Source organism: Schistocerca americana, chromosome 1, assembly GCF_021461395.2.
Source record: "Schistocerca americana isolate TAMUIC-IGC-003095 chromosome 1, iqSchAmer2.1, whole genome shotgun sequence".
NCBI lineage: Eukaryota > Metazoa > Arthropoda > Insecta > Orthoptera > Acrididae > Schistocerca > Schistocerca americana.
Window position 1 is genome coordinate 1,110,579,518 of NC_060119.1, and position 144,179 is coordinate 1,110,723,696.

Below are 144,179 nucleotides of genomic sequence, written 5' to 3' on the forward strand. Positions count from 1 at the left end.
GTATAATGTACAAAAAGTACCAGTTTTTCTTCTTGTATGTTAGGTGGAAGGTCATTAGAAAAGAAGAGGACCCAAAACTGAACCCTGTGGGACTCACTTAGTGTTGGTTTTTTTTTTTTTTCTTTCAGTCACTAAAATTTTATACGTTCCGACATTGACAGAGTTTTTTACCACAACCTTTTGCATTCATTTTTCAAGTATGATTGAAAACAGTTGCGCCTTAAGGCATCAGTTCTAGGTTTTCTGGGAGAGCAACGTGACCTATAGAATAAAACGCCTTGGAAAGATACGAAAAAATAAATGGTGAGAGATTATTATTTAAGGCTCGTACTATTTGATGAGTGAATGTATAAATAAAATTCTCAGTCGTGCATACACTGATGAGCCAAACCATTTTGACCATTGTCCACTGTAGGAGTGAATGCCACGTGGTGGCGTTGCGGCCACGTGACGGGGCAAGGAAAGTATCTGAGCGGAGCAGAGACGAATGGGGAAAGTCACTGACATAACCGACTACGACAAAGGGCAGTTTGTTATGGCCCAGCACCTGGGAACGAGCATCAGGAATATGCCGAATCTGGTCAGTGTTCGTGTGCTACTGTCGTGAGCAACTGTGGAACGTGACTGAAGGACGGTGAGGCCAAGAGCAGAGCCGAAGGTATTCGGCGTCCACGCCTCAGACAACGAAGAGGTCGGAGGTATGTCCGCTATACAAAGCCTCATAGGCAGATATGACGAAAGAGTATAATGCTGAGCACACTGTTCGGCGCTAGTTGTTTCACTTGGGGTGCTATAACAGACGAATTTTCCGTGTTCTCATGTTGACGCAATGAGCTTGCCAATTACAATCGCAGTGAGCACGTCGCTATCGAACTTTGATTGTGAATCAGTGGAAACATGTAGGCTGATCGGATGAGTCTAGTTTCCTGTTATACCAGGATGATGGTCGTCATTCAGGAGAGTAGTTGGTTGAAACATTCCGTCGCGTCGCAGACACAGACCGGCAGGGACAGCACATGATGTATAAACAAGAATCATCCGATTTAAAGAAATCGTAACTATTACGTTATTTGAGACATGTGCGTGAAAAATTGACTGGCGGAAAGAGCAAACCCTCGAGTTTTACACGGTTCCCGCTAGGTGGCAGCAGTGTGCACCCATTTCAGTTCTATTAAAAATGGTGTCGGGGCAACAGAAAGCGTTTTGTGTTTTACGTTTTGCGCAGTGCAGGTCAGTAATAACTGTTCAGATAGACTTTCGTACTAGGTATGATGTGGATCCTCCTACACCTCAGAGCATTAGACTTTGACGTGAATAGTTCCGAGAAACATTTAAAGGCAAATCGCCGGGCCGTCCCCGAGGGTCTGACACGGAAGTCTAATGCATCCGCCATAGTTTCATAAGGAGACCGCAGAAATCTGTTCGCCGTGCAGCTCGAAAGCTGAACATGTCCCCGATGTCCGTCTGGCGTGTGGTGCGTCGACGTTTACATACGAAACCATACAAAATTCAGCTACTGCAAACTCTTCGTGAAGGTGACAAACAACAACGTGTGGAGTTCTGTAATTTCGTTCTTGGCAAGATGGAGGATGACAGTTTTCTTCCACGCCTAGTGTTTAGGGATAAGGTAACATTCCAGGTAAATGGAAAGGTGAACCGACGTAATGTGAGAAAAATGGGGTACGGAACAACCACATGAAGTTGTACGACATGAGAGGGACACACTAAAATGTAATGTGCTTTGCGCAGTTTCACAGGAAAAGGTGTATGGTCCATTTTCTTTGCCGAGAACACTGTTACAGGCAGCTCGTATCTTGATATGATTGAGAACTTTCCTTTCCCACCGTTGGATATTGATTCGAACGACTTCATTCACCAACAGGATGGGGCATCGGCACACTGGCATATGGAAGCGCGTGAATTTTTAAATCAAAGGTTTACTGAACGATAGATCGGTCATCCTGGACCAAATGATTCAGCCTTACACTACTGGCCTCCAAGGTCACTGGACCTGACTATATGTGATTATTTCTTGTGGGGGGGTTTATAAAAGACTCTGTTTATGTACCTCTGTTACCAACAACAATGAATGAACTGAAATATTCTATAACAGCGGCTGTGAACGCTGTAACTCAAGGCATGCTCGCTGCAGTGTGGGAATAATTCGAATACACATTGACATATGCAATGCATTTTAAGGGGGAGCATATTGAAAGGTATGAAAACAAGCTTCTTGAATTTCCCGTTTATCAAAAAACAAAATTCATTGTATATGTTTACTAGTAACAGAAATATAGACGTGCCAAATCGGATGATTCTTTTTGATACACACTGTATTATTTTATGGACATCCATAAACCTGTGGTAGTAACCGAAGGCACCATGACGACTGTGGACAACGGAAAATTGCTGTGTAGCACCTACATCGCTTCCTGCATGGTGTCTTCCTCATAGTGATGGCGACTTCCAGCACGATAATTGTCCGTGCCACAAGCCTAGAATCGTCCTTCAGTGGTCTGAGGAACATGTTTGTGAAATCAAGTTGATGTCTTGGCCACCAAATTCGCCATATCTGTGACGATGAAATACACCTGGGATGCTATCGCGCGCCAGCTCCGCGCCCACAAATCATACCTGACCTATGCGTAGACATATGGTGTGCCACATACCTAGGGAAAACTACCTAGACTTTTTTGGAGGCATGTCACGCTGAATCGCTGCTTTAAAGCGTTCATAAGATGGACCAATACATTACTGAGCGTATGGTCATATTTCGGTTCATCGGAGTGTGCTGTGCTTTGATAGGTGTAGTTCTCTGCAAACCGAAAACTTCTATGTGGACGTCAAAAACTGTTTCCTCCAGCACCAGTCATATAAAACTCAGTTTGATTCGTGACTTTCAAATGGCAGCTGATGCAGAGATCAGGTTGATGCTGTGTTTCTTGACCTGCACAAAGCCTTATACACAGATTCGCACCATCGTTTGGTGAAAAAATTCTTGCACACGTGATACCTTCAAATTTGCAAATGGACTGAGAAACTCACAGAGGCTCGTTCTTAAAACGGTGCCCTCGTCAAAATGAAAGGTAGCGTTCAGTGTAGCTCAGTATCGGATCAAAAGTATCCGGAAGTCTATTAGTGGATATTTCGTCTTGCATTCTGCTAGGAACATTTTTAATGACGTGTCTGATGTCTGTGGAGAAATGGCTGCCTATTGTTCGTCAAGAGCCGAAAACAGAGATCTTTGACACGGGAGAAAAAATGTCAAATGTCTGTGAACTCCTAAGTGACCGAACTGCTGAGTTCATCGGTCCCTAGACTTACACACTACTTAAACTAACTTATGCCAAGAACACACCCATGCCCGAGGGATGACTCGAACCTCTGTCGGGAGGGGCCGCGCAATCCGTGACATGGCGCCTTAAACCGCGCGGTCACTCCGCGCGGCTGACACCGGAGACTGGAGCAAAATTGCGTTCTGCATTGAGCTGACTGAAGTCATGCGACAGCGATACCAAATGGTTCAAATGGCTCTAAGCACTATGGGACTTAACATCTGAGGTCATCAGTCCCCTAGACTTAGAACTACTTAAACCTAACTAACCTAAGGACGTCGCACACATCCATGACCGAGGCAGGATTCGAACCTGCGATCGCAGCAGCAGCGCGGTTGCGGTCTGAAGGGCCTAGAACCGCTCGGCCACACTGGCCGGCCGTGATACCCACATATACAGATGGCGGTAGTATCGCGTACACATGGATTAAAAGGCAGTGCATTGGCGGAGCTGTCATTTGTACTCAGGTGATTCATGTGAAAAGAGCTCCAGCGTGATTATTTCCGCACAACGGGAATTAACAGACTTTGAAGGCGGAATGGTAGTTGGAGCTAGACGCATGGGGCATTCAATTTCGGTAATCGTTGGCGAATTCAGTATTCCGAGATCCGCAGTGTCTAGAGTATGCCGAGAACACCAGATTTCAGGCACTGCATCTGACCACGGACAACGTAGTGGCCGACGGCCTTCACTTAACGATCGAGGGCAGCGGCGTTTGCGTAGAGTGTTAACATTCAAGCAGCACTGCGCGAAATAACGGCAGAAATCAATGTGAGACGTACGACGAACGTTTCCATTAAGACAGTGCGACGAAACTTGGAATTAATGAGCTATGGCAGGAGACGACTGACCCGATGTAATATACTGATTATTCCTTGGTACTGTTGTGTTATCTTGAAGCTGTGAGAAAGGAGGACAGGCGCTCCAAGGCGCGGAAGTAGAGCCGATGCTGAGGACAGACGAAACTATTGTTACATGAAGTAAACCGTAAGGGGAGTGCCTTGCGAATATGCAGACGGCCCCAGACGCGGTCCCAGGGCGTTAGTTACTTTTCAAGGAATTACCATGTAACTTTATATGACGTCTAGACGTTGTGGTAGGTTGCCACCGTAGAACTTTGTAACCAACAGGCACGTAGTAGCGTATGCCAGCTTGATACTAGCTCTGAGAACAACAACGTCAGTAGGCTCAAAAGGGTTAGAAAGAGAGCGAAAACGCCAAAAACTGTTGACCTAACGGTCCCTAATCCGGGGGGCCCGAGGGGCGCGTCTAAATGACGTATTAAACCTTTAGCTTTCAGCTGAACAATGTTGATACCAAATTCTGACTTACTGCAACTGCATTAACATCCCCGCCTTAGGAGCAGTAGAGGGAACCGAACTAAACCGTGATTGGCAGGCGCCTGCAAGAGACCTGCGGAATTGGCTGGGTGGCTTTAAGTGGGAAAAACAGTGCCCAAACGCGACTCTTTAAAACCCTTGATTCCGCATTTTGGCAGAGTTCTCGGTCAGACGATCTGGGCGCCGAATCCGCGTCCGTCGACTCCAGCCTCGGCCCAGCTCCGCGTAAGTCTGCTCTCTCACTTGGAGTGCCTCAGTGAACAGTGTCACATTCACTATGTTTTGTTTTGCAACTAAGTTGTTGCCTTAAGATGCTGCTAGTGTTTGTTATTGTGGTTAGCATCCACTACTGGGACTTCTGCATTGATTTCTGTTGTAACAGTGTTAGGTTCATGCTTTTGCTTTCCCTAGAACTAGCCTCAAGTGTATTAGTTAGTCCTGTCTGGAATAAACAACTATTTCAAAATCCTGTTTGTCCAAGAGTCTCCACAACGAGTTCCCTACCGAATCTCACCACCTGCATTTCTAGTTAATGCCTGCACCAGTGTTGGCTCAGATAGAAGAAAACAGTCAAACGCCTTCACTGTGAATCGTCCTTCTGCCTTCTGCTCTGTACTGCTGGAGACTGCAGACTGACCAATAACCCCTTTTTTTCTCCCTCTCCCACCGATGTCAGGAGGCGACACCTAGTACCTTTGCTGAAAGCACGACGACGCCTGCAGCGCCTCTTCTGGGTGCCTATTCTGTATCTTTCCGCTATTGTGCCGAACGGTCTAGTACTCGAATTAGAGCCCCTGCGTTATTCAGTATGCATTTCGGAAGCGATACCGTTCGGGTCTAGAGAACCGAAACGCTGTTGTCGGTTCGCGTCGCGCAAGCCAATCAAAAGCAAGCGGCCGCAGACCCGCGCATGCGCACTGCAGCGCGCACAGAGCCACGAACACAAAACGGCTAGCAGACGACACAGGCGCACTATTCTTCGAAGTACCGAAAAGATAGTGTATTTGACGGTATTCTGCAGATTGTCGTAAATGCCGCATTATGTCATCTTATTCTCATTCACACTGACATAGTTTTGGATTTTACGTTTCGGAAAATGTGTTAGGAATAATGTGTAGTACCACATTGTACTAACACATCTATAAAAACACCCGAAAAATTGATTCTGAGAGTTTCAACGAATAAGAAGATAAATAGAATGTCGTTATAACTCGCTCCAAGAGATCCAAATGATTAAGTAGCCCACTTCCCTATATGATACGTCAGCGATTTGGGTATTAAAAAATAAATTGAAAAACGCATTTTCGAGAGCTCCTGCAGTTCGTCGAAGTTTATAACATGCATCTCATGAATGAAAATATTTCGTATATGGTGTTACAGTCTAAAAATATTACGGCGGAGATCTTTCATCTCTGTCTACTGTTGTTGAGAATTAGATCGCAGATAAATACTTGTGACAAGCAAGATTATGAAGATGACCGCTGCTAGTTACATTCCCAATACTTTAAGTTGTGCTCTTAGATTCCTGTCTAACCGCATACTCGGAAATCGCTACATATTCGGAAAAACTGGTGAATTATTTCTGACAAAAAAAAATATAAAGGTCTCTGTCGGTTGTTTCACTCACAGTAATTTCATATTTCCTTTTTTAAACGCTCATAAATCACGAAATCATTACGGAGTAAGTGCGCTCTTACATGTAAGTAATAAATATTGCAGAAAAATCTTCACTTACACGAATAAAATTGTCTTAGAACGTGTTGCATGTATGAAGAGGGGAAAAAAAATTGTACCACTCCGTGCTCGAACCCGTGTCCTTCCATTTCGCATTCTCGCGCGCTAACTACTTTTTTTTTTTTTTTTTTTGTTAATCTCATTTTGTTCTGTATTGTTCGTTGACTTTGTTCATGGCGGACGTTCTACGACACTTGTTCTGGTTGTTCGTTGATCCGTTGACTCAGTTTTTTTTTATTACAAAGGATAGCTAAGCTCAATTCTTGTACTATTGCGGAGAGGAACGTAGGCTGACTTCGTTGCCAAACGGTGCTGCGTAAGTCAAAAATGCTCGATAGTTGTTTCCAATATCAGGCTTCACATAATTGCTTCACATTGTCACTTGAAAGTTGTAAACAGGTTTCGATCATTACTAACTAAACCATATGTGGGGAAAAAGTACACAAAGTCACTAGTAACGTCAGTTCACACTCATGTAATATACGTAAGCAGAGCAAATGCTTTGATATTTAATGATCTTTAAACTCTTACTTGCATAAAAAATAACATGTTTTGAGAAAATATTGACCGAAAACGATTTTTTATGCAATCGATCATAGTAACAACCATACCTAACCCTATTTCTAACAAAGGAAAATAGTATATTATGAACTCACTTTCGAAATGGATGCGTCCTCTGGTGATTCTTTAGTAACACAGTCACTAAATCCAAAGTTAAAACCGCTAAATGTGTTTAAAATAACAAATTATAGGTGTACATAAACCACAGCTCACCGATCGACAGTGCCACACTGAGATCCAAAACCTCTCGGTACAATTGTCGCAAAATCGGTGGGAGGACCGTTCGGTAACAGGTCTCAGAAGCTTACTGAATAGGATATTTCGATAAAAAACCGAAAATGAGGTCACTACCGAGACTAACCTACTACACCGATCGGTAGGAACGATACAGAATAGTGCCCCTGGGCTCGTGACCACCGCAGTTGGACCATAGACGACTGGAAAACCGTGGCCTGGTCACGTAAGTCAATTGGTAAACGCTGATGGTAGGGTTCTAGTGCGGCGCAGATTCATCGCAAAGGTAGTCCATCGGGTTCGGGTCGGAATTCTGGACAGGATAGTTTATTTCAGGAATGTTATTGTCTACAAACAATTGCCTCACATATGCTTTTTTATGAATGGGTGCGTGATCATTCTCATACAATCATCGTCAGTAATCAGTGACGCATGAACTATTCAAGCGACTGTTCAAGTATATAACTTTTACTTGTCTTTCAACTGTGACTTTTTCTGTTGCTGTTCAGAACAAAACGAAGCAGTTTTACTACTGTATATCATGAAGGCGTTGCGTTAATACTGCTGTTATGTGACATTGTTAGGGACACCTCTCCGAAAATGTCCCCAGCAGAGTTCAAGCCGTCATGAAGGCGAAGGATGAATACACCACAAATTAATATTCAGTAATGTGTGTCAGGATAATGACCCACTGAGGGTTGCAATAGGCGACACGGCGGGGGCGGCGTCCCTCTAAAGTTAGACGTATATCCGACGACGGCGGGCATGACGGAGTCACGTAATGTGTCAGTACAAGAGTCGGCGTAAACTCCCATGGCTGTTACACATGCGACGGAACGTACACAGGCATATCGGCTTGCCTCTATTAATATTAGTAGCGTAAGGTCGCAGATTAAGATGTCTTTTCTCAAAGAAGTGCTACAACCGGCGGACATCAACAGCGACCGGCTACAAGAAGAATACGTCGATGAATTTCGTGTCATATACAGGTACGAATCCTACATAACATAAGCCTCCGAGACTGGCAGCAACATAGCAATAGCCTACTTCTCAAAGAAGGCATCACGGCAGAGGATGTAGTGTACCTACCGTCCGCGCGGGGATTAGCAATGACAGTACATCAAGTACGACTCAACATCAATGCACTGACCGGTACAGACAGGAGGCGAGAGCGCTCCCGCTTCTGCGCAGAGGAAATTGCCCCATTCTTCCAAGGTCGACACGACCGTTTAATCTTAGGCGGCGATTTTAATTGTGTACTTGCACCAAAAGACTAATTTCCTGGATATGTCTCGTGCCCAGAGTTTCAAATTTTGGTGCAGGATATGCATCTGGGAGCATTATAACACTAACTTGTCATGAAACATGCTAATGTTACCCTCTGAGAGGATTTCGAAGTTTGACCACGCCTACGTCTAATGGACAAAGGTATTCGACTATAATTTTGACTTTGCTGAAATTAACAGAAAAACTAAACGGACTTTAACCTTGGGTGTTAAGGAAAGAGGTAAAATCATGAATGAATAAAAAAAATGAAAGGTCGCCAGCCCAATTAGGCACATTAATTTGGAAATATCTATTTGACAAAATTTCCCTTTGAATAGTAAACAGGATACAAACTGACACATTGCACTCTGAGCTGTGTGTAGCAGCAGTTACCAGTAACGCACACAACAGTAAATCATAGGAAGTAAATTTGCAGCAAGCTCATGTTAACGACAGCTACACTCAAGAGCATTACTTAATTAAATACTGAAATGTTACTGCATGAAGTGCAGAACTAAATTTGGGCATGAGGGGCTTTTATCTTAACTGACTTAAAAAAAAACGAATAAAGATGAATAATACCATAAATACACTGTTCATGGTCCTCTACGTATATCAGTTTTCCTTAGAAACAGTAATAGTTCAGTTTTTTCCTAACAGGTGGAGAATATGATGGGGACCCATAAACTACTATAGTTTCACTAGCCAACACTCTTTGATTATTACAGTAGTAACGACTAATTCCAAAAAGCTAATAATTCACTTCATTTGGAGTGGTTCACAATTTACTTTGCAAAACATAAAAATACAACACAATACCATTCATGATAGAAATCAAAACCACGCTATTTCTGAAAATGAGCATAACTTATTTGCTTTTTTATCACCTGTGAAGCAGGTATTTTAGACAATAATATTTACACAATCTTGCTCTTTAATCCTACAAAATCATATTTTGCAGGAAATTAAGGATACTTCAGCAAACGCCTATCGAACTTCACTATTGTGGTTTTATCTTTAACTTTTACTACTCCTTTTACATTACACAAAAAATTACTTTTAAACCCCTGAATGCAGGAATTGTTCATTTAAATCAGGATAATCACTCTCAGTAGGTGAGAACCCTGCGTAAGTTCGTGATCAGGATAAAAAATATAGTTCTGGACACGATTTATGTTTTTGTGAGTACTATTGAAACAACAAACAAATTAACTGGTCCATGTCCATATACATTACTGAATGTTTGAAGTTTATGAAGCAGTGGCGAAGATTGGTGGCAAGCGACATGGCGGCTAACTGTACTCGTTTAATACAAACATAAGTAAGCATGATCTTACCGACTCCCCGTTTGCCTTCCTAACGTAATTCATTCGAAGGAAGCCTTTTTGACATTTAAATACCGCACCAATGTATCTTTTTATGTGCAAAATAGCTAGGTATTGAACAGATGAAATTTTTGACACTTCATTTACATACCTTGGCAGCAGGTTTTCGTGAAATATTTCATTTTTTCCTCAGCTTATTAATTAAGTTTTCGTTCATTACCCTCATTACTTTCAAGCAGTTAAATATTTTCATGCCAAACTAGACCTCATGCTGGTCAGTTTGATACCCCGTTTACCTGTTTCTCTTTGTTTGCCTATGGAAATTTGGACAAAACCTCATGGTGTAGGTTATAGGGAATCTTGTTTTCGCTCTGTTGACGCGTTTACAAAAACGTATCGAGTGTTAATCATATGATAAAATAGTCCTTTCTGAGTGCTGTCATTTCCAAAATTCGTCGTTTCGATATCTTGAACCTTTTATGAGATACGACGATTTTTAAGACCACTTGATTCCCGAAGCGCAGGAAAGGTTCGGACGCGCCGCAAGCGACCCGTCCGCGGATATAACAACCAATATCTCATGAGTGACAGAGATATTATTTCGGTCTCAATTTATGTCCAATTCAGATATATTGGTCACATTTCATACGAAATAATGTATGGCCTTAAATGAATTGTACGGAAAATCTACACAATGTGATTTTACCTCTGCGAATTCTTAACAATTTCGTGCAGCCACGTACTGAATTTCGTGCAGGACAGTAACTGTGACGAATAACGAAAATAAATTCAGACGTTTATCGTTTAAAGATAACAAGCTATAAGATGCGGAAGAATCAAATTTTTTCACCGAATAGTTTTCTTAAAATCGGATGTTAAGTAATTCATAGCTGCCGTCGCGTCCGCTAAACTGCTTTGCCGAGAAGACACGTGGCTGTCGCTCTTTGTCACCCGTGCTGCATCGACAAGATTCAAACACGTTTGAATTCAAACGTCGCCAGTTGCAGCGGGAGACAGGCAGCGACACAGATGTCGCTCACGTAGGACACTTCCGTAACTACACCTACGGTTGTGTTTTGTCGCCTGAAGCTGTCGCGCTGTCGCTCTCTTCTATCGCTCACGTAGGACACGGCCTAAGTAACGCATTAATTAACACGATACATAGTGGTTCTGGCTCGGAAACGCACAATATACAGAAAAATAAAATACCGTTTTGCAGTTTGCAGATGACTGGCTGTAGACTGTGTAGTACACATAGAGCTTCTAGTGTAAACACCCAATAGCTTCATGTAAGGTATGTAAACAAATGCACACATCCATGTTACTTCCTAACGTAGTAAAAAACTAAAAACTTGAGACACATCGCAAATAAACAACATAAAATGCTTCAGCTCGGTGACATGTCTCAAGTCCATGCTGTATGGAAACCAGTGTAAAATATTTGAGAATAATCGCTCGTTTTACAAATGTAAATACTTTTACCTAAAGTTCTTTAAAGCTTAACATGTAAAACAATTTTGCAGAAGGAAAATAAACGAATAGACTCTCTGAAGATTGCACAAAAAAGGTCCAAAATATGTCTGGATGAAAACGAAACTTGCATAAGACGGAACTCATCTGCAATTTACTAACGTAACATTATTACGGATCATTCATAATCGAATACCAACAACTTTTACTTAGAGTAGATTAGATTAGTACTTGTTCCATAGATCATGAATACGACACTTCGTAATAATGTGGAACGTGTCAGCTTAATAAAAGGTGTCTATACAAGATATTACATTAGACAAAAATTACATGACACTTAATATTTTTAATATTTTTGTGGTGGTTGGGGAAATTACCCACTTACTATATCCAAAAATTCATCTAATGAGTAGAAGGAGTTGCCATTAAGAAATTCTTTTAATTTACTTTTTAGTGCTATATGGCTATCTGTCAGGCTTTTGATGCTATTAGGTAAGTGACCAAATACTTTTGTGGCAGCATAATTTACCCCCTTCTGAGCCAAAGTTAGATTTAACCTTGAGTAGTGAAGATCATCCTTTCTCCTAGTGTTGTAGCCATGTACACTGCTATTACTTTTGAATACGTTCGGATAGTTAATAAAAAATTTCATAAGTGAATATATATATTGTGAGGCTACAGTAAAGATCTCTAGCTCTTTAAATAAGTGTCTGCAGGATGATCTTGGACGAGCTCCAGCAATTATTCTGATTACACGCTTTTGTGCAATGAACACTCTTTTACTCAATGATGAGTTAACCCCAGAATATGGTGCCATACAAAAGCAGAGAATGAAAATAGGCGTGGTAAGCTAATTTACTGACATGTATATCGCCAAAATTTGCAATGACCCTAACATCATAAGTAGCTGAACTCAAACGTTTCAGCAGATCCTCAGTGTGTTTTTTCCAGTTCAACCCCTCATCAATGCATACACCTAGAAATTTTGAATATTCTACCTTAGCTACCGATTTCTGATCGAAGTCTATATTTATTAATGGTGTCATTTCATTTACTGTGTGGAACTGTATGTACTGTGTTTTGTCAACGTTTAATGAGAGCCCATTTGCAGAGAACCACTTAACGATTTTCTGAAAAACATCGTTTACAATTTCACGAGTTAATTCTTGTCTGTGGGGTATGATAGCTATACTTGTATCAACGGCAAAAAGCACCAGCTTTGCATCTTCATGAATATGTAATGGCAAGTCATTAATATATATTAAGAACAGCAGAGAACCCAAGACTGAACCTTGCGGCATCCCATTCTTGATTGTTCCCCAGTTTGAAAAATCACCAGTTTATGTGACCTGCTTATTTCAAATTTCTGCACTCTTCCAGTTAGGTATGATTTAAACCATTTGAGCGCTCTTTCATTCATACCATAGTACTTGAGAATATAACTGAGCCTCCTGTCACAATCCCAATGGGGTAAAAACTTTTCTTGCGTTTTAATTGATGCACACATGTTTCAGCAGTGACTTGTCAACACATTACAGTATGTTAACGTCTCATATCAGTGACGTAGCTATTGCCTGCCATACTGTACTTCTTGACCTTGGTGCTTACTGGGCTTGCGATGCCTCGAAAAACTCTTGCACCCGAGGCGATTAGGTAACTAAGTTGCCTTATGACTGAAAATACACCAAATCGACGCCTCCATCCATCATTGGGCAATATCATTTACTGCACTAAAACAACTGCTCGTTGTGCACTCCAACCGTAGACTGCACTGCACTACTGTCTGCAAAGATTGTTCACGTTGCACGCCACGTTAAGAAGAAAATGCGAAACTAAAAGACGTAGTATGTTCCCTACTTTTGTGGTTGTATATCCCGTTCAGAAATTTATTATGTAATACCTTTAAGAAGACAGACGTTATTTACAAGCGTATTTGGAAGTATTAGCAACGTAAACAATTTGATTTACAACATTGCTTCCACAAAGCAGAATTTTTTGTGCACAGTATCAACAATTAATCACTGGTTTCACATAGTATAGAAAATATAATGAAGAAGGCAAGAGCTGAAAGTAAAATGTAACTTTAGTACGTTAACGAAGACTTTTTATTTGTACGGTGCGTTTACAAGCAGCTTCTATAACTACATCTACATTTATACTCCGCAAGCCACCCAACGGTGTGTGGCGGAGGGAACTTTACGTGCCACTGTCATTACCTCCCTTTTCTGTTACAACCGCGTATGGTTCGCGGGAAGAACGACTGCCGGAAAGCCTCCGTGCGCGCTCGAATATCTCTAATTTTACATTCTTGGTCTCCTCGGGAGGTATAAGTAGGGGGAAGCAACATATTCGATACCTCATCCAGAAACGCACCCTGTCTAAACCTGGACAGCAAGCTACACCGCGATGCAGAGCGCCTCTATTGCAGAGTCTGCCACTTTAGTTTGCTAAACATCTCCGTAACGCTATCACGCTTACCAAATAACCCGGTGACGAAACGCGCCGCTCTTCTTGGGTCTTCTCTATCTCCTCTGTCAACCCGACCTGGTACGGATCCCACACTGATGAGCAATACTCAAGTATAGGTCGAACGAGTGTTTTGTAAGCCACCTCCTTTGTTGATGGACTAAATTTTCTAAGGACTCTCCCAATGAATCTCAACCTGGCACCCGCCTTACCAACAATTAATTTTATATGATCATTTCACTTCAAATCGTTCCGTAGGCATACTCAAAGATATTTTACAGAAGTAATTGCTACAAGTGTTTGTTCTGCTATCATATAATCATACAATAAAGAATCCTTCTCTCTATGTATTCGGAATACATTTCATTTGTCTATGTTAAGGGCCAGTTGCCACTCCCTACACCAAGTGCCTATCCGCTGCAGATCTTCCTGCATTTCGCTGCAATTTTCTAATGCTGCAACTTCTCTGTATACTACAGCATCATCCGCGGGGAGCCGCATGGAACTTCCAACACTATCTACTAGATCATTTATACATATTGTGAAAGCAATGGTTCCATAACACTCCCCCGTGGCACACAGAGGTTACTTTAACGTCTGTAGACGTCTCTCCATTGAGAACAACATGTTGTGTTCTGTTTGCTAAAAACTCTTCAATCCAGCCACACAGCTGGTCTGATATTCCGTAGCCTCTTACTTAGGCTCTTAGCTTACGAACAGAAGGGTTCTGTTTCTATTGTTTCCATTACATCTGTCCAAAAGTCTACTGCGTTACATTCAATTCTCGCGTAATAGTGGAATAAATGTACCGATGCCGATAATATCGATAAGTAATGTTTGAATGCAAAAGACGAAACGCAAGTCCAGAAATTATGCTGTTTTCTCATGAACGAACTCGAATTTAATTAAATTTTGCGGAGTAGCGAACACATACATAGCGTTACTGACATATGTTGCCGTATCGATATGTTTATAACAGACTGTCCATGGAATGTAAATTTTACTGCTGCCTTCATATTTCCTGTGTATTGCATAAATTTTAATTCTCAATTCTCATTCAACTCCCACTCACACTGCCGCGCCATTCGATACTTTCGATACCAATACTCTAATGTTTTTGCAGTGATGTAAACTAATCGATAATTTTGTATCGATATAGGTCCAACATGTACCGAAACTGAAGTGTCGGTAGTTATATCAGTAACTTCGGGATGTCGCTTCTTTCAAGGCAGGCAGGTCCGGGATGAAGCTGCACGTGGGTGTGGCGCCGCCTCAGGAAGCGGCGGCCGTGCCGGCCTCTTCCGGGCTCTCAGCTTCCGGCTGTCCACCGTCGGGCAGCGGTCGACACTGTCACACACTGAGCTCTTCGACTTGCATCCGTCGACTGCTACGACATAGCGCTGCGTCGCGGGAACAAAGCATTTAGCTGCCACACTGAAAACTGTAAATGATCCCGCAAAGGTGCTAAGTTACTTTGGCTGCAGTGTTTTGGTGCAAGCATTTTATGGTCTTATCTGCATGACACTGGGGAGTATTCATTTGATTTTATTTGCTGACATTTGCAAATGAACCGCTACCTAGTGACTAAGACAAGTCGCACTTAAAATTGTACATGCATGTAATAGGAGGCTTATTTACACTACTGGCCATTAAAACTGCTACACCAAGAAGAAATGCAGATAATAAACGGGTATTCATTGGACAAATATATTATACTAGAACTGACATGTGATTACATTTTCTCGCAATTTGGCTGCATAGATCGTGAGAAATCAGTACCCAGAACAACCACCTCTGACAGTAATAACGGCCTTCATACGCCCGGGCATTGCGTCAAACAGAGCTTGGACGGCGTGTACAGGTACAGCTGCCCATACAGCTTCAACACGATACCACAGTTCATCAAGACTAGGGACTGCCGTATTGTGACGAGCCAGTTGCTCGGCCACCAATGACCAGACGTTTTCAGTTGGTGAGAGATCTGGAGAATGTGCTGGCCAGGGCAGCAGTCGAACATTTTCTGTATCCAGAAAGGCCCGTACAGGACCTGCAACATGCGGTAGTGCATTATCCTGCTGAAATGTAGCGCTTCGCAGGGATCGAATGAAGGATAGATCCAAGTGTCGTAACACATCTGAAATGTAACGTCCACTGTTCAAAGTGCCGTCAGTGCGAACAAGAGGTGACCGACGCGTGTAACCAGTAGCACCCCATACCATCACGCCGGGTGATACACCAGTATGGTGATGACCAATACACGCTTCCAATGTACTGAAAGGGTACAGTACCGCCCGACATTGAAAATAGGTACAACATACTTCATTATTTTTGTCAGAAGAACACATTTTTTTTTTGTAAAATAACTCAATTTCAATTAATACAGCGAAGCCGGATATCAGTGTGGGAAAGAATGACAATTTATTTATTTAATTGATCACATGTGCACTCCCACAAAGTAAATCCCTACATCCAGTTTGGTGAGATCTTTGAAATGAATGAATGTATGGTCGCCTGCTAACCGCAGATAGTGAATGTGAATATATGATCATCTTTGAGTCGATCCTTTGGCCACCTTTGGTGGGACCAAAGAGATGAAATTTGCCTGAGCTTTGAGCGCCTGAAATGTGGCTGACCAATACGGTAAGAAGGTGCTCCCCCCACTTCGACAGAGGTGGGAGAGAACCTAAAAGAACGGCCATGTTTCAGCACTCTGCCGCTGGATCTTGTGCCGTTAAGACCTGTTTTAGTTGTGCTTCGTAATGATGAAAGAGTGGAGACATGGTATGCATGTGGAATATTTAAGAGTAGTTTGAAATAATAATTTCTCTATTTCAGGAACTTTTGTGGGGAGAATTAAATGTCAGGCAGGTAATATTAAAGGGATTGTAGTAATCTTCAGAAGTGACCAACCGTCACAATGAAACCACGTGTAGCAATAAGTTGAAATACTTCTGTGTGCTTAAGTTAAGCTGAATTACTAGCGTGTGTACAATAAGTTGAAATATTTAAGAAATAGCGTGTGTACCATAAGTTGAAATATTTAATAAATGGCGTGTGCAGGACTTGAAATTAGAGACGAGTACTTCCACGTGGTGAGTACTGTGAGAGTCTCAATCGGTGTATGAGACAAAGGATAAAGAGAAGTACTCGTCCATGGTATCAGTTGAGGACTCGCGTGTGTGATGTTCTTAATGTTAAATTGTGTGATATGATTCCGTGTGACGCTAGATTTAAACTCTGAGAGAGAATCAAGGTGAGTCGGCCGCCTATCCAGCAACGCCACTTGGCTTGCATTGCACAGGAAGACGTGCATATATCTCCAGAGTTCACAGTAGGAAAGTAGAATTACAAAGTTGGGCAGTGTCGTGTGAAACTGGGATAAATATTAATTGAAGTGGGAAAGCTGAAAGTGGTAATGTTGTGACTATTCTCTGTGTAGTATTTCATGTTGTAGTGTGGTGTATGTCATGTAATTTGGGTATGTGTGGTTTGCATGGGAGAGTAGCGAGGTAGTTTCAAAAGATTAGTGGGTTATGCTTGTTCCTTCGGTACCGCTCGGTCTGGAGGAAAGTTTCATGATGATGATTGTGAGAGTCGAAGTGTGAGGTATAATAAAAGATCCATCATCCTATCCAGAAAGTGCACTGTAGCGTTAAAAATAATTACGAGACCATAATATAGAGACTCACCGTTGTAAAGCCATGCCCACTGGGCGGAATTTCTCATGTGTTATTGTAGTAGGTTATAGAATTTGTGTGTTTAGGTTAGAGAATTTATTGGAATAAATAAGATAATGAAAAGAAAAAGATTGATGGACTTTTACTTCGAATTGTATGTTGTCATAATGTCCCGAATTTCTAATGTGTGGGGTGGCCACGTGTTGACAAAAAGAAAATGTGGTATTGCCAGTGCGTAGTGAACAGTCAGAGTTCTGTAAATCACTGATAGGCAGATATGCGTTTCCGTTGCGTATTAATTATATAGGAGGATAATTTGTAACTAAATTGTGAGTACGAGAGTTCATGTTACTCGATAAATTAAGAACGAATCCACTCGCTTGGCAGACCACTCATCTTGCAGGCCTGACTACTTGATGCCACAGTATGAGCAAGGCATGTGAGTGCCTCTCAGTACGTTCACCGCGATGTTGCCAAACACAGATGCGACCATCATGATGCTGTAAACAGAACCTGGATTTATCCGAAAAAATGACGTTTTGCCATTCGTGCACCCAGGTTCGTCGTTGAGCATACCGTCGCAGGCTCTCCTGTCTGTGATGCAGCGCCAAGGGTAACTGCAGCCATGATCTCCGAGCTGATAGTCCACGCTGCTGCAAACGTCGTCGAACTGTTCGTGCAGATGGTTGTTGTCTTTCAAACGTCCCCATCTGTTGACTCATGGATCGAGACGTGGCTGCACGATCCGTTACAGCCATGCTGATAAGATGGCTGTCATCTCGACTGCTAGTGATACGAGGCCGTTGGGATCGAGCACGTCGTTCCGTATTACCCTCCTGAACCCACCGATTCCATATTCTGCTAACAGTCATTGGATGTCGATCAAGGCGAGCAGCAATGTCGCGATACGATAAACTGCAATTGCGATAGGCTACAATCCGACCTTTATCAAAAGTGATGGTACGCAATTCTCCTCCTTACACGAGGCATCTCAACAACGTTTCATGAGGCAACGCCGGTCGACTGCTGTTTGTGTGTGAGAAACCGGTTGGAAACTTTCCTCATGTCAGCAAGTTGTAGGTGTCGCCACCGGCGCCAACCTTGTGTGAATGCTCTGAAAAGCTAATCATTTGCACGTCACAGCATCGTCTTCCTGTCGGTTAAATTTCGCGTCTGTAGCACATCTTCGCGGTGTAGCACTTCTAATGGCCAGTAGTGTAAAATGGGATATGATTTCACGGAGTAGGTGCCTGGATTTTGAAAGTGTTTAAGAATAATACACAGAGTGAAAATTAACAAAATCGATAAACTACACAGATGGATTCCTGACTGGAAATGGTGGAAAAATGGCCTATAAACATTCGTCTGGAAATGCATCGTTGCAACGGTAGATGGCGCTGGCGAATTAAAGTTCCTCTGGTCACGTGCCGTGTGTTCCTTGTGTGTAGCAGGCTGTGTGATTGACGCAGCGTACTGCAAGCAACAGAATGGTCCGGTATTCATGTCGGGAACAAGCCAAAATGGTGTATTGTATGGCCGGGCAGATGGAATCAGTCGAGGGGCATCACGGCTATGCCAAAACAAGTACCCACACTGATACCAACCAAGACGTGTCTTATCAGACAGACGAATGTGCAGGGAGGCGTCGGACTCCGCGTAGACCAGGTCCGGAGGACCGGGTTCTACAGGATACTGAGACAACTCTAGTACAATCGTCAGACAAGTGGCCCACCAACCGGGTGTAAGCCAAAGTACATTATGTTAATCCTACAGTGCAGTCGCTGCTATTCATATTACCTGCAGGGTTATCAGTAAGGGATTACCCTCTACAGAAAGGATTTTACCTTTGGTTTTTGTACTAGATCACCACAATTAAGGGATTTCTGTCATCAGCTGTCCATGATGCGACAAGTGAGCGTGTGCCTTCCATCCCATGGAGGCCTCTTTGAACATCTGTTGTGACTTGGATGCTATGCAGCTCTGCACTGTATTCCAGAACGATTTGTTATCACTGCACGTACACCATCCATTTCCCGACACATGTTCGTAGGACCTTTTTTCCTCCATTTGCAGTCAGGAATCCGTCCCTGCTGTTTGTCGGTTTTATTAATATGAAGATAGTAACTGCTCCAGAAAGAACAGATACCATTGATGACCGTGCAGCTCCTCTAGAATAAATAATAATTAACTGAAGCCCTCAGATGCCGGGAGGTGTTGTTGATATACCTCGTTGGGGGCAGCTGAGAAATTGTGCCCCGACCGGGACTCGAACCTGGATCTCCTGCTCACAGGGCAGTCGCTCTATCCATCTGAGCCACCGAGGGCACAGATGAATAGTGCGACTGTAGGGACTTATCCCTTGCATGCCTCCCGTGAGACTCACATTCCCAAATGTCCACAATCTCCATACTTAATGTACCTAATAGATATTTGCCCATCCACTCATTACTCGTGCACACTAAAGTGACGATTCCCGTAAGAGTTCGGGCAACCTGTGCGCATTCGCACAGACGAAGGTCAGTGGCCGGGTACCCTTTAACTATATATGAAGATGGTAACTGCTCTCGAAAGAACATATACCACTGATGACCGGGCAGTTTCTCTGGAATAAGTAATAATTAACTGAAACCCTCAGCTGCCGACAGGTGTTGTTGATGTACCTCGATGGGGACAGCTGAAAATGTGTACCCCGACCGGGACTCGAACCCCGGATCTCCTGCTTACATGGTAGTCACTCTATTTATCTTATCCCATGCATGCTTGCCCGAACTCTTCCGGGAATCGTCACCTTAGTGTGCGCGAGTAATGAGGGGATGGGCAAATATCTATTAGGTACACTACGTATGTAGACTGTGGACGGTTGGGAATGAGGATCTCACGGGAAGCATGCAAGGGATAAGTCCCTGCAGTCGCACTATTCATCTGTGTCCTTGGTGGCCCAGATGGATACAGCGACTGCCATGTAGGCAGGACATCCCGGGTTTGAGTCCCGGTCGGGGCACATTTCCAGCTGTCCCCAACGAGGTATATCAACAACACCTGCAGGCAGCTGAGGGTTTCAATTAATTATCATTTGGTTTTATTAATTTTCACAGTATATTAATCTTCCTCTTACTCTCAGCATTCAGTCGAAATTCCTTCGTCCAACAACATTGTCAAAAATGGGGTTCTATCGTGTTCTCAAAATAATGTAATCAGGTATTAATGAAAGTCCTTCAAAATGAAACACCAATTGAAATTACCATCGTATATATTCCCTAACTCTCGAAAAAGCACAGAACAGTTTTGGCATTTCTACACACATCGACAATATATTTCACATGGGTGCAGTGGAGACAGGTTACAGTCTTGCTTCCCCACGTCCGATCATCAACACACACATCATAGGGTACCATTCATATCGATATTTGTTCACAGATGACATATATGTAGAAGAGTTTTTAACAGGTATGACACTGGTTCTGATCTATCTTCCTACCACAGTTGCGCAAGGACGCTATGTGAGTGTTTTAGGAATTTGGTGTTGAACCTATGGCCTCCAAGGTAGGAAGATACATCTCACGCATGCAGAGTTCAGAAGAGTTCAGCAGTACACATTGATGTAATCAGACAATGATCTCAAAACGCTATCGCTAACTGAAAATAGTGTACGGGTTCAGGTGTAACTATATGTTAGCAAAAAATGAAAATCTTAGATTTTCGTTATTAAGGTTTATTTTTAGTCTAAGTATGACTTCATGACATATTATAATACGGATAGGATGGTAAAATATTTATATTTGGTGTTCAGAACTGTGAAGCGGAATTCTTGACTATTCTAAGGTTCTATAACAGTAAGGTGGTGGATGACCATGTCTGGGGGTCGATAAAATACAAACAAATTGGGGCCAAAGATATGAAATACGCTAAAGTGCACAATGAAAATACCCAAAACTGAATGGGGGTCGGTAAAGAGCAATAAAAAAGAAGTATACAGCTATAGCAATTTCATAACTTCAGTGTATAAAGTACTCTACAGTGGCTGGTCAGTCCTTTTCATTAGATCGGATATCTGTCGTATCTGCTTCAGTTAAGCCTGAAAATCGTGAATATGTTTATCCACAAGTCATGGTTGAATGTACAAAAAAAAAATAGTAGAGACGGAGACGGCCGCAGTTCTGAGTGTCAATTGAATATCACATGCTGGTGTGGCGCGAGCGCTCGTGTTTACCTTTTGTCAGTGGCGGCTGCCGGCGCGTGCTGTGAACCTGAGAATCTATTCTAAATCTCCCTCGACTGTTAAACCGCGGTCTGATACATTTCCTACATCTTCGGTGAAGCCGAGACTCGTAGTTGTTCCCTAGGTAATTTGCATGGTACGAGCTATTTGGCTGGAATAGCGCGTACGTTGTTGCCCTCAAATCGATAGCAAGCGCTAACTGTCAGTGCTAGGTGCGATTCTCTGCACTAGGAGATATTTGCAGTCCTTAGGAGTTAAGGCGAGCCTGTGAACAAGTGGCCACATAATGACTCTCGCAATCGTCTCAGCGCAGCGCGAGTCGCCTTGCTCAAACGCTAGACGATTTGCTGCAACAGAAAGAGCGAATATTTCTCTTTACAGTTTGCATGTGTCAAAGCTGGTGGCCACGCTTGTTCTTTCTGACCAGTCAGAGCATCCATACTTGTTATAATTCCACCCACTAATTTTTTTTTGCATCCAAGAAGAAATCTTGGGAAGACTTTGGAAACAGGTTGGAGACATTGGGTCAAGCTGCTGGAAAACCATTCTGGAGTGTAATTAGCAGTCTTCGAAAGGGAGGTAAGAAGGAAATGACAAGTATTTTGGACAGGTCAGGAAAACTGCTGGTGAATCCTGTGGATGCCTTGGGCAGATGGAGGGAATATTTTGAAGAGTTGCTCAATGTAGGTGAAAATACGATCAGTAATGTTTCAGATTTCGAGGTAGAATGGGATAGGAATGATGATGGAAATAGGATCACGTTTGAGGAAGTGGAGAAAATGGTCAATAGATTGCAGTGCAATAAAGCAGCTGGGGTGGATGAAATTAAGTCGGAACTCATCAAGTACAGTGGAATGTCAGGTCTTAAATGGCTACACAGGATAATTGAAATGGCCTGGGAGTCGGGACAGGTTCCATCAGACTGGACAAAAGCAGTAATCACACCAATCTTTAAACATGGAAACAGAAAAGATTGTAACAACTACAGAGGTATCTCTTTAATCAGCGTTGTGGGTAAAATCTTCTCAGGTATTGTTGAAAGGAAAGTGCGAGTATTAGTTGAGGAGCAATTGGATGAAAATCAGTGTGGGTTTAGGCCTCTTAGAGGTTGTCAGGACCAGATCTTTAGCTTACGACAAATAATGGAGAAGTGTTATGAGTGGAACAGGGAATTGTATCTATGCTTTATAGATCTAGAAAAGGCATATGACCGGGTTCCTAGGAGGAAGTTATTGTCTGTTCTACGAGATTATGGAATAGGAGGCAAACTTTTGCAAGCAATTAAAGGTCTTTACATGGATAGTCAGGCAGCAGTTAGAGTTGACGGTAAACTGAGTTCATGGTTCAGAGTAGTTTCAGGGGTAAGACAAGGCTGCAACCTGTCTCCACTGTTGTTCATATTATTTATGGATCATATGTTGAAAACAATAGACTGGCTGGGTGAGATTAAGATATGTGAACACAAAATAAGCAGTCTTGCATATGCGGATGACTTAGTTGTGATGGCAGAGTCGATTGAAAGTTTGCAGAGTAATATTTCAGAGCTAGATCAGAAATGTAAGGACTATGGTATGAAGATTAGCATCTCCAAAACGAAAGTAATGTCAGTGGGAAAGAAATATAAACGGATTGAGTGCCAAATAGGAGGAACAAAGTTAGAACAGGTGGACGGTTTCAAGTACTTAGGATGCATATTCTCACAGGATGGCAACATAGTGAAAGAATTGGAAGCGAGGTGTAGCAAGGCTAATGCAGTGAGTGCTCAGCTACGATCTACTCTCTTCTGCAAGAAGGAAGTCAGTACCAAGACTAAGCTATCTGTGCACCGTTCAATCTTTCGACCAACTTTGTTGTATGGGAGCGAAAGCTGGGTGGATTCAGGTTACCTTATCAATAAGGTTGAGGTTACAGATATGAAAGTAGCTAGGATGATTGCAGGTACTAGTAGATGGGAACAATGGCAGGAGGGTGTCCACAATGAGGAAATCAAAGAAAAACTGGGAATGAACTCTATAGATGTAGCAGTCAGGGCGAAGAGGCTTAGATGGTGGGGTCATGTTACACGCATGGGAGAAGCAAGGTTACCCAAGAGACTCATGGGTTCAGCAGTAGAGGGTAGGAGGAGTCGGGGCAGACCAAGGAGAAGGTACCTGGATTCGGTTAAGAATGATTTTGAAGTAATAGGTTTAACATCAGAAGAGGCACAAATGTTAGCACTGAATAGGGGATCATGGAGGAATTTTATAAGGGGGGCTATGCTCCAGACTGAACGCTGAAAGGCATAATCAGTCTTAAATGATGATGATGATGATGATGATGTTGTATTTCAATGCCCCATATGGGGCGGCCTGGCAGCACCATAGGCGTCGCTCTTCAGCCGAGAGACGGTACAAACAGGAAGACATTTAAAACAACATAATGGAGGAAACATGGCGTAACAGACATATAAAAAGAGGAAACATAACGGAAGGTAGCGTAAAAAGGGGCTGACTGTAAAAATGGTGATAAAAATCTAAAAACTGTACATAAAAAACAACACACTGTGAAGATTAAAAGAAAGGCGAAGTACGGCCTGGGGCATAACAATCACTGACAGCAATACTATGTACAAGTCCAGCACACGATTCAAAACACAGCACAAAACACAACACTGATGTAGCACACCGACGTCGATGAACAAACGGAGAAGATCCGCCAGGGGTATGGAGACGAGGGAGAAGGGATGCAAGGGGGGATGGGCGGTGTTAGATGGGGGGGAGAGATCCACCCACTAAAGTTTCTGAAGCCTATCACATGCATCGTTCCTTAATTAGGGCAGAATTTAACTTCTGCTACGTAATATTGAGATAAACAGCTTTTTCTTTCATGGGAGTTTTGACAGAGGTGGCTACAGTGAGTTGGATTGTTACGGACATTTACCTGCCATCTTCAGCCGTGTTCCTGTAGAAAGGCTTTCTGAAGGGTCTGCTTTTAAGCAGAGACAAGGGCGGCTTCTGCCGTCGGCGGTCTGTCCAGTGACTCCGGCGTCTCATTGTGTCCGCTAGATGTCCCGCTGTGCGGTTTTCAGCCGAACACGGGACAGGCGTTCCATCGTAAAATTCTCCTTCGCTCAGAACTGTGTCCCGTACCTCGGGTCTGGGAAGTCACTTGCGTGCAATTACTAGTGTGTGTGTTAGAGGTTCATATTCACGAAATGCTGGCTTATTTATTCGCTTTGTCTATCAATAATTCGTACATTTTCATGTAACTATGTCGTGTGACATTCTTCTCTTCAGTACTGCTCTGTGTACACTTACTATGTTTGCTTCGTCTGGTGTTGTATATTGATATTCATGACATGCTCTAAACATTATTTAAGTAATGACAGATGTAATGTAGTGGCTTAAACCGTTTTAACCCTCATCTGTGAATATGGTCCATGACTGAAACCGGTTGATAAAATGGCTCTGAGCACTATGGGACTTAACATCTGAGGTCGTCAGTCCCCTAGAACTTAGTACTACTTAAAGCTAACTTACGCTAAGGACAACACACACACCCATGACCCATGCCCGAAGGAGGCCTCGAACCTCCGGCGGCAGGGCGGGGGGAGGGGGGGGAGGGGGGGGGCGAGCAAGTCGTGACGGGGGTCCTCTAACCTCGCGGCCACTCCGTGCGGCAACTAAAGGCCAAACATGCATTTTATACATTACTTGACAGCTGTTGATAGGCACCTTCAAAATATATTTAATAGTACGTTTTCAAAATTACTAGCAAAAATTGTTTTGATCGATGCAAACAAGAGTAATAACAATGAGTTACAAACAAAATTAAACTAATTGAAGGAAACATTGTCAAAATATTAAATGCCAGTAATTTAGGAGGAACTAATAGAAATACAGTACGAAATGGAACGTACAATTGTGGTTCTTGTTGCTATTCAAAGTGGGAGGGCCTCAGCAGAAACATCGAGCATCCCTCGCCTGAAGTCAAGCTGCTACTACTAAATGAAATACATCATGAATGACTGTATTTGTTTCTACTGTCTGCGAACTAGTACTACTTGTTACATGTTTTAAATTCACTGTTTACGTTGCCATCTCTGAATTATTTATACGTGTACGCTTTTAGCGTCATGCTGTTTCCGTTAATCAATGCCATTGGGGGGAGGGGAGCCTCGAAACTTCGAGCCTTGCCTCCTCATATGGATATCGGCGTATCACGTCACTTTGGCATGACCACTGGTGCTCCCTTCATGGGAACAAACTCAGAGAAGTCAAACCTCTCCCAACAACCTTGTCGAATTCCTCCCGGCCGGCTCACCGTGAGGAAGCAATGTTAGCTCGGTTGCGAATAGGGCACTGCCGCTTTAGTCACCGCCACTTGTTGAGTGGCGACTCTGCACCCAGCTGTCCTTTCTGTAGCCAACCATTAACGGTCAGACGTTTCCTGATGCTCTGTCCCTATTTTAGCCACTTACGTCTCACGGTCGGGCTGCCGCCCGCTTTGCCGGACATTTTAGCGGATAACGTGCGAGCTGTGGCTCGCGTTTTAATTTTTTAAAAAGCAGTAATACGACAAAAGATATTTGATTTCTACCTGGTGACTCCGGTTGCCGACGTCTTTTAGATACTCTTCCATAACGTTTTGACGTTTTAGATTTGTTTTTTCTTCCTTTCTGTATTGGACCCCGAAACGGTTTTTTACCCTCACGATCCCAGCGTTCTATGGTTCTATACAGGGCGCTTATGTCCTTAGATGTTTTGCGCTCTAAACTCCCCACCCAAAAAAAAAAAATATCCGCATAAGGCGTTTTCGTTAGATGTTACGATTGTCTCACTGTTTACGTTAGTCATTTTCCTTTACATTGTTTACTTGTCGTATTTAAAGTGCAGTTTAGATACAAGGATCAATTTTGTGCCAAGTCTGCTTTGCTTATAATTATCTCATTTATCTGTTTTGGATGCTGTACTTATGTTATGAGCCCGTGTCTCATGTTGTGTTTGTGTCTTTTTCTGCGTCTGCATTTGGTTGGTTGGTTGGTTGAGGTTTAAGGGACCAAACAGCAAGGTCATCAGTCCCTTGTTTCAAATATGCGCCATTCAACTAATGGGACAACTCAGTAAAGTCAGAACAATAAAACGGAAAAAGGGAAAAAACGTAAAAAGGCAGTCATGTTGTCATTGGTAAAAAACAAAATGAGGGAAGTCGGCAAGAGAACGAACCCAACACTATGCTGAAGCAGCATAGGCAAGACCACCTGTGACTTAAAAGGTACAACTGCTATAATGTACAAAGTATGTATGGGAATAGAAAGACTAACCAAGCCTTAAAAAAAAGGGGAAGAAAAGAGGAATTCGGTCAGGGAGGTGAATCAGGAATCTCCGAACACTGCTTACAGTGGGAGACACCCAAACACTCACCGCCCCGCCCCAACACCAGAGAGAGATTAAAAACCTTAAAACTGAGAATAAAAATCACTTTCCCGGAGGAAACCGAGAACCAGAGAGACCATCCGGGAATCGTCAACTAACATCAAAGGTAAAGTGTGGGGGAGCCTGTACTTAGCACGCAGAGCCAAAAGAAGGGGGCATTCAACCAAAATGTGGGCTACTGACTGGAAGGCTCCACAACCACAAAGTGGAGGTGGCTTATCACGCAAAAGAAAACCATGGGTCAACCGAGTATGGCCAATGCGGAGACGACACAGCGTGGTCGAGTCCTTTCGGGAGAGGCGAAAGGAAGAACGCCACGGGCCTGGTGTCACCTTAATTGCGTCTGCATTTGCATCAGTGTCTGTACCTGTATCTGTGTTTATGTCCTCCGAAGCCTCCTTTTGTCGTCTGTCTGTTCGAGGAGTACTGTATGGATTTTCTTGTCTGTAGACGTCGTGTAGTCTTCTTGATACCTTATCAGCGATGTTGCCTGGATCACATCATTTGTCTGGGAATCGTAACATCCTTGATGTCATGCATTCTGTTACAGGTATTACGTGTGCGAGACGGTAATGTCAGATCGTAAGAGAAGTGTGGCAGTACAGAACAGCACAGGGTGACGAGTAGAGTGAGCTAATCTACACATAGGACTACCCCATCTGGGGCGAGAGGCTCAAACTATTGCTGATGCCCATGTTTTCGGATGGCGTGAAGTAGTCTTTCTGAGGTACTCCCTCCTGGACAACATCTGTGGTGACATTCTATAAATCGAAACCCTATCCTATCTTTCTATTCCCATATCTTCTTAATACGAGGCCTATTCGGAAAGTAAGGTCTGATGGGTCGCAACATGGAAACCACAGCGAAAAAATGGTTCAAATGGCTCTGAGCACTATGGGACTTAACATCTATGGTCATCAGTCCCCTAGAACTTAGAACTACTTAAACCTAACTAACCTAAGGACAGCACACAACACCCAGCCATCACGAGGCAGAGAAAATCCCTGACCCCGCCGGGAATCGAACCCGGGAACCCGGGCGTGGGAAGCGAGAACGCTACCGCACGACCACGAGATGCGGGCCCACAGCGAAAATCAAAAATGTTTTATTTGCAACAGTTAGCTATATTTTCCAGCTACTTCTCTATATAGGCGCCGTTCTGATTTAGATATTTGTCGTAGCGTTGTACCAACTTTCCAATACCCTCGTCATAGAAGGCAGCCATCTTTGTTTCCTGCCAGTTCTCTACGCTGGTCTACAGCTCGTTGTCTGTGCTCGAACGTTGTCTTCATAGATGTGCGGTTCATGTGAGCAGAGATGAAACTGAAGGAGACAATATTAAGGGCTCTGTTGTGGGTGATCAAACACTTCCCGTCAAAATCGCTGCAGGAGAGCATCTTCATTGCCCCTGCAGAGTGCGGCCGAGAATTTTCATGCAGAAGTAAACGTATGACAGTTATGTTATTTGGGCAGCAAGACATCAGGCGAAATCTCACACCAGGCCCTCATACTTGGCGGGAGACACTATTGTTCTAAGCATCGTTACGTGCTCACGGTCCTCTCAGAACTGAAAAGAGAGACGTGACGCAAACGACAGGCATACTAGAGACACTGCCCAAAACACATGTGCAGAGCTCCATCAGACTTTCACTGTGGTTTCCATTTCGCACAACATCGGACCTTGCTTTCCGACTAGCTCTCGTACAAAAATTGTTGTAAAGTTACAAGCAAAGCAGCAACATTCTTAAAACTTAGAGAAAATAATAATTAATTACACTACTGGCCATTAAAATTGCTACACCACGAAGATGTGTGTAGCGGGACTTTGAATTTCGTCGCGCTACACTCGTTCCCTCAGATAAAAAATATCCCGTCGCAGCGGTATGAGCGCTCGACGGCAGAGAAACTACTAAAATTGTAACTCTTTTTTTGTTTTCTATTCGTTTCTTAATTGTCTCTTGATAGCCGAAGCTGAAGATAGACGTGATCTGAGGAAGACGTAAAAAAACTTATTAGCTAGTCTTGATCTGATTTTAATGTGCAGACATATTGTGGAAGTTGTTAAGAAATTCGGAGGATGGAAGTAGCAAAGTAAATTAAATTGCATACAGTATCAAGATGATTTTAATTGGTATAAATTAGTGATTCCTGGACGATTGCAAGATTTCGGAGAAGACTTTTCACGCAGAAATGAAAGAGATTTTTGAAGACCTGGACGCCGCACGAAAGAAGACAAGTTTGCCTGGTAAAGGATGAACTCTTATCTACGTCATTTCCCCCTGTCAGTTACATTTTGTTATTCTCTGTTCTTTTTCAATACTTTTTGTAGTGGAAATTGGTTTAACTTTTGCTCAAAAACGCCACAAGGACCACCCCAACAATAGCCTTTCTGCAATACGAAGTCCGATTTGCTTTTCATTCTTTCCTTTTTTTTCACGTTCATTTACGATATTAAAACCCCTTTTTTATTCACCATTTTTCCCACATTTTCAACCTTTTTCTTTTTCTTTTCTTCTCTATTTCTATTTTTTTATTAACCACTACAACTGGCGACCGTGACAGGACGCAATTTTCGGATGTGTCGTTTTTGAGCAAATTTGAAACTTTAATTTGTATTTTTTCCCAACAGAGAATATCCAAAAATCCTGAACTTTAAAGGGTAACGAAAACACCAACTTTATTGTACCTAAGCAAATGATTATACCACAATATTGTAAAGAATTTTTGTAACTAATTCAATCTGTTTTCTTTTCATGGCGTATATTGATGCAAAACTGTTATTGTGAGACCTTTTGGTGATTATCCGATGGAGATGTATTAAGAAAATCCATATTTTGACGAATACGATTTACGCAGAAGTGATTGACCAGCCGCTGCAGGACAGAACATTTAATGGTGAGTCACACAATTATGTTTCATTCAAGCATTCAATAGCCAACTGCAGAATCCATTTTTCCCTTTCCACACATCCTGTAGTTTTCTTCTAGATTTTTCCAAAATTATCTATCTCTATTGTAGTTTGTGGTAATTATAGTATTGTTGTAGCTGCATATAAAGATCGTGAATTTGACCACCAAACAGTCATTTGTTACGAAAAATTTTGTCCGCCCTGCTGCATCTTTCTCAACCATTGTTTGCAATAGAGCAATCATTTACATTGACGAGAAAATATTTCAACCTAAATTTGAGTCAAATCTTTATTAATCAGACTCATATTATTCCCTTTTGACTTACGATTATACACCCTATTACAATGGAACGTGGTAAGGTAGAGATAGTTTCGGCAGATGAGTTAAATGAACTAGATTCATCGTGCAACCAACAAGAAAGTCCGCGTTTCCCTCCATGGACGAGTTCACAGATCAAAGCAATGATTTTGCCTCAAACTCGCAACATTTGTGATAATACACAGATGGCGACTTTAAACGACGAAATGTGGAATGGACGCGAGACTAGACCGGCAGCGCCATTGTTAACATCAATGTCAGAAACGAATATGAGACAAATTCAGCAATGTGACACAAATCGGACACAGGAAACTGACAAACTGGACCGACTATTAGAGTTATTTGCAGACATGAAACGAGACGTTAGTCAGAAAATTGACATATTAAACCATACTATGACCGAAAATTTTGAACGGATGACAAAACAGATGACAGAATTAAATAACACCACTCAACAGCTCAGCCAGCGATTTGAGACATTGTCCGATCGAGTCACTATACAGGAAGAAACTTTGGTTACATTCACACATGAAACAAAAAACAATATCACCCGATGTGAGAATCAGTTAACTCAAATAGTTAATGTGCAGCAGGAAGTGAACACTCGTGTGGAAGAGTTAGCTCAGGCCCACACTTCAGCTAGCTCCACCCAAGAAAAGCTGACTGAAGAAGTGGGAAATATTCTTGAACAAACCCACCTTAAAGAAAAGATTGAAAAATTAGAAGATCGAGCGGACCTCGCGTCACTAAACAACGACACCAACATGGCCAAAAGAATTGTACATGAATGTAAATTGTGTGACGACTATCTGGGCAAAAAACTTGAAACAATTACTCAGGATATACTTTCAAAAGCAAAGACACAAGACGAGACAAAACACATAGAAGACGAAGTGACAAAATTACGAGACAATGTTGTGCCGTGTTTGGTGATTGGTGCAAACGCATCGTCAGGGAACGACAAAACAGCTAAAACCATGGCTAATGACACAGACAGAACACCTATTGTGGAATCACCTATTTCCAATCAAAATTACAATGTGCCGCCTTCTATTCCACCAAACGAGCAATATTACGATACAACACCTAGAGTAGCAAGTGACACAAACCACATCAATACAGTTATGCCAACCGGCATGGCCGATGACACGTTTGTAAGACATGGGTATTTCCAGACATTTTCCAGTGAGGACAAGCGCAAAGTCCACCCTATTGTGTTTATTAGATCATTCGACGGTGTTTTTCCACGTAGTTGGTCAGAAGTCGATAAAATCAGATACGTCACCAATCTCATGAGAGGACGAGCAGCTAAGTGGGGTGCCGCTATGAAACGGCGGTGCCTTACGTTTGAACAGTTCGAACAAGCCTTCTTGGACGAATTCTGGTCCGAGAATGAGCAACAGAGTCTTAGGAGAGAAGTGTGCAACCCCGAGACCTGTGACCCTAAAAAAGAGACATTAAGACAATATTTTGAGAGGTACCTAGACAAGTCACTGTACTGGTCCAAACCAGCCGACTTGCCTGCGATAATTGACTCTTTAAAGAGCCACTTACCCTTTCCATACCGAGACAGATTAATAGGAGTACCGGAGAATGACATTAAGAGTTTTTTTAACTTCTTAGATCAAATGGACGTAGTTTACAGAGGCGATTCACGCCATTCAAATTTTATTCATATTAGTAACCAAAACCAGCACCCACCCCAAAGGAACCGTAGTGACGGTGGTTGGTGGAACCATCCGTCCGCGCCGCGACACAATACGATGCCTGCGCGCGAAACATATTCAAATGGAAACGTATATGACAGTAGGAACAACCGCAGAAATTCGTGGAATAATAATAACAACAATAATTATCACCCATATCAAAATGGTAACTACAAGCAAAATAAAAAATACAGACAGTACAACAACAACAACAACAGGAGACGAGAGAATAACCGGTACAACCCGGGCTACTTTGACAGGAACATGACATATAACAGACATAATTACCACCAAAACAATAACAATGCCAACAATCACCGACAGAATATGTGGAACACACAAAATTCACGCATGACAAATCAGAACCCTCCACGGAATCCGCTGCCATTCCCCAGTACAGTTATGCACTCCCCGCCACGAAGTAGTAATAACAATTATGGCGCGCCATCATCTGACGCGTGGGCGCCAACCGGCCGGAATGTAAACATAGTGGAGCTGGTCAATGAACCCGGCCAAACACAGCAGACGACGGAAAACAGTCGACGACCGAGCTAAGCGCTCGTGCTTCGGTCGTGAGGTGTTGTAAGAGCGCAACGGCTGAGACGGTTTGTTTCCTCAGGTACGATGACAAAATGACAGCAGAACAGGAATTAACCGACGAGATAAACATTAAATCAGGCAGTTGTGTTAAAGAATTCATACAAGCTACGGCATGGGTTAAGTTTAACGACTATGATGTACAAATTTTATTCGATACTGGTGCTGCTGCAAGTGTGATGTCAACCGCATTCTATAATGAATTGAAACAAATTATAAACATACCCACATTACCTGTATAGAATTGCCACGTGGTTAGTGCCACAGGTACTAAATCTAAGAACATACGCATGCAAGCCCTTGTTAACTTCACATTTTCCAATACACAGTTCAAGTGTAATTTTCTGATTGTAGACAAGCTTATCGTACACTGCATCCTAGGGATGGATTTTTTGAATGAACACAAAGCAATCATAGATTTAAGTAATGGCATATGTCAATTATCCGTAGGAGAACAACTAATTAATGTTGAACTTAACAAGACGATTGAACCACGACAAAAAACATTACGAAGTAAGTCAATTTCAATTGGTATATCCTACCATAGTTAGTGTATGTAATTTAACACCTGAAGATTCAAACTATCAGGAGACTGAGCAGGATTTATGGTATCAGAAATGTGTCGAATCTGACTATTTAACGAAACAACAGCAAGAAGAATTGTACAAATTATTATGTGATTATGCACAAGTTTTCAGTGAGAGGCCTGGTGTAATCAGAGGTTATAGCTACAAAATGGATGTTAAGCCACATAAGACTTATTGTAGGACACATTATAATATTCCATGGGCGAAGAAACCTGCAGTTTTACGTGAAATCGAGCGTATGTTGACCTGGGGTGTCATAGAAAAATCACATTCCCCTTATTGCAGTCCTATCCTGGCGGTAGGCAAGCAAGATGGCAATGTCAGATTGGTGCTAGACGCACGTGAGATCAACATAATTATTATACCAGTTAACACAAGACCTGTCAAGTAGGATGAACAGTTGCTAAAATTTTATAATGTACAATACCTAACTAATATTGACCTCCGCTTATCGTACTGGCAGGTGTCCCTTCACAATGACAGTCGTAAATACACTGCTTTCCTTTGTGAAGGACGCAGTTATCAGTTTTGCGTGTTGCCTTTTGGTTTGCGCGTAAGCGCGGGCGTGTTCATCGAGGCGCTTGACGCCGTTCTCGGCCCGTGTTTGTTGTCGCGCGTCACGGCGTACGTCGATGACATTGTCGTGGCAACAAATACGTGGGAGGAACATATTGATCTGTTACAGGAAATTTTATTTAAATTTTTACAAGCTGGAGTCACCGTAAATCTTTCGAAGTCCAAAGTAGGAAGGCGTGAAATCAAGTTTTTAGGCCATATTGTCTCGCCGGAAGGCATTCGTCCCGATTCTAAGAAGACTGATGCTATTCGTAATTTCCCTCCTCCACAAAACCGCAAACAGTTGAAAGCATTCTTAGGTTTATCTTCTTTCTTTCGGAAGTTTGTTTCAAAACAGCTTCTGAACAGCTCTCACCTGCTAACTTTACTGAAAAAGAACGCAATTTGGAGATGGACAGAGTTTTGCCAAGCTGATTTTCAGGCTATTAAACATGCATTGGTGAGCGCACCCCTCCTCTGCCACCCTGACATCACAAAGATGTGCTACAGACACGAAATGTAACAGACAGGAAGAAGATGCTGTGATATGCAAATAATTAGCTTTTCAGAGTATTCACACATGGTCGGCGCCGGTGGCGACACCTACAACGTGCTGACATGAGGAAAGCTTCCAATCGATTTCTCATACACAAACAGCAGTTGACCGGCGTTGCTTGGTGAAACGTTGTTGTGATGCCTCGTGTAAGGAGGAGAAATGCGTACTATCACGTTTCCGACTTTGATAAAGGTCGGATTATAGCCTATCGCGATTGCGGTTTATCGTATCGCGACATTGCTGCTCGCGTTGGTCGAGATCCAATGACTGTTAGCAGAATATGGAATCGGTAGGTTCAGGAGGGTAATACAGAACGCCGCTCTGGATCCCAACGGCCTCGTATCACGAGGTTATTTAACTAAATTTTAATTATTCGGCAGGACAGGCTGGCATTAAGAAGTGCACGAACACAGTAGTCCAGTTCCAGAAGCAGAGCACGTAGAGTTGTGTTCCGCTACCGGCAGGCACCGAGCACTGTGTGTGTGTGTGTGTGTGTGTGTGTGACGTGGCGTGCGGCTGACAGCCGGTGACGACGGCCGCGAAATTAATTATCAGCCCAGCCTGTGCCCGCACAGCCTCGGGCACGCGTGCTGACGCCGGGCCACTGCGAGCGGACGCGCGCAGCTGCCGCCCCTGTACTAGTTTGCTAATGCATTGCAGCACGACTGCGGGTCCACGAAAACTAAGAGCTGTTTCCCCCACTTTACCCATAGTGAGCTTAAACTCCTAAATTATTTCGGTACCACTCTTTATATACAGGGATATTAATCTTCATAGAATTACAGTGCTTCACATTCAAATAGAGGCAGAATCTAAGAATTTCTTGGTAGAGAGGTCGAAGTATGTTATCTTGGATGGAGAATCATCGACAGATGTAGAAGTAACTTCGGGCGTTACCCACGGAATTGTGTCGGTTCCCTGACTGTTTCAAAAATGTTCAAATGTGTGTGAAATCTTATGGGACTTAACTGCTAAGGTCATCAGTCCCTAAGCTTACACACTACTTAACCTAAATTATCCTAAGGACACACACACACACACACCCACGCCCTAAGGACCCATGCCGGGGCCAGCCGCACAGTCCGTGACTGCAGCGCCTTAGACCTTACTGTTTAAGCCGTGTATTAATGACCTTGCGGATCATATTAACCCTAGAAGTGTACAACAGGATCACTCCGCCTCTGGAGTTTTTTGTTTGTTACTGTGCATGCGCCACTGCAGATGATGAGTTTGCCATGTCGGGCGCTCAACTGTGCGGTCATCAGCGCCCATAGAAAGTACCAATTTTTTCACCGTCCAACGTAGCCACTGTCACGAATGATGAGGATGATGATGAAATGATGAGGGTAACACAAACACCCAATCCCTGCGCAGAAAAAATTCCCAACCCAGCTGGGAATCGAACCCGTGATCCAGAGGTAGCAACGCTAGCCACTAGACCATGAGCTGCAGACATGCGCCACTGCAAATACACAGCCCATTGCTACCAATGTAAATTCAGCATTGAGTGAGACCTAGTAGATTTCTTGGTCTTCTTCTTCTTTCGCTACAGCCTGAATCCCGCATTATATGCAGGGTCGGCAGGGTGAGTACGGATTCGGCATGGTTAATTTTAAGGGGTGGCCGGATGCCCTTTCTGCCACCACCCCATACCCCCCAGGACTGAATTAGTGTACCCCAGCTGTCTGCGTCTAGTGTAAATCATGAAATAGTGCGAATGTGTTTCAAATATCTGTGAGTCGTGTAACTGAGGCGGGACGTAGGGACCAGCCCAGTATTCACCTAGGAGGATGAGGAAAACCGCCTAAAAACCACGTCCAGGCTCGCCGGCACACCGGCCGTCGTCGTTAAAAACCACATCCAGGCTGGCCGGCACATCGGCCGTCGTCGTAATCCGCCAGGCGGATTCGATCCGGGGCTGGCGCGCTTACCCGAGTCCAGGAAGCAGCGCGTTAGCGCTCCCGGCTATCCAGGCGGCTGAGTGAGACCTCGTAGACTAAGGGCGTTTCAAAGTTGTGAGACACTGTCGTTTAATTAATGTGATTTTTGGAGCCTCATTGTGACCCTGGAGTACCCTTCGTGTAACTATTCTGTCGCTGATGGTGAAGGATGTGAAAATGGTGCACTCATTGACATTTTACTGGCGTAAGATGTTATAAGGGAAGTATTGTTAGAAGAAATCAGTCGTGAAAGTGACGTAAGTCATTTTCGTAATCAAAGTAATTCTAGAAGCTGATGTTCCCGCAGCAGTAATGGACACTGGCGAAACTGATCAGTCTGCCGAATTTCAGACAGCCACGAAGAAAACACAATCGTCCACTGTAAGAAAAGTCATTGTTGGAAGACAGCTGTCCCTAATAGAAGAAGCCGGTCAGTTGCCTATAACATTGAAGCCCATCTTCCAGGAGTGTAGAAATAATGAATGAGTCTATTTATCAATAACTACGTACACTTCAAAATATTTGTGTACTTTTTGCATTTTATTGTATAAACGGTATCTTCATCTAATTAAACTGCAAATAAAGTCTTCAGATCCGGATCATTTCCAAGTTCCACTAATGAAAACTTCCATGGCAGCTTAGTCTTGAATTTTGGATGTATCAGTACTAATATTGAGCAAAAATCTACATGACAGAGATAAAATAACATGCGTTTAGTATATGAGACAAAAATTTGACTACAAAATAATCTTTAGTTCAGTTTCTCCAGCATATAATTGAGGGTCATTGTGACTTCTCTGTACAGTTAGCGTGACAGTTTCAGAGGTGTAAACTACTAGGGTTAATAGCAAGCTCAGGTTTTCCAGATGATGCAATTATCTATTATGAAATACAGTCTGAACGTAGCTGCTCAAATTCGGACCTTGATCAGATTTCAAAATGTTGCAAAGATTGGCAGCTTTCTTTAAATGTTCAGAAACTTAAAATTGTGCCCTTCACAAAACGAAAAAATGTAGTATCCTATGAATATAAAATCATTGAGTCACACTTGGGGAACTGTCACATAGGTCCAGACGAGAGTAAAACAGCTGGGAGACTTCGGTTTGTTCGTAGAGTATTGAAGAAGTGCGATTGTCTACGAAGGAGATTGCTTACAATCACTCTTGCAACCCATTCTGGAATATTTCTCAAGTATGTGGAACCAGTACCACATATAACACGTCACCATCAGTGTTCTGCCAAAAGACGGGTTTTCACATGGTAGTTCTCCAGACTGTCCGGTCTTCTGCCATCCTCTTCAGGTCCGCATAATTTCCTCTTCCCTTTATCTACATCTACATGTCTACTCCGCAATTCACATTTAAGTGCTTGGCAGAGGGTTCATCGAACCACAATCATACTATCTCTCTACCATTCCGCCTCCCGAACAGCGCGCGGGAAAAACGAACATCTAAACCTTTCTGTTCGAGCTCTCATTTCTCTTATTTTATTTTGATGATCATTCCTACCTATGTAGGTTGGGCTCAACAAAATATTTTCGCATTCGGAAGAGAAAGTTGGTGACTGAAACGTCGTAAATAGATCTCGCCGCGACGAAAAACGTCTTTGCTTTAATGACTTCCATCCCAGCTCGCGTATCATGTCTGCCACACTCTCTCCCCTATTACGTGATAATACAAAACGAGCTGCCCTTTTTTGCACCCTTTCGATGTCCTCCGTCAATCTCACCTGGTAAGCATCCTACACCACGCAGCAATATTCTAACAGAGGACGAACGAGTGTAGTGTAAGCTGTCTCTTTAGTAGACTTGTTGCATCTTCTAAGTGTACTGCCAATGAAACGCAACCTTTGGCTCGCCTTCCCCACAATATTATCTATGTGATCTTTCCAACTGAAGTTGTTCGTAATTTTAACACCCAGGTACTTAGTTGAATTGACAACCTTGAGAATTGTACTATTTATCGAGTAATCGAATTCCAACGGATTTCTTTTGGAACTCATGTGGATCACCTCACACTTTTCTTTATTTAGCGTCAACTGCCACCTGCCACACCATACAGCAATCTTTTCTAAATCGCTTTGCAACTGATACTGGTCTTCGGATGACCTCACTAGACGGTAAATTACAGCATCATCTGCGAACAACCTAAGAGAACTGCTCAGATTGTCACCCAGGTCATTTATATAGATCAGGAACAGCAGAGGTCCCAGAACGCTTCACTGGGGAACACCTGATATCACTTCAGTTTTACTCGATGATATTACTACGAACTGCGACCTTCCTGACAGGAAATCACGAATCCACAACTGAGACGATACCCCATAGGCCCGCAGCTTGATTAGAAGTCGCTTGTGAGGAACGGTGTCAAAAGCTTTCCGGAAATCTAGAAATACGGAATCAACCTGAGATCCCCTGTCGATAGCGGCCATTACTTCGTGCGAATAAAGAGCTAGCTGCGTTGCACAAGAACGATGTTTTCTGAAACCATGCTGATTACGTATCAATAGATCGTTCCCTTCGAGGTGATTCATAATGTTTGAATACAGTATATGCTCCAAAACCCTACTGCAAACCGACGTCAATGATATACGTCTGTAGTTCGATGGATTGCTCCTACTACCCTTCTTAAACACTGGTGCGACCTGCGCAATTTTCCAGTCTGTAGGTACAGATCTATCGGTGAGCGAGCGGTTGTATATGATTGCTAAGTATCATCTTGTATCTCCTTCTTCCTCTCGGTCTTCTCCCACCAATCAGTCCTTCCAAAGCATCTGCTAGCAAGCACTCCCTTCTCAACCAGTTCTTTTTCCTTCCTCTTATAAACTTCAGCAGACATCTTCTCTCACCAACCCTTTCCAATACTCTTTCATTACTCACTCTTTCCATCGAGCTTATTCTCTGCATTCTCCTTCGGATCCACATCTCAAATGCTCCTAACCCTTTTTCATCCTCTAGTCTCAATGTTTCTGCCCCATGTAGTGCCACACTCCAGACAAAACATTTGCCAAGACTTTTCCTTAGACTTTTACCTAATTTCCCACATAACAGTCTCCTCTTTCTGTTGAATGCCTCCTTTGCTATGGTAATTAGAGTTTTCACCTCCTGGTGACATCTCAAGCAAGCCTTCAGTTATTGTACTTCCGAGATATTAAAATGCACTTACCTGGCTAATGGTAGATTATCCTATTTTAATATTGGACAGTCAGCGTCTTGTACTGATGACCATTGTGAGGTAACGGGCGAGTCGTCGCGCCCTGAAAATATTCTAAGTTTGGAGGAAGCAGTGGTCGCACGGGCCGCTCGGCGGGCGCGGGCTGCTGTGCAGGCCGACCACCTGGTGCCAGACGCTGGCCGAAGCAAGAGGGGCCCAGCTGCGTGGCTGGCAATTCTATGGTGACGCTGTGTTGATGAAGGAGACACGCCAGGAGTACCAAAGATGGTGGACTTTGTGAAACCTTAATGGCGGACATTTCACAGTTCATATAGAAATTAATAGTAGCCAAATGAATCATGATACCCCAAAAAGATACATGTGCATTACTGTTATTTCCACGACGATTCTGATGGTGTAATCAGATTTTCAATATCTTTATTAGTTTAAAGTTTAGTATCTGATGGTGAATTATACAAGTACCACCCAGCAACGAATTTCCAAAATACAAACGCTTCATCCGATTTTGTCGATCGCCATGTCTTCAGAAAGCTATTAGTGTAAACCTAAATTGGTATGAATTACAGGCATGTAACTTGAATAGTACATGAGTTTTGGAGGTCATTAAGTGGCCGATTACTATCGATCGCGACAGGCCATAAGTACTCCACAGTTACATGAAAGAAACGGTAGCAGCACCCTTATAAATATATTTATTCATCTATGTCTTCGTTTATATCCGATATATACTATTCATGAAGAAATTGGTTAAATATATACTGTGTTTTAGAAAGTACAGAGACGTTAGGCTACTGACCACCTTTTGTTGCTATTCGTTTGATATACGTATATTTAATTTGTTTATGTATTTAATAATGTGTGTTATAGCGTGTTTATGGTCCAGCCTCCAACAATACCACCACTTGCAAAGTAGGTTAGAAATCAGAATAATAATGTTGCTTACGCAGCATATGTTGGCTTTATCAGACAACAACAAAGTTATTGACTGTGGATAGTATCGTCAGAATGGAAATAATGAAGTCACTGTAAAAAAAAGTCATTAATTTTGGCACTTATCTTGAATGGATTCCCACGTAAATTTCGTCGAAGTTGTTATGGCTCATCTTGTTGATTCTAGGGTGATTCCACTTTGACTGCTAGAAGGTCCAGATCTGTATTTTAGCAATATTTGAAGACCTAACAAATGCGTTTTTCAGAAAATTCTTAATGATCAAACAATCCCATATCAGAACAATGGTACGGTAGAAATAATTTTTGACTTGGTGTTCACGATCCACATTTTTATTAAACTTCTTGTAAATTCACATATAGTTCTTAATTGTCACATCATCAAGAAAACAGTTTTGTATTAATCTTCATATATTTAATTTCCGCTTTAACCAAAAACAAGACTTTTTACAAAGCGAAATAACAACTTAACTTCTGCAAAGTGAAACAAAGACTGCTCTGTGCGCATTCACGCCAAAACGGTTACAAGTAAGTCAAAGAGTATGACAGTCTCACAGAAATGAACACACACAAGAATCATATCACTATAATGTATCGATACATCGGAGTACCTATACATTAACAAAACGAAATGTGAATATTGTCACAAAAATATGTCTGTTACTTCGCAGAAAAGTAGTACGACATTACTGGTATCGAGAACTGGGGTTGGAGTGCCGTAATGGTCACGTAAATAAAGAACCATTACAAGCCGTAGGAAAATTTATTTAATTTCAAGTTATTTAAATGTAAATCCGGTATTTCGAAGGTGTTTCAATACGTTTGTGAGTGTACATTTGCTTGGAGACATGGAGGGAGCGCTCTAGCCAGTCACAGCGGTTACTAAGGGAGGCGACTACCGAAGTGAATGCTGAGAGTTCGGAACAGAGCGGCGCGAGGGACAGTCGCGCAGGACACGAGAGGTGCTGGACGGCGCAGGACACGGGAAGGACTTTGACAGTCAAGTAGTTTGCGCGTGGTCGCGGAGGATAGAAAAAATGGCTCTGAGCACTATGCGACTTAACTTCTGAGGTCAACAGTCGCCTAGAACTTAGAACTAATTAAACCTAAGGACATCACACCCATCCATGCCCGAGGCAGGATTCGAACCTGCGGCCGTAGTAGCAGTGCGGTTACGGACTGAAGCGCCTAGAACCGCTCGCCCATTCGGCCGGCGGATGCGGGTTTGAACCGTCGTCCTCTCGAATGCGAGTCCAGTGCGCTAACCACGGCGCCCCCTCGCTCGGTAGAAAGTAGTAGATACGGGTGAACTGACTTTCCAAATGTGCTCTATACAGTTGCGCACAGTCCCTTAATGAACGAAATAAGAGCGTGCGGAATATCAGGCCATCTATGTGGTGCTCTATACAGTTGCGCACAGTCCCTTAATGAACGAAATAAGAGCGTGCGGAATATCAGGCCATCTATGTGATCGAACTGAAGTGTCTGTATCAAGCGGAAAACAGAATGTCTTTACAAACGGTGAGAAATCTTCAAATGTAAAAGTAACCTCACGTGAACACCAGAATGTGTTATAACGCCATTACTCTTAGAGATAAAAATTCATGATTCGTAAGCATGGACCAGATTTCCGACTGGATACAAAACTTCGCTACAGATAGAACTCAACACGACGCTCTCATTGAAACAAAATCGACAGATCATTTCCGGAGTACCCCAAGGAAGTGTGATTGGAACGTTACCTTTTACAAAGTATCTAAATGACGTAGTTGGAAGCGTCGCAAGCTCCTTAAGACTTTTCGCGTATGTGCGGTTGTCCATACGAAAGCAGCAATGCCAGAACACAGTATCCATATGCAAAATGACCTACTGAGGAATGGTGCAATTTCTGGTAGCTGGCCCCGAACGTAAATAAATGTAATACATTGAGCGTACATAGGAAATCCCGTACTGGTCAACTGGAGTTTTCATGACAAATTGCTGGAAACAGTATCTGCCTCCATACTGCAAATCACGGATTTTGATGCGCTTCGGATATGTTGTAGAGGCACTTAACCTGAGTACCTGGCTATCCGGTTTTTTAGTGACGGCCTTGGTTATTGAGAAAATCGATTTTGTAGTTCATTGCGCCCTTTATATACATTAGATGCATTTCGGGTAAGTCAGCGTAGCGCAGCGGTAAAGGTTTACGGCTACCGCGCTGGCGGTTCTGTGTTCGATTTCTGCTCGTGTACTTCTTTTTTTTTTTTTTCAAAATCGACCGAATTCTTCAATTTTATTTCAAAGAATATCAACAAACAGTGAAAGGTGTGCAAAATTATAAAGATATATTCAGTTATTAATTTTTTCGAATATTCATTCCGTTTGTGGTTCGCAGTTGGAGTTCCAAATGTTCGTACAACGGTCGCTACTTGTATTACCTGAAATCGGTCTCCGCCCATTATTGTCACCTCTCCCGTGAATACCGTTAGCCGTAACAGGAACCCCAGCTCCTAGTGGCGGCCAATGAGGATGCGAGTTGCATTCCTTTACGTTCGCATCTAGCTTCAGCATCAGTTCCTTGCAAAGCGTGTCTAGTGCCGTGTGTTAGAAAAATTTTGTGGAACGGGAGAACCAAGTGTTTCTGCAGTAGTGCAGCTAGAAGATGATCCACAAGTAGAGGAGTTGAACGAATAATCAAAAGGCGAAATCACAAATGCCATTAAATACGCCGAAAATCTACTCCGCGAGCAGGATTCGAACACGGTACCTCCAGCGCAGTAGCCGTGAACCTTTACCGCTGAGCTACGCTGACTTTCTCGGAATATACGTAATGTTAGGGATATTCAAAGCAAGTAATGAACTTCAAAATCGATTTTCTCAAAAACCAAGGCCCGTCGGTGGAAAACCGGATAGCCTGGTTCTCAGGGTAAGTTCCTCTGCAACATATTTGAAGCGCATCAAAATCCGTGATTTGCAGTATGGAGGGTCTCCTTGTAAGATAAAATACGTGACATATTAACCAATGAACTATAAACAAATTACAACAGCTGTAAATACAAGAACGTAATTGAACAGTAAACTCTCGTGACATATTCCGAAGATGTGGGCGAATAAAATAATCTTGTCTTTAATAAAGCCTAAATCACAAACAGATAAGATATAATAGTGATAATAAGCAGGTGAGTGAAGCAGCTGTGATTATGCAAAGTAAACTTTTTTTATCTCAACGAGCGGAATTTTAGTAACTGAAATGAAGGATACAACTCATAATACCATCCAGGCCATGTTGTAAATTACCCCTCTTACTCATATGCCCCAGTTCCTTTATTTCACTTACCATAATTTCGCTTGTTGTGTTAAAAAAATTATACTTTGTATAATCACAGCTGATTCACTCACCTGTTTAATATCATTATTACATCTTACATGTTTGTAATTTAGGACTTGCTAAAGACACGATTACTTTGTTCATCCACATCTTTGCAATGTGTCACGAAAGTTTATTGTTCAATTGCAATCTTCACTTTATAGCTGTTGTAATTTGTCTATAGTTCATTAGTTAATGTATCAAGTATTTTATAGTTAATTAAATAATCTTACATCGCATTTACACTGAAATAATGCCGCTTGTCTTATTCCTAATTCTAAAGTTAACGTTTTTCGTCTTTGGAAATGGAGATACCCTGTAAATGCACTAGTTTAAAATCTTTGATCCAACGAAGTTTCACTGCACCACATAGTTATCTTTGTACCTGATGATGGCGTAACAGCCGAAAAACGGTTCGTGTAACAAATAATAAATATTGTAGAATATTACATCTGTGTTGTGTGCGCTGCATACATAAAATTCTCTATATTTATAAAAGTAATTATATTACGTGTGGATGGTTATGCCATACTTCGTCGATCATGCATCATTTGTTTGATTAGTTTGTATACTGACACAGACTTTTTTTTCTCCTTCTGCCCAACACATATGATGCCATAATACATAGGCTGATGTAAGCATGTACAGAAACAAGTATCACATAGAAACTGACAAAGGGACCTCCCCATCGCACCCCCCTCAGATTTCGTTATAATTTGGCACAGTGGACAGACCTTGAAAAACTGAACACAGATCAATCGAGAAAACAGGAAGAAGTTGTGTGGAACTATGAAAAAAATATGCAAAATATACAAACTGAGTAGTCCATGTGCAAGATAGGCAACATCAAGGATACTGTGAGCTCAGGAGCACCATGGTCCCGTGGTTAGCGCGAGCAGCTGCAGAACGAGAGATCCTTGGTTCAAGTCTTCCGTCGAGTGAAGAGTTTATTTTCGCAAAGTTATGATCTGTCCGTTCGTTCATTGACGTATCTGTTCACTGTAAAAAGTTTAGTGTCTGTGTTTTGCGACCGCACCGCAAAATCGTGCGATTAGTAGACGAAAGGACGTGCCTCTCCAATGGGAATCGAAAACATTTGATCGCAAGGTCATGCATACTTCAGGTCAACCGATTCCTCCACAGGAAAACACGTCTGATATATTCTATACGACACTGGTAACAGCATGTGCGTCACATGACAGGAATATGCTGTCGACCCACCTAACTTGTACACTTGGCGGATGGGTTTTACCTTGCCCGATTTAGGTTTTCTTGTGGATGTGATAATCACTCCCAAAAAAGTGATGAAAACGTAAGAGTGTCTCACATAAACTGCAACAAATGAATGCAACAGTTTCACAGTCGCACAATTTTCCCTGTGCTCTGTCAAAACATGTTTTTAACGGTTTTTAACGTTTACAAATTTTTCCTTGTGTAGACCTTCAAATCCTGCATATGTCCAAGCAAATCTGAACATGTCCTGGAATTTTGGAGAGCGACGTTGATTATGTGTGAGTACCTGAACTTTGATAATTGTCTGAAAATAAAAAATTAAACTTTTCACTCGAGGGAAGACTTGAACCAAGGACCTCTCAGGCCGCAGCTGCTCACGCTAACCACGGGACCACGGCGCTCCTGAGCTCACACTTGTCCTTGATGTTGCATATGTTGCGCATGGATTACTCAGTTTGAATATTTTGCTTATTTTTTTCATAGTTCCACACAACTTCTTCCTGTTTTCTCGATTGATCTGTGTTCAGTTTTTCAAGGCCTATCCACTGTGCCAACTTATAACTAAATCTGAGGGGGGTGCGATGGGGAGGTTCCCTTGTGAGACCGATACAGACTTTCCTAAATTACATCTGGATTCAGGAACGACTTATGTGCCAGAAAGAGGAGATTTTGTTTAGGAGATCGAAGAAAAAGTCTTTTTTGGACAAGTGTTATTGGTATGTAATAGAGCAATACTGTGACTGATAGACTACTAAGTATATATTGAAAAGCTTTCTCAATTGCAACACTTTTAAATTTCAGCGGAAAATTTGTTCTTAGGTTCTACTTTGCAACACATTTTTTACATTTGGAAAAGTCCTACTTTACTGGAGTAATTTCTGTAATTTCAGGAGAAAACGAATGCACACAAGAAATGATTTGTATAATTTAAAAATGAAATAATGGGATATACAAGACTTCTGCTATAGGACTGACTAGAGGCGAAAATCTTGAGTGTTTCACTATAGAAAACACTCCCTTGCTAACTGCTTTATTGCAGAATCACCGTGAACTTTCGGATGGGTGTTGATATAAACTTATTCCTTCCTTTTCCTTCCAGGAATAACCCCTTTGAAGTCTATCCTTTTACTTTTAGTATTAACCCTTTCTAGCCCGTAGTACATAAGCATCAGATGCTCGTAATCGAGATTCTTTCTACTTCAAACATCAGCGCTGCTTTCAGGGTGGATTTATGGTCTCTGACGTTGAAGCAGGTCTTGAGTGCCTGGCGGTCTTAAGAGCACTCTAAATCCGTAAGGAGCAGAGACCGAGCGGACCCATCAAAGAGAAGCCGGAGACTCAGTGATGGAGAGCTGCCACATTATGCGGCCGGCGTCCATTAGAACGGCGCGTCGACAGTATCACTCAATTTGCGGAGTGCCGGCGCGATTCGATGTGATTGCCGCATTATCGGCGAGTAGTAGGGGGCGTGGCTCCGGGCTGGGAGGGAGGAGGGGGCGGCTGGCCCTGTGGTGGGGGGAGCCCGGCCGGCCTGGCGCTACAGCTGACACCCGCGGCGCCACCGAGTCGACGTTCCCCATGTCCCCATGTCGCTTGTCGCTCCATTATCGGCTAAAACCAGCTCCAGCCGCGTCACTTCACATCACGTTCTACCACCGCGTGTCGGGCGAATCCTGTAACTGATCATTATTTCTGGCTCGTTAGCTTTTGGTGCCATTTCACTCTATGTCACTCTACGGGATCATTGGACACCGTGCGCGGGTCCCGCATGTCGGGATATCGGTGACAAATAGAACTGCAAAAGGCTAATTAAGTCTGTGTCAATGGTGGAATTGTCGACAGCCTGATCTGCATACACGGAACCTGTCATGAGCTTCATGCAGTGTATTATTTACCTATTTCTGTCAGGAACAGTTCGGTGTCCCTTAAACTCTGCGTGTTTACCTATTGCAGGGGCTTCTCTGTTGCGCCATCTGGCCTGTCAGCAATAAAATTCCATAGTTGCCTTTTCTAAGGAGGCCGCAGCCAACAAAATAGTTCTCTCCATTGCCGAGAACGTAGCAGCCATTCTCCACACGCTAAACGTGACTTCCCAGCCTCCCTATCAGTTGACCTCTCTCTTCTCAGCGCCAACACGCGACATAATTCCCCAAACAAACTTTGTAAACTAAAAGAGTGTTCACTAGTGTAATAACTTTCTTTTCTGTGGGATGTTTGCGGAAACAGAAAGCTTTATCAGATTTACTACGTAACTGTTCAGATGAAGATACTTATATAATATTAATTTCTTGAGGGTCTAAAGCCTGGTGCACGTCTTTCAACCGGACACCAATTCCGTACTTCTGCCCCAGTAATACTACCTCGGACGAGCGAACCTACAGTTTTAAGTGGAATACGACACACGCGGCGTTGCGGACGAATCTTCAGGTAACCGACAGGTGAAGGCTAGTTAAAGGAGAATTAAAACTTCGAAGTCCGATTGGGGTTAGATGCCGCGACCTTTCGGATTCCAGGCACGTTCTCTATAACTAGACTGAAAATACAGAAAATACAAAAAAATTAAAAATAGGGTACGTTGATTTCGATATTTTGGTGCGACTGCATACTTCAGGTACAACTTATTCAACAAATCTCTGAAGTCCGTTTTTTTTTTTTTTTTTTTGTAGCAATTCGTAAAAAACCGTGTATTGTATACACTTGTAAGTATGTGTTCTTTGTACAAATTTATAAAAATAAATATTAGCATTATGGAGTCTTCGTTTCAGTTAGTATTTAAGTAAAGTACAATTACTGTATAAGATATAACAGAGGAACATTGTCTTTGATCTAACTGACCTGTCAATTCTCTAGATTGTCTCTTACAACTTACAACTGAATCATCAGTAGCCTGAAATGCATGTAGCAATTTCAAATTTATATATTCTGCTATTGTGCACGTAACTTAGGAACAATTCTGACCTAGGCAATTTTCGCTCAGTACATGTTTTGTGTTTATATTGCTCTGCACGTGCTTTTTCCGTTCTTCCGATGAAAATGTTGTTTTGTCTGTAGCAGTAAAATCAGTTTTCAGCACAGGGCTCAAACTGTGAGTGTGTGTGAGAGAGAGAGAGAGAGAGGTAGGGAGAGAGAGAGAGAGAGCGAGAGAGAGAGAGAGAGAGAGAGAGATCTTTGACCATGTTGAGTAGCAAGTGCTTGTTTGTATGTATCTGGTACTGATCAGAAGGTGTTACGGTATTCAGCCTAGCACCAACTGCCTTGTGGTCGCTAATCCTTGTATTCGTCACAATACTCACTATTTGTCCAGGATTATTTGTTGCTAAAAGGTCAAGCATGCTTTCGAAACCATTTACGCTTCCAGTGGGCTCATGAACTAATTGTTCAAAATAATTTTCTGAGAAAGCATTCAGTACAATTTCGGATGACGTTTTATGCCTGCCGCCAGCTTTAAATGTATAATTTTTCCAGCATATCGAGGGTAGATTAAAGTCAACACCGACTATAATTGTATGAGCGGGGTACTTATTTGAAATGAGACTCAAGTTTTCTTTGAACTGTTCAGCAACTACATCTTCTGGGTCGGGTGTCGGTAACACGATCCAATTAATAGTTTAGTCCGATTGTCGGGTATAACCTCTACCCATACTATTTCACATGAACTATCTACTTCAATTTCGCTACAAGGCAAACTACCTCTGACAGCAATAAATACTCAACCACCAACTGTATTTAATCGGTCCTTTCTGAACACTGTTAGAGCGTTTGGAAAAATTTCGGCGGAACTTATTTCCGGCTTTAGCTAGCTCTATGTACCTACAACTATTTGAGCTTCAGTGCTTTGGAGCTCTGGTTCTTTCGCAACACAGCTACGACAATGTACAACTACAATACCAATCGTTTCTTCAACTACCTCATTGTGTTTTACTTGCCCACTTTTAGACGGACGTCCCTTCTGTGGTTCCCTGATACCCTGCAACCTAAAAAACCGCCCAGTCCCTTCCACACAGCCCCCGCTACCCATGTAGCTGCCTCCTGTGTGTAGTGGACTCCTGACCTACTACGCGGAATCCGGAAGCCCACCACCAGATGGCTCAAGTCAAGGAATCTGCAGCCTACACGGTCACGTCAAGGAATCTGCAGCCTACACGGTCACAGAACCGCCTTAGCCTCGGATTCAGACCTTCCACTCGGCTCTGCACCAAAGTACCACAGTCGGTTCTATCGACGATGCTGCAGATGGTGAGCTCCGCCTTAATCTCGGAAGCAAGACTGGCAGTCTTTACCATTTCCGCTAGCCGCCCGAAACCAGACAGAATCTGCTCCGATCCAAAGCGACACACGTCATTGATACCGACATGAGCCACCACCCGCCATCCCCAAAGCCAGCAGAAATCACTCGCTAAGCTAAATACAGAATAAATGAAATTGCGCATTCTTAATTTGTGCTGTATCATTAGTTATTAGTATTGCCAGTGACTTGCCATGCAATATAAGAATGAAATATTACTGAAGCAGAAAATTTAGACTGAAACCGATCGTTAGCAAATACACTAAACGGGCAGTAAATAGTTTATCAATTTTTATATTCTTATGACACTCAGTGATTGCCTGGAAAGGAAAGGATAATGTCTAAGAACAACGACAACACAGGTGCCCTACAAGTTTTAAATATTGCAGGTTAGCCATAATTTGTAAAGTGAATGCTGCTGGGTAATGCCTATGTAAGTTCATAAGTTATGCTGAGCTGCCGTTATTGCTGCTGCTGCTGTTCGATGAGAACCCCGAGTCGTCTCCAGAGCCACGGATAATTGTGGAACAGGCAATTGTTGGAATTGCAGCTTCCTCCGCCTGCCCACTCCTGCCGTGCGTTCAATACTCGCGGGTTAACGAATGGGCGTGTATACATAGGCGCGAGCATAGCTACACACAGCGTCTGTGGGAGCGCCCAACAAACACCTCCGCACTCTTTCATCACTCAAGCAGCTCTGCCTCCTCTCTGCTCGCAACGCGACACAGACTCTCCATAGGCGAAGATAAACAAGGGCACAGCTACTGCCATTTCCTCTTTGCTATCGATACATTAAATAAAGGTGCCATCAATTTACAATATTACAGGGTGGTCCAAAAGTCCGGAAACACCCTCATAAAATTCAAATGAAGTAGCAAACAAGGAAACAGAGTCCCTACACAAGTGGAACGGGAAGGGGGAAACTTTATAGGCTATGCCACCAACATGGCGGCCATCTTGAAAGCCGTCATCTTGGATTCAACACCAGAATTTCAAACGGGAATGTGGTCATGTGACACATCAAACAGATAGAGAATTTCACCAGAAAAACAATGCCGTTGTTACTTTAAACATATCTTTATTCATTATCGGGTTATAGCCAGTTACTTGCGGCAGCAGTGGGACGCTCGGCAGCGTGAGTATTACGCACTGAGAAGTCATAAAATGGAGTCTGAAACGGTGCAAAGTGACTATCCCATGCCTGATATGTTACATGTGCTTAAATGTTAGGTATCATTTACTCATGCTAACGTTTTAATCATTGTTTCCTTATTTACAGGTTACAAAAACACATGAGGAACGCATTGAAATGATCTTGATATCAGGAGAAAGTAGCACACGGGTCATTGCTGAGGATTTCAACAGTCATCACCCAACCAGACAGCCCATCACTCGAATCGCAGTTGCCAAGCTTTTGGCCAAATTCCGAGAAACAGGTTCTGTCACAGATAAACCTAAGGCTGGAAGACCAAAATCCGCCACCAATGAAGCAACAACAGTGAGCGTGTTGGCATCATTTAGCAAGAGTCCGTAACGGAGTACTCCTCGCCTGTCACAAGAATGTGGGGTTAGCCGCACCTCCATACTGCGAATTTTATCGCAGCACAAATGGCACTCGTACAAAATTCAGCTGCTCCAACACCTGAACGAGGATGACCCAGTCCGTCGGGTACAGTTCGCAGAATGGGTGACACAACAGCTGCAGATAAACCCACGTTTCCCCTATCAGGTGCTGTTCAGTGATGAAGCCAATTACTTTATCAATGGTGAGGTGAACAAGCAGAATCACAGATACTGGTCCGACACAAATCCGCACTGGATTGATGCTTCCAAAACGGTCGACTCACAAAAAGTGATGGTCTGGTGTGGTGTGTGGGGTACCAAAGTCGTTGGACCTTTTTTTATTGATGGTACGTTAACAGCCAACGGTTATATGAGGTTATTGGATGAAGAAATGTTTCCCTCGTTGTTAACGGAGGACGAGACATTTCCGGAATTCTTCCAGCATGATTGAGCCGCACCACATTACGGGCACAATGTGCGAGCATACCTGGATGTGCAGTTCCCTCAAAAGTGGATTGGTCGTAGGGTGCTGTGGAGTGGCCACCACGTTCACCAGATTTGACTCCTTTGGATTTTTATCTTTGGGGTCATATCAAAGCACTGGTTTATTCTGTGAAAATACGGGATTTGCATCATCTAAAGCAGCGCATTGTTGATGCGTGGGGTCAAATTCAGCCAGATGTGTTGGTCAAAGTTCATCAGGACTGGGTTCGGAGGATAGCATTAACAATCCAACATAATGGACAACATATCGAGCCATTCCTATGACTGTTGGTGGTCTCTCGGGACTGTGTAACATCGGCGTAATGTCTCTTCGGTACATAACACACATGCTGCAGAGCGTCCCACCGCTGCCACATGTAACTGGCTATAACCCGAGAATGAATAAAGCTATGTTTAAAATAACAACGGCATTGTTTTTCTGGTGAAATTCTCTATCTGTTTGATATGTCACATGACCACATTCCCATTTGTAATTTTGGAGTTGAATCCAAGATGGCGGCTTTCAAGATGGCCGTCATGTTGGTGGCATAGCCTATAAAGTTTCCTTCTTCCCGTTCCTCGTGTGTAGGGACTCTGTTTCCTTGTTTGCTACTCCATTTGAATTTTATGAGGGTGTTTCCGGACTTTTGGACCACCCTGTAATTACAATCAATTGTATACAGACAGAAATAAATACACTATTACATCGATTACTTACTAAATATAGTTTCTGCAATACAGCTTACAGCTTCACAATCAGAAGTACAGTACAAGTTATAAACGGATATTAAACGTCGAAAAATTTTGAATGGTGCAGAATGTATTTTTCTGCATTTTCGGTGTTACACTCTTCTTCAGTGGGTCTGTTAGTTCTGTTTAACATGTATCTTACGGCAGCTTGATTTTTTTGGTTGTGTGGGTGAGATTGAGGGGGGGGGGGGGGGGGTGGAGAAGTATGAAGTATGTCTGAAGGGTAAGAGTGTGTCTGTGGCTGCAAATTTTCTGTGTTTGTTATAAGGCATGGACGTTAAAACCATGTCGTGGAGAGGTTTTGGAGCTCTCAAAATTCATTAAATGGTTGGCAGCTTATATAGGTATAGGGAATATGCCGTGGGTTCCTTGGGATGCAGTTCATGTTTTAATTTTTCTGTGTATGGAGTCAGGAGTGAGTGATTCTCAGCGATCAATAACGTTGTCTAACCGATACAGAAAACTATGAAAGAGTTAGAAAATGTGTTTTCGCGTGTGAGTTCCATAGAGTTTGAAATTGAAGTGAAAAGCAGCAGGTGGTTATAATGAAAGTGAAGTTACTCAGGGAGATCCAACATCGGCTGTATTTATCATCTGGCAGTGAAATTTGATAGACATGCTAATGCGTTAATGCGGAACCTGTTTATGGTGAAAAAAAAGTTCCAATTTTGGCTACCATTTGGAGATCTGGCGGTACACAGCTTCTCGTTGACGTCTCGATGCTCATTTTGAACAAATTCTGTGAGTGCGTTAATAATAACATCAACATTATACCTTTCTCACTTGTTTGACCCACGTCTTCTTCCTAATCCATTACGTATGCAAACACTTATGTATATCTTCCTTGCATTCACAGCGCCAGATTTGCACCTGATGGCCAAAATTGGAACTAATTTTTCCCAGTGTAAAACGGTGCCACATTGACGCATTAGAACATGTACCAAATTTCGCTGCCATACGATAATTACAGCCCATACTGGAAATCTGTGAGTAGCTGCGCCTTAATTACAACCACCAGTTATGTAACTGTTACCCAGGTGGGAAACTTTTATCTGTGCACAAGAAACTGGCACGACTTATGTCAACAAAGGAAATCACTGGAGAGGCAATTAAAGTTCAAGAAAAACACATAAAAAGTGTGCTAGTGACGGATTAATTCTGTCAGAGACGTCAAAGGACTTGGAAAAGTAGCTGAATTGAAAGGACAGCTTCTTGAAAAGAAATTATACAATCACAACAGCAGACGGAAAACAAGAGTAATGGAATGTAGCGGAATTAAATCAGACGATGCTGCGGGAAACAGAACAGGAAATGAGACACTGAAAGTAGTACATGAGCTGTGCTATTTGGGCAGCAAAATAGGTGATGATAGCCAAATAAAGACTAGCAATAGAAAGGAAAGTGTTTCTGAAAAAGAGAAATTTGTTACCAAATATAAATGTTAGGAAGCCTTTTCTAGAGGCATTTGTATGGAGCTGAACCGTTGACAACGAAGAGAACAAGAGTTACTGAAATGCTGAAGAACAGATGGGTAGACTGAATAACTAATGATTAGAGAGTGAACCTACTTGGGGAAAAATGTATGGGACAACCTGGCTAAAGGAAGGGATCAGCTGCTAGAACACATCTTGACGCATCAAGGACTCATATGTTTGGTAATGGGGGGATAAAATTGTCGACGGAGATCAGGGATCGAATACAGTAAGCAGCTGAAATGGATGTAAGGCGCAGTAGTTATACAGAAATTAAGAGTAAGTGTTGCGAAAGACAGGATAGACAACCGTGGGGTTACAATATAGGGTGTCCCATAAATAAAGCAATTTTTAATTTGAGCATCTCTCAGTTTGTTATGTTGCCAGTCCTTGAAATTTAAGCGACTGTCATCTGTTGACATTGCGATTACCGACTCTCATTGATAGTAGCCATTTGGGCGTATTATTATCAGGTATAATGGAGCGATAAACGATGGTTCAATGCATCCAGAGTTTGAAGGTACATTTGAAGTTCGCTGGATGTTATGCAGAAACCGTTCGAAGACTTCGTGTAATTCCTGGTAGGCGAAATAGGCTTAATGTGTCAATAGTGCAGAGAATGGTAAGGAAATTTGAAGATACAGGATCGCCAATGAACATCACATCAACTGGACGTCCTCGTTCTCGTGGATCTGTAGAGAAAGTCGCTCTTGTCGGTGAGCGTCGCTACGACTCCATTGAAGTCGACTGGCAGGCGTTCTCAACAGTCTGCCATTTCGAGAAGCAATTTGCATCGAATTGTAACAAAAGATCTGTATTTGCATCCTTTTACGACCCAACTATAACAAAAGCTGAAATCGATGGACCATTTGTAACGCTGAACATTCGCTGATATGGTGTTCAGGAAACAGGAATTCTGTAGTGGTTTTCATGAGACAATCTTCAGGAAGGAGGTACCTTCCAGCAATCCTTGCATCGTCCCTGAGAAGTGTATTTGTCCAGAACGAGTATGCTGGCGAGTTATTGCCTGCTGGACTAATTTGGAACATACTTTTTCGAAGACTAGTCTGGAAAAGGGATGGCGGTGACTGGTGATCGTTATCGCCACATGATAACACAGATTTTATGGCCGCAATTGTAAGAATTATTTGTGGAGCACATGTGGTTCCAACAAGATGGGGCAACCTGGCACGCTGCCGTTGAAACAACAAGTTTGCCGCGGGAAAGATTCGCTACTCATCTCATCTCTCGCTATGGCGGTCAGAACTGGCCACCGAGACCGTGTTATCCAACACTATGTGTGGAAATTCTTTGCTGGGTGTTACTGTATAACTAACAGTCAGATATTAAACTTTAAACTAGTAAAGATATTGAAAATCTTATTACTCCATCAGAAGTGTCATGCAAATAATGGTAACGTAGAATGAGATTTTCACTCTGCAGCGGAGTGTGCGCTCATATGAAACTTCCTGGCAGATTAAAACTGTGTGCCTGACCGAGACTCGAACTCGGGACCTTTGCCTTTCGCGGGCAAGTGCTCTACCATCTGAGCTACCGAAGCACGACTCACGCCCCGTCCTCACAGCTTAATTCTGCCAGTATCTCGTCTCCTACCTTCCAAACTTTACAGAAGCTCTCCTGCGAACCTTGCAGAACTAGCACTCCTGAAAGAAAGGATATTGCGGAGACATGGCTTAGCCACAGCCTGGGGGATGTTTCCAGAATGAGATTTTCACTCTGCAGCGGAGTGTGCGCTCATATGAAACTTCCTGGCAGATTAAAACTGTGTGCCCGACCGAGACTCGAACTCGGGACCTTTGCCTTTCGCGGGCAAGTGCTCTACCATCTGAGCGACCGAAGCACGACTCACGCCCCGTCCTCACAGCTTAATTCTGCCAGTATCTCGTCTCCTACCTTCCAAACTTTACAGAAGCTCTTCTGCGAACCTTGCAGAACTAGCACTCCTGAAAGAAAGGATATTGCGGAGACATGGCTTAGCCACAGCCTGGGGGATGTTTCCAGAATGAGATTTTCACTCTGCAGCGGAGTGTGCGCTCATATGAAACTTCCTGGCAGATTAAAACTGTGTGCCCGACCGAGACTCGAACTCGGGACCTTTGCCTTTCGCGGGCAAGTGCTCTACCATCTGCACTTGCCCGCGAAAGGCAAAGGTCCCGAGTTCGAGTCTCGGTCGGGCACACAGTTTTAATCTGTCAGGAAGTTTCAATGGTAACGTACATGTTTCTTTTTGAGGTATCATGATTCATCTGGTCGTTATTAATTTCTATGCGAACTGTGAAATGTCTGCCATTAAGGTTTCACAAAGTCCGACATCTTTGGCACTCCCGGCATGTCTCCTTCATCGACACAGCATCACCATGGAATTCCCAGCCACGCTGTCGGCCTGGACCCCGGCTAACGTTCAGAACCATGCGGCCGCCGAGGAGCCGCGGCCCGCCGAGAGGCCCCAGGGCTGCCACGCCATCTCCCAACTTGGTGTATTTTCAGGGCGCCACAACTCGCTCGTTACCTCACAGGGGTATGATAAATCTTGTGTTTATGTGAACAATCCACGAACCTTTCCTCAACTCAAGGCAGAAATTACATGTGTCATGGTTCTTTTAATCGCAGTGTTTGTGTTTCATCATAATAATGCCAGGAATCAGTAAGTGGCTCGAAACAGCATATCCAGACACTACGGGATGATGATGGCATTGAAACAGAGGATGACACGCGTAAAGCTGAAATATTAAACACCTTTTTCCAAAGCTGTTTCACAGAGGAAGACCGCACTGCAGTTCCTTCTCTAAATCCTCGCACAAACGAAAAAATGGCTGACATCGAAATAAGTGTCCAAGGAATAGAAAAGCAACTGGAATCACTCAATAGAGGAAAGTCCACTGGACCTGACGGGATACCAATTCGATTCTACACAGAGTACGCGAAAGAATTTGCCCCCCTTCTAACAGCCGTGTACTGCAAGTCTCTAGAGGAACGGAGGGTTCCAAATGATTGGAAAAGAGCACAGATAGTCCCAGTCTTCAAGAAGGGTCGTCGAGCAGATGCGCAAAACTATAGACCTATATCTCTTACGTCGATCTCTTGTAGAATTTTAGAACATGTTTTTTGCTCGCGTATCATGTCATTTCTGGAAACCCAGAATCTACTATGTAGGAATCAACATGGATTCCGGAAACAGCGATCGTGTGAGACCCAACTCGCCTTATTTGTTCATGAGACCCAGAAAATATTAGATACAGGCTCCCAGGTAGATGCTATTTTTCTTGACTTCCGGAAGGCGTTCGATACAGTTCCGCACTGTCGCCTGATAAGCAAAGTAAGAGCCTACGGAATATCAGACCAGCTGTGTGGCTGGATTGAGGAGTTTTTGGCAAACAGAACACAGCATGTTGTTATCAATGGAGAGACGTCTACAGACGTTAAAGTAACCTCTGGCGTGCCACAGGGGAGTGTTATGGGACCATTGCTTTTCACAATATATATAAATGACTTAGTAGATAGTGTCGGAAGTTCCATGCGGCTTTTCGCGGATGATGCTGTAGTATACAGAGAAGTTGCTGCATTAGAAAATTGTAGCGAAATACAGGAAGATCTGCAACGGATAGGCACTTGGTGCAGGGAGTGGCAACTGACCCTTAACATAGACAAATGTAATGTATTGCGAATACATAGAAAGAAGGATCCTTTATTGTATGATTATATGATAGCGGAACAAACACTGGTAGCAGTTACTTCTGTAAAATATCTGGGAGTATGCGTACGGAACGATTTGAAGTGGAATGATCATATAAAACTAATTGTTGGTAAGGCAGGTACCAGGTTGAGATTCATTGGGAGAGTGCTTAGAAAATGTAGTCCATCAACAAAGGAGGTGGCTTACAAAACACTCGTTCGACCTATACTTGAGTATTGCTCATCAGTGTGGGATCCGTACCAGGTCGGGTTGACGGAGGAGATAGAAAAGATCCAAAGAAGAGCAGCGCGTTTCGTCACTGGGTTATTTGGTAACCGTGATAGCGTTACGGAGATGTTTAATAAACTCAAGTGGCAGACTCTGCAAGAGAGGCGCTCTGCATCGCGTTGTAGCTTGCTCGCCAGGTTTCGAGAGGGTGCGTTTCTGGATGAGGTATCGAATATATTGCTTCCCCCTACTTATACTTCCCGAGGAGATCACGAATGTAAAATTAGAGAGATTAGAGCGCGCACGGAGGCTTTCAGACAGTCGTTCTTCCCGCGAACCATACGCGACTGGAACAGGAAAGGGAGGTAATGACAGTGGCACGTAAAGTGCCCTCCGCCACACACCGTTGGGTGGCTTGCGGAGTATCAATGTAGATGTAGATGTAGTGGAATGTTCAAATAAATTGTATGTGTTATTATTAAATTAAAAACTGTGTTCTTTATGGGACACCCTATAGATGTTTTATAGTCCATCTAGATTAACTTAAGTTTTTTGAAATGGCCGGTTTCAATTAAACACGAACCATCCTCAGATCTGAGTGTATCGATTGCAAGAGTAACCCGGCCAACTTACCGCCAAAATTTGCATGCTACTGTGGCATTTATGCCTCATGGGGAAACATCCGATTGTTGGATTTCTCGTACAGTGCTGAAAGGGTTGTGCTGCTGTCCGTCAGCTAGCAGTTCGGATCGGTAGCAGTCCTCATCTCATAAGAAGACAGATGGTCACGGAGCGCGAGAACGGAGAGGCGAGTAAGAGCCGTGTCATACTGGAGCGCACAGAAAACGCTTTAATTCACACTGGGAGCCTGGGCGGCGAACGCATGACTTTGTTTATTTGCATCAACTGTTTAAATTTTCAGATACGGCTCCAATTAGTCTGTCGAAATTAGCCACAGTGGTAGCTTCCTAACTAAGATTTCAGGAACTCCAAATTTTAGCTCACATGTTAATTAGAATTTTATTTGTGATGGTCAGTCATTGACCAATTAAACAAACCAATGAGAAACGCTCTCCATGCAGGCTGGCGCGAAACACCGAAGGTCGCTCATTAGGCAGTCTAGGTCTCGTTTCTATAGAGGCACCACATACGTGTAGTGGGCTCAATACGTTTTCGCGTAATAGAGGTTTACTTAATTAAAAAATTAAAGTTTATATGCGAATTCGGAAGTGTGCGACTTCAGACGGTCATTAGAACCATGTGGAAATAATTTTATGAACCTGCAATGGTGCTCAGAAAGGGAAGAATGTACTTCGCGAATTTCTGTTGAAGTATTACTGTTAAACTGACTGAAAGGACTGTTTTTCTCATTGATTTTCGTATTAAGAAACAACATTATTTCGAGATTTTCATTGAAGTAGCGCTGAAACTTTTCCTCTTTTCATTTGATTATTCACAGCTGATTGTGTGCTCGTGTGGAGCCGTGACTGGCGGAGAAGGCCAATTGGGAAGCTGAGACAACTTTACACGACACCAGGTAAGCAGACATCTTACGAGATGGCCAACGTAGCTCTCCACGTGCAATAATTCGCCAGGAACAACTTGCTTTGTTACCATGACCGATGCAGTAATGTATCACGGTAGGAGCACTCCATATCGCACTGTAATTAATTAGGCAGTGGGAGAAAATTGCTACACTACGTCGTAGATAGTTTATCCTGTGAGGCAGCATGTAAATTTTGCTGGTAGTTGGACAGCTTAACCTTGTAACAGATACAAGCAGCTCTGAGGGTGGGTCATGGTGGATCAAAACTGCTCATTGTAAACGTATTGATCCCGAGGAAACTACGTCAATTTTTAGCGTGGAGACCAGTCTTCATACTGAAGACTGCAACAACAACAACAACAACAACGACAACAAAAATGCTGGTGTTAATTAAAAAGAAGAACTGCTTTTTGTCTTGCTTAGAGACACTGCAGCGATATGTACCGAAACTGAATTTCATACTTTTATGTAGTTTTGCTAGAGCTTTTAAAGCGATATTCCATCCCCGCCGAATGGAGTGCTGTGTTGGCCGGCTGTAGACAGTACACTTCGCCCACATAATCTGACAGCGCAGGTGGAGCCATGGAGAGAACTGCCTCAGTACTAGGGACAAGCCTACGTGCGCTCCACAGAAAACATTGACTACGAGTTCTCGCATTCAGTCACTATCAGGCAGTACAGTTACTTCTTCCAGTTTCCATTGTCTTCAGAGCGAACGTCACTGTAATGACTTTCGGTGTCACTATCGACGCCACTGCAACGTGTTATTATTTTATCTGTTCCATCTTCGATAGATATTTTTTGTTGCACGTCCTGTGTCTTCATTTTTTTAGCTTGTTCTAACAACAGAATTATATCTTCTTTAGCTATTGAATTAAAGTTCTCTTCCAACAAATGTTTCACTGGTGTTACGTTGCAGAGAACGTTCCTAGAAGGTGCCCAACTTCTCATAACAGACAAAATATTCGCTATTGGACTTAATTCCGAGTATTGAGGAGGAAGACGCAAATCAACGTGACGACCAGTTTGTAGAATTTCATCTACGGAATACTGGACGGTCCTTGGCACGGTTCTTCTAGCAAGCTCATATAGAATAGGTTTCAACGTGTCATTCGATGCCGGCCGCGGTGGTCTAGCGGTTCTAGGCGCTCAGTCCGGAACCGCGCGACTGCTACGGTCGCAGGTTCGAATCCTACCTCGGGCATGGATGTGTGTGATGTCCTTAGGTTAGTTAGGTTTAAGTAGTTCTAAGTTCTAGGGGACTGATGACCATAGATGTTAAGTCCCATAGTGCTCAGAGCCATTTGAACCATTTTTTTTGTCATTCGATAATGTGTTACATCGGCTTTAGTAGTATTAGACTTCAGAGTTTATTTTAGCGTTGTGATATGGAGCATTGCCGAGAATTAGTACAGAGATAGGTTTTATTTTTGGAATCACTTTTTCTCCCAACCACTTTTTCTAATCTTGTTGATTCATGCGTGTGGTAATCTCCGTCGCTTGTTTTTTGACTTCCCACATGGCACATTAAGAAAAAAGCCATTTCACTGCCTGCTTGAGCTATTGTTATGCGTTGCCCCTTTGATACCGATTTGAGGAGACCATCAGTTGTATTATCATGAAATGATTTCCCCTTTGCACGTGACGATGAACTGAAAGTTTCATCAACGAAAATTATCTATCTTTTCATTCTCTAAAATGTTTTAATTGCTCCAAATACGCAATTTTTTCTTTTTTTATGTCGCTTCTCTATAACAATTTGAGCCTACTTGACTTTATTTTTCCAGCGGAAGCCTAATTTGTTTAATAACCGCCTTAGACTGGCGTTCTCCCTTGAGAGACGATAGCTTCTCTCAACTTCTTTTTAATTCCTTCCACTCCAGTCACTCGTTTTTCACTCAGGTAAAGGTTGTACACAGTCCTCCTAACATAGGCCTCATCAAAACTGTCAATGTGTATGATTGTTTTGAGTTTGTTTTTATCTGGAATTACAAATTTCCTTCCTCTGCCATATTCTGACAGCATGTTTCCCTTTAAATTTTCTGGATAGTGTTACGTGAAACGCCTGTGGCCATTTTGGCTCTCAGTTGAATTTACTATACCGGATTGTTCCTTCCCTGATAGGACTCTCGTGACTATTAGAACGTTACGTACATTCTCCGGACACTGACTACTCAGTTTTCTGCCTTTCAGTTTCGAAGTACTAATAGGTGTCATAATTTCAATATGAACGCACCACGTACTAATTTTACAGACGCGTAAAAACACAAAGGACGATCGAACTTGTACTATACTCAAAACAGACACACGTGAAGACGGGAGGCAGCCAAATGTATTAGCCCTGAACAGTACCTCTCTGCGCCATTGTGAGAACGGAAACGACACAGTTTTCCACTAACCCCACCACGCCGTCCCAACTCCAACCAAATGACCTGGAATGCAAGCCGAAAAGCACTATGTTCCACCCCCCTTTAGGTTCATTTTCGTTTTCTTACCAATGTTGTTTTCACCGCATTGAAGATTTATCACGAACGTCTCGGTCCGGCACACAGTTTTAATGTGCCAGGAAGTTTCATATCAGCGCACATTCCGCTGCAGAGTGAAAATCTCATTCTGGTATCACGAATATGTCACCGTTGATAGATTCTCTTGTAATTAAATATCAGTTAACGACGCATCGGTGGAAAAGAGTCATCAGGAGATCTTAATATGAAAAGTAACTTCGTTACTTGCATTCGACGCTCGCTTTGGCTGCACCGTTAGAAGCAGTGTATTTTTGTGACAGTGGTCGCAGGCTCGCGGCTTGTTCTATGCAAACATTTTTTTTTCTTTTTTATCTTCACGTTTCTGACGGAATGTGAAACCAGCAATGATATTTGTAGCCATGCTTGTCAGAAGTATTTGACGGTTTTTTCCGACTGTGTCGCGATTTCCATTGGTGTGATTAGACACCAGTTTCCAGTTTCAGACTGCGACTTAAATTACTGTGGGTGAACGAGCAGATACGACATTTAAAGAAGAAAAGCCCTGAAAGCGGATCTCCATTTCGTTTTTTATTTATAAATAGAAAATATTACAAAAATATGTTTAAAGCTTGTAATATTTACTTAATAATGTTACGCACCATCTACATTCCAGTAATAGGAAATAAAAGAGTAGCCATTATGAAAAAATATTTTAAAAATATTTACACTTAGTACTTCCAAAAAATAGATGCCAAAATCGGATTTCATGTAAAAATAACCAAAATAAATCGGTATAAAATTAGAAGAAGATACTAAACTGGAGAAAATATTATCGTTTCAAAGTAGGTATAACACATTATCTTCCAGAAAGTTATAGAATTTATATGTGGCTTCTTTGCTGTACCCAAGAGCTCTTTTATAGAATGTTCCTTAGGATTTATTTCTGACAGATTTTGTTTCGTTTATGAACTACCCCACATTTTCCCAGCAATTTCATCTCTGAATGGGTGTTCAGTGTCATATCTATCTGCCGATTGTATAGCCACTCATCTCAAGTCCTTGCAAGTAAGCATGAAGAAGGAAGCTTCCATAGGACGACAACAATAAACCAGTTTTCAAGATCTTTACCCAGAAGTGTAGGTCTGCCTATTTTTGTTTTTGCTGCTTCCTCAGGTCTAAAGTACTTCTTGTTGGACATCCTCATAAGAATTGTTTTTGGAACATTAAACTCTTCATTGGCCTTCTTTCAACTATCCGTTTTTGAAGTACATCAATAGCTTTAGTCATTTTAGTCGGGCTCCACTTTTTTTGATAAACCCTCCCTATTTCCCTCGTGGTATCAGCAGGAGAATACAAGAGAATTAGAGTGTGTACTAATACAGGAAGACTTTAAAAGTAAATTGTAAGGGGTCGAGTTTAAGCAACTTCAGGAGGTCCAGTTTACGTGACTAAAGCCATTGTTTTGTAACAGAATAATTGTTTTACCAAACATGTAAATCAAAATGTAAAAACGTTTGATACAACAAATGCGTCGAAGTACAATAGATGTGCTGTGTGTAAATATCACATCAGATGTTACCATGAAAAACACTAATTTTTCATACAGTGCTATGCGTTCACAGCCTGTGTAACTGCATATCAAGTAATTTATTTGGTGACCATTTGATAGCATTCACGATACAGGGCTTCTTTTGGGCACTACGCTAAGGAATGTTCAGCTGTAAAGTACGCCAAACATTTCTGGTAGAAACTATTCTAGAAGCTACAGATTTCACATCATACACACACAGTTTATCTGATTTCACTGTAGAAAATAGTAATGCGAAAATAACACTTAACATAAATTTCTCAGGTAGGTACAATTATCGCAAATAAAATTTTGAGAGGAAAAGTTTTTCACTAATACGCAGACAAGTTTTCAAAGAAGCGGCAGCGCTTTAGATGATTGATAAAAATCAACTGTTTCCAACCTGGTAGTTAACTCGTAAGAGGATGCCACAACGTTGCGATCGCAGATTTACTTCAAACTTTGTATCCTTCAGTAGGCCATTAAAACGACATAATGCGAAAGTAATAAGGTGCTCTACTCTGGAAATTCCAAGAAAATCGCAAGAGAAGTTTTACGCGTCTGTTATGCAAATGATGTATCTGTGCTAATGTGGTAGCCGGAAGAAATCGTGTTCATGTGCTTAGCGTTAGCCCATGGCAACAGGGTAATGGAGGAGGCAAAAGTTTGTATCCTGCTTACATTCACTTTTTAAACTATAGTTTTTTCCTCACTGGTCTCATTATTTTATTTCTATGACATTTGAGAGTGATATAATGAAATGAATAGTAGGAAAAGGAAGAGGAGGAAATGTAGTAGGTGAACACGGACTGGGGATAAGGAATGAACGAGGAAGCCGTATGGTAGAATTTTGCACAGATCATAAATTAATCATAGCTAACACTTCGTATAAGAATCGTGAAAGAAGGTTGTACACACGGAAGAGGCCTGGAGACACTGGAAGGTTTGAGATAGATTATATAATGCTAAGACAGAGATTTAGGAATCAGGTTTTAAATTTTAAGTCATTTTCGGGAGAAGATATGGAAGTGAACCACAATTTATTGGTGATGAACTGTAGATTAAAACTGCAGAAACTGCATAAAGGTAGGAATTTAAGGAGATGGGATAAACTGAAAGAACAAGAGGTTGTAGGGAGTTAGTGAGAGAGAATTAAGGAATGATTGACAAAAACGGGGATGGAAATACAGTAGAAGAAGAATGGGTATACCACGGTATAAGTGTATATTTTTTATTTTTATAATTATATATTTTACGATTTTGGTTGTGGTGGCTTTAAATATTGTGGGCTAGCATGAGACTTTTAATTAACTTATACCGCGATGACACTCGTACGGACATCGACTGCCTCGAAGTACGCACGATATAATATTTTTTAAACACAGCGCGCGACTCACCGTCTTCTAATAAATAGTTTGCGTGAGCGCTGCTATTTAGAAAAGAAAATATGCGTATTCTTACGCAAACTGTAATTATTAATATGGGTCTCAGGGGCTACTGGTTATTCATGTACCAAATTACACAAAGATTAACTGAGATATTGCGTAATGTAATGATTTTTTTAATCTTTATCTTTCATTTGCAAGGCAAAACTGGAGAGAATTTCGTCTGCCGTTCGGTGGCCAAAATGAAACATACTGAACTCACTCAGTATTCTAAATGTTAATAAACCAAACCTATTTTGACTCTTTTTAACTTTGAAATTAATGAAAGATCAAAACTGAGAAGTCTCTCGCACTGACATTTAATATTATGACATGATATTTTAATTAAATAATACAGTCAGCGCAATGGCCGACTAAATCCTGGTAGGGGAGATGAACTCCCTGGACTATGAAGTTCTGTAAAATTTTTGTTAATTATAATTAATGGTTGTAATTATGAGAGGTGACAACTTAGTCAATAATACACACTTTCTAATGACAATTTCTATTATATTTTTCAAAATACAGATAAAACTTACGTTAATTATCAGACAGCACTACAATGGCGGACTACAGCTAGACGAAACAAAACAGGAGAGCTAGTTCAATCAAAGCATTGGCTCTGATCTTCATGGCCTATGTTACACAGAGATTATACCAAAAAAAAAACTTTGTTTTGTTAATTACATCGATATTTGTGTTTTGATAATAATAGCTTACGTTCTTTACTATTAGTTATACATCGCGCACACGTACACAGTCTTGAAATAATTTATAATTCACACGTCTCAAACAAAAACTTCCTTTCCCTTTCTCCAAATGTCAACTTATGTGACGTACGGCCACACGTAGCTTGGAGAGATGAAATAGTGAAGCCTGCAGAGGATCAAGTAGGTAAAAGACCGAGGGCTACTAAAAACCCTTGGGTAACAGAAGAGACATTGAATTTAACAGATGAAAGGAGAAAATATTAAAATGCAATAAATGAAGCAGGCGGAAAAGAGTACAAACGATTCAAAAATGAGATCGACAGGAAGTGCAAAATGGCTTAGCAGGACAAATGTATGGACGTAGAGGCATATGTCACCAGGGTAAGACAGATACTGCCTACAGGAAAATTAAAGAGACCTTTGGACAAAAAAGAAGCACCTGTATGAATATCAAGAGCTCAGGTAGAAAACCAGTCCTAAGCAAAAAAGGGAAAGTAGAATGTGGAGGGAGTATACAGAGGGTCTGTACAAGAGCGATTTCCTGAGGCCATATTATGGAAATGGAAGAGGACGTAGATGAAGATGAAATGGGAAATATACTGCGTGAAGAATTTGACAGAGCACTGAAAGACCTTAGTCGAAACAAGGCTCCGGGAGTAGACAACATTTCATTAGAACTACTGATAGTCTTGGGAGATCCACCCACGACGAAACTCTACTATCTGGTGAGCGAGATGTAGGGGACAGGAGAAATACAATCAGACTTCAAAAAGAATACAGTAATTCCAGTCCCAAAACAAGCAGGTGTTGACAGGTGTTAAAATTACCGAACTATCAGTTCGATAAATCATGGCTGCAAAATATTAACACGAATTCTTTGCAAACGAATGGAAAAACTGATAGAAGCAGACCTCGGGGAAGACCAATTTCAATTCCGTAGAAATGTTGGGACACGCGAGGCAATACTGACCCTACGACATATCTTAGAGGATATATTAAGGAAAGGCAAACCTACATTCCTAGTATTTGTAGACTTAGAGAAAGCTTTTGACAATCTTGACTGGAGAACTCTCTTTAAAATTCTGAAGGTGGCAGGGGTAAAATACAGGGAGCGAAAGGCTATTTACAATTTGTACAGAAACCAAATGGCAGAAATAAGAGTTGAGGGGCATGAAAGGGAAGCAGTGCTTGAGAATGGAGTGAGACGGGGTTGTGGCCTATCCCCGATCTTATTCAATCTCTATATTGAACAAGCAGTAAAGGAAACAACAGAAAAAATTGGAGTAGGAATTAAAATCCATGGAGAAGAAATAAAAACTTTGGTGTCTGTCGACGACATTGTAATTCTGTCAGACACAGCAAAGGGCCTGGAAGAGCAGTTGAACGGAGGACGTAAGATGAACACCAACAAAAGCAAAAGGAGGATAAAGGATGTAGTCGAATTAAATCAGCTGATGTTGAGGGCATTAGATTAGGAAATGAGACACAAAGTAATAGAAGAATTTTGCTATTTGGTGGGCAAAATAACTGATGATGGTCGAAGTAGAGAAGATATAAAATGGAGACTAACTATGGGAAAGAAAGCGTCTCTGAAGAGAAATTTGTTAAGATCGAGTCTAGATTTAAGTGCTAGGAAATCTTTTCTGAAAGTGTTTACTTGGAGTGTAGCCATGTATGGAAGTGAAATATGGACAATAAATAATTTAGACAAAAAGAGAATAAACGCTTTAGAAATATAGTGTTACAGAAGAACGCAGAAGGTTAGATGGGTAGATCACGTAAGTAATGAGAAGGTACTGAACAGAAATTTGGAGAAGAGAAATTTGTGCCACAACTTGACTAGAAGAAGGAATCGGTTGGTAGGACATTCTGAGGCATCAAGAGATCACCAATTTAGTATTGGAGGGAAGCGTGGAGGGTAAAAATCGCAGATATGAATACATTACGTAGATTCAGAGGGATGTAGGTTGCAGTAGTTACTCGGAGATGATGAAGCTTGCCCAGGATAGAGTAGCATGGAGAGCTGCATAAAACCAGTCTCCGGCCTGAAGACCACCACCACCAAATCAATAACAACAACATAATGAAAAAAAAACCACGTGTATTTGGATGAAAGCTTCAATTTATGCTTCCCATGTCTGTATGACAAATCATATCCTGCAACGTTTGATGTTGAGGGCGCATCCGACAAGTAATTCTACATTACTCTTCTGGTCTGGCACACTGTGACTATATTACTGATTGTGAGTAACGTCATCCACATCATTGTTTATCGAGGTTCGACTTCTGCTTTCCAAGCCTGCCCCTAGTCAATGAAAATTTAATCACTATTTACTATTTGTGATTGAATTTTCAGTAACATATGAAGTTCAGTACAACTTCATGAAATGGATGTGGGTTTTATTCATTATATTACCTCTCAAAAATGTCGTATGAACAAAATAATGAGACCAGTGATGGAAAGAATGTAGACTGAAAAATAAGCGAGATTCGAACCGTCGCTTCCTCCATGACCCTGTTGCCATGGCCAACGCTACGCATGATCACAACCATTTCTTCCGGCCAGCACTTTAGCACAGATACACGTGTAAAACTTTTCTTGTGATTTTCTTGGAACTGCCAGAGTAGTGCACCATACTTTTTGCATATTATATTGTTTTAACCCTTCGGCCGCAAGATTTAGTTTTCTGTTAGTATCACAGATAGCGTTACAGTTGCGTCCACGTCCAGATACTTATTTTTTGTTCACAACGGATGTCACCACTTACTACATTTGCGCTATTCATGCTTTCAGCAGTTTGGTCCCTATTGTTGTTTGAAACGTGAGTGTTGCATTTGCGATGTGTTTGTCGCTACGCGCTTTGTGATGTAAGTATTTTCTATAGTTGTGTTTTTCTTTCGCCTCAAGGCAATCTTTCTTTTATATTAGTATATAATGAATATTCGAATCGAATCAAAGTTTCGATATGCAATTTTCACTACTTTTTACAGTCTTGCATATTGATTTGCTACAATATATTACTTTTACAAAAATATGTGTTTCATTAGGTCTCATAAAAGCGTGGAAATGGAGAAAAAGAAGGCATTTGACAGGCACCGTCTAACTGTACGTCCTGAGGACTATGAGAAAGTACTGCGAGAACTGTCAGAAGAAGAATTACAAAAATTTTCAGATTCATGTGAATCTGAGTCGGAAGAGGAAGTTATTGAAGAAGAAAACCACAGCAGTGACTCCGAACTATCAACAGACGGAAAAGATGACCACCTGGTTGAAGAGGGGAGACAACAGAGGATTACCGGTTTTACGTAGGAAAAGATAAAGAAACTATTTTGATAAGTGAACCTCTTCCTTCTTCTCCTAAAACCAAGGCCAAGAACATCCTAAAAGTTTTGCCAGGTCCAAAAGCAAGTGCTGAAATTATGGAAAAAGAAATTGATTCATTTTACCTATTTATTACTGATGGGATGATTATTTTTCCATAAGTTAAAAATGTAAAACTAATTGCGGTGCAAAAGCCGCAACGCGCCCACTCATGGATGTATGAAAGGCTCGCACACCTGAAGGTTTAATGGCCTACTGAAATTCTATAAAGTCTGAAGTAAATCCGTGATCCCGCCGTTGTGGCCTCCCCTTTTTAGTTCACATGTATGCGGGTGAAACAGCGCTATCCCGCTGGCTTTCCAGTTCTCATTTTTCGTTGGTCGTTTGGTTAGAGCTGCGACAATGTGGTGGGGATAGTGAAAAACTCAGGGCCGTTTTAGTTCTCGCCCGGCAGTTACATTGTAAAGACCACGTAGCTTTTAGGTGCCTTGTGCGGAGTGTACTTACCATGGAAACTTCGCAACTTTCTACCTTCAGACGTCAGATGCCAATTCACTGAAATTTGACTATAGTACTCGGGCTACGATACAGATCAATCTGTCACCACAACTGTTGTGTACATAGTTCCGTGTAGTCAGCCCGTACACAACTTTCCCACTAGAGCGCGCCCCACTAAGCACAACAGCGCAGGCGCAGCGCTCGTCCGTCTCCGCACTACGAGATGCCGCTGCCATAGTGACGGACCAAATTCTGCTTCCGCCGATCCGCTTATTAATATGTAACGCAGCCAATAAGATTGATGCTAACGTAGAACCTTTTCTCCTCGCGGATCACACTCGCGCGGTGATACGTGAACGCGCGAGGTACTACAACGAGTGTACAGACCTCCGATTAATCAGTCTGCATTTGTCTGCACCAGTCTGTACCAGTCTGCATTAGTCTGTACCAGTCTATAGTCAAGTTTCAGTCTGCGCCTAATCAGATTACCATATTCCTGTACATAGCTATGAAGATAAATGTATAGACACTTTTGTCAAGTATCAGAGATATATGTGGGAATAAGATTAACGTACCAATATCAAAGGAACACCAGATTGTCAATTGTAAATAGGATCCAGAACCAAGTTAAGTAATTTTTATGCTTGTTATTATTTTAATAATTTTGTGTGAAAATTAATCAAGTTCTGTTTAAAGTTGGTCACCATCAATCTGCTACTCTAAGCGTGCAAGTGGCATTTCTATCGTCTGACCTAACGGCAGAAGATAAACACGCCACGATACGACCACGAGACATATTGCTGACACTCGCCTACTTTGTTAGAGCGACAAGTCAAATAATCTGATGGTGTGTGTACTGAAGGTCTTACAGTACGCACACCACAACAACCAAAATTTTACGGGGTGGGGGCAGGGTTGGGGAGGGGTATCACAACGCAACCACAGTACGGCAAGTGTGTGCCGTAAAGGTAAAAAGAGAGAGAGAGAGAGAGAGAGAGAGAGAGAGAGAGAGAGGCGAAGCGTGAGGCGGCGGCGCTGCGGTGAGTTTATAAGTGTCCAGTCAGAGCGAGCGCAGCGGTCGCTTGGGTGAGGGTCGGGGTTAACAGCCAGTCCTCTGCCCTCCCCTCGCCCCCTCGCCCGATACTTCTTTCATTGCTGATGGAGGGCCTGCCACGACGGCGTTAATCGGCTAATAGCTTGTCCTGTCCTGGACTGTTAACGGGTGGCGCGTGACCGTCTCGCCCAGAAGTACGTGTTAACTCTACCGACGTAGCAGCCCACACAAACCCAGCAATGTGCTTAGGTGTTTTGAAGTTTTTTCTTCCCACAGCGCGTTCCGGAGGATTACACCTGCATAATCAGGTGCGTTCATGTCAGTTAATAAGGCATGTAACATTTGTATGTGCAACGTATGGAAAAGCTGTGGTTCTGACCTTCAGTGCTCACATGCTGCTATTTCAGTTGTATTTACGTCAGATACAGGGCGTTTATAAATTAGTGCTACGAAAGTAACCTTCACTTATAAAACGTCATCACATCCAGCTCAAGCCTGCACATTCCTACCGGGATACGCGACAACTTCACGATGGTAATGTTGTGGCGCACCATCTTGCTCGAAAATAAATTCGATGCCCTTATCCTGTCTTAATGGAGGCATTAGATAATTTTCAAGCATGTCCAGATACCACATGGCAGATAAGCTGACTCACAAAACAGAAAGGACCGTAAATTCTCTTACAGATTTTTAACAAAGCCAGTTTTGGTCAAATGATGGTACCCATTAATAACGCAGCAAAGATAAAAAGTCAGTCGTCAGCTGCACAAGAAAACCTTTATTTGGTTTGCTTAACCGGTTTCGACAGTTTAACCTGTCATGTTAAGAAGTGAAATACACTCAAGTCATTAGTAAGGCAACGTCAGAAATACGAATTGGACGGCCGTGGCCTACAAAGGACGGGGGAAAAATACACATATAAAACAAGTATGTTAAAAAATAGTGTACAAAGATTGAACAGCAGAAGCAAAACAGGCTTGTTGAAACAGATATAAAATATCTTGGATATTCGGGAATCCAGCCGGATGTTCGCGTCATTCTCGCACGATATTTCAACAACGTGCCTCGCTGTCTTCTTCAGGTGCTACCTGAGACTGCATGAAGAACTATACATATAAAATACTTTTTTTTTAATATGAGATCGGACAGCCAACCGGTTGCACATAAACGTTAGGTACCTTGACCTAGGTTCCGACACCTCCTGCGGATGTCTTCGTCAAAATGAATCCTATAAAACAATACAGAGAAAATCAGGTATGACAAAAAACACATTAACCAAGATGACAATTTTCATGACGCGAAAGGTTTCTTACGTAAAATTACACTGCTAAAAAGCAGAAGTCAGAATTTGGAGCAGCTATGCTTCAGTCAAAAGTAACACAAAACGTTTTAGTCTTTGCCACGTGTACCCAGCTGGGAATAACATCAGACTGATCGGCCCAGTGGCTTATATTGCTGCCACGAAAACAATGCGAGTTGCGCCGCATACTTGTGCGCATTTGAAACATTAAGCGAAAGTAACTGAAAAAACTAAAGTTAATTTTTAAAAAAATTAAAGAGACCTTAACGTCTTTTTGAAATTTCACAGCAATCAAGTAGATCAAATGGAATAGAGCCATCTGTTAGGCTTTAAAGAAATTACTTTTACGTAAAGGACAGACTGACATAGAAAAAAATTTATAAACAGCTGTACAATCCAGAAAATATTTGCTTGAAGGTAACTTTAGAAGCACATGAGATTAGAAGATAATAATCTTTCGAAACCAGAAACAGGAAAATTGTAATAAGAACTAGAGGAATCAAAATTCCGCGAGCAGTGGACTGAAACCATTTAAAAAAAAATTTGTTGTTTAGTTATAACTGTTCATTGACGATGAGGCCATCGATCTTAGATGTCTACGCTTCAAAATCTCTAGCTCTTCGATTACATCAAGCCTATGACCTTTACTTTCTCTATATTAACGGCTTTTCTTAAAATACTGAAACAAAGTCTGGCGTTGTCAATAGCAATATTGAGGTCCAAGTAATTAAGCTGACGGTCGTTACTTTCTTATTCACAAGTGACGCTAATTTTTTCCTGAAGTGTATTAAAAATTTCAAACAAATGCTGAATTACTTCAGAGAACCGCTGTATATGATCAAAATGTCATCTACGTTCCGAGCGAAAGACAAAATACTAAGATCAACAGGTGAAAAATTATTTAAGAATTACTGTTTCAGCGAATTAATGAAAACATCGGACAAGATGCCTGCCAGTGGGTTACACATTGCCAGGCCGTCAGGCTGATGGTATAGTTGGGTTAATGGAAGTGTCCGATTCCACACGTCGGCTTTGACCCGTGACGTAAGGGTGTTGTGGTGTGTGACGTCATTACGGCACGATGTTTATGAGTTGGTTGTGTTTGTAGTTGTCGTCTTGTTGTGTTTCATGGTGCCCTCTGGTGGTCTATGTGTATGTGCTGAGTGTAATGTGATGTATTGGGTTTATTTGAGCCTTGATGTTGGATGTGTGAAGTCGTTGGCGGCAGTGTTTGTAATTTCAAACGTAAGGTTTGAAAGTTTTCTCAATGAGTTATCAGTTTTTTTGTTTTGTTTATGTGTTTGGCGTTTTCGTTAGGTGTTGGGGTTCGCTGTTTGTAGTGTGGTAAGACGTTTAATGTGTGTGCGTGTATGTGGGTGGGATGGGGTGGGCTGGCCGATCTAGTTTGCAGCGCCGGAATTTTCTGGTGGTAAGTAATTGTTTTTTTTTTTCTCTATTCTTCTTGAGTTCTGATGTTTTGTGTATTTAGCACAAGCGAGGAAAGTCTACCACGAAGCTGATGACATGAAGGACATAGAACACGCTTATTTACAAACTTATTTACAAAGTGGGAGAAATCTGTACATAAAAAATGTAACAGTTGACGTGCAGACATGCATTAAAACATATAAAATGCTTAGCAAAAGACAGTAAACCATGGACCAACTGTCAAGCAGACAGACATAGGAAAATATCATTACTGTTTGAAGGGATAAACGAAGGGGGGCAAACTGTTCAAATGTTATTTTTTGGTGGCGCCAGGTGCCACTGGAACAGCGAATGATTTACAGTGATCATTTAACAGAGAATGATTTGCAGTGACCTACTTCTTGTCGACGTCTCCACACAGCAAGTCAACTTGTTAACACGCTCTGGGGGCCCTCGCACGCCTCTGACTTTCGGCGTCCACTTCTTGCTATCGAAGCCGGACTGCTGCTCACTTACTTGTGTTTCTTGCTAACGCGCGTCCACCGGCCGGCCTTGTGTCCAGGATACTGAACAGTTCAACCTATTGCCGCTGTACCAGTGGCCCACGGCACTATCATAAAATGATGGTGAAATCTGAAGTTTACCTTCCATCGTTTATCCCATTACACAGTAATGATGATGTTTTCATACGTCTGTGTGCTTAACACATGGTCCGTGATTTACTGTCTTTAGCCAAGCATTTTTTATGTTTTTATAAGTTCTAATGCATACTTGCGCGTCAACCGTCGCAGAATATATTACAATTTGTACGTACACTAGTGTACATAACCGTATTCTACGCTCTTCGTGTCAATTTGGAGGTTGACTTTTCTCGTCCACACTACGTACGACGTGAGATTCGACAGTTAACCGTTTGCCATTCATCGCATGTATCATGTATTTTTAGAGATGTCACTCTGTTTTATTGACTCTCTAGCAAATTTATGCTGTGGCCCTTAAGCTTAACTATTTTACCATCTCTTTTAAAAAGCCTGCTTTAATTCTGCTGTTCAGTCTTTGTAACTGGTTTCTAACGTAGTTGCTTCATATATGTAATTTTTCTCTATCCTTTCTAAGACACGACCGTCCGATTCTTATTTTTGACATTGGCTACTAACGGTTTTAGCATATTTCAGTTCTGAAGATCACAGTTTAAATTGTCGAAACTGGTTAAGCGAACCAAATAAAGATTTTCTAATGCAGCTGACGACTGGGTTTTTTTCGTTGGGAAAATAATATACAGCTGCTCAACTACAGCTGTGAACAAAGCCATTATTAACAGCTTGTCGTTGAGATGGTGGCTTGCGGTATTTAGTCCTGAGTTATCTCTGATATATGTGGTAGATGATTTGGATTCATAAAACCGCAGACAACACTGTGCACGTTCTGCACCGTTAGCGACTCCATAATGACTGTTGACATAACTCATTGACACATTCCACCTAGCGGGGATGTCCAGAACTAACAGCGTTCTGCGGAAATCAGGCTTGAAGATATACTGCATTCAGTTCTGTATCAAACATTTCTGTAAGTTATTTATCCTTTACATAATAAAAGCTTTCCGACAGTAGACCGAACGCTAAAATACACTTCACAATTTGCTACTGCAAGTATCTTAGGGCATGTAGCTTACCGATTTTTTGCTATCATTATAAAATTTCTTATAAAATTTAAATGTTACTTGAAGGAGAGAATAATCTGTGTATCGCACTCGCTTTCTAGTGTGCACATGTTTAGTTAGAGAAATAACTGGGAAGGCAGTGCGTAAGTTTTCTCAGTCTTCGAATTATGAAGGCTCTTCACTAATTTGGATCAATAACATTATAGCTTCACATCGGTGGGGAGGTTCGGTCTGCACACTTTCGAGCAAGATTATAATCTGGTCTTACCCGCACATATCTCAGAAACTGATTGTTGTTCTGGTTTTTGGTTTGGTGCGAAACAGTTTCTTACGAGCTTGCCGCTGTACTACGAAGTGCACTCCCCCTGCTAAGCGAGCGATGGCAAAAAGAAGTTGTATACGAAGTACATGTGGTGTAAATACGACAGGAAAAGCAGTCTTCGACCAATGAAAGACAGCGCCACAAGTTGTGAGCTCCCTCCCTCCATATCCTTACTGATTCTTAACAGAAACAGTTTCCTTTGCCGCTATCAGAAGCTAATAAAGGGATGGTTAAAGGAGAGAACATTCTTCGTACGAAACCTCACTGTGCGGCTTAAAGCGAAAATGTCTCATTTGTTTACGAATATCAAGTTCTTCAGGTTTAGGTTTGCATTGAAAGCATATCAGTTCATACCATTTATTTCATTTATTGAGTTCGTAAGTTATTTCCTAACAATGGCTATACCCAATAATGCTTATACTAGGAGCTAAACTTAGTTCTGCTTTCATGCTGAAGTTTACCATTGCAGTGTTACTTATCCTAATTGAACTACGATGCTATAATATTTCACGTTTGAGATGGTTTGACATGTCAAACAATTGGGTGATGGAAGGATAAGAAAACCATTTCTGTCCAACCCCATTCCCCCACCCGCGCCCTCCACATAAACGTATACATACTTCTTCACATTACAGAATTGACTATTGAGTTATATAATTCTGAAATTAAAAACGTATTGCACATATAAACACCAAAAAGAACGACAGCTGAATATGGCAGATATCGATCCATACATATTGTAACAATGTATCTATGTAAGCGCGCGCATGTGTGTGTGTGTGTGTGTGTTTTTTTTCAACATCTCCTCCCAAACCAATAGATCGATTTCAACCAAACTTGGTACACATATGCCTTAGTGTCAGGCGACAATCGCTGTGGGATAAGAATCGAATACCTATCAAAGAGGAGGGCGTAGGGGTGAAAAAGAAATAGCGCGTGACTCGTGAATTCCAGTACTTCATTCATCCAGTATTTGAGAAGGGGAGCACTTAGCGACTAGCAGCAAACTTTACACATAATGTCAAACCTGTACCAATTTTTTTTTTTTTTTTCGCTGAAAGCTCCCAAAAATGATGAGAGCAAAAGTGTTCATATCTTACTTCTTTTCCGCTGTTCATGCAGTAAAAATATCCCATTAAGAATGACTTTATAGTTTATTACTTCTTTACTACAAACCGTATTTGCCACAGATCTTACACGAAGTATGCATGTATACCACTGAATGTAAATGCGAAATTATGTCACTGTAAGACAACTGTTAAAGAGATATGACGTCATAAACAGTAAGAGCAAGGCGAGACGCTGCGTGGAATGGGCGCGCATGCACAGCTCTAAATAAATACCTAAGCAATGCCGGGTTTCTTCTCTAGTTATTAATAAAATTAGCTATGTATGAACGTGCTAATGAGTAGAGTGTGCGTGAATTATAAGACATTGAATGTTTTATGTCAGTTAAATAAAGCATGGAGGATTTCTATCTGCTACTTTCAGGTAGCCTTATGAGGGGTACAACTATCGATAGTGGTACGATGCGGTTCTCTGGAACATTCGGGGCTGAGCCTTTTCGAGTATGAGTCAGTGTCTTGTTGTTACATTAACCTGCGCCTAACCGTTACCGTTCTAACGCCGCTATGCGTGGCGAGGCCAGTCTGGCCAGTATTCGCTTGGAATGGGCGTATGTTTCGAGTCGCTCCAAAAATACCTGAACAGTATGTAGATGTTGATAAAATGTTAGTCTGAAAGCTTTCCGTCAAATGCATGATTAATCGGGAGGTGGGGCTAATTAAGCGCGAAATCAGTGTATAAATCAGTATAGTCATTCTTGGACAGCAAAATCCGTTAGCGAACTATGTTATTCGAACAATTATTAAGACTCCAGAATGAATTTTTCACTCTGCAGAGGAGTGTGCGCTGATGTGAAACTCCCTGGCAGATTAAAACTGTGTGCCAGGCCGAGATTCGAGCTCGGGGCCTTTGCTTTTGGCGGGCAAGTGCTCTACCATCTTTCTTTCTTTTTATCTCGTCTTGTTCGCATTCGTTCGTTGCATCTGCTCGGGGCGGACGTCGTAAGACACCTGTTTAAGTTCGTCGTTGATCGATTAACTCAGTTTTTTTTTTTATTAGATAGTGCAGCTAACCCTCTGACCGAACACGTTGAGTTACCGTGCCGGCGCCATGTCTCCGCAATATCATTTCTTCCAGGAGTGCTAGTTCTGCATGTTTCGCAGGACAGCTCCTGTGACGTTTGGAAGGAGGGAGACGAGGTACTGGCAGAAGTGAAGCTGTGAGGACGGCTAGTGAGCCGTGCTTGGGTAGCTCAGACGGCAGAGCACTTGCCCGCTCAACGCAGAGGTCCCGAGTTCGAGTCTCGCCCCAGTACACAGCTTTAATCTGCCACGAAGTTTTAATTATTAAGACCACGGTAAAATATTGTAGCACCTTAGTTTAACTGGGAAAAACAATACTGCAATGGTTAATTTCAGTGTGGAAGTAGAACTAAGTTTAACTGCTAGTACAGGCATGATTGAGTATAGACATTGTTAGGAAATAGCTTAGGAACTGAATAACTGAAGTCAATGGTATGAACTGTTATCCTTTCAGTGCAAACCTGAAACTGAAACTTTAATATTCCTGAAGAAATGAGTCTAGTTTTCGTTTTAAACAACACAGTCTGGTCTCAAAAACATGGTGCAAATGGCTCTGAGCACTATGGGACTTAACATCTGAGGTCATCAGTCCCCTAGACTCAGAACTACTTAAACCTAACTAACCTAAAGACATCACACAGATCATGCCCGAGGCAGGATTCGAACCTGCGACCGTAGCGGTCGCGCGGTTCCGGATTGAAGCGCCTACAACCACTCGGCCACAACGGCCGGCACAGTCTGGTCTCGTACGAAGCATGTTCTCTGCGTTAAACATTCCGTTACTGGTGTCTGATAGCCGCAAAGGAAACTTTTTCTGTTAGAAATCGGCAAAATACAGAGAAAGGGAACTCACAGTTTGTGGCGTTGTTATTTTTTCATTCAAATATTTGTGCATTCCATGTTCTTACCTTACGTTTTTCATTTCATACCCTACCTGTCCTAGTTTTCTGGACCATACAGCCATGCGCCATTTTTGCAACTTGTAGTTTGTTATCTACCTGTATGGTTGTTATGCAGGTCTACACCATACGCTATTAACGGGCTACTATTCACTGGTATTATTATTATTATTATTATTATTATTACACTAAATATTTTATATATTTTATGGCAATTACAGAATTTCTTGTTGTTGTTGCGGTCTTCAGGCCTGGGACTGGTTTGATGCAGCTCTCCATGCTACTCTATCCTATGCAAGCTGCTTCATCTCCGAGTGACTACTGCAACATCCTTCTGAATCTGCTTACGGTATTCATCTCTTGGTCTCCCTCTACGATTTTTACCCTCCACGCTGCCCTCCAGTACTAAATTGGTGATCCCTTGATGCCTCAGAACATGTCTTACCAACCGATCCCTTCTTCTAGTCAAGTTTGCCACAAGCTCCTCTTCTCCCCAATTCTATTCAATACCTCCTCATTAGTTATGTGATCTACTCATTTAATCTTCAGCATTCTTCTGTAGCACCACATTTCGAAAGCTCCTATTCTCTTCTTGTCCAAACTATTTATCGTCCATGTTTCACTTCCATACGTGGCTACACTCCATACAAATACTTTCAGAAACGAGTTCCTGACACTTCAATCTATACTCGATGTGAAGAAATTTCTTTTCATCAGAAATGTTTTCTTTGCCATTGCCAGTCTACATTTTATATCCTCTCTACTTCGACCATCATCAGTTATTTTGCTCCCCAAATAGCAAAACTCCTTTACTACTTTAAGTGTCTCATTTCCTAATCTAATACCCTCAGCATCACCCGACTTAATTCGACTACAATCCATTATCTTCGTTTTGCTTTTGTTGATGCTCATCTTATATCCTCCTTTCAAGACACTGTCCATTCCGTTCAGCTGCTCTTCCAAGTCCTTTGCTGTCTCTGACAGAATTACAATGTCATCGGCGAACCTCAAAGTTTTTATTTCTTCTCCATGGATTTTAATTCCTACTCCGAACTTTTCTTTTGTTTCCTTTACTGCTTGCTCAATATACAGATTGAATAGCATCGGGGAGAGGCTACAACCCTGCCTCACTCCCTTCTCAACCACTGCTTCCCTTTCGTGCCCCTCGACTCTTACAACTGCCATCTGCTTTCTGTACAAATTGTAAATAGCCTTTCGCTCCCTGTATCTGGCCGCTGTCATCTTCAGAATTTGAAAGAGAGTACTCCAGTCAACATTGTCAAAAGCTTTCTCTAAGTCTACAAATGCTAGAAACGTAGGTTTTCCTTTCCTTAATCTTTCTTCTAAGATACGTCGTAAGGTCAGTATTGCCTCACGTGTTCCAGCATTTCTACGGAATCCAAACTGATCTTCCCCGAGGTCGGCTTCTACCAGTTTTTCCATTCGTCTTAATAATAAAAGATACAATATGTTTTATTGTTTATTATTAAATCGTTCACACATGAGACACGGTGAAAGTGGATCTGATGGCAAATTATCTTTTAGGGTGGGGGAAGGGGAGTGAAGGGGAGGGGGGGGGGGAAGAGAAACACAGACATTAACAAAGTATGACACCCATAGAACGAACCCTGGATCAGTCCTTTCATACAGATGCTGTAAATGAAAAATTTTATGTGCCTGATGATGATGTAACGTTCGGGATTGGTAGCAATAATAAAGGATTCCATAACATGATTTTCGATAGCAATATGCGCAAGGCGTGGGTCACCAACAACTTAAAACATTCACCAACTGTGACATGCTCGTGTATACAAACAGTGATCCAGTACTGTAAAAGTTCTTTATTTCAGTCTTTGATCACAATATGAATTCTTTAGACGATGACCGGTTTCAGTCCGTAATGACCATCCTCAGATATTTTTTACACCATGTCCATGGCCTTATCACTTTAGGACATGGTGTAAAAAATATCTGAGGATGGTCATTACGGACTGAAACCGGTCATCGTCTAAAGAATTCATATTGTGATCAAAGACTGAAATAAAAAACTTATTAAAACATTCGTACGCGGTCGAATAAAAGATACCGTGTACATGCACATCCAATTGATCCGCAATGTGTTGATGGTAGATGTAGATACTACACCAGCGAACATGCGGTGTTAGCTCGACTGAGCGAACAACTCCATTCTTGCTGTAGGCCTGCATCCTGCAGCAAGACGTATCCTTACGGCAGGCGACCGCCCCGCTCTGCGAACTTCCTGGGAAAGTGGTGCGGCTCTGCTGGCGCACCCTTTGCGGCTGCCGCCTTTTGAGAAGCGGTCCAGCATCCGCTGTCGGCGCGGAGACACGGAGCTGGAGCTGGAACCGGCGGCCATTACGGCGGGCGGGCTTTTAAAGGCGCCGCCCGGGGGCTCCGCGCCTCCGAAGGCAGAGAAGAAAAGCTCTCCGCGGAGGCGCGGCCGGCCGCCACCCCCGCAGCTGTTCCGCGCTGCCGAGGAAGTCACAGTCCACTGCGACAGCTCACGCGTTCCCGGAAACGCCACAAGTAGTTCGTTATCTGCGTCTGTACTACGCAGCCCACCGGACGCTGCTTGGCGGCCCAGCATCGTGCGTCAGCAGCATGAGACATACCCCAGTCCCTTTCTAACTGGCTTACGGTTGGTTCACGGCAGTTTTCAATCTACGGTCCACTCAAAAGTGTATTGACAAAGAATTATTCTGCAATAAAGTTGGCCGGCCGGAGTGGCCGTGGGGTTCTAGGTGCTACAGTCTGGAACCGCGCGACAGCTACGGTTGCAGGTTCGAATCCTACCTCGGACTTGGATGTGTGTGATGTCCTTAGGTTAGTTAGGTTTAATTAGTTCCAAGGGGCAGATGACCTCAGCAGTTAAGTCCCATAGTGCTCAGAGCCATTTGAACCAGTTTTTAATTTTTTTTTTTTTTTTTGCAATAAAGTTTGCAGCGTCTAAACAAATTGCTCCAGTCGAGGCCATGGGGGTAGACGAGATTTAATCTTAATTTCTCGTCACAGCAAACGGGCCTCTTTCATAAAGGGCGTTCTAAAATTCCCGATACAAACTTCAACGGTTTGTAGAGGGCAGTGAGTACGTCATATTCTGAAGAGAAACCCGTGTCCGGAAACGTCATCCAACGACGCTCCAGAGTTACAGGCGCCGGCGCCTCTAAATATATGTATATATATGGTGATTACGAGATGATGTTACAAACTTTCTAGTGTCATGGAGAAGGATAAATATATCAATCTGAGGTAGGGAACCATGTACCGGAAACGAACGAGTTGAAAGTTTAAACGAAAACCGTTCTGATACCCCTGACTGTGGAATACTACTATTAACACTGTTGTTGCTAACATTGTAGGGAAGGCAACTTTCAGAGGTGGTGGTATGAGCAAAAACAAGAAAGAAAAATGTCTAGTAAACATAATCTCTACAATGCATACCTTAAGAGATATGAGCACTTGTGCAATGGAGGAGACGTGTTTCAGAGTACCGGAGATGAATATGCGCTCATAGCTCCTAATGTATGCGTCTTAGAGACCATGTTTACTGGACTTTATTTGATTTAGTCCATACTATCACCTCGACAATTTGCGTGCCCTACAATATTAGCAACAGCATACTAGTACATGTATTCCATACTCAAACGTATCAGAACGAGAATGAGATTTTCACTCTGCAGCAGTGTGCGCTGATATGAAACTTCCTGGCAGATTAAAACTGTGTGCCGGGCCGAGACTCGAACTCGGAAACTTTACCTTTCGCGGGCAAGTGCTCTACCAACTGAGCTACCCAAGCACGACTCACGCCCCGTCCTCACAATTTTACTTCTGCCAGTACCTCGACTCCTACCTTCCAAACTTAACAGAAGCTCTCCTCTCTCGGTCCGGCACACAGTTTTAATCTGCCAGGAAGTTTCATATCAGCGCACACTCCGCTAGAGAGTGAAAATCTTATTCTGGAAACATCCCCCAGGCTGTGGCTAAGCCATGTCTCCCCAATATGCTTTCTTTCAGGAGTGCTAGTTCTGCAAGGTTCGCAGGAGAGCTTCTGTAAGTTCGGAAGGTAGGAGACGAGGTACTGGCAGAAGTAAAGCTGTGAGGACGGGACGTGAGTCGTGCTTGGGTAACTCAGATGGTAGAGCACTTGCCCGCTAAAGGCAAAGGTCCCGAGTTCGAATCTCGGTCCGGCACACAGTTTTAATCTACCAGGAAGTTTCTATCAGAACGATTTTCGCTTAAAACTTCCGGCTTCTTTGTTTCCGTTACAGGGACTCTTACCTTAAATTGATACATGTATCCTTCACCACCATCCTAGAAAGTTTGTTGCATCTTCACGGAATCACCGTGTATACAGGGTGGTACATATCTCACGAAATAAGCATCAAACGAAAAAACTACAAAGAACGTCTAGCTTGAAGGGGGAAACCAGACGGCACTATGGTTGTCCCGCTAGATGGCGCTGCCGTAGGTCAAACGGATATCAACCGCGTTTTTAAAAAATAGGAACCCCCATTTTTTATTACATATTCGTGTAGTACGTAAAGAAATATGAATGTTTTAGTTGGACCACTTTCTTCTCAAGGAAATTTATTATATTCGAACTGAGGAGATATTCAAGGATTCTGCAGCAAACCGTTGTTAAGGACATTGGTAGGTAAATTTGCGGGTCGCTTCTTTTACTCTTCGTATATACAGGAGTTACCTACGCTTTTTTCCAGTCACTTGGGACTTTGCCATGGACGAGAGATTAGCAATAAATGCGAGCTAAGTAAGGGGAATATGACGGTCACCACGACAACTTCCTTTCATGCAGTTTGACTATTAGTCAAGTATCTGCAGTAGTCATGAGTATCTGCAGCTTCGCCTCACTAGAGGACACTGTTGTAAAATTCAGTTATTGGTTTTCTCCATCGTCCGAGAGATATTGTTTAGGTCGCTACTAACAAAATCGACGAATCGTTGGTTCCTGAGCTAGTGGTTTCACTGCAAATCAGTATGGCTCAAAAATGGCTCTGAGCACTATAGGACTTAACATCTTGGGTCATCCGTCCCCCAGAACTTAGAACTACTTAAACCTAACTAACCTAAGCACATCACACACATCCATGCCCGAGGCAGCAAATCAGTATCTTCTACCATTAATTGTACAGGTAACAGGCACGTGGACTTTTCATTCATATACAGGGCGTCCCAGGAGGGCCAGCCGCTGTGGCCGAGCGGTTCTAGACGCTTCAGTCCGTAACCGCGATGTTGCTACGGTCGTAGGTTCGAATCCTGCCTCGAGCATGGATGTGTGTGATGTCCTTAGGTTAGTTACGCTTAAGTTGTTCTAAGTCTAGGGGACTGATGACCTCACTTGTTAAGTCCCATAGTGCTTAGAGCCATTTGAACCATTTCATCCTAGGAGGAATGGTCAACACTCAAGGACACGATAAGAACGATCACTCGCAGCAAAATATGTCTAATAAACATGGGCTCTAAAAAGCATATCTTAAGAGCAATGAGCATTTCTTCATTTTCGATATGGTGTTACAAATCTCTTCCATTGCAAGCTCTTTGTTTTCCATATTTTGAGAGGTGGTAGTACGGACCAAAAGAAGAAAAACATGTCGAGTAAACATGAGCTGTAAAGCGCATACCTCAAGAGCTATGAGCACTCGTTCAGTAGAAGAGATGTATTTCACATTATCGAAGAGGAATAAGTGCCCAAAGTTCTCAAGGTACACATTTTAGAGCTCATGTTTACTAGCCTTTTCGTTTCGAATGATCGTTCCTATCATTTTCAGAATACTGACCATTCCTCCATAGCACCCTGCATAGTTTATACCTCTTTCCGATCTTCGAAACATCAAAATATTTCCTTGCAGATGCATGTTGGTGGAGTATTATAAAGCGAAAGATTTTACAGCTGCTGAGAATTCTTCCGGGTTGTATAGCCGTGGTCCAGGGAACACTTCTATCCCTGACGTTTCATCCGAGGCTACGTTGGTCATCTTCGGAGGTGCTCCTGGTTGTACTGAGTCTTGCCGACTCAGGGATAGAAGAGTTACATGGACCGCGGCCATACATCATGGAAGAATTCTCGGCAGCTGAAACATCCGGTCGTGAAAGCCTCCATTGTATCAAAGATTTTACTTTTAACAGTTCTGAAAATTAAATGAGTTTTTGATTTCCTCTAACCATTTGATTAAAATTCTTTGTTATGAAAATTCTTGGGGATTAAAATTTATGCCGGACCGGGACTCGAATTCAGATCTGCCACTTAACTCGTGCGGTCGCCTTGACCGCTTCGGCCATCCGAACACGCTTCCCATCTGACAAAAATTTTCAGCCTGTTACTCACTACTATAGCATAGCGTCAGCTACCCATGAAGCCCTCACTCGCCATTTCGGATTCCAGCAAGAGACCGGGCATGGTGAGCATCGCTCCTTGCCGATATTTTATTTGTTGCGCTATAGGCCTTCAGATGCACCTTGGGTGGATATACATGTAACCGATGTTAGGTGTTATTCCCTCGGAATGACGGCTTGCAGTCATCAACGAGCAGTAAGACGTCCAAAAACCTGAGGCTACAACACCAGAAAGAAAATGACACGACAGCGGACGTTAGCAGATTACATATACGTGAACCGACCACAGGGGTGCCATTTTCTGTATGGTATTGCAGACGCAGCCATTTGCTTGTGTAGTTGTTCGGTAATGACAGCAAGTTGTGATCGTGAGGAAATTATTCCAAACCGATAAGATGTACGGTACCGCAAAAAAGCCATACACTCAAGGGCAAGGCGATCTTATTGACAAGTGAGTTGAAAGGTGGTTCATCAGTGTAGGAATATCTGATAACAAATTCAGACCAAATGAAAGACACATGCAAAAATAAAGGGTGCCCCCAAGCAGTTGCATCGGTACACAGAGACTTACAACTACTTCAGCCTAACAAACCTAAGGACATCACATACATCCATGTCCGAGGAAGGATTCTAACCTGCGACCGTAGCAGCAGCGATGCTCCGGACTGAAGCGCCTAGAACCACTCGGTCACAACGGGCGGCAACCATTAAATAGTTCATCAATATGCGAACGAGTACTAAATATTAAGTGCAGATACGTTTTCCAGGTGCAAAAATAGGAAAGCCAGACTCGGCACTATATTTATACGGATATTTCGCCCTGAAATAGTAATACTGTCCGTTTGGTATTTTCCTCGTTTATTAATAATCATTGACAGTGAGTTTTTTGCGAGATCAACTTTAAACGTGCTTAAACTAAAGAACTAATTAATAAACAGCCTTATAATTAGGCAATTAAGATAGCAAACAAACGCTCAGTTTACTTAATTGCTCCTTCTTCGTAAAACAAACTTCTGTCAAAATAAACTAAAAGTTCTTCATTAAAGAAAATAAACAACCACGTATTTTTCTGGGACGGAAAATGAGAGGTACTGAATAACTTCGGTCATTTCAGTTACACTAAGAAAGAAAAATTATGTTGGTGCATAACTCGTAGGGTTTTCCGTATGTTTAAACACAACAGATAAACATAACAGAAACTTTAGCCATCAATAATATGTTCTTCTTCGCTATTTACACAAGCTACCAACGCTGGGATAACTTTTCGATTCTGCAACTGTAAAAATCACGTGATTTTGAGGCAAAGAACTCTTCCAGTCGCCGGCCGGTGTGGTCGAGCGGTTCTAGGCACTGCAGTCTGGAGCCGCGCGACCGCTACGGTCGCAGGTTCGAATCCTGCCTCGGGCATGGATGTGTGTGGTGTCCTTAGGTTAGTTAGGTTTAAGTAGTTCTAAGTTCTAGGGGATTGATGACCTCAGAAGTTAAGTCCCATAGTGCTCAGAGCCATTTGAACCATTTTGAACTCTTCCAGTCATGTCCGGAGCGTGTTTTCATCCGAACACGAAGTTCTTTGACGGTTGCTCGTTATAAAGCGGAGAATGCGAAAATCTGAAGGCGTAGAATCAGGTGAATATGGTGGGTTCCAAAGGACTTCCCAACTCAACTCTTGTGCACTGTCTTTCCCTCCCCCCAATTTAGCACAATGCTAGCGGGCGTTATGGTGGAGTAGTACCACTTCACGCATTCTTTCTGGTCGTTGTTCTTGGATTGCGTCTGCTAGACGTCTCAGTTGTTGACAATAAATGTCAGCAGTGATGGTTACATCTCCGCTACTCGTAGTACACCACACCATCACTGTACCACCAGATCCATAACATTATTTTTCGTGGATCAGCGCAGGTCTTTGTAGGCATAATTGCTGCTTCGTTTGACCTTAACCAGTCCTTTGTTGTCCTTATGTTAGTATGATGACACCATCTCTCGCCACCGGTAACGATGCAGGATAGGAATTGTCGGTGATGCCCACGGGCCAATTGATTCGCATATGAAATGGTTCAAATGGCTCTGAGCACTATGGGACTTAACATCTGAGGTCATCAGTCCCCTAGAACTTAGATCTACTTAAACCTAACTAACCTAAGGACATCACACACATCCATACCCGAGGCAGGATTCGAACCTGCGACCGTAGCGGTCACCCGGTTCCAGACTGAATCGCCTAGAACCGCACGGCCACACCGGCCGGCACTAATGTCAAAACGATCCTTCTTAACACAAGAAAACCATTCTCTTGCCGTGCTCTGTCCAATGGCATTATCCCCACACACGGCACAAATGTTTCAGACTGCCTCCGCTTGCTGTTACGCCCCATACTAAACTCAAACAAAAGAATATGGCAGAAATATTCCGATATCTCCTCTTGACACTCCATTTTCTAGCGTCCACAGCTCCACTCACTATCTCTAAACGCCAAAACCACAATATGTAAACTCAAATAGTTACAATGATCTACAAGATAATAAAAAAAAAATGCAACCAGAATACCCACGTACAAAACTAATACGCTACGAAATTATGCATAATCCTAACACAAAGGAATAGAGAACCTGCGACGCGCGTGCGCGGTGTAGCGGGCCGAAATGGCCTCAGATGATGTCCACATTCTACATCTACATCCTAAATCTACATCTACATTTATACTCGGCAACCCACACCACGGTGTGTGGCGGAGGGCACTTTACGTGCCACTATCATTACCTCCCTTTCCTGTTCCTGTCGCATATGGTTTGCGGGAAGGACGACTGCCAGAAAGCCTCCGTGTGCGCTCGAAACTCTCTAATTTTATATTCGTGATCTCCTCGGGAGGTATAAGTTGGGGGATGCAATATATTCGATACCTCATCCAGAAACGCACTCTCTCGAAACCTGGACAGCAAGCTACACCGCGATGCAGAGCGCCTCTCTTGCAGAGTCTGCCACTTGAGTTCGCTAAACATCTCCGTAACGCTATCACGCTTACCAAATAACCCTGTGACGAAACGCGCCGCTCTTCTTTGGATCTTCTCTATCTCCTCTGTCAACCCGACCTGGTACGGATCGCACACTGATGAGCAATACTCAAGTATAGGTCGAACGAGTGTTTTGTAAGCCACCTCCTTTGTTGATGGACTACATTTTCTAAGGACTCCCCCAATGAATCTCAACCTAGCACCCGCCTTACCAGCCGGCCATTGTGGCCGAGCGGTTCTAGGCGCTACAGGCTGGAAACGCGCGACCGCTACGGTCGCGGGTTCGAATCCTGCCTCGGGCATGGATGTGTGTGATGTCCTTAGGTTAGTGAGGTTTAAGTAATTCTAAGTTCTAGGGGACTGATGACCTCAGATGTTAAGTCCCATAGTGCTCAGAGCCATTTGAACCATTTGAACCCGCCTTACCAACAATCAATTTTGTATGATCATTCCACTTCAAATCGTACCGTACGCATACTCCCAGATATTTTACAGAAGTGACTGCTACCAGTGTTTGTTCCGCTATCATATAATCATACAATAAAGGAGCCTTCTTTCTATGTATGTATTACATTTGTCTATGTTAAGGGTCAGTTGCCACTCCCTGCACCAAGTATCTATCCGCTGCAGATTTTCCTGCATTTCGCTGCAATTTTCTAATGCTGCAACTTCTCTGTATACTACAGCATCATCCGCAAAAAGCCGCATGGAACTTCCGACACTATCTACTAGGTCATTTATATATATTGTGAAAAGCAATGGTCCCATAACACTCCCCTGTGGTACGCCAGAGGTTACTTTGTCTCTCCATTGAGAACAACATGCTGTGTTCTGTTTGCTAAAAACTCTTCAATCCAGCCACACAGCTGGTCTGATATTCCGTAGGCTCTTACTTTGTTTATCAGACGACAGTGCGGAACTGTATCGAACGCCTTCCGGAAGTCAAGGAAAATGGCATCTACATGGGAGCCTGTATCTAATATTTTCTGGGTCTCATGAACAAATAAAGCGAGTCGAGTCTCACACGATCGCTGTTTCCGGAATCCATGTTGATTCCTACAGAGTAGATTATGGGCTTCCGGAAATGACATGATACGCGGGCAAAAAACGTGTTCTAAAATTCTACAACAGATCGATGTCAGAGATATAGGCCTGTAGTTTTGCGCATCTGCTCTATGACCCTTCTTGAAAACTTCGACTACCTGTGCTCTTTTCCAATCATTTGGAACCTTCCGTTCCTCTAGAGGCTCATGGTACACGGCTGTTAGAAGGGGGGGCAAGTTCTTTCGGGTACTCTGTGTAGAATCGAATTGGTATCCCGTCAGATCCAGTGGACTTTCCTCTGTTGAGTGATTTCAGTTGCTTTTCTATTCCTTGGACACTTATTTCGATGTCAGCTATATTTTCGTTCGTGCGAGGATTTAGAGAAGGAACTGCAGTGCGGTCTTCCTCTGTGAAACAGCTTTGGAAAAAGGTGTTTAATATTTCAGCTTTACGCTTGTCATCCTCTGTTTCAATGCCATCATCATCCCAGAATGTCTGCATCTGCTGTTTCGATCCACTTACTGATTTAACGTAAGACCAGAACTTCCTAGGATTTTTTGTCAAGGCGGTACATAGAATTTTACTTTCGAATTCACTGAACGCTTCACGCATAGCCCTCCTTACGCTAACTTTGACATCGTTTAGCTTCTGTTTGTCTGAGAGGTTTTGTTTGCGTTTAAACTTGGAGTGAAGCTCTCTTTGCTTTCGCAGAAGTTTCCTAACTTTGTCGTTGAACCACGGTGGGTTTTTCCCGTCCCTCACAGTTTTACTCGGCACATACCTGTCTAAAACGCATTTTCGATTGCCTTGAACTTTTTCCATAAACACTCAACATTGTCAGTGTCGGAACAGAAATTTTCGTTTTGATCTGTTAGGTAGGAGGAAATCTGCCTCCTATTACTCTTGCTAAGCAGATTAAAGCCTAGGAAGAAAAATGTAAGATACAGACATTACGTCACTAGCCTCGTATGGGCCTTAATGCGGTCTTTATTAAATCTTAAAAAGCATAATAAAAGCTGGGCAAGAGTGACATATGTATATTTGACCTGACGTGTCCGGATACATAAACTATTAACTCTGTTTTTCCAGATGCACTTGGTGACCGTAATATGCATCTATTATGGAAACATATGCAAGTGAAGTTCTGCTATGTTTATGAAGTTTTAATACTACAAATATGTGTAGTCATCCAAGCGAGGCGACCAACATTGACTCCATGCGGAACGGCTGTGCGCAGCAACTACATACACTATGTGATCAAAAGTATCTGGACACCTGGCTGGAAATGACAAGTTCGTGGAGCCCTCTATCGGTAATGTTGGGATTCAATATGGAATTGGTCCACCCTTGGCCTTTATGATACCTTCCACTCTCGCAGGCAATGTTCAGTCAGATGCTGGAAGTTTCTTGGGAATTGACAGCCCATTCTTCAGGGAGTGCTGCACTGAGGAGAGGTATCGATGTCGGTCGGTGAGGCCTGGCACGAAGTCGGCGTTCCAAAACATCCAAAAGGTGTCCTATAAGATTCATGTCAGGACTCTGTGGAGGTCAGTCCATTACAGGGAAGTTATTGTCTTGTAACCACTCCGCCACAGACCGTGCTTTATTAACAGGTGCTCGATCGTGTTTAAAGATGCAATCGCCATCCCCGGATTGCTCTTCAACAGTGGGAAGCAAGAAGGAGCTTAAAACATCAATGTAGGCCTGTGCTGTGATAGTGCCACGCAAAACAACAAGGGGTACAAGCCCCCTCTATGAAAAACACGACCACACCGTAACACCACCGCCTCTGAATTTCACTTTTGGCACTACACACGCTGGCAGATGACGTTCACCGGGCATTCGGCCATACCCACACCCTGCCATCCGATCGCCATATCGTGTACCGTGATTTGTCACTCCACGCAACTTTTTTTCACAGTTCAATCTTCGAATGTTTACGCTCTTTACACCAAGCGAGGCGTCGTGTGGCATTTAGCGGCGTGATGTGTCGATTATGAGCAGCCGCTCGGCCATGAAATCCAAGTTTTCTCACCTCCCGCCTGACTGTCATAGTACTTGCAGTGGATCCTGATTTAGTTTGGAATTTCTGTGTGATAGTCTGGATAGACGTCTGCCTATTACACATTACGACTCTCTTCAGCTGTCGGCTGTCTCTGTCAGTCAACAGGCGAAGCCGGCCTGTACACTTTTGTGCTGTACGTGTCGCTTCACGTTTCCACTTCACCATCACGTCGGAAACAATGGACCTAGGGATGTTTAAGAGTGCGGAAATCTCGCGTACAGTCGTATGACACAAGTGACACCCAATCATCTGACCACGTTCGAAGGCCGTGAGTACTGCGGAGCTCCGCATTCTGCTCTCTCGCGATATCTAATGACTACTGAGGACGCTGATATCGAGTAGCTGGCATTACGTGGCAGCACAATTTGCATGATGCCACTCCATTGATTGCCTCGTCGTCTCTGGTGAAAAATGATGGAGTCATGTTTCATCACCTGTCACAATTATTCCAAGAAATTCATCTCCACCATTCTCTTACTGTTCCAAAAGTTCGCTGCATACCTTATTCCTTGTTTCTTTGTGATCCACTGTCAACATCCTGGGAATCCACCTGGCACAAACCTTTTTTAACGCCAACACTTTCAGTATTCTGCAAACACTTCCTTCTCCTATCCCAACGTAGCGTAACAATTCGTTCACTGTGATGCTTCTGTCAGCAGTCACCAATTCGTTAACTCTCTGTACATTGTCTGGAGTGTGTGCAGTACGAGGCCTGCCGCTGCGAGGACAATCCGCAATATTGCCGTGCCCGCTTTCGTCACGCAACCTGCTTGCCCACCAACTAACTGTACTGCGATCGACAGCAGCATCTCCATACACCTTTTTCAACCTCTTGTGGATGTTTCCCACTGTCTCGTTTTCACAGCACAGGAATTCTATGAGAGCACATTGCTTCTGCTGTCTTGAAGACATACTGTGACGCCGCCACTCACGGGAACAGGTTGAACTAAGATTGAAGACAAGAGGGAAGGATGTATCTACACACTGTAAAACTTTCACACATGCAGAATGAAAACTGTATTTTTACAAAAATAGTGTGCATTTCTTTTGGATTGACCCTTGTATATGTAAACTGAAGGTCGACGGGCGAGAAAGGAAAAGAATTACCGATGTCATCTGCATCGGGACATTACAGGGGATCAGCGGCGACGAGTGCAAATGTGTACCGGACCGGGATTCGAACGCGGGATCTCCTGCTTTCTTGGCAGGTGCATTAACAACTGCGCAATCTGGGACACATGTTCCAAACAACAGACACCACGCATTCATATAACTGATTCGTCTTGATGGACAATGGAGCCACCTCCTTCACTGCGGATGGACAAGTACGTCAGACCTCCTGCAAGAATCTCACCGTAGCGAGGATGGAGGAAATGCACAGGGACTGGGGATAGGTGGCCCTCGGTGGGAATGTGGGTCGGGCGTGAGGCGTGCCGAGGTAGTGCGCGCAGTTGCGAATAACACGGTGTCCCGGATGGCGCAGTGGTTAAAGCACCTGCCTAATAAGAAGGAGATGCCGGGTTCGAATGCCGGTCCGGTACACATTTTCACTCGTCGCCGCCGATTCCGCGTAATGTCCCGATGAAGCTGACATCAGTAATCCCCTTCCCTTCCTACATATAATGTATCACAACCACGAATTCTACGTGGTGTCCGAAAGGATGGACACCACACAGTCATACAAATGTTACTAACGTACAACATGAACAGCAAGGGTCGCAACAATTTTCCCTGGGGCACACCCGAAGTTACTTCTACATGCTACATGCAAGCTAACAATGCGATTTATCAGGACTTTAGTAAACACTTTATACATAACAGAAAGTAAGCTAATGGGGCGGTAGTTCTTCAGATCGTGAATACTTCCCTTCTTATGTAGTAAGATTATGTTTGCTTTGTTCCAGCAGGTTGGGATGCTGCCATTCTGTAAAGACTTTAGCCAGATGTTTCTCTGTTTCCTCCCCTGTAAGCTTCAGTATGTCAATTGTCAGACCATCATGACCCCCTGCTTTGCCGTTCTGCATCTCGTTTATAGCTTTTCTTATTTCTTCAGGGAGGATTTTGGGGACTTCATCATCATCTGTGTAAGGTTCTCCTAGTGGTTCATGTGCTCTTTCATATAATTTTGTATAGAAATTCTTCACATGCTTTACAATTTCTCCCTTTCTCGTTATGCGCCCATTATCACCGGCAATTGCTACGATTTCGTTTTTTCCAATCATAAGCTTCTGTTTAGCTTTCTCGCAGCTCCTTTTATTTTGTAATGCCAATTTTATGGTGTTTTCATTGTATTTTTGTATGTCGGCTTTCATATTCTTCCTTATACACTGTTGACAATCGGGAACTGGAAAATGTGAACCAGTACCTGGGAAGTTTTATCACAAAGGATGCCCACTGCATCAACGAAATCCGAGCAGGAACCGCCATGACCAGAGATGCTTTCAAAAAGAAGAGGACTCTGCTGACCAGCCAGTTGGGTTTGACATTGAGGAAAAAACTGATAAAGTGCTACATTTGGAGCATTTCACCGTATGGAGTGCCGGCCGCGGTGGTCGTGCGGTTCTAGGCGCTCCAGTTCGGAGCCGCGCTGCTGCTACGGTCGCAGGTTCGAATCCTGCCTCGGGCATGGATGTGTGTGATGTCCTTAGGTTAGTTAGGTTTAATTAGTTCTAAGTTCTAGGGGACTGATGACCACAGCAGTTGAGTCCCATAGTGCTCAGAGCCATTTGAACCATTTAAACCGTATGGAGCAGAGACATGGGCCATGAGAAAGAACGAGAAAAAGTACTTAGAGAGCTTTGAAATGTGGTGCTGGAGGAAAATGGGAAAGATCAAGTGGACAGATCGCATAAAAAATAACGATGTACTGCGAAGAGTAGGAGAGGAGAGAAGTAATCTGCGTGGAATTCTTCAGAGAAAGGCCAACTGGATTGGACATGTACTTAGACACGAGGGACTCATACATGACGTCATCGAAGGGAAACTCAGAGGAAACGCAGGACGAGGAAGAAGAAGAATTCACCATCTGGACGAAATGAAAGATGGAAGGAGATACAACAGACTGAACGAAGAAGCTGAAGACAAGGAACAGTGGAATCAGAAATTCTCTGTACGAAGACATGGACCTGCCACTAGGCAGAATACTACATAATGATAATAATAATAATAATAATAATACACTTAGAAAGTTCTGAATATTCTATATTGTCACGAGAAGTTTTGATTTTCATCTCTCGTCTTTTTACGAGTAACGCTTTGGTTTCCGCCCTTAACTTTCCTGGTTGTTTAGTAATTGTTGTCAGTCCACCTATTTTTTTTTTTTTTTTTTTTTTTTTTTGCAGTTTCCATTATTGTTTCAGCTAGATTTTCTTCTGTTGGCTCTTCTAATCTCACTCGAAGGGCATACTGAAAATCTTTTTGCCTTTCGTTCAATTTATCCATACCTATAATTTCATTTTTCTGTGATATTATTTTTTCAGTGATATGAGGATTAAATTTTGATAGTTGTCCTGGGTTAGCTTTTGCGAAGGATCATGTGAAAACGGAGTTAATCATTTCAGCTTTTTCTTTGCTGCCTTCAGTTTCAGCTCCTGTCTCATTCGCTAGGGACTGGATTCTAACTTTGGTGCCACTAACAGCCTTTACATGCGACCAGAATCATCTAACGTACGGCCCTGAGGCTTCGGGACACCGTTTGTATGCAGCTGGTTGCGAGCGCGTAGAGAGGGAAAACTGGGCGCCCGGCCCTGTGCAACTCGACGTGTCAATCCTCGCTCATTAACGGAGGACTTCCAAGGGCGCGAGGCGGCGGCGCTAAGTAGCGGCGCGCTAGTGGCTGCAATTAACGCCGCGGGCCACGACTGAGGGTACAGCGGAGGCGCCTCTGAGGCAGTGAGCCCTGCTACCCAACTCTCCTGTACGTTCCACTGGACAGAGCAGGACACGGCGAACAAAATTATTAGTCTGGCCAGTTAAGATTATAAGGTGCCAATGCAAACGTAACAATGTACAGGGCTATTACAAATGATTGAAGCGATTTCATAAATTCACTGTAGCTCCATTCACTGACATTTGGTCACGACACACTACAGATACGTAGAAAAACTCATAAAATTTTGTTCGGCTGAAGCCGCACTTCAGGTTTCTGCCGCCAGAGCGCTCGAGAGCGCAGTGAGACAAAATGGCGACAGGAGCCGAGAAAGTGTATGTCGTGCTTGAAATGCACTCACATCAGTCAGTCATAACAGTGCAACGACACTTCAGGACGAAGTTCAACAAAGATCCACCAACTGCTAACTCCATTCGTCGATGGTATGCGCAGTTTAAAGCTTCTGGATGCCTCTGTAAGGGGAAATCAACGGATCGGCCTGCAGTGAGCGAAGAAACGGTTGAACGCGTGCGGAAGTCGACGAATAAAGCAAGCAGGGAGCTAAACGTACCACAGCCGACGGTTTGGAAAATCTTACGGAAAAGGCTAAAGCAGAAGCCTTACCGTTTACAATTGCTACAAGCCCTGACACCCGATGACAAAGTCAAACGCTTTGAATTTTCGGCGCGGTTGCAACAGCTCATGGAAGAGGATGCGATCAGTGCGAAACTTGTTTTCAGTGATGAAACAACATTTTTTTTTAATGGTGAAGTGTTTAAACCTCCTCTACCAAGAAACGTGCCAGAACTGCGAGCTCGCATCAACGATGCTTTCGAACTCATTGATGGGGACATGCTGCGCCGAGTGTGGGAGGAACTTGATTATCGGCTTGATGTCTGCCGAATCACTAAAGGGGCACATGTCGAACATTTGTGAATGCCTAAAAAAACTTTTTGAGTTTTTGCATGTGTGTGCAAAGCATTGTGAAAATATCTCCAATAATAAAGTTATTGTAGAGCTGTGAAATCGCTTCAATCATTTGTAATAACCCTGTATTATAAAGCTGCTTTCACAGAACACTGTGCAAGTGGTTGAGCCCATAGCCTTTTGCTCGTAACGCCAGGCACGGGTAGTTAACAAGGTGCAACGTGCGCTTCTACTTCGGTTGAACGGGAGCTTTTAGCACTGTGTCTGCTGAGTCGTTGCAAGTAATATTTGGCATGTGTCCACTCAACCTTCAGATACGGAAAAAGTGGCGATGTATTGGCTGAAGGAAGAACAACATCATGAAGTGCTGCTGAATTTAATAGCAATTCGCGCCTCAAGTTCAAAATGTTCAAATGTGTGTGAAATCGTATGGGACTTAACTGCTAAGGTCATCAGTCCCTAAGCTTACACACAACTTAACCTAAATTATCCTAAGGACAGCCCGCATCTCGTGGTCGTGCGGTAGCGCTCTCGCTTCCCACGCCCGGGTTCCCGGGTTCGATTCCCGGCGGGGTCAGGGATTTTCTCTGCCTCGTGATGGCTGGGTGTTGTGTGCTGTCCTTAGGTTAGTTAGGTTTAAGTAGTTCTAAGTTCTAGGGGACTTATGACCACAGCAGTTGAGTCCCATAGTGCTCAGAGCCATTTGAACCATTTTCCTAAGGACAAACACACACACCCATGCCCGAGGGAGGACTCGAACCTCCGGCGGGACCAGCCGCGCAGTCCATGACTGCAGCGCATCAGACCGCTCGGCTAATCCCGCGCGGCGCGCCTCAACCAAGGCGCAAATTCAGAATTAGATCCTCCACCTATTGTAGAAAACATGGGGTAATGCCCAAACAGCGAGACGCCAAATAGAGACTGAGTGAAGCACCTGGAGCTCCGAAGAGGCCTTACACATTTCTCGACTAGTCGTGGGCCCTACCGCGCTTACTGCCATCAAATTGGTAGAAGACAAACTTTTGAGTGCTACTGTGGTGAAGAAGGTACGCCTGAACATACTGTCTGTATCCCGATATGGGTGATGCTGGTCGGCAGCAAATGAAAAGGAATGGAAGACTCTACGTCAAGGAGATACTACGTTGCAAAACAGAGTGGCAGATTTTGGGCAACATTGCTTACGCTACTTCAAGAAAGACTTGGGCAGCGCGTTATCTTATCAAGCAACGCCTATCTACAGAAAGCTATTCCGGGGTTTTGGATTCAACACTAAGAAACATTTGCGGGCTAGTAATTTGCCATTTCACTGCTAATGACCGTAGCTTCTAGGAATCTCAACCCCGTGGATTCTGACATCGTCGTAGCAGAACAGACCAGGACCAGTAGAAGAAAAATGGCGGCTTGGGCCAGGAAAACAGTATATGATCTCACTGTGCAACTACATGCATAAATGTACTCTCTGAACTTGGTGAGAATTAGAGCAACAAATATTTCATTTACTTGCTGCACCCTAACTTCATAATACATCCGGTTTCCCATAGAAGCTTACCAACAATCGCTTGTTTTTATTTCTTGGCTTTCGGAATATCCTATACAGCTATCCAAACACAGAGAACGTTATGTTACAATTGATTTCGACAATTCATGATAGACATAAAGTCGTACCTGGTACGATGTAACATAGGATTAGCAAAGGACTGATTCGATATAAAACACGATTTACAATCAGAATATACGAAAACGATGAACGTGACGAAAATGTAACACAGGATGTACAGTGGTAGTATAACACAAAATTCTTACTGGTAACACAATAAGAAATGAGAAATCGCCGTTGGTACACATTTGGGGTATTCCCTATTCAGTCCACATTGATGATTATACATCTGAATTGACAATAAGCTGTCCTTTGTATGTCCTGCGAGAACTGTTTCAAAAGCTGCGCATCGAGAACTGAATATTTGTACAGGTTTACAAGTACGATCTAGATAGAATAGGAAAACAGTTTAAAAGAACCAGAGTTGTGTGTTACAGACACACGTATAGATACGTCAGTATTCAGACGTGTACACATAGAAGGTACATGGTGACATATAAGGGGCATTCAAATGAAACCCGATCACTTGTGTAAAGTGGCCGAGCGGTTCTAGACGCTTGAGTCTGGAACCACGCGACCACTATGATCTCAGGTTCGAATCCTGCCTCGGGCATGGATGTGTGTGATGTCCTTAGGTTTAAGTAGTTCTAAGTTCTAGGGGACTGATGACCTCAGATGTTAAGTCCCCTAGTGCTCAGAGCCATTTTTTGAACTTTTGTAAAGTAACTGTAACGATTTTATTAACTCAAAAATGTCGTTACACACAGAACACTACTCAAAAATAGTCGCGAAAAATATTTGCACATTTATCTCATTGCGACACTAGCCGGTCGATTCCATCCCTGAAGAAGCTAGTAGGCTGCTGTCGGACCCAGGCCTGGACCCAGTCTCACACTTCGTCGACCGTTGCGAATCGACGTCCGCGAACGGCTTGTTTTAGAGGTCCAAACAAATGAAGGTCAGACGGTGAAAGGTCGCGACTGTGCGGTTAGATGTTCCAGCCTTTCCCACCGAAACTGCTGCAACGTCGTCTTCACCGCATTGGCCGTGTGTGGGCGGGCATTGTCATGCAGGAGGATAACGCCATTCGATAACCATTCCTCGGCGTTTCGACTTGATTTCTCGTCTAAGGTTCTGTAAACTGGCTTGATTACGCTGGGCACTGATGGCGGTTACACGTTCCAGGAACTCGACAAGCAGTGGGCTCTTGTGGTCAAAAAAGGACGTCATAACCTTACCAGAACTGGTATGTACGGCCTTTCATTGCTTTGGAGGTGGTGAAATCGCATGTTTCCGCTGCTCGCTCTGACGCTTGCTTTCCGGTTCAAAATGGTGACACCATGTTTCATTACCTGTGACAGTACGTGACAGAAAGCCGTGTTTCTCCTCATGATAACGGTGCAGATAACTCAAAGAAAACGCCATTCGAATATTGCGCTGTTCGGAGGTCAATTAATGGGGAACCCATTGGGCACAGATTTGTGCAAGTTCAAGTGTTGATATTTTGGTGTGGGCGGTGATCACGCTAATAACCAGTTACCGATGGATCTCGTCCACGGTGATTCTACGGTTGTCCACAACTAAACCAACAACTTCCGCAACCATTTCCGGTGCGATGATACAATGAGCCTGTCCAGGATGAGCATCCTCTTCCAGTGACTCGCGCCCCTCAAGGAATCGTTTGCGCCATTCCACAACACTTTAACGACTCAGATTGTACTCATCGTACACAGCCTTCATCCGTCGATACACTTCACGGCCTCCAACTCCTTCCGCTGCCAAAAATCTAATTATTCCTCGTTGTACCTGATTACTCGTCTGCATGATCGGTGGTGGACAGTAACTTGTGTGACCACCTTTTCTTCGGCGTGAAACCACACTGGCGCTGTGCAACATCAAACTGTGCGCACGCGTCAGTCTCTCTACCAAAAGATGGCGCCACCATACCCGCAGTTACGTGGTGCCGTCTTACGTATAAGGGAAAGATAGACGCATTGACCAGGTTTCATTTGAATGAACCTCATACATTTAGAGGCTGATCGTTCTATACTCCGCAAAGTAGCACATGCGGATATGGTCAGTTGACTGAGCTTTGGTCTTCCCCTGGCGTCCGAGTACCGAGAGTATTAGATTAGCAACGACGGGAGCTACAGCTTGATGTTGACACTTCTGACGAACTCGTACCGAAGCTTATACGTTGCTAAATCGTTGGATGCTAACATGGTTTGGAGGATGCTTAGAAACTGATGACCAAGAGCCCGAATATTACTTGTAAGGACGTTCATGTGATACGTTTTCCGAGGAGCCCATGTCTCACTTTTGCGTGCTCGGGTGGGATCTACACGATATTAGGCAGAGCTACCAGTATCCTTGGCCTTTCCGTGTAGTAGTCCGTAAGATACGGTAATTTTTTTTTCAGAATTTAGAGTAACATTTGAAATTATAACTACCTGGCAATGCTGTAGGACGATGAGAGGACCTTGAAGTGCCTATTTTCGTAACGGCCGCTATAGTAATTATCTACAACAGATACCAAATTGATCTACTAGGTAACAGTGTACGAGCGCGTAACATTAGCGAGCGGCGTGCCCTTTGTCTGGGCTAGGTAAGGTCGTTGACCAGAACAGAACAGAGGCCAACTTCTGTCCTGCGAGTAGCCGGCTAATAATACGCGACCAGCAAGCTGTACGCCGGCGTGTGGCGTCACCGTCCGGTCGGGAAACCCGGGAAGCGTCTGCCACACCAGCCGTACGGGACAGGCCGTACTTACAAATTGCGGCGAGCAATCTGGCTTCAAGCCAACTGTCTGCGAGTACCGGGAATTATTTATCTTTCGTGTCCAAACGACATAACGTCGGTCCAGCGTTTGACGACTGTAAGTGCCTCGTCAGTTGTTATCAGATGCTATTTGTTCGGGGTGTCCTCTTTCTTACACACATTGGATGCTCTGTGATCCTTTGCAAGAGCATGTGTTATTTACTCATTCAAGCAGCAGCAGCAGTATTGAGAGAAGGACAACACTAATGAGCACCTCAACTGGCGGACACTTCAAGATAAGCGATTAACGTCTGGCGAGAACCTAATCTGAAAACCAGTACTGGGTGAGGAAACTAGCAATATACTACAGCTTCCGTAGGAACCGCGAAAACAAAAATAAATTGCAGAGTCACGTAAGAATTCATTCTTCTCGCACTCCATAAGTGAATTGAACGGGAAGGAATGTGAAACACAATAAGAAGTACTATTTCCAATATACATTACAGTGACAGAATGAGATTTTCACTGTGAAGCGGAGTGTGCGCTGATATGAAACTTCCTGGCAGATTAAAACTGTGTGCCGGACCGAGAGAGGAGAGCTTCTGTAAAGTTTGGAAGGTAGGAGTCGAGGTACTGGCAGAAGTAAAATCGTGAGGACGGGGCGTGAGTCGTGCTTGGGTAGCTCAGTTGGTAGAGCGCTTGCCCGCGAAAGGTAAAGTTCCCGAGTTCGAGTCTCGGCCCGGCACTCAGTTTTAATCTGCCAGGAAGTTTACATTACAGTGGTTTGAGGATTTTGGATATAGATGTAACTGTAAAAGCACATTTCAAGACTGTGTCCTCTACGAATTCGCCACTCTTCCCCACAATCTTCGCAACACGTTCCAGTCCGCCGTTCGCCATTCCTGCTACTGATTCGCATATTCATATCACATTATATTACTGCTGGCCGTTGTGGCCGAGCGGTTCTAGGCGCTTCAGTCCGGAACCGTGCTCCTACTACCGTCGCAGGTTCGAAATGGTTCAAATGGCTCTGAGCACTATACGACTTAACTTCCAAGGTCATCAGTTGCCTAGAACTTAGAACTAATTAAACCTAACTCACCTAAGGACGTCACACACATCCATGCCCGAGGCAGGATTCGAACTTGCGACCGTAGCGTTCGCTCGGCTCCAGACTGTAGCCCCTAGAACCGCACGGCCACTCCGGATGTGTGTGATATCCTTAGGTTAGTTAGGTTTAGGTAGTTCCAAGTCTAGGGGACTGATGACCTCAGATGTGCTTCGAGCCATTTGAACCATTATATTAATTTCCGATGTAACTGTGAGGTATTTAAAGGATGTTATTGTCTCCAGAACCTTAGCGTAATGTTGTAACATGATAAAGTTGAGTTATTTTTCTTCTTGTACGTTAATCGTCTTGCATTTACCGTCATTTCAAGATAATTTCCATCCATGCGATGTGTCGCTGCATTCCTTTAGTCTAATTCTCTGGGCGTACCAAACGTTCTAACTGTGTATCAGAACAGACTGAACGAATGCCTTTCACGTAGTCTCCCGTACAAACGCGCTAGCTCTCTACAGAACTCCCACAACAAATAAACATGACCCGTTCGTCTTTCCTGGATTATATTTCCCCCGTAGATGATGGCTGTTAGTGTCATTAAAACTTTTAAAAAGTTTAAGAATATCATTGGCGTAGAATCGCCAAAAATAAAAACGACCATGACTATCCATCACAATGGATTTATTCTATAAAGAAATAAAAAGTTATAATACTATCCTTGCAGCTTGTGGCTAGTTTGATTTAGTATTATTAAAAACAAATCAAAATTTTCATACCTTTCTCTTAAAGGTAAGAGACTAACTAGCCAGTACGCGAGATTCCTAGCATATTGCCACGCTGCTGTGACATTTTCCTCCATAAGTGAGTGCAACAATGGGATGTACCCCTGCCATGCACTTTGGTTTGCAGAATACGGATATAGACGTAGATGGCAGTGAAACTTGGACTTTTAATGCAAAGACCATTCACGACTGCTGTTGTGGCTCGCTAATTTATGGATTGGCTCGCTAGAAAAGAAACTTTAAAATTTTGTGTTTTGTGTAACTTGACGAAGTCCCAGGTTCGAATCCCGGACAAGCACACAGTTTTAATCTGCCTGGAACTCTCAAAAAATTTAATTTTAGCTGTGGTACATTTTAAACAAACTACGTTTCAAATCATGAACCATGGACCTTGCCGTTGGTGGGGAGGGGTATCTGTTGAGAGGCCAGACAAACGTGTGGTTCCTGAAGAGGGGCAGCAGCCTTTTCAGTAGTTGCAAGGGCAACAGTCTGGATGATTGACTGATCTGGCCTTGTAACAATAACCAAAACGGCCTTGCTGTGCTGGTACTGCGAACGGCTGAAAGCAAGAGGAAACTACAGCCGTAATTTTTCCCGAGGGCATGCAGCTTTACTGTATGATTACATGATGATGGCGTCCTCTTGGGTAAAATATTCCGGAGGTAAAATAGTCCCCCATTCGGATCTCCGGGCGGGGACTACTCAAGAGGATGTCGTTATCAGGAGAAAGAAAACTGGCGTTCTACGGATCGGAGCGTGGAATGTCAGATCCCTTAATCGGGCAGGTAGGTTAGAAAATTTAAAAAGGGAAATGGATAGGTTGAAGTTAGATATAGTGGGAATTAGTGAAGTTCGGTGGCAGGAGGAACAAGACTTCTGGTCAGGTGACTACAGGGTTATAAACACAAAATCAAATAGGGGTAATGCAGGAGTAGGTTTAATAATGAATAGGAAAATAGGTATGCGGGTAAGCTACTACAAACAGCATAGTGAACGCATTATTGTGGCCAAGATAGATACGAAGCCCACGCCTACTACAGTAGTACAAGTTTATATGCCCACTAGCTCTGCAGATGACCAAGAAATTGAAGAAATGTATGATGAAATAAAAGAAATTATTCAGATTGTGAAGGGAAACGAAAATTTAATAGTCATGGGTGACTGGAATTCGAGTGTAGGAAAAGGGAGAGAAGGAAACATAGTAGGTGAATATGGATTGGGGGACAGAAATGAAAGAGGAAGCAGCCTGGTCGAATTTTGCACAGAGCACAACATAATCATAACTAACACTTGGTTTAAGAATCATGAAAGAAGGTTGTATACGTGGAAGAACCCTGGAGATACTAAAAGGTATCAGATAGATTATATAATGGTAAGACAGAGATTTAGGAACCAGGTTTTAAATTGTAAGACATTTCCAGGGGCAGATATGGAGTCTGACCACAATCTATTGGTTATGACCTGTAGATTAAAACTGAAGAAACTGCAAAAAGGTGGGAATTGAAGGAGATGGGACCTGGATAAACTAAAAGAACCAGAGGTTGTACAGAGATTCAGGGAGAGCATAAGGGAGCAATTGACAGGACTGGGGGAAATAAATACAGTAGAAGAAGAATGGGTAGCTTTGAGGGATGAAGTAGTGAAGGCAGCAGAGGATCAAGTAGGTAAAAAGACGAGGGCTAGTAGAAATCCTTGGGTAACAGAAGAAATATTGAATTTAATTTGATGAAAGGAGAAAATATAAAAATGCAGTAAGTGAAACAGGCAAAAAGGAATACAAACGTCTCAATAATGAGATCGACAGGAAGTGCAAAATGGCTCAGCAGGGATGGATAGAGGACAAATGTAAGGATGTAGAGGCCTATCTCACTAGGGGTAAGATAGATACCGCCTACAGGAAAATTAAAGAGACCTTTGGAGATAAGAGAACGACTTGTATGAATATCAAGAGCTCAGATGGAAACCCAATTCTAAGCAAAAAAGGGAAAGCAGAAAGGTGGAAGGAGTATATAGAGGGTCTATACAAGGGCGATGTACTTGAGGACAATATTATGGAAATGGAAGAGGATGTAGATGAAGATGAAATGGGAGATATGATACTGCGTGAAGAGTTTGACAGAGCACTGAAAGACCTGAGTCGAAACAAGGCCCCCGGAGTAGACAATATTCCATTGGAACTACTGACGGCCGTGGGAGAGCCAGTCATGACAAAACTCTACCATCTGGTGAGCAAGATGTATGAAACAGGCGAAATACATTCAGACTTCAAGAAGAATATAATAATTCCAATCCCAAAGAAAGCAGGTGTTGACAGATGTGAAAATTACCGAACTATCAGCTTAATAAGTCACAGCTGCAAAATACTAACACGAATTCTTTACAGACGAATGGAAAAACTAGTAGAAGCCAACCTCGGGGAAGATCAGTTTGGATTCCGTAGAAACACTGGAACACGTGAGGCAATACTGACCTTACGACTTATCTTAGAAGAAAGATTAAGGAAAGGCAAACCTACGTTTCTAGCATTTGTAGACTTAGAGAAAGCTTTTGACAATGTTGACTGGAATACTCTCTTTCAAATTCTAAAGGTGGCAGGGGTAAAATACAGGGAGCGAAAGGCTATTTACAATTTGTACAGAAACCAGATGGCAGTTATAAGAGTCGAGGGACATGAAAGGGAAGCAGTGGTTTGGAAGGGAGTAAGACAGGGTTGTAGCCTCTCCCCGATGTTGTTCAATCTGTATATTGAGCAAGCAGTAAAGGAAACAAAAGAAAAATTCTGAGTAGGTATTAAAATTCATGGAGAAGAAATAAAAACTTTTAGGTTCGCCGATGACATTGCAATTCTGTCAGAGGCAGCAAAGGACTTGGAAGAGCAGTTGAATGGAATGGACAGTGTCTTGAAAGGAGGATATGAGATGAACATCAACAAAAGCAAAACGAGGATAATGGAATGTAGTCTAATTAAGTCGGGTGATGCTGAGGGAATTAGATTAGGAAATGAGGCACTTAAAGTAGTAAAGGAGTTTTGCTATTTGGGGAGCAAAATAACTGATGATGGTCGAAGTAGAGAGGATATAAAATGTAGGCTGGCAATGGCAAGGAAAGCGTTTCTGAAGAAGAGAAATTTGTTAACATCCAGTATTGATTTAAGTGTCAGGAAGTCATTTCTGAAAGTATTCGTATGGAGTGTAGCCATGTATGGATGTGAAGCGTGGACGATAAATAGTTTAGACAAGAAGAGAATAGAAGCTTTCGAAATGTGGTGCTACAGAAGAATGCTGAGGATTAGATGGGTAGATCACATAACTAATGAGGAAGTATTGAATAGGATTGGGGAGAAGAGAAGTTTGTGGCACAACTTGACCAGAAGAAGGGATCGGTTGGTAGGACATGTTCTGAGGCATCAAGGGATCACCAATTTAGTATTGGAGGGCAGCGTGGAGGGTAAAAATCGTAGAGGGAGACCAAGAGATGAATACACTAAGCAGATTCAGAAGGATGTAGGTTGCAGTAGGTACTGGGAGATGAAAAAGCTTGCACAGGATAGAGTAGCATGGAGAGCTGCATCAAACCAGTCTCAGGACTGAAGACCACAACAACAACAACGTTTCAAATCAATCAAACTGAAAGAGCTATATAGTAACATCGTTAAAGATAGAATGACACTGCTCCAATAAGCAGAACGTTGCACAGACTTACTTACCATCCCACGTAGTTGACTATGTTTACCAATTCAAATAATTCTGAAATCAACATAAAGACCATTTTCGCCATAGTAATATTTCATGTCACATACGCTAGGCAAGGAAAAAAAACCGTTGGTTTAATCGTTATTAAATCTGTGAATGCTAAAAGAGAGACAATCCAAAACTGGTTCCTTTTAGGTGCATACTTCTTAATAGCAACCCATTCATGATTTCTGTTTAGAAGTACGGTCCCAATGAATGTCCTCATCCCCACGTACAAGAAAATTCCTTCTTTTTGTTAATTTTATCAAATTTAGAATGTATTTTTCCCTCACCTTCGATATACTTCCTCCGTGGAAAGTTACGAAAATATGCTCTAACTCTAGTAACATTCACTGAAGCGCCAAACAAACCGGAATAGGCATGCGTATTGAAATACAGAGAGATGTAGGCAGGCAGAATACGGCGCTGGGGTCGGCAACGCCTATATAAGACAACAAGTGTCTGGCGCAGTTGTTAGATCGGTTCCTCCTGCTTGAATGGCACGTTATCAAGATTTAAGTGAGTCCGAACGTGGTATTATAGTCGGCGCACGAGCGATAGACACAGCATCCCCGAGGTAGCAATGAAGTGGGGATTTTCCCATACGTCCGTTTCACGACTTTACCGTGAATACCACGAATCCTGTAAAACATCAAATCGCTGAGGCCGGAAGAAGATCTTGCAAGAACGGGACCAACGATGACATGATAATCGTTCAACGTGACAGAAGTTCAACCCTTTCAGCAAACTGCTGCAGATTTCAATGCTGGGCCATCAACAAGTGTCAGCGTGCGAACCATTCAACGAAACATCATCGATATGGGCTTTCGGAGCTGAGGGGCCCAGTCGTGTTCCGTTGATGATTGCACGACACAAAGCTTTACGCCTCGCCTGGGCCCGTCAACACTAACATTCGACTGCTGATGACTGGAAACACGTTGCCTGCTCGGACGCGTCTCGTTTCAAATAGTATCGAGCGGATGGACGTGTACGGGTATGAAGGCAATCTCATGAATCCATGGACCCTGCATGTCAGCAGGGGACTGTTCAAGCTTTAGGAGGCTCTGTAATGGTGTGGGGCGTATGCAGTTGGAGTGTTATGGGACCCCTGATACCTCTACATACGACTGGCACGTGACACATACGTAAGCATCCTATCTGATTACCTGCATCCATTCATGTCCATTGTGCATTCCGACGGATTTGGGAAATTACAGCAGTAGAATGCGACAATCCACACATCCAGAATTGCTACAGAGTGGCTCCAGGAACACATTTCTGAGTTTCGCTGGCCACCAGACTCCCCAGACTTGAACATTATTGAGCATATCTGGAATGCCTTCTAACGTGCTCTTCAGAAGAGATTTCCACCGCTGCAGGACTCATGGTGTCAATTCCCTCCACCATTACTTCAGATATTAGTCGAGTCCATGCCACGTTGTGTGCTTGTGGGGGCCCTACGCTATATTAGGCAGGTGTACCAGTTTCTTTGGCTCTTCAGTGTAGCCAACCACTGTTGAATCGGTATGTGAGACCTCCTTCACAAATCACAATGACCCAGTCTTGATTCGCAGTTTCTTTTGCGGCAAGCTGACAATCTACTGTTAGGTCTCCCACTGAACTTTCATTGCTCTTGCTTTTGAACCGAAGGACAGACGCTGGCTGCTATATATACAGTGAGAGATGGTGAAGTGTACAAGTTAATCTTCAGAACGTAGTTCTATTCATTTCTATCTTTGAAATTATTACTGATTAAATCGGCGCCTAGTTTGATGCGTGAATGACGAGAAAGAAAATTTTCGTAATCGCCGTTGGACTTTCTGACAAGATACTTAAGTACCTGTATTACGAGCAGTTTTTCCAAAGCATACAATTATTTGAAGTGACAGAAATATACTGGTCCTGCCGTTCAACGCTCCAACAAAGGAATGTAGTACAAGAAGTAATAACTGTAATCATAACTAGAGCAGATCTGTCCCAAGCCTTCGATGAGGTATCTGTTTCTACCATCTGACAATCTACTGTTAGGTCTCCCACTGAACTTTCATTGCAACATATCCTGACGTAATACTATTGAAAGTAACATTTTAAACTCATCATATTCGAAAGATGATGCTTCCCTTAGAAGACATGCGATCCCAATTTAAAAACTGGGAAAATATTCGGTTTCTGTTTCTCACGAGTATTTAGACGCAGAGCTAACACCTCGCTTTTCTAATCCCACAGGTAGTTCTTAGAAAGGAAATGTTCTGAACATATCTTTGAATTACGAACATTTATTTTATCCACTACTTCGCTTCGAGTTTCCACGTGCGCTTGACAATAATGTTTTCGGGAGACAGTGACAAATAATATATTGAGTTTCACAGAAAAGGTTATTTCTATAGCAGCGCCACAATTACGTCTGCTCTTATTTATTTGAAAGGCAGTTCAATATTAAGTAGAAAGGTGATAATCACAATATAAACCACAGCGCTAATAGCACTCGAAACCAATGCCAGCTGGAGAAGGCAGCTAGCGGACCTTGGCCGGTTTGCCGCTCTCTCTCCCCCATGACGTCACAATAGGTAGCCATGGCTGTTAGTTTCGCGCGGGAAGCCGGCAGACGCAACACCACAATAATCAGATTACTGGCGAATTCGAAAACTTCCACACATTTTACCATTTAGAATAATACGAAAGACAGTTTTATTACGAGGGCTAATTTTTTAGCCTCCGATCGGTCGCGAAATGGAAACCACATTGAAAATCAAAAATATTTTATTTGCAACTTGCAACATTTAGCTACACCTTTCAGCTACTTCTTCAGTCACCCCTCCGACGTGGACATTTGTCGTAGCGTGGTTCTAACGTCCCAATACCCTCGTCATAGAGAAGACAGCCGCCTGTGATTTTCATCAATGCTCCACGCTGGCCCTTATCTTGTTGACCGTGCCAAATTGCTGTCCAGACAGCCAGCAAAGAGATGAAAATGAAGACGGAGCCGAGATCGCGCTTTATGGTAGCTGATCAAATTCTTCCCTGCAGTGTGTGGCCGGCAACTGCCACGAAGAAGGAAACGCTTGACAGTTGCACTATGTGGTCTGCATGAAATCAGGCTAGAACCTTCAGCAGGGCTTTATCTTGGCGGGAGACACTATTTTCTAGACATCTTTGCGCGCTCTCTGTGTGCTCTTAATGAAAAATGCGACGTGATGCGATGGACGGACATACTGTACACATATTGTACACACATCTGCGCAAAGTTTCACCGGATATCCACTGTTGTCTTCATTTTGCGACCAATCGGAGCTCGAAAAAAATTGCTGCATACGTACGTTAATAATTAGCCGAGAAACTAATCCATAAATGAACAGTCTAAACCTGGTGCTCCATATTACTTTTCCAAAAACTCCATCTTTTCATTATCTGAGCACAACCATCTAGATCGCTTAATATGTGGTTTTGAACTTGTAAAACAAGGTATATTTTCAGCGGCAATTGATTACTCACAGGGAGCAGCGAGGACAAAAGCGTAACATCTCCGCTGGCAGAAGAATCACTTGCTGGATGAACCACGTACTCACCTGTAACAGAAAGAGAACGAATGCTCATACAAGGATCTATTTCTCAAGAAACAGGAATAAATCTTTAACATTAAGTAAATCCAGCAAGGCCGACATTATTTCAGACAACTCGTCATCAGTTGGTTTTTTGAATTGCTTGTCTACTTACGTAGGTCACAACTTATTGTACATGGTTTATTTGTGAAGAGTACCGTACTCTTATGGGAGATTGTGCTGGGGAAAGTTAGAAAAAAGTTTTAAGAACCTATTTCTGGAAATAAACACTGGTTGGGACAATGGGCCATTCAGACTTATGATAGCCATCAGGAGATGCTCTATGTGAGTACTACTTATCTTACACATCCTTCAGCCCCCTCCTCAAAGAATCCTTAGGTCGACCGAAGATTAAAACCTGAACCTTTAAATTTGTAGTCTCACGATTAACAACGAAGCTTCTGAGCTACATACTTCCCATACAGTAGACTTGTTTATGTTGAGAATTAAAAGCTTGTCATTGCATCAAACGCTTATCATCTTCAAGTTTTCTCCCATGTAGAAACAGTTTTTTAGAGACATATCCGTCTTTGTAGCAATGTCACCGACGCACGCTTATGTGGAGGTGCGTGACTCGGAGGCAAGCCGATCCGAGTCCTGTTGTGGTAAAAATTTAAACCGTCAGTGGCAAGGGCTGGAAAAGTTTTGCACTACTATCTTGCATTAAAATCCAAGTCTCGATGGAATGAAGACATGTGATACAGTTGGTGGTGGTCCGTCTCTCGGACGGGAACCGGAATGTCGGTGGTAACCTCGGTGCAACTCGAGAGTATCCGGGTTTCACTATGCACAAAGCTCTTCGTCATTTACGTTCAACACATACACCAATAGCGGTCTCCACATGCGATGTGAAAGCTTCTATGGGAGACGAGTTCGTCGAGTTTTATGACGTCACAGCGTGGAACTCCAAGTTGCAGAGCATTCTGTAGCATCAAATACTGAATACGACACTTCAGATTTTTGCACTGTGGAGACGAACGCTGCCAGTGTGATAGGACAGCCTTCTGCCTCACCAACACATCCATGGAGACACCGTTTCCTATTACGTCGTTTGCAGTTGAAGCTCATATATTATAGTTAGCCCTATGATTAAAATGTCTTATGGAAAGTATCTGGACATCACTACGTAACGCGGAGTCGGCCACTAGATGTCACGAAAGGCAGACCTGCCAGTATAAAAGAAGGCGGGAGTATTGTGTTGCCAGCAGAGAATAAGTAGTAGCAGAATGCGTCGGTGAGGAAAGCTCACTGACTTCGAGCGTAAAATTGTCATTCTATGTCACCTGAGTAACAAATCCATCAGCGATGTTTCAAACCTGTGAAAGCTCACCAGGTCAACTGCTGTTGATGTGATTTATGTAAATTGAAGATGGGAGGAGAGGGAATGTCAGCTGCATTAGGACGTTACGCGGAATCGGCAGCGACGAGTTGGAATATTTCTGGCTTAGTGAGCCATCATGTCAGCCTCCAAGAAGCTGTTCCCAGAGCAGTGGAGATGCAAGAAGTACATAGATGACGAAATGTGGTGTGAGGTACCTGTGACAGATGTTAGATTCGGTACCATTCCCGTGAGAAAGACCGCCAGCATAATACTACTGCTCTGTGATTGGCTGCTGTGTTCGGAGCAAGGGCGCCAAACGTTAAAGTATAGTTATTATTATTAGTTAAACTACTCATTAGAATGACTTCACTTTTTAATATAAATATATCTCAACACCCGACTATCAATCAGTCATTTTAGAATTATTAAAAACAATTTAAATCAAAAACAAAAGACTGACGAAACTGCAGACGAAGCACTTCGGAAGCGTTCGGGTCACGCCTTTTCTGGTATGGCGCGCGAAGTGTTTCGGGCTGTTCGCCACCCTGGATTAGGCAGTCGAGATGTACAGTCATGTTGTCTGAGGCAGGACGTGTTTTCCAGTATTCAGTATTAAAAGATTCACTCCGGTAGTCATGAGGCACAGACATGTGCCACTAATAGTGTAAAGATACATTTTCGTAAACATTGTGTTTGATCATGCACTTTGCTGTATCACAAGGTGTTGTATTAAGATCATGTAGTCTTCTCGTGTGGCTATATTAAAATACGCGAGTGGCATCCCAAAGAAATGATACATTATTTCAGAACAGAACTTTGCTAAAAGTCAGTTTCAGCCTCAAGACACAGAACCTACGACCTGCGTGCTGTTTTCTGCGCTGGGGACATCAACTTGAAGACAGCAGGTTAGTGAACTATAACAGAACCTTCGTATTCCACACAGTGCAGTGGAAACAACTAGGCGCCTCACGTGTACTGCATGCACAGAACAAATGTGCTCAGTGACACGTCATCTGCAGTAATGCAGAGGAGCTAAAGGAGGATGATCGTTATTAACACCAACAATCAAATCATTTGCAAAAACAGACATAATGTCTTATGGGATAACAGCAATCAGTGATTTTATAATGTTACTTTAAATCCGTCTTGATTGCAAATTTTTTATTGTTCATATGACCAGTTTCGGTTCATTCAGAACCATCTTCAGATCTGATATTTAAGTTACAGGAGTAACTCGTCCAATTCAGCAACTTTCACATGCTACGTCACATCTGATATTTAAGTTACAGGAGTAACCCGTCCAATTCAGCAACTTTCACATGCTACGTCACATGTGAAAGTTGCTGAATTGGACGGGTTACTCCTGTAACTTAAATATCAGATCTGAAGATGGTTCTGAATGAACCGAAACCGGTCATATGAATAATAAAAAATTTGCAATCAAGACGGATTTAAAGTAACATTAATCAAATCATTCTTCCTTTCTTGCCGTAGAATGAAAATTTGTACCAGAACGGTATTCGAAACCTGCTTATTAGACAGATGCGGTAACCACTTCGCCGTGTGGGACACAGTGTTATCGCAACTGCTCGGACTATCTCGTCACGCCTCATGCCCGTTCCACACTCCCGTCGAGCACCACCTATCCGCAGCCCCTGTCCATTTACATTTAATGTGTAACAGCTGCGGATTCTGCGTGGTGTCTGTTCTTTGAGACATGTCCGAAAGAACGGACACCACACATTCATGTAAGTTGAGGTGACTGTAAAGTGGAATTGTGAAATGTGAAACAACAACCACATTTAAAAGAGGAGCAAGCAGATCTCGTGTACTGACGGAGAGGGACAATCGAGCATTACGGACGGTGGTGGTACAAAATCCCGTTAAAACAGCGGAGAGAATCATTTTTGAATTTCAAAGTGCTGCCAGCGGTAACAATGACTGTGCCGTATGGAGTTCAAAAGGATGAGGTACAATGATCGTGCAGCTCCTCGTAAGTCACACATTTGTGTCATCAGTGCTAAGCGACCCTTGAGGTGGTGTAAACAGCGATGCCACTGGACAGTGGCCGGCCTCGGTGGCCGTACGGTTCTAGGCGCTCCAGTCCGGAGCCGCGCTGTTGCTACGGTCGCAGGTTCGAATCCTGCCTCGGGCGTGGGTGTATGTGATGTCCTTAGGTTAGTTAGGTTTAAGTAGTTCTAAGTTCTAGGGGACTGATAACCACAGTAGTTGAGTCCCATAGTGCTCAGAGCCATTTGAACCATTTGAACTGGACAGTGGATGATTCGAACCGAGTGATTTGGAGCGATGAATCACTCTATATTCTGTGACAATCCCACATATGGGTTTGAATTTGGCGAATGCATGGAGAACATTAGCTGCTGTCATGTACAAGGGTCACTCCAAAAGAAATTCACACTATTTTTTTTAAAATCCATCTTTTATTCTACATGTTTGAAACTTTTACAGTGGGTATATACATCCTTTAGGAACAATATTTTCATTTCTCCACATAATTTCCATCTCTCTCAACTGCCTTACGCCATCTTGGAACCAGCGCCTGTATACCCACGCGGTAAAATTCTGGACCAACCTGTTGGAGCCACTGTTTGGCAGTCTGCACAAGGGAGTCATCATCTTCAAACCTTGTTCCACGAAGAGAGTCTTTCAGTTTCCCAAAGAGATGATAGTCACATGGAGCCAGGTCGGGACTGTAAGGCGGTTGTTTCAGTGTTGTCCATCCGAGTTTTGTGATCGCTTCCACGGGTTTTTCACTGACATGTGGACGTGCATTGTCGTGCAACAGCGAAACATCTTGCTTTTGCCGATGTGGTCGAACACGACTCAGTCGAGCTCGAAGGTTCTTCAGAATTTATGGTGGTTCCACTCGGCATGATGTCCACGAGCAAGAGTCCTTCGGCATCGAAAAAAACCGTAGCCATAACTTTTCCAGCAGATGGTGTGGTTTTGAATGTTTCTTTTTTTTTTTTTTCTTGGGTGAATTTGCATGATGCTACTCCATTGATTGCCTATTCGTTTCTGGTGAAAAATGTTTCATCACCTGTGACAATTCTTCCAAGAAATTCATCTCCACCATTCTCGTACTGTCCCAAAGTTCGCTGCATACCGTTTTTCTTGTTTCTTTGTGAGCCACTGCCAACATCCTGGGAACCCAACTGGCTCAAACCTTATTTAACACAAACACTTTCAGTATTCTGCAAACACTTCCTTCCCCTATCCCAACGTAGCGTGACAATTCGTTCTCTGTGATGCGTCTGTCAGCAGTCACCAATTCGTTAACTCTCTGCACATTGTCTGGAGTGTGTGCAGTACGAGGCCTGCCGCTGCGAGGATGATCCTCAATATTGCTGTGCCCGCTTTCATCATGTAACCCGCTTGCCCACCGACTAACTGAACTGCGATCGACAGCATCATCTCCATACACCCTTTTCAACCTCTTGTGGATGTTTCCCACTGTCTCGTTTTCACAGCACAGGAATTCTATGACAGCACGTTGATTCTGACGAACGTCAAGTGTAGCAGCCATCTTGAAGACATGCTGTGACGGCGCTACTAACGGGAACAGGTTGAACTAAGTTTGAAAACAAGCGGGAACGATGTATCTAGAGACTGTAAAACTTTCACACATGCAGGATGAAAACTGTATTTTTACAAAAATAGTGATCATTTCTTTTGGAGTGACCCTCGTATAATGCCAGCAGTGAAAGACGGAGGAGGTGGTGTTACAGTATGGGGGTGATTTTATTTCGTGCTTAGTGTGCGGCCCCCTATTGCGCTCAAAAAACGTTACATGATAAGGACATGAAAACTTTTGATAGCATTCTGTACTACAAGTATTAGAGTATTACTTGGGTGGGCTGTGTTCATTTGAGCATGACAATGCACCCTCTCATAAGGCAGCATCTGTCAGAGAATGATTTGCAGATAATAGCGCTCCTAAAATGGACTGCCTACCCAGAGTTCCGACGTGAACCCAATGGAACACTTTTGGAATGAGTTAGAACGCCGACTTCGCTCCATACCCCAGCTTTCAAAACCACTATCTTCTCTGGCCTCGGCTCTTGAGGAAGGATGAGCTGCCACTCTTCTATAGTAATTCAGATACCTCACTGAAAGTGTCCCCAGCAGAATTCAAGGCGTCATAAAGATGAAAGGTGCATATACACCCCATATTACTGCCCACTAGTAGATGTCCGGATACTTTTGATCAGAAAGCGATTCACAGCAACACCACACGGAGGATCTGTCGAAAACGCGTCATTTTTAGGTACGATTTGTTATAACTACACGTCAGTTAACGACATACTGGCAGTTAATACCTCCAGAACATGAAAACATCCGAGACATACAAACGCCGTCCGAACAGCCCCTGGAGGCCAATGGTACCGACCAGGCGCCGTGTATTCCTCAGCCGTTAGGAGACAAATGTTCAAATGTGAGTCAAATCTTATGGGGCTTAACTGCTAAGGTCATCAGTCCCTAAGCTTACACACTACTTAACCTAAATTACCCTAAGGACAAACACACACACTCATGCCAGAGGGAGGACTCGAACCTCCCCCGGGACCAGCCGCACAGTCCATGACTGCAGCGCCTTAGACCGCTTGGCTAATCCTGCGCGGCCCTTAGGAGTCACCGGGTGGATGCATATGCAGAGGACATGTGGTCAACACTCTCCTCTCCCGGTCGCTGCCAGTTTTCGCGCCCGGTGCCGCTACTCATTAAGCAAGTAGCTCCTCAACTGACCTCTCAAGGGCTGAGAGCACAATGCTTGCCAACAGCACTGGGCACACCTGCACGGTGACCCATCGAAGTGCTAGCCAAGCCCGACAGCGCTTGACTTCTGACGGGAACCGTTGTTACCACTGTGGAAAGGCCGTTGGCAATAGCAAAGACATAGACAAGTATAATAAAAGTTTCTAGAATGGTCCCGAGTCTCGGTCTGGCACAGTTTTAATCTGCCACGAAGTTTCATCATAAAAGTTAACAAACCATTGTTTTGTGTAACTTCGCATAGTTAAATTATGTTGCAAGTGTAATGACATTTTGCACCTATTGTCTATTTTATTATGTATATAGTTTAAATAAGAAAAAAACTTGACTTCCATTTACAGAACATTTGAATAAATCATTAATATCATTACCGTAAGTATGACATGATTACTTTCTTGTAAAACATGTGAAATCCTTATTTTGTGAAAAAAACTTGCTATGAGCATTTCACGCATATTGTCAACATGGTGTAAAAAACTGTTCAGCAAGAAGAACAAAAAAAATCAGTTTCTTTTGTTTAAAAATTCTTTTGGATAGCAAATGTACACCGCTATAGTCTATCTTCTTATTATTATTGTTATTAATTGCTTAATCAATGGAAATAATTACCTGCCAGGTTAGCTGAGGGCGCTAATGCTCAGCTTCCTGGACTAGAGTAGGGACGTTGGCCCCCGATCGAATTCGCCCTCGGATTAAAGACAAGGGCCAGTGTGCTGGCCAACCTGGATGTGGTTTTTAGGCTGTTTTCCACATCCCACTAGGTGAAAGCCAGGCTGGTCCCCATGTCCCGCCTCAGTTTGTAAGTAGGCTGTTTAGGTTTTCTTATTGGTAACGCCACGTAGCGCTCTGTGTGATAATCACTGGCTGTGCTGTGTGCAATCTGTGGCTGGTTTGCATTGTTGTCTGCCATTGTAGTGTTGGGCAGCTGGGCTGTTAACAGCGCGTAGCGTTGCGCAGTTGGGGATGAGCCGCCAGCAGTGGTGGATGTGGGGAGAGAGATGGCGGAGTTTTGAAATTTGTCATGAACTGCTATATATATTATGACTATTAAGGTAAATACATTGTTTGTTCTCTATTAAAATCTTTCATTTACTATCTATGCCTATCAGTAGTTAGTGCCTTCCGTAGTTTGAATCTTTTATTTAGCTGGCAGTAGTGGCGCTCGCTGTATTGCAGTAGTTCGAGTAACGAAGATTTTTGTGAGGTAAGTGATTTGTGAAAGGTATAGGTTAATGTTAGTCAGGGCCATTCTTTTGTAGGGATTATTGAAAGTCAGATGGCGTTGCGCTATAAATATTGTGTGTCAGTTTAAGCACAGTTGCGTATAATTGTTCAAAGGGGACGTTCCATATGTCGACACTCAGCCGAGGATACCTCACTGGAATCTTATGATTTTTTCTTGCAGTTTGTGTAATTAGTGTAGCTTTAGTTTATTGCTAGCGCGTAATTGTAGAGAGAATCTCTTTTGTAGTTGCAGTCTTTCATTGTTGTACAGTAAAACAGTTGTGGCATGCATGTAAATTTGCACCAAGTATTTCGCAACTGCGCTTGCAATTAAATAGATATTTTTTTCAATGCTATGTTAATGTGTTCTCTTATTTTTGTTCTTCAAATTGTGCTTTTCTGTGTTATCGTGTGAAATATTGTGACAATAATGGCGTGTGAAAAACGTAACACTAGGCTCCAAAGTAAACTGAGAAATAATAGTGACGACGAGCGTAGCTTATCAGCACCACTGTGTAATGAATTAACAGACATTCAAAGTAGTAATTTGGTAATTGTGCATAGGGAAATGGAGGGGGAGGCAAATAATGGTGTAGACAGTGATGAAACAATTAGTGAACAGGGAAGCATTATCGATCGATCGGTAGGCAACAGTTCGCCTCAGGATTCCGATATGACAGGACACAATATTGCAAATACTGTAGACTCAGGTTTTGGGTTCTCACCGTTTTCTCAATTGAGTCAAGACACATTTTCCGCTTGTCAAAATATGAATGTTGCCGGTGCAAATTCACTGCCGAAAAGTACTGAAGAACATGTTTCAGACACCAGTGCATTGTTATTACAGTTCATGCAACAAATGGGACAAAGGCTACAAAAGTTAGACACAATGGAACAAAATCTTCACACCACGCTTGAATAAACACGTGAAGATTTAACTACTGAGTTACATAAAATCGAATCGAAATGTCAAAAAGTCTGTAACGACGTAAAAACACAAATTTGTGAACATTTCCAACCTATTTTTTCACGTCATGAAAATGCATTACAGAATCACGAAGCAGCCATAAAGGAACTGCAAACTATTGTTCATGAAAATCACGACATCTTGCAAGCTAACATTGACTCAGCTGCATCTACCGATTCGGTTATGCAGCTTGCAAAAACTCAGGAAAACTTAAAAGACACAGTAGATACGATTTCAACACAAATGGACACTCTGAAACTTGGTTCGGAGAAACACACAGAGGAAATAATTTCACTAACGGATAAAGTAGCCGAACTTTCAGATCAGTTCACTAACTTATCTACAAAGGTAGATGATGATCTGAATGACACAAGACCTGTAGCCTTCACGGACACTGAAGAGTATGAACAAATTAGAAAATTCAAACAAAATCAAAATCAAATCAATACACAGTATAAAAGAGAAATCCGGGAAGTAGAAGATCAGTTGTCACAAGTAATACAAGAATTACATATTTCAGAGGACACTCGCGCTCCAGTACGGGAAGAGGGACATAGAAATACGGAACAACCACAAAATAATAACACAGGACACTTCGGAAATTATGAAAGAAATTGGAAAGGCGCATTGGATTTTGAGAGGGAACCACCGTACAGAATCAGAGAGCTTGTACCTTTCCCGAATACACGTAAACTTCGACACAAAGACATAATTGATTTGGCTATTATAAATATAAAATCTGCAGCAGACAAAAGGAGAAAACTACACGGTAAAGCAAATGCAAAGAAATTATATATTGGTCAGAAAGTTCTCATTAAAGCTTATTCATTGTCACATAAGAAGAAACACTTGAGTCACAAATTCTTTCTAGTTTACAATGAACCTTACAGAATCCGACGTATACCACATGATAATTGCGTTGAAGTTGAAACTCTGCGTACTAGGAAGAGTAAAGGTTCACACCACATTTCACATGTAAAACCGTTTATTGAAAGATAATCTGCTTTTTAACTTTGTCTTTGCCATATAACTTTTCACTTTACATTACTAGTATGCTTTGTCAGACTTAGATTCTGTTAGTATGCAACAATGTTTGAAGTTAAATATCCAGTCAAGAACCAAGAGAACTTATTTAAACAGAAATTACGAATGCATTGTTATTGTGAACAGACGACACAGTGTTATTGTGTGTGTACATTCTTGCTTGTTAGTTGCACGATTACGTAACGACTATAAGGCTCACATACTTAGAACATTTACCAGTACTGCTAATGAGATTTTAATGCAATATTTTGGTTTACTTGAAAATACATTCTGGATTTAAAGTACTTTCTGTGAGATACCAGATGACACAGTGGTTAGTTTATGTGACAGCTACACGATTTTATCACGACGCTACTAATGAGTGACAATTTACAATGTTGTTTTTGCGGTGTATCTGTTTTATATCTGCACAGGTTTTCTGAATTCTTCTGGAAAGTAAAACATGTTTTAGTAGTAACTTTTGTGGTATAGGTACATTGAGACAGCCTTTTTCGTAGCACAACAATACGTTACATTATAGTACTTTCTTCATCACGGCAATAAGCATAGTAACTACGATGTCTATATGCAAAGCATCTCACTTTTGTTTATGATGAGGTGAGTACATTGACTTGAACAGAACTTTGCTTAAAGAGGACGATAACTACGACACTTCAACAGAATTATCTTACAGCAAGACGCACATTTAGCGCTACAGGACACGCATTTCAGTGATTAATTTTGTACTTAAAACATTTATTTTTAAAGATTTTTTAATTACAAAGAAAGTTTTCCGTGATACATTTCATTCCATTGCTGTAATCTGTAACACCTGAGGGTATAATTACATTAATCCTCAGGGGGGTACACGCCTACTTTGTGTACCATGTGCTCGGCAAGCACAAGGAGCCCTAGCTAATATGGTATTTGCTTATACAACTTTACACTTCGGTACCATATTTCTCTAACACATAAATTACACAGCAATGTGATCATTTAACTGAGAGACAAACTTTTTTTTTACTACATCAGTGACACATGTTTACGCAATTACACAGTTGGATAATTTCATACTTATGAAATTTTATTTTGTCTGTACTTTGTGAACTGTTCATATTTTTTTTTGGAACCATTGTGATACTATGAGAGCTTTGAATGTCGCATTTGGTAAGGGAGCATTATTTTAAAGTACGTTTGAGGCAGATGACACTTTTGACATGAGCAGAGAATATTTTTTTTTAGGTTTTGAAATTATTGGAGGAAGCTACGATGATTTTGAGAGTTGACTGAGGTGTTATGATGGTATTATTACGATGACTATGTGTATTAGGCTGTTGTGGTATGTTTATGATCAGTAAGCTGATGCTATATGAGTTATTTGATTATGGTACGTATCTGTTATGATGAAATATTGAAGAAGTGTCGACGAATAAGGTAAGGAATAATGAGTAGTGGTTAGGGACTCTGGTTTTGAAAAAGGTTGTTGGAAACCAAGAATCGTACTTTAAGAGTTATGAAATGCATGTAAATGCGTGAATGTATTACAATGCCAACGAAAAATTTTTGGACACTGTTATATCAATAGGATTTTGTTTCTACAGATTTGTAACGCAAATTCTTGTCCTGTGAAATATTTTTATATGAGACTGCCACTGTAGCGGAAAATCCTGTCGTAAATATTTCCGTAAGAAAGTTAAGTGACCACCTGCACGTAATGCGTCGTGGGCACACAGCTGTGTCAGACGCCTGGAGAAAAAGCCATTAGTGCATGCCTTTTCAGAGGCAGAGGTGAAAAAAAAAGGGAGGGGGCATTATCCTCACTATTGACATTCCTTTGTAGAAAGCATCGCAACTACGACACGCTCAAACTTGAAAACATATGATAACACTGTGGAGCTCTTAATTTATGATGTTTACTGAAATGTCTAATGAAATGACGAGAAATATTTTTATGTCTATACACCTGATTATGACTACTGTCTTTCTAGATGAGAGATTTTTCTACTAACTTATGAAATGCCTCATGACTACTGAATGATGTTCTTATGCTTTACTTTGTACATAGTCATTTTATATCTGGTTTCCAGCTGTGTTGCAGCATTAGTTTTATAAAATAAACTTAGATACATTTGCTGATGTGAACACTTTCTGTCAACAGATCTATTTAATAATTATTTTATGATCCACATTCTTCGAAAAAGGAGCTCTTGGAATGGAAAGAACAATAAGAAGGGACTGATAACAATAACTTCATATATAATTTTCTTTTCAAGTACTTGGTAATTTTTTGTAGGACTAGTTTTTGTGGTGCACCACTTTAATTACATAGACATTAAGATGTGAATATACATTTCCCTTGTCTGTATTATTGTCTTTAGTGTAATGTTTTTTCTGCTTGAGCTATGTCATGTTTAGATGTAATTTATTGCATTTGCTTCTGCTGTTTGCCAGGCATAGTACTGCTAAATTTCACTTTACATTACTCTGTTAAGCCAGTTTTACTACTGATTTATTTCTCTTGTTTGCTCCTCATTGCATAATATTAGTTGTAATATTGCTGCTTGCTTGGCCAATTTCAATATTTTGTCATTGCTGTTTGTGTTAATTGTTTTGTACTGCTGCATTGCCTCGTCCCTTAGTATAGCATCTGAGCTCAGTAGATTTAAGTTAGCTTAAGATGGGGTAGACTATATAAGGAACTAACTATGATGAATTGGAAGAAATGCATTGAGAAGCTGTAAGAAAATGGTTTGGCCAAAAAAAAAGTATTTTGAAAGAGAATATGAACCAAAAAAGTAGGGTTTAGGGACAACAGTTTAGGTAGGATTTTCTTGGAAATAAATAATGAGGTAAGAAATACGTGAACATATAAATACAGAAAGCATGCTTGGATCGGATTTTTTTGGTGGAAACAAATGTTGAAATCCGACGAAAGATCTATGGAATGAAGTTTGGGGTTGGACTGCAGTACCAAATGTTACACTGAAAACAAACCCTGTCCTTTCCTCCTGTGTTATTCTGGTATGTGTTTGTGCACTCTTGTGTATTTGTGTTTTTCCTATCTTTATGTGTTTATCTGATAAGAGATATGTTGTAGAATTTTTCAAATACTATGTTATTTTCTTTGTAAAGATGTTTAGACATTATTTATTCTGTTTTGTTTTAATGCTCATGTGTGAAGCTGATGTTTCGAAAGTTATTCTGTTCTTTTATGTATGTACTCATGTCATAATTCCTGTAACACTGATGTTTATTTCTATTCTTTTGTATGGCCTGTTTTACTACAAATGTTATCTGCATTGTTATGTTTTTAATGATGTATATTGTACCTTTGTTATTGTATTCTCATGTTATAAAATTGTAATTGACACCAGTTCTTCAAATTAAGTAACTTGTAGGCATTCATTTTACTGCACACATTTCTGTTGGTCATAGTATATGGACAATATGTGAGAAGTAGGGACTGATAGTGTTTGCATGTGTGTTGGTAATTCAGCAAGGGACTGGATAACAGCATTGCTGGTTCTAAGGACTATTCCAGAAACTTTGTGAGTGCACAAGTGGTGGTTTATGGACTTGCTATATTGACCGCAAGACTTTTCGATGGTGATTGTGCACCTGCACATTTGCAACAGATGGCTGCTGGCCGTCTCTACAAGGACTACAGTGGGTCTGCGTCTTTGCTGACTCATCAGTACCATTATTTCTACAAGGACTGCAGTGGGTCTGCGCCTCTGGTGGCCCACCAATATCGTAATCTCTACCAGGACTACAGTGGGTCTGCTCTGTGATGACTTACCAAACGATATTCTTCAAAACTTCGACTGACTCTGCTGTGGGATTGCTCTGTTGTGGCCCATTACCCGTCTGCATGTCAAGAGTCAGCACTGTCTTTCCGTTGGAAGGACAACACACTTCTTCAAGACTGCATGGAAATCCACGACTTCCATGTGCATTTTCTTTTACTGCTCAGACTTTGAGAAAAACACTGCTATTTTACTGTGATGAATGATCAGGACTGTCTTTATGGACTGTGAGAAAATTTTAGCTTTTGACCAACAATGTATCAATAAGTGTGTGCATTTGATATCTTTGTTATTGTAATTATGAAAATTTTATCAAATCATTATTGGCCACTGCCCAAAACAATTTTTAAATTTTTTTGTGGGGAGCATGGGGGCTATGTAAGTAGGCTGTTTAGGTTTTCTTATTGGTAACGCCACGTAGCGCTCTGTGTGAGAATCACTGGCTGTGCTGTGTGCAATCTGTGGCTGGTTTGCATTGTTGTCTGCCATTGTAGTGTTGGGCAGCTGGACTGTTAACAGCGCGTAGCGTTGCGCAGTTGGAGGTGAGCCGCCAGCAGTGGTGGATGTGGGGAGAGAGATGGCGGAGTTTTGAAATTTGTCATGAACTGCTATATATATTATGACTATTAAGGTAAATACATTGTTTGTTCTCTATTAAAATCTTTCATTTGCTATCTATGCCTATCAGTAGTTAGTGCCTTCCGTAGTTTGAATCTTTTATTTCGCTGGCAGTAGTGGCGCTCGCTGTATTGCAGTAGTTCGAGTAACGAAGATTTTTGTGAGGTAAGTGATTTGTGAAAGGTATAGGTTAATGTTAGTCAGGGCCATTCTTTTGTAGGGATTATTGAAAGTCAGATGGCGTTGCGCTAAAAATATTGTGTCAGTTTAAGCACAGTCGCGTATAATTGTTCAAAGGGGACGTTCCAAGTTACACGACTCGCAGACATTTGAAAACGTTCGCACTATTTCATGGCTTTCACTAGACAGAGAGCTGGGGTACACTTATTCCTTCCCGGGGGGCGGGGCACGGGGTGGTGACAGGAGGGCGTCAGCCATCCTCTGACATTAATATCGCCAAATTCATAGTAACAAGATCGAAGCCACATTGAAGTGGGACAAACACCCCAGAGAATGATGATGATGAATCAATAGAAATAATTAGGGTTATATGGACAATGCTTAAGCTATGCATCAATGTTTCTGAAACGTTTTAATTCATTGCATTTCAGTTCAGTAAAAGATTTCAGTCAAAAAAGAAAACTGTAATGGGTAAAGGCATGGGGCTGTTAATTTACTGTTATTGGTATGCATCCTGCTATCTGCCACATTTTTTCCCATATTACCTTTTCTAAAAAATTTTGGAGCTTTCTTACTAATATGGTAGAAGTATGTTCTGTAATATTCGACATGTGAATGGAGTGCTCTGTCGTTGAGACAGAGTCTCGTTGAGACTGAAAGAACCAGAGCTTGTACAGAGTTTCAGGGAGAGCATAAGGGAAAAATTGACAGGAATGGGGGAAAGAAATACAGTAGAAGAAGAATGGGTAACTTTGAGGGATGAAATAGCGAAGGCAGCAGAGGATCAAGTATCAAGTAGGTAAAAAGACGAGGGCTACTAGAAACCCTTGGGTAACAGAAGAAATATTGAAATTAATTGATGAAAGAAGAAAATATAAAAATGCAGTAAATGAAGCAGACAAAAAGGAATACAAACGTCTCAAAAATGATATCGACAGGAAGTGCAAAATGGCTAAGCAGGGACGGCAAGAGGACAAAAGTAAGAATTTAGAGGCTTATCTCAGTAGGGGTAAGATAGATACTGCAAAAGGGGAAAATTAAAGAGACCTTTGGAGAAAGGAGAACCACCTGCATGAATATCAAGAGCTCAGATGGAAACCCAGTTCTAAGCAAAGAAGGGAAAGCAGAAAAGTGGAAGGGGTATACAGAGGGTCTATACAAGGGCGATGTACTTGAGGACAATACTATGGAAATGGAAGAGGATGTAGATAAAGATGAAATGGGAGATATGATACTGCGTGAAGAGTTTGACAGAGCGCTGAAAGACCTGAGTCGAAACAAGGCCCCCGGAGTAGACAACATCCCATTAGAACTACTGACAGCCTTGGGAGAGCCAGTCCTGACAAAACTCTACCATCTGGTGAGCAAAATGTATGAGACAGGCAAAATACCCTCAGACTTCAGGAAGAATATAATAATTCCAATCCCAAAGAAAGCAGGTGTTGACGGATGTGAAAATTACCGAACTGTCAGTATAATAAGTCACAGCTGCAAAATACTAACGCGAATTCTTTACTGCCGAATGGAAAAACTGATAGAAGCCGAGCTCGGGGAAGATCAGTTTGGATTCCGTAGAAATGTTGGAACACGTGAGGCAATACTGACCCTACGACTTATCTTAGAAGAAAGATTAAGGAAAGGCAAACCTACGTTTGTAGCATTTGTAGACTTGGAGAAAGCTGTTGACAATGTTGATTGGAATACTCTCTTTCAAATTCTGAAGGTGGCAGGGGTAAAATACAGGGAGTGAAAGGCTATTTACAATTTGTACAGAAACCAGATGGCAGTTATAAGAGTCGAGGGACATGGAAGGGAAGCAGTGGTTGGGAAGGGGGTGAGACAGGGTTGTAGCCATTCCCCGATGTTATTCAATCTGTATATTGAGCAAGCAATAAAGGAAACAAAAGAAAAGTTCGGAGTAGGTATTAAAATCGATAGAGAAGAAATAAAAACTTTGAGGTTCGCCGATGAAATTGTAATTGTGTCAGGGACAGCAAAGGACGTGGAAGAGCAGTTGAACGGAATGGACAGTGTCTTGAAAGGAGGGTGTAAGATGAACATCAACAAAAGCAAAATGAGGATAATGGAATGTAGTCGCATTAAGTCGGGTGATGCTGAGGGAATTAGATTAGGAAATGAGACACTTAAAGTAGTGAAGGAGTTTTGCTATTTGGGGAGCAAAATAACATGATGGTCGAAGTAGAGAGGATATAAAATGTAGACTGGCAATGGCAAGGAAAGCGTTTCTGAAGAAGAAAAATTTGTTAACATCGAGTATAGATTTAAATGTCAGGAAGTCGTTTCTGAAAGTATTTATATGGCGTGTAGCCATGTATAGAAGTGCAACATGGACGATAAATAAAAAAATGGTTCAAATGGCTCTGAGCACCATGGGACTCAACTGCTGAGGTCATAAGTCCCCTAGAACTGAGAACTACTTAAACCTAACTATCCTAAGGACAACACACACATCCATGCCCGAGATAGGATTCGAACCTGCGACCGTAGCGGTCGCGCGGTTCCAGACTGTAACGCCAGAACCGCTCGGCCACCAGCGGCCGGCGACGATAAGTAGTTTAGGCAAGAAGAGAATAGAAGCTTTCGAAATGTGGTGCTACAGAAGAATGCTGAAGATTAGATGGGTAGATCACATAACTAATGAGGAGGTATTGAGTAGAATTGGGGAGAAGCGGAGCTTGTGGCACAACTTGACTAGAAGAAGGATCGGTTGGTAGAACATGTTCTGAGACATCGAGGGATGACCAATTTAGTATTGGAGGGCAGCGTGGAGGGTAAAAATCGTAGAGAGAGACCTAGAGATGAATACACTAAGCAGATTCAGAAGGATGTAGGCTGCAGTAGGTACTGGGATATGAACATGCTTGCACTGGATAGACTAGCATGGAGAGCTGCATCAAACCAGTCTCAGGACTGAAGACCACAACAACAACATGTTCTGTAATATTTGACGTTATATGTGAATAAGAGTGCTCTCTCGTTGAGACAGAGCGAGGTGGCGCAGTGGTTGGCACGCTGGACTCCCCTTTGGGAGGATGACGGTTCAGTCCTGTGTCTGGCCATCCAGATGTAGATTTCCCGTTATTTCTCTAACTTGCTCCAGGCATTTGCCAGGATGGTTCTTTTGAAAGGGCATGGCCCTTTTCCTTCCCCATCCTTCACACAATCTGAGCTTGTGCTGCGTCTCTAACGACATCGATGTCGGCGGGACGTTAAACCCAATCTTCCTTACTTCCTTTCTTCCTCTCGTTGATTGAGTTTATTCAATTCTATGAACTTGCTAGGAAACATAGACCAGAGAATTACAAGATCACGTACTATGTCACTGCCTGAATCGACCACAATTCAGTATTCGTTTATTTATCCGAAGACTTTCTGAATTGTGGTATGCCATCAAGTTGTCAAAGTTGTGAAAGTTTGTTGCTATTATAATTCTTCAAATAACTGCTTGATACAGGAACTTCTCAGATTTTTGAACGAATTCTTTTCAGATAAAAAGCAAATAATATAAGATTTTATAGTAATAGTAACAGTGATATGTTATTTCAGTGAACGTTGATTTTTTTGTAAAATCTTTGCTAGCCACAATCACATGCAGGAAAACAGATAACTAGTTTCGACTGTTTATATTACGATCTGAGTATGACGGTAATGTTCGACACCAGTTATCTAATTTTCGACAAGCGACATTGGTTAGTAAAGATTTTACAAAAACCAGCATTCATTGGAATATTCTTAATGTGCATCTATAGCTGGATGAAAGTCAGGGTGACATCAAATTATATTTAGTGGATGGGGGATGGCAAAGTGTGCCGTCTTCTAGAACAGAACCCAAGATCCATGCTTGTTTGTAGACAATAGCATCGTTAGCGAAACATCTGATAGTACTACCACTAACGTGTGTTCGATAAAAGTTAAGGTCCCCCGCCATTTATTTCTGTATGAAATGGCTACCCGCACAAACCAATAAACGTTACGGTCCATCACCGTTTTCGTCTGTAGGTAATGGCCAATCTCAGACACCAATGTTAGGATTTTGACGCGGATTCAAGAGCAAGGTTTGTGTATGTACACTACTGGCCATTAAAATTGCTGCACCACGAAGATGACGTGCTACAGACGCAAAATTTAACCGACAAGAAGAAGATGCTGTGATATGCAAATCATTAGCTTTTCAGAGAATTCACACAAGGTTGGCGCCGGTGGCGACACCTACAACGTGCTGACATGAGGAAAGTTTGCGACCGATTTCTCATACACAAACAGCAGTTAACCGGCGTTGCCTGGTGAAACGTTTTGTGATGCGTCGTGTAAGGAGGAGAAATGCGTACCATCAAGTTTCCGACTTTGATAAAGGTTGGATTGTAGCCTATGGCGACTGCGGTTTATCATATCGCGTCATTGCTGCTCGCATTGGTCGAGATCCAATGACTGTTAGAACAATATGAATCGATGGGTTCAGGAGGGTAATACGGAACCCCGAGCCGAATCCCAACGGCCTCGTATCACTAGCAGTCGAGATGACAGGCATCTTATCCGCATGGCTGTAACGGATCGTGCAGCCACGTCTCGATCCCTGAGTCAACAGATGGGCGCGTTTGCAAGACATCACGAATAGTTCGAGGACGTTTGCCGCAGCATGGACTATCAGCTCGGAGACCATGGCTGCGATTACCATTGACGCTGCATTACACACATGAGCGCCCGCGTTGGTGTACTCAACGACGAATCTGGGTGCACGAATGGCAAAATGTCGTTTTTTTGGTTGAATCCAGGTTCTGTTTACAGCAATATGATGGTCGTATCCGTGTTTGGCGACATCGCGGTGAACGCACACTAGAAGCGTGTATTCGTCATCGCCATACTGGCGTATCACCCGGCGTAATGGTATGGGGTGCCATTGGTTACACGTCTCGGTCACCTCTTGTTCGCATTGTCGGCGCTTTGAACAGTGGACGTTACATTTCAGATGTGTTACGAGCCGTGGCTCTACCATTCATTCGATCCCTGGGAAACCCTACATTTCAGCAGGATAATGCACGACCGCATGTTGCAGGTCCTGTACGGGCCTTTCTGGATACAGAAAATGTTCGTCTGCTGCCCTGCCAGCACATTCTTCAGATCTCTCACCAATTGAAAACGCCTGGTCAATGGTGGCCGAGCAACTGGCTCGCCACAATACGCCAGTCACTACTGTTGATGAGCTGTGGTATCGTGTTGAAGCTGCATGGGCAGCTGTACCTGTACACGCCATCCAAGCTCTGTGAGACTCAATGCCTAGGCGTATCAAGGCCGTTATTACGGCCAGACGTGGTTGTTCTGGGTACTGATTTCTCAGGATCTATGCACCCAAATTGCGTGAAAACATAATCACATGTCAGTTGTAGCATAATATATTTGTCCAATGAATACCCGTTTATTATCTGCATTTCTTCTTGGTGTAGCAATTTTAATGGCCAGTAGTGAATATAAGTTAAGGTCCCCCGCCGTTTCTGTCTTTATGAAATGGCCATCCTAAAAAACCAATAAAAGTTACGGGCCACCACCGTTTTTGTCTGTATGTAATGGCCAATCTCACACTCCAATGTTGGGATTTTGACGCGGATTCAGGAGGAAGGTTTGTGTATGTAATTTATTGTTTGTGGTATGGTTGGTCGTAATATATGCAGTGTTACCTGTTCCACATTTAATTGGCGTTTGGAGTGACATGTCGTGGGAATGGTGGGAGTTCCGCGCTGGTCAGCTAGCGAGGAGACGGTAGCTGCCGGGAAAAGCAGTAAACAGCTACTGTAAGTCCAGACGAGAGTCTGTACCTACTGTAAATTAGTCGGCTGCGTTTTCCTGTCTATATGTGAAGGTTAATTTTAGAAACCACTGCTGAGATTTTGACTCAGTTTTTAGAAATAGACTGACTGACACGTCGAAAGTTCGTGTATATCACTTCATGTTATAATCAAGTCGTCTGGGAATAGATACAAGGGGAGGTCACGACGTTTGGAACGCAGATTTACTCTAAACTTCGTACACTCGTAGTAATCCATGAGGACAACAAAGTGTGTAAGCAGTAGCACGTACCTCTCAAGCGTTACTGAGAAAATCGCAAGATAATTTCGGTCGACAAATATTCGCCGGCACGGTAGCTCAGCGTGTTCGGTCAGAGGGTTAGCTGCCCTCTGCAATAAACGAAATCGATCAACAACAAACTTAAACGGATGTCTTACGACGTCCGCCCCGGGCAGATGCAACGAACTAAAGAGCACAAAATGATTTTTTTTTAAAAAAAAAGCATGTTTGGTCTGAGCGTTAGCTTTCCATTCTAAGAAGAAACTGAGCGAACGGATTAACGATAAAACTGAACGGGTGTCATCGGACGTCCGTCCTGAACAAATTCAGCGAACGATATAGAACAAAATGTTTTTTTTAAGTGGTTGGCGTTGAAGCCGCTAGATCGCTGGATCGAGTTACGTTGGTCAGTTTTTTTTATTTTCAGCACAGTCATTTTCTTTATTATTTATATTACAATTGATATAATGGGGAAAATGCATGTAATCGGATGAACTTTTATTAAATTTACAATGTTATTTGGCAGTCTACTAATTTTTATTATCACAAATAACGTAATATTCATAACTATCGACTAGTAAACGGATGAAGTTATACTGAAAATGTATGCTTGTCCGTGATTTGAGAAATCCGGAACCGTGTGACTGCTACGGTCGCAGGTTCGAATCCTGCCTCGGGCATGGATGTGTGTGATGTCCTTAGGTTAGTTTGGTTTAAGTAGTTCTAAGTTCTAGGGGACTGATGACCACAGCAGTTGAGTCCCATAGTGCTCAGAGCCATTTGAACCATTTCAATTTGAGAAATCCCTTATACCTGGAAGGAGCCCGAAACGACTTGTTACCTCCAAGTTTTGACCGGCACAGACGGCTTTCGAAAGATGTACAATTAATCGTCGCTTTCGACTTTACGAGTACAGGTTGGAGGATGGTATTTTTCGTAAAAACATGGAAAACATGAAGTTAAACGGCACCAGCTGCATTGAATAAATGCTATGTTTCCTCATACGCAAGGTATTTTGACGCTTTCCGTGGAAAAACAAACCTCGTTAACATTGCATGGGGGCTTAATTAAATATGATTGAAAATATTTTAGTATTTAGTAGCTGTATGGCCGATTACGCTGTTTCGTAATCGGTTGGCCCTGACTAGAATTATTACGCAATCTGACTGCAAAGAACAACAACAAAGAACGAAATGAAAATTTCAGTTAATACAATTAATTAATTAAGTCCCCAGCAACTATGAAACCTACAAAACCAAAGCACAAATGTAACTGTTCTGTATGTGGAAGTATGACTCAACGCACATCTGCCACGGTTCTTCTTCAACAAGACAAGAATTTTTAAATACCAATTTTACTGACGTGATAAAAGAAAATTACAAATACTATAATTGCGTAAGGAAAGCAGAATTAAACTCTAATACAAGAACACACGCCAGATGCTTTGTTGACTGAACCTGTAATGACGCATTATTTAGGACACTGAAATAAAAAGAAACGGAGTTAGTTACCTCATTTATATTGATGAAAATCACTCTAATCCTTACATTATATCTCACACCGACTCTCTACTATCACATCTCAACCAGAACTCTCCAATATCACATCTCGGCAAGCACTGCCTAATAGCACATCTTAACAAACACTCTCTGCTACATCATCTCAGCACAGACTACTCCGAGTCCTCGACAGGCACTGACTAGTACGGGCTCTCGACAAGCACTGACTACTACGAGCTCTCGACAAGCACTGTGGAGGCGGCAGAATAATACTCTTTGGCGCAATCTCTGGCGCAGTGGCTCAGTGTAGCCACCTTTCAACATTTTCAAAAACTCTTTCAGACGATAGTTTGGAAGCAAACCAGGCATAACGCAGTATTTCCTTAAAAATCGTCGCTGATAATTGGTTATGCAGTATCGAGTGTATTTTAATAGCGTCTTCCAAGAAGCAATTTCTCGTTCTCTTTCGATTAAATACGAACAGTTTGGAAGACACGGACAAGCATACATTTTCAGTATCACTTTATGCGTTTGGTCGTTTACTAGTCGACAGTTATGAATATTCTACATCTACATCTACATCTACATTGATACTCCGCAAGCCACCCAACGGTGTGTGGCGGAGGGCATTTTACGTGCCACTGTCATTACCTCCCTTTCCTGTTCCAGTCGCGTATGGTTCGCGGGAAGAACGACTGTCTGAAAGCCTCCGTGCGCGCTCTAATCTCTCTAATTTTACATTCGTGATCTCCTCGGGAGGTATAAGTAGGGGGAAGCAATATATTCGATACCTCATCCAGAAACGCACCCTCTCGAAACCTGGCGAGCAAGCTACACCGCGATGCAGAGCGCCTCTCTTGCAGAGTCTGCCACTTGAGTTTGCTAAACATCTCCGTAACGCTATCACGGTTACCAAATAACCCTGTGACGAAACGCGCCGCTCTTCTTTGGATCTTCTCTATCTCCTCCGTCAAACCGATCTGGTACGGATCCCACACTGATGAGCAACACTCAAGTATAGGTCGAACGAGTGTTTTGTAAGCCACCTCCTTTGTTGATGGACTACATTTTCTAAGCACTCTCCCAATGAATCTCAACCTGCTACCCGCCTTACCAACAATTAATTTTATATGATCATTCCACTTCAAATCGTTCCGCACGCATACTCCCAGATATTTTACAGAAGTAACTGCTACCAGTGTTTGTTCCGCTATCATATAATCATACAATAAAGGATCCTTCTTTCTATGTATTCGCAATACATTACATTACATTATATTATATCATTTGTGATAATAAAAATTAGTAGACTGCCAAATAACATTGTAAATTTAATAAAAGTCCATCCGATTACACGCATTTTTCCATTATATCAATTGTAATATAAATAGTAAAAAAAAATGACTGTGTTGAAAATAAAAAAATCTGACCAACGGAGCTCGATCCAGCGTTCTAGCGGATTCAACGCTAACCACTTTTTTTTTTAATAACATTTTGTATATTTCGCTGCATTTGTTCAGGACGGACGTCCGATGACACCAGTTCAGTTTTTTCGTTCATCCGTTCGCTCAGTTTTTTACTAGAATAGAAAGCTAACGCTGTGACCGAACACGCTGAGCTACCGTGCCGCTACTACTCGGCTGTAGCCGCTTTATGGTTAAAAATGGCCACGCACAGATATATATTTGACGACCGAAATTGTCTCGCGATTTTTCTCAGTAACGCTTGAGAAGTACGCGCTACTGCTGACACATTTTGTTGTCCTCATGGATCACTACGAGTGTACGAAGTTTACAGTAAATCCGCTTTCCAAACGTCGTGACCTCCCCTTGTTAGTGTTACCCTTATGAAGCCGGAGTGTGTCGCCGTGACAAATCGTTGAAGTGTATTGCGAACAAATTAAATCCGAGTACGCAGCATATGCTACGCTTCTGCAATGAACGACTGCCGGCAGTTCAATGCATCTTTCCCTCAATCTTTCTACACGGTTGGCCGACGCGCGAATTTTACGAAGCTGGACGCTGTGGTGGGATGGAGAGGCAGACGTCAGACAAACTGCCACGGCTGGTGTGATCTCACAGGCCGGGAAGACTCCTCAGTTGGTCGAGGGCTTGTAGCGGGCAGAGGCGCCACGTGTGGTGACCCGACTACCGAGGTTCCCGTGAGAAGCAGACGCCACGCTGACGGCCGGAGAGCAAGACTGATGGCCTCTTGGCGGGGAGAGGGGGCGGGGGAGTAGGTTAAAGGAAAGGAGGGAGTGGTGGTAAAAAAAAAAAAAGACGATCAGAAGCCGCCAGCAACAGGCAGGCAGGCGGGGCAGAGGCGGCGAAACGTTGTGGTGCGTGGACGTCGAGTTATTCTCACCCGCTGCACGTGCACTGTACAGAGAGCGCTGGGACTAGTAATTACAGAAAATTCGTCTCTCATTTATTACTCCACTACGCGTTTCAATAGCCTAAACCGTCAGCAAACAAAACTAGATCCATTCGATAAATAATCGGAAAGGCTGTACACTACTGGACACTTGCTACACCAAGAAGAAATGCAGATGATAATCGGGTATTCATTGGACAAACATATTATACTAGAACTGACATGTGGTTACATTTTCACGCAGTTTGGGTGCATAGATCCTGAGAAATAAGTACCCACAACAACCACCTCTGGCCGTAATAAAGGCCTTGATACGCCTGGGCATTGAGTCAAACAGAGCTTGGATGGCATGTACAAGTACAGCTCCCCATGCAGCTTCAACACGATACCACAGTTCATCAAGAGTAGTGACTGGCTCGGCCACTATTGACTAGACGTTTTCAGTTGGTGAGAGACCTGGAGAATGTGCTGGCCAGGGCAGCAGTCGAACATTTTCTGTTTCCGGAAAGGCCCTTACAGGATCTGCAACATGCGATCGTGCATTATCCTGCTGAAATGTAGGGTTTCGCAGGGATCGAATGAAGGGATAGAGCCAAGAGTCGTAACACATCTGAAATGTAACGTCCACTGTTGAAAGTGCCGTCAGTGCGAACAAGAGGTGACCGAGACGTGTAACCAATGGCACCCCATACCATCACGCCGGGTGATACACCAGTATGGCGATGACGATTACACGCTTCCAATGTGCGTTCACCGCGATGTCGCCAAACACGGATACGACCATCATCATGCTGTAAACAGAACCTGGATTCATCCGAAAAAATGACGTTTTGCCATTCGTGCACCCAGGTTCGTCGTTGAGTACACCATCGAAGGCGCTCTTGTCTGTGATGCAGTGTCACGGGTAACCGCGGCCAAGGTCTACGAGCTGATAGTCCATGCTGCTGCAAACGTCATCGAACTGTTGTTGCAGATGGTTGTTGTCTTGCAAACGTGCCCATCTGTTGACTCAGGGATCGAGACGTGGATAAGATGCCTATCATCTCGACTGCTAGTGTACGAGGCCGTTGGGATCCAGCACGGCGTTCCGTATTCCTCCTGAAACCACCGATTCCATATTCTGCTAACAGTCATTGGATCTCGACCAATGCGAGCAGCAATGTCGCGATGCGATAAACCTCAATCGCGATAGGCTACAATCCGACCTTTATCGAAGTCGGAAACGTGATGGTACGCATTTCTCCTCCTTACACGAGGCATCACAACAACGCCGGTCAACTGCTGTTTGTGTATGAGAAATCGGTTGGAAACTTTCCTCATGACAGCACGTTGTAGTTGTCGCCACCGGCGCCAACCTTGTGTGAATGCTCTGAAGAGCTAATCATTTTCATATCACAGCATCTTCTTCCAGTCGGTTAAATTTCGCGTCTGTAGCATGTCATCTTCTTGGTATAGCAATTTTAATGGCCAGTAGTGTATTTAAAAAAACATACAAAATTTCTACAAAGTTTGGACTTCTCGTTATTTTTTGGTGGTGTGCTAGAACTATTATCAGATGATCCTGGCATGCCTGCGTCGCTGAATAGGATGCTGGGAATCAGCGAAACAAGATGGCAGCAACATTGCAGGCTTGCATCAATATAGAGCAGGAGCGCATCATTATATTACTGTTAGCTGAAGGTTTGAACCAATCGCAATTTGCCTTCGGATGGCAGTGCAATATACAGAGCGGCCAAAAAAAAAAAAAAAAAAAAAAAAAAAAAAAAAAAAAAAAAAAAAAAAACACACTGTTTAAAAGTCCATAACTTGCAAACTAATTGACGGAGTTGTCTCATTTTCGGATAAAGTGTAGCTTAAAGTCCAACTTAAAGATATCACTGTAGGTGTTCGAAATGGTCACCATTAACACCCACACACAAAAGATGCCGCCGAACTGCAGCACGAACTACTGACTGCAACGTGTTCAGTTGGATATTTGCAAATGAATGTACGGTGGATTCTCGAAGTTCATCCAATGTGCGTGGCTTTTGTCGATAAGCGACGTCCGTTGTGTTCCCTACAGGTAAAAGTCCAGAGGAGTTATGTCTGGGGAACGTGGTGGATACTCCACAGCACCTCTATGGCCTGTCCATCTTCCTGACAGATCTTCGTCGAGATACGCCCTAACACGATTTTGGTTGTGGGCTGGGGCACCATCTTGTTGAAAGTAAACTCTTCCGTCTCCATACAAGTCTCGGATGGCAGGTAAAATGGATGTCTGAAGCTTCTGAAGGTACACCTCACCGGCGACTGTGCCGTCAAAGAAGAATGGCCCAGTCAAGCCCCGGTAAGACAACCGACACCACACATTTACTCCTGGCAAGTTCACGGCTTTGACCACATGGACGTTCGGATTTTCGGCGGCCCAGTAGATGCAATTGTGGCGCCCAGTAGATGCAATTGTGGCGATTTACTGTACCATTGAGTTTGAACTGTGCCTCATCAGCCGGCCGAAGTGGCCGTGCGGTTAAAGGCGCTGCAGTCTGGAATCGCAAGACCGTTACGGTCGCGGGTTCGAATCCTGCCTCGGGCATGGATGTTTGTGATGTCCTTAGGTTAGTTAAGTTTAACTAGTTCTAAGTTCTAGGGGACTAATGACCTCAGCAGTTGAGTCCCATAGTGCTCAGAGCCATTTGAACCATTTTTTTGCCTCATCAGACCACACAATCACATCTGCAAACTCTTCATCATTGCGCGCCATGTTAGTGAACCACTCGCAGTACTCCATTCTGCGATCTGGGTCGTCCTCGTTCACTGCGTGTAGCAATCGTGGGATGTAGCACTTCCACTTTGCTGTCTTCAAAATTCGCTATACACTTGAGCGACTCACTCCGGTTTCACGGGCACACTGTCTCACAGACTTCTGTGGTGAGCGAGTGAATTGTTGTAACACACGATGGGAGTTAGCTGTACTTGTTATTGTTACAGGTCGTCCAGATCGTTGTTTGTGTACACCTTTAACACAGCCTTCGGCTTCAAATTTGTCTCGAATGTGACGAATCGTTAAACGTCTCGGTGGCTCTGTTTGATACTCATTTCGCCATTGCCGTTGAATCTCATTAATGTTTTCGTACTTAAAATACCACTTCAAAACTAACTTCCTTTTATCGAATGTAAGCCTTGCGCCAGTCATGTTCAGTCAAGTAACTATGTGCAACTAAGAACAAAACACTGACTATCTGGCGACTGTCATCTGACAAAACAAGTGTGGCGATTGCCGGAACTACAAACTATACTACTGGCCATTAATATTGCTACACCACGAAGATGACGTGCTGCAGACGCGAGATTTAACCGACAGGAAGAAGACGCTGTGATATGCAAATGATTAGCTTTTCAGAGCATTCACACAACTTATCCAGTTTTAACAAGAGTCTTCTCATATGCGTGGAATAGATGTGGGGGTATTCATGTACACACCTTCTAGTATCTGACATTTTTCTGGCATGAAAGACAGTGCTCTGTGACTGCAGTCACAATATGGAATATGCATGGAAAACCATAACTCTTCACTGAATCCCAATAAGATACCTCAAAAAAAGATTAATGCAAAACATGTCTGTTTGAGAATAACACTGTCCACTGTTTGTAGTTCAACAATTTCGACAAAAATAAGATTAGTAGTTATTACCTGGCAAACTGCTAAAGATGGTATCACTGTTGTGTTTACATTCGAGAAAGAGGGAGGGGAGGAAGTATTAACGTACACGTCAGTATCCTTACAAACGTAGCGATGTCATACACTACACGACTGTACATAAATGCCCTGCAAAACACAACTAATACATGGAGACTAATACTTCCATTTCACAATACTCCTCCGACACTATCATTGTGATAACGTTTGTTCACGGAATAATACACCTCTTGAAAGACTAGACTAGAAAGTTCCTATTCACAGGACATGTACATTAGTATGTTTTGCAGAAATAATTAGCATTTCAACCGTGTCGGCCTGCGGGTTGAAAGTCAATATACTGGTAAAATGTGCCTGCAGATATCGTTGTGGCTATAAAACGTCTGACTTAAGCAGACGTGCTGGACGCCTTGCAGCCTATATGCGAACCGTACCATGAAATCAGTGAGTTTGAAAGAGGGCATATTAATGGCATGAGAAAATGGCATGAGAAAATGTGATTCATCCATCCTGGAAATTGCTGCTCATGTGAAACGAAGTGTTTCGGCAATGCAACGTCTCGGACGATTGTCTGTTTGAAGGCACATGAGACACTCATCGGTGAAAAGAACATGATACCAATACTGAGCGGTCCATCTTGCATGTTGTTGAGCCCATCTGTATCGCGCTGCATGGTGTCGTGGTTGCAAAGATGGACCTGGCGATGGTCGTCGGGAGTGAAGTTGCACATCATGCAGCCTACTGCGCACAGTTTGAGTCGTAACACGGCGTCCTGTGGCTGCACGGAAAGCATTATTCAACATGGTGGCGTTGCTGTCAGGGTTCCTCCGAGCCATAATCCATTGCAGTAGTAGCCCTTAGGTGGCCTGAGCGACGCATGTCACCGACAGTTCCTGTCTCTCTGTATCTCCTCCACGTCCGAACAACGTCGTATTGCTTCACTCCGAGACACCTGGACACTTCCCTAGTTGAGAGCCCTTCTTGGCACAAAGTAACAATGCGGAAGCGATCGAACCGCGGAATTGAGCGCCTAGGCCTGGTTGAACAACAGACAACACGAGTCGTGTACCTCCTTCCTGGTGGAATGACTGGAATTGACCGGTAGTCGGACCCCCTCCGTCTAATAGGAGCTGCTCATGCGCGGTCGTTTACATCTTTGGGCGCTTTTAGTCACATCTCTGAACAAAGGGACTGTATCTGTGATACAATAACCACAGTCAATGTCTATCTTCAGGAGTGCTGGGAACTGGGGTGATGCAAAACTTTTTTTGATGTGTTCGAATGGTTCAAATGGCTCTGAGCACTATGGGACTTAACATCTGTGGTCATCAGTCCCCTAGAACTTAGAACTACTTAAACCTAACTAACCTAAGGACATCACACACATCCAGGATTCGAACCTGCGACCGTAGCAGTCGTGCGGTTCCGGACTGAGCGCCTTAACCGCGAGAACACCGCGGCCGGCTTTTGATGTGTGTAAATTATACATTGTCTTGTTGGAAGTCAGATCTGGAAGCTGGAGAGATCTGTAGAGATTGAATGAGCCCCTAACCGTTCTTTTCACCAACCTGTCGTCTTCAAAATTTGTGTTCCCAGCGCAGAGGACAGCTCATCGGTCGTGGGATCCTCTTCGGCGGAGGCCGCTATGCTGTCATCTCGAACTATCCTATTTGTTTACATTTTAATCACTTTTTACACTGTCTTCTACAACACTTGACATATCTTTCTTAATAGTACGGTAAATTTTCTGACAACTTCCGATATAGAGTATGACGTGTCCGTCCGAAACAGAGATACACGTCCGGCTCTGAAGAACACCCGACCAGAGTCGCGTGGTCGGACCTTCAGAACGCCAGAAACAGTCTGACTAGCGCAGCCGAAGAACTTCGTCTTCCAGGCGCGCCAGAGCGACCCGAAGATGCCCGAAGCACTTCGGTTGCAATATCGTTATTCTTATGTTTCTCATAACTAGTGGAATTTAATAAACAAAAACGGTAGACTCTTAGGGTAACCATGACAGATTGTCGTACTGAAAAGTGGGTTATAATAGAATGAAAATCATATAAATAATTAATAAGAGAATTTAGGCGCTTTGGCCCCTAACACCCGAATGTGCCGATCAATAAGAAGTAAGTTCAGTACAGTTGGCGGAGTCTCCCACGGGAATGCCACATACTGTTCCATCTGCTGCCTGTACCTCACTCCACTTTTGTACCATATGCTACTTCACGTGTATCAAGCTGCATCAAGGGGAGTTTCTAGAAGGATAAAATATTGGTGGCCACAGCCAGGAATATCACTGTGTTAGACGACCATCCTGACCACTGGTTGTGGACTTGGGGCACCTTTAAACGATAATCAACTCTAGTAAACGTATATGGCTGCAGTATGAGCATTGCTGAATTTGCTCCTCCTCGCTGGTGAACTCACACGCTCAGGTGAGGAGATCGTAACGGCCACCCCGACAGTTCACACCAGCTCCCCCAGCCTCCAACAGGGTCCACATTAGCTAACGCTGCCGACTTCGTTACAATACGGGTTCGTTCTTCCCACGCTCCATCTGTGAATGGAACGGGGAGGAGGAAGCTCGGAACAAAAGACAGGACCTTCTTCCATGCACTTCACAATGGTTATCAGTGACCTGATGTAGATGTTCCTACTATGAAGGTAAAGTTGCACTAGAAACATCTCGAGCAAAAGTAAACGCAAAAGGAGTTATTCTGAGCTATCCATCCACGTTTCGATTGGGAACGAGCGCTGTTTTTTGGCGCAGTAAATGATGTTTTCTTCGGCTATGAACTTCATTGTGGATTGCCTGACATAATTGAATATGTACAACCGAAATTAGCGTGACCTCGATGTCGTATCGAAGGCCTCTTGATAGAAATCTTGTCGGATGAGATATAGTGATGATAAGTATCCGAACATCCTAATGTAATACGTAATTGTCCACCAGATGTCACGAGAGGTGGATCGTCCAACATAAAGCGAGATGGGACGCATCGTATTGTCAAAAGACAAGCAATAACAACAGATGAGTCGGTCAGGACAGGTCTGTGACTCCGAACATTTAATAGCCATTGCATGGTGCACCAGTAACAAATCCATCAAGAGCATTTCAACACTTCTGAAGCTCAACATGAAACAATAATCAGTCTAGATCGCAAATTTTTACTAAAGATTAAAAATGACATGCGATCAGGAGTGATTATTATTTCAAATTATCTAATCAGCTTTGTCCACTAATGTTTTCGAAAATTGCCATCAGGATCTGCCAAGTCAACTGTTGGTGAAGCGATAGTGAAGTGAAAACAGCGAAGGAACAACCGCAGGTAGACCAAAGAACAGGCAGTGTCGAGCATAGCGGAGGTTGGTTGTGAAAAATAGCGTAAAATCAGCACAAGGCATAGCACGTAAGTTCCAAAATGTTAGCAGAAATCCAGCTAGCTCAATGACTCTGCGTAGGGAGTTAAAAACAATGGGGTACAATAGTCAGGAGCTCTTCGCAAACCCCACATTTTTGTAGGCGGTGCTACGCGACGAGATGGTGTAAACAGCGACAACACTGGACTGTGGAGACTGTAAACGAGCGATGTGGAATGATGAATCACGCTACACCCTGCGGCAATTCGACAGAAAATTTTGGGATTTGGCCTGGAGAACGTGACCCGCCATGATCGGTAATGCCAATAGTGAAATACAAATGAGGTAGCGTTACGGTATTGTGGACTAGCTCAGTTGCAGGAGGACTGTGCAGAAAATACGCCCATAAATTGTTAAAGCAATAATTTTAGCGTTCGCCCGAAATAATGCGGGGAAACCGGTTGGAGGAGGAGGGGCGTAACCGGCAGTACGGACACGAAACAAGGACGTGACCCCGATATCAACAGTGATCTCAACGCGTGGCGGCTTCTCTGGCTGTACCTGCAATCTGCCGTGGCCTGCACGCGCTTCCTATTTATATGCGATTACGGCGTACTACCTTGAAATTTATTTTCAGCCTTCGTCTTTCCATCCCAAAGTAAACGTGACCTCACGGTAAGAACCGTTTTACTTTAGAATAAAAGGCTTATACGAAAAGAAGGACATGTTGTGATGACTTTCAAGTGCACACACAGACACACACACACACACACGCACGCACACACACACACACACACACACACACACACACACACACACACACACAAAGAATATTTACAAGTACTTACTTGTGCGTGAAAAAGCTTTGCTGTGGATTATTTGTGACAACCCAACACAGCCAAATATACAGGTTTCGTGTTAGGGAATCAGGCCTGACGAGAAAAGCAACGTATTTTAATTTAAAAAAATTCTCAGTTTAGCATTAAAGATATTACTGCTACAACAAATAAAACGTATCAAAATAATATTAATTTACCTTGATGCTCGATGTGGAGGAAGGAGGTTTGTTAACTTACGTTCCTGGCACCGTTACAGTGCCTTTAGATTCTATCTGTTTCAAAGTCACATCTAGCAGCTTAGATGTTTTCACAAGTAGCCCGTACACAATATTAAATTTATTGCAGTTCAAAAATGGCTCTGAGCACTATGGGACTTAACTTCTGAGGTCATCAGTCCCCTAGAACTTAGAACTACTTAAACCTAACTAACCTAAGGACATCACACACATCCATGCCCGAGGTAGGACTCGAACCTGCGACCGCAGCGGTCGCGCAGCTCCAGACTGTAGCGCCTAGAACTGCTCGGCCACCTCGGCCGGCCAATTGCAGTTCGAGACTACTTTAAAAAGGATACACCATCAGACTTCAACACAGTACATTTAGAATAGCGCTGCTGCGCTGGGGGTCTGAATAAGAAATGTTATGGTTCCCTTTCTCAGCTGCACTGCTCATATTGCTTTCAAACGCCAGTCATCGTTAAAATAGCAGATTAGTGTGTGTGAAGGAATTAAAACCTCCAGAGAGATACCAGGGATTGAATACAGAAAGCGGGTTCGAATGCGTATGTGTAGGTTACAACAGTGATGCAGAGATGAAGAGACTTACACAGAAGAGGCCAGAGTGAAGAGCTGCATCAAACCTGCGTAGTGTAGCAACGCGACGTGACTTGAACTTAACAAGTCGTTGGACGTCCCCTAGAGATATACTGAGCTATACTACCGCTATAGCGATCCATAGTTGCGAAATTGTTGTCTGCGCAGGATTTTGTGCATATTTGTCGCATAAATGTTCGATGGGATTTATGTCGGGTGATCTGGATGGCCAAATTATTCACTCGAATTTTTGAGCCAATCGCGAACGGTAGTGATCCGATGACATGCCGCGTTGCCATCCATAAAAATTCAATCGTTGTTTGGGAACATGAAGTGCATCAAGGGCTGCAAATGGTCTCCAAACAGCCGAACATCCAGAGGAACCCGACTATTCAATGTAAACACGGCCTAGGCCATTATGGTGCCATCACCAGCTTGCACAGTGCCTTGTTCAACCTGGGTCCATGGCTTCGTTGGGTTTGCGCCACACTCAAATTCTACCATCAGCTCTCACCGACTGAAATCGGGGTTCATGTGACGAGGCCGCGATCTTCCAGTCTTCTAGGATCCAGCCGGTGTGGTCACGAGCCCAGAACAGGCGTTGCAAAAAATGGTTCAAATGGCTCTGAGCACTATGGGACTCAACTGCTGAGGTCATTAGTCCCCTATAACTTAGAACTAGTTAAACCTAACTAACCTAAGGACATCACAAACATCCATGCCCGAGGCAGGATTCGAACCTGCGACCGTAGCGGTCTTGCGGTTCCAGACTGCAGCGCCTTTAACAGCATGGCCACTTCGGCCGGTTGAGGCGTTGCAGGCGAGACAAAGGCACTTGCGTCGGTCGGCTGCTGCCATAGCCCATTAACGCCAAATTTCACTGCACTGCCCTAACGGATCGCTCGTCAGATGTCCGACGTTGATTTCTGCGGTTATTTCATGCAGCATTGCCTGTCTGTGACTACGGAAATGCCGCTGCTCTCTGTCTTAACTGAAGGCTTTCGGCCACTGCGTTGGCCGTGGTGAGAAGGAATGTCAGAAATTTAGTGTTGTTGGCACACTCTTGACACTATGGATCTCGGAATACTGAATTCGCTAACGATTTTCGTAATGGAATGTCTCCGGCGTCTAGCTCCAACTACCATTCCGCGAGCAAAGTTTGTTAACTCCTCGTGTGCGATCATAAGCACTTCGAAAAGCTTTTCACGTGAATTACTTGAGTACAAACGACAATTCCGCCAATGCATTACCCTTTTATATCTTGAATACGCGATACTACTGCCATCCGTACATGTGCATATCGCTATCCCATGAATGTTTGTCGCTTCAGTGTACGTATACAGACTGATATAGTGTGGTACACAGTCGTACGCTAGGCTGGCTAGATCTGCTGAATTACACAGCTTCTGCAACTAACAACGGAAAAAATTTAACGCCTTTGGTAAAGATTATCTGACGACAATGTCCTTCATGCCGTCAACTGGCAATCGCAAGATGGCCACATAAAGCTTTTACGTCTCTTCTGCCCTAGCTTTGGACATCTTTGTTCTGATCGTATAATCTCACAACATGAGTTACTTGTTTACAATCATCGGCGAAATACCGGTTTACTAATTCCGATTTCCCCCTAAAACTCACACCACTGATATTGACTCCTGCAGTTTCATTTCTGTCCAAAATTACCTAGCCTAACGTGCTGGTCTTAGAAGTCTTCATCATTCCAAATACCTGTCTCCCTCTAGAAATGTTTGACCGTTTAAATGATAGTGAGAGATGTTCCCAATGTTCCCAGTCGCAACACGGAAGTTGTAGAGGCACAACGTATTGTGGCCATAGGTGGGCACAAGACCGTCAGTCCGTTTATTAATGAATTTAACTGTTCGAGTAACGGATTGACATTTTAGTTCTCTGACTCCGTTAATCGTTAATTAGGTACCTACTGTTTATGGCATAAATGGCGCCGCGCCCCCTGCGGAAATCATGTTCTGACAAGTTCGCGGAGTGCAGCGGAGTGTGCGCTGATATGAAACTTCCTGGCAGATTAAAACTGTGCCGGACCGAGACTCGAACTCGGCACCTTTCCCTTTCGTGGGCAAGTGCTCTACCAACTGAGCTACCCAAGCACGACTCACGCCCCGTCCTCACAGCTTTACTTCTGCCAGTACCTCGTCTCCTACCTTCCAAACTTTACAGAAGCTGTCCTGCGAACCTTGCAGAACTAGTACTCCTGAAAGAAAGGATATTGCGGAGACATGTCTAAGCCACAGTCTGGGGATGTTTACAGAATGAGATTTTCACTCTGCAGCGGAGTGTGCGCTGATATGAAAGGTTCGCAGGAGAGCTTCTGTAAAGTTTGGAAGGTAGGAGACGAGGTACTGGTAGAAATAAAGCTGTGAGGACGGGGCGTGGGTCGTGCTTGGACAGCTCAGCTGGTAGAGCATTTGCCCACGAGAGGCAAAGGTTCCGAGTTCGAGTCTCGGTCCGGCACACAGTTTTAGTCTGCCAGGAAGTTGCATGTTCCTGATTTGAAAGCCAAATTAGACTAGCCTGTTGACTGATTGTAGTCCAGTCACTAAATATTCGTAAACTAGAGCAGAAATCTGGAAAGTCACTCAAAAGACACTTGATGACCACTGCTAGGCAACTCGTTGGTAAATGCTTGTAGAACTGGGAGGCAACTGTTGATCACATCACATCACATCACTTCATTTCACTGGAATCGCAATTGAACTGGCTGCCGTGGAGCTGTGCGGGCTCCTAAGTACTGGCCGCGCTTCAAGACTGGCATGACATAGTGGGAGATGTTTGGGCATCCTACCCGAGTGGTAGCTCCCGCAAAACTGACCGTAAACGTGTGGTTGGGTTGCTACGCTAGTAACATCTGCCGGGCGGACAACGCGGCAGACCTGGCTGTACCACACGAGGAGTTAAGCCCCATAATACCTCAGCCGATAAGTGTTTTTGGATGCGGATCTGGAGGGGCATGTGGTCAGCACACCACTCTTGCGGTGTTGTCAGTTTTCGTGACCGTAGTCGCTATTTCTCAGTCAAGTAGCTCCTC